This window comes from Calidris pugnax, unplaced genomic scaffold (genome assembly GCF_001431845.1).
Source record: "Calidris pugnax isolate Ruff unplaced genomic scaffold, ASM143184v1 scaffold20, whole genome shotgun sequence".
NCBI classification, from domain to species: Eukaryota; Metazoa; Chordata; class Aves; order Charadriiformes; family Scolopacidae; genus Calidris; species Calidris pugnax.
This window is the reverse complement of record NW_015094510.1, coordinates 31,261,908-31,406,086: the sequence shown is the minus strand read 5'-3', so window position 1 is coordinate 31,406,086 and position 144,179 is coordinate 31,261,908. Positions and strand designations below refer to the sequence as shown.

Sequence of the window (144,179 nt, the reverse complement as noted above, 5' to 3'; positions counted from 1 at the left end):
GGTTCTATATATCTGTTCACCTTACTCTCACCTTGCAGCATGTCCCTTGGAGGTATTTATAAACATCACAGGGGACTCATTTTCCCAGGGGTTACAGATAGATGGAGCATGAATATTTACTGTCTAAGAGGCCACGATTCCTTTCATGTACTCACATAAATCACAGACAAACATGAAATGGTTTGCTATTGATTTACAAAAAATGACTGACTGTCTTAAAAGCTTTGTATAAAAAAAATCTCTAAGCATCAAATGCTCCTTTTTTCTGACTTTTTGTGTTATATTCTGAGTACTTTCTCTTGGTCTGTAAACATCCTCTGCTCCACCCCTGTGACTAATAAAGATCTAGCCCAATATGGCTATCTTAAGGCTTTCTAAAATACTCAAACCAACAGGTGAACACTTCCAAGGAAAAGAAAGTACATCCTTAATGGAAGCTTTTGCTCTTCTCCTTTTGCCAGTTACGGGAAAGTCTGTATACAGATGTAACACCTGGTTTTGAGTACACGCATCTGTTGGTTGACACTTTTGGGGGATTATTAGTGGACCTGATGATCATCTGCCTACTTATATGGGGGAAGATTTATGAGAGAGGAAAATTGCAGCAGGCCAGGAAGTCTGTCAGTCCAGTTCCCCTAGGACTCACGTATACAGAAGCCTGATGGCTGGCACCTAAAGCAACAGCAAGAACCCACATCTCCCTCCCCAACAATGAACCCAGATAGCAGAGGAGCCAGCAGAGGAGGAGGTGAAGTCTTTTGCTGTCTGATGGATCAAAGGGAAGAGACATTGATGGACAGGCCTAAAGCCCATGAGTTTTTCACGTGCTGTGATTGTTACAAAGGCAACCCAGCTAGCCCAGCTACAGCAAGGTGAGAGCTCAGTGTAACGCTCCTTTGCTGGGCGTTGCATCAGGGAACGACATCAGGCAACAGCATCTGAGCCTGGTGATCTCTGCAGGGGAGAGCGAGGCCCTGCAGAAGAGAGGTGGAAGAAGGAATTCACAATTCTTCCAGCAGAGAGCTGTGCTTTGGTGGCGGTGCTAAGGAGCAGGCCTGTCAGCAGCACAGCTGTGGTTATGGGAGCAAGGAGGAAGAGGCAGCGTGTAGCAACAACTGGCAGCACGAGTTATGCTACAGGAGCAGCTATGAGATCAGAGTTACTTTATTTGTCCACCTTTTCAGACTTCTCTTTTCCCTTTAACATAAATATTTGTTAAGCCAATTTCTAGGACTTGTAAGTGAGGAAAACTACCTCATTTAGTATCAAAATGTTAGTTTAATGTTCCTTTTTTCTGGGAGGAATAAAGCAGCATGTTAGCATCCATGTTAAATCCAAACCTGTCCCATTATGCTTCCACTCAGGTGACGACAGAAGAGTTGTACACAGTATAACGCACCGTGGCTTTCATGAGTAAACATGTTCATCTTCAAACCTCCTCTTCAAGTCAGCCTGAACAACAGTCCTCCCTAGAAACTCTCCAATTTCAAACATACCCACTTGTCAAAACAGCAGTGATTTTTCATTAAAAGTATTACTGTGTGATGACCAATTTTCCTATCATTTTATTCCAAACCATCTCATGAAACAGCCCAGGAAACAAATTAGGTGCAAAAATAAGGCTTTAGGAATGCTACCCTTCATACCAACATCCAGCATGGGTACCTGTATATTGTCCAAAATTATGTTTACTCGTTAACACTAGGAGTCCTTGAAGTACCTCTTCAAAAAGTATGGATCCTGCACAACACTGCTAGAAATATTAGTCACTGCAATTATAGCCCATTTCGTATGCAGAGATGTCAAGTAGGAGCTGAATTTTTCCTACTTACTGCAGTGGTGGATGATTAATTCTCATCCAATTACTCCTTGCAGCATATGTTTTTGGTTTCTAAAGATCAGAAAAAATTCCGATACTGGGATCAACACTGTAGTTTCTCAGCCATCACTGTTACTAGGCAAACAGTAAAGAAAGATGGATAAATTCTCTCACCCACCTAATATAGCTTACAAAAATTCTGTAATATTGGCCCGCTTCAGCTTTTATTGGTGCAGTTTACCCCCTCCTCCTTTAGTTACTCCATTTCAGCTTTGCTTCAGAGTTGTCTACAGGCATCATCTGGTCTGAAATTGGCTTGGAAAACAGCCTCCCGGCCCTGAACGGCTTGCACCTGGGCATTCTCTAATTTTTTTTCACCACTTCACTAGCAATTATGTTTTGGATTGCAGCAGCTGGCACAGAGAAGAGTCACCAGAAGCAAAAGATTATCAGCTAATATATTAAAGAGTATCTTGACCAATATACATACCCAGAATGTTACCGAATTTTACTCTCGTAGGATACAGGTTCTTAGTCCACTTAAGCAGATACTTTATGTGGATTCTCTTGAGGCTGATCCCTGGCTGCTCAGTGGTGCCAGGCTTAGCTGAGCAAGTGTGGCTGGATTCAGGCATTTTCTTAGCAAGTATGGAAACATAGAATAGTTTGGGTTGGGAGGAACTTTTAAAAGTCATCTAGTCCAACACCCCTGCAATAATCAGGGACACCATCAACTAGGTCAGGTTGCTCAGGGCCCAACCTGACCTGGAATGTTTCCAGGGGTGGCACATCCACCACCTCTCTGGGCAACCTGTGCTGGTGTTTCACCACCCTCACTGTAAAAAACAAAAATTCTTCCTTACATCTAGTGTAAATCTTCCCTCCTTTAGTTTAAAGCCGTTACCCCTTGTCCTATTGCAACAGGCCCTGCTAAAAAGTTTGTCCCCATCTCTCCTCTAGGCCCCTTTAGGTACTGAAAGGTCACAACAGGATCTCCCTGGAGCCTTCTCTTCTCCAGGCTGAACAACCTCAGCTCTCTCAGCCTGTCCTCATAGGAGAGGTGCTATATAGTGATTTTCTTTCCTACTACCTTCTACATTGATATTATGTCTAGTGTTTCCAGAAACCCCAATGCCTCCTTGCCTCCACCAAGTATTCGCAGAATCATCTGAAATACCCTCAGTCTGCCCTGGGAAAGATTCTTCAAGAATCAAGGCTGCTGTCTCTAGGATAACTGCTCTTAGACTGTGCCATGCTCTCTGACTTCAATCTCCATAATGAATTATTTTTTAGGCAAAAGTGCTTGTGTCCTCCAGAAGTCACTCAGACTGGTTGTATTGGCCTCCAGGAACCTAGTGCTTTGTGGGATGCAGAGTAGGTAGCCTAGTACTCCAGAGGGTTGGGCACCACCTTCATCCTGTTATCTTCTAAACAGCAAAGAGTTCATGGGAGCACAAAGATGTGACTGCAAGTGCTCTCATGCGTTTCTTGAATCACCTGCCACAAAGGTTGGGTTTTGGGAACCACTGTAATGCAAGATGAGATACAGAACCCCCAAAGCAGGTTTTAGTTTGAAATTTCCCTTTCCAGGAGTAGGGAGATGGGGGAAGCTGAAAAGAAGTGGCCCAGCCAGTCACAAAGGTCTTGTGGACACCACCTGGGATCTCCATCTGGGATCTCCATCAGCCCTACAACTGGCAAGGCAGGCTGAACTGCCCACTGGAGAAGCCTTCTGGGGTAGGCAGCTCCCAGCACAGCCAGAACAGAGGGGGAAAGAAGTTTTTTGGAGCACATACTGCATCCCTATTTAATAGCAATCTGAGACAGTTAAAATGTTTGTGTGTCTCCAAACTCAACCTCTTACTAGAAAAAACCACTCGGGAAAAACAGCAATTACAAGTACTATATAGCAAAGTTAAGATCTTAAAAGGAAGCATATTTGAGATTACAAAAGCTAACAAACTATTTTAACCCCATAACCTAGTTTATCTGATAACACGAAGGCCAGTGCCATGTAACAACATAATAAGTTATAACAGGAACTACATCTTCATTTTTTTCTATGAGACAAATATGCAACATAGAATCATAGAAGGGACCTCCATTGTTCCGGCCCAGGTGCAGAACCTTGCACTTGTTCTTGTTGAACCTCATCAGGTTCACCTGGGCCCACCTCTCCAGCCTGTCCAGGTCCTTCTGGATGACATCCCATCCCTCTGGTGTATCGACAACACCACACAGCTTGGTGTCGTCCGCAAACTTGCTGACGGTGCCTTTAATCTCCCTGTCTATATCATTGATAAAAATGTTAAACAGTATCGGTCCCAGCACAGACCACTTGTCACTGCTCTCCATCTGGACTTTGAGCCATTGAGTTACTACCCACTGGACGTGACCATCCAGCCAGTTCCTTATCCACTGAACAGTCCACCCATCAAATCCGTACCCTTCCAATTTCGCAATCAGGATGTTGTGGGGGACCGTGTCAAAGGCCTTGCAGAAGTCCGGATAGATCACATCCATAGGTCATCCCTTATCTACTGACCTAGTCACTTTACCATAGAAGGCCACTAGGTTCGTCAGGCAGGACCTGCCCCTAGTCAAGCTATGTTGGCTGTCCTGAATCACCTCCCTGTCCTTCATGTGCCCAAGCATGGCACCTAGAAGGATCTGTTCCATGATCTTCCCAGGCACGGAGGTGAGGCTGACAGGTCAGTAGTTCCCAGGGTCTTCCTTTCTACCCTTTTTAAAAATGGGTGTGATGTTCCCCTTCTTCCAGTCTGCAGGGACTTCACCTGACTGCCACGATTTTTCAAATACCATGGAAAGTGGTTTGACAACTACGTCGGGGTATAATTTTTTTCTTATATAGTCTAACTATATCATAGTCAGCTAGGGGAAACTTTTCCTCACATCTTCCCTCCCTGGAATTTATTGTGCTGATTTACAAGGACCTTGCCACAAGTCCTGGTCTAGATATTGCTGGCTGCCAGAAGCTAGAGATAAGTCATCATAATTTGGAAAGCCACTTAAGCCTGTTTGTATTCAAGACTTCACTCTCTTTCTGTGACAAGACAGAGAATAGAAGGTAAAAAGGTAATTTGCAGTGACCTTAGCCCCTCCTTAGGACCCCAAGATTCTAATTTTGTGTTATTTCAGTGAAAAGCAAAGGAAAATCCCATTCACATCATGCATGTTGAACATCCATTGGGTTATTGACCTCCATTATGGCATTTCTGAAAACTATGATGTTAGGTACTGATTTCAGCAGATGAAAATCAAGTTATCTTAATAATTACAAAAATGCAGACTATGTTTTCAGAACACTTTTTTTTTTATTTGGGTATTTCCAAAACTTTGAAATGTATTTTAAGAATACATAGAAGTCTATTACTAGAAAAATAAAAAGCACTGAAAATACCTTAGGGTTTTCTTGGAAGTAATCGATTGAAAATCAGCTGATTACACTAGTTACCTGGTAATGACTTTTGCATGAATCTCTGTGCCTTATCAAATTGATTTTGATACCTTTTCTACAGTGGTTGTGTAATAACTATACAACTTGGTACAACAATTGTATAAACTGCAGTTAAGGAGGGCCTTAACCAAGCTTAAGGGATCAGCTTACACAGCAATGAAAATTTACAGATTATTCTTCATGTGTTTGCTCTTAGACCATGCAAGCAGAGTGAAAATGAAAGGGCATTGCAAAAGCACCTTGCGGTCACTTAAAAGGACTAAGATTTTTAGCTATAATTGTTAGTACAAATGCTATGCTGTTGTCTGAAAAGCAGAAGAAAACTTGGGTGAACCTTCTCATTTTCTGAGACTGTCATATTCCCTCCTTCTCTTTCTCCACAAATATTATTTATATTATATGAGAAAACATTGAGCGATTCCAGATGTTCTGAAGTCTGAGAGCAAATCCTATAAGATACGACCGTTTCTTTATTTGTTTATTTTTCATGCATAAATGGTTTTAAATTAGCCTTTTTACCATTATGTTTATTTACTGTTAACTATTATTTATGACAACTTTTGGCTGATTAAAAGCTGAGTTTTTCAAGTGTTTGCTTGGAGATACTGAAGTTTAATCAGCAAGTACCATTTCTAGCAACAGTTCACGATTTTTCTGTCAATGCAAAATAAATTTCACTGCCATTATGGCAGTGTTTTCAACACTCCTTTTTGCTTGGTGCTAAACTTAGCCATTTGTCTGAAGCAAAGAAATTGCGCATCACTTGAGACTGCAGTAACTTCTTCATGGCACTGTTAATACCTGTTAAAATATCCTTCAAGGACAGACACCTGAGTTACTAAAGCCTCCTCTGCAGCTGTGTGTGCTTTTAGGTGCACAACTAGGCTAGGGAAGGCTTTAACCTCTTGTCCCTGGGACTGGGAATGCCAACCAGCTCCCCAAAATTGGAAACAGGTGAGAGGCAGCAGAAGGGAGACAACCTTAGTTGAGAACTGATTTTAAACAAGGCTAGGAAGAAAGAATATGCTCTAAAAGGAGAGTTCTGCATTTACTACATCAAATTGTTGAGCAGAGCTTCATACTTAGTTTCTATCTCCCAAAACTGGAAATTTTGAAACATGCTTCTTTCTATATCCTAATTTAACAATGCATTCTCTTTCTGTGCAACTCCTAAAGAGACAACAGTATTGAGGCTGCATGGACTGCAGAATTCCTTTCCTGTATCTTCCTATCTAGTTTCCTCTTTTGGAGACTCACACACAGCATGCAAATGTACAAAATTCAGACACTTGACATGAAACCTGACATCCTGAGTATCAGCCGGCTAGTGGAGCTACCGACATAATTATAATCTCTCTATAAATTGCTATATATGTCAGCCAACTGTTAGGAACTGGAAACAACCTCCCTGAATAGAGGTACTGCTCAGAAGTCATCTATTCATTTTTCACCAAGACCTAAATATCACAGTCACTGGAGTGACATGCCAAAAGCACAGCTGTATTTTCTAGATGTATAGAAGCTTTAGCAATTAATTATACAGATTTTTGCATTTATGTCACCAATATTCCCCAAGAGTTTAGAGATTGCCAGAAGGCTTCTAAAACTCCATGACTGCTTGGGAAGTTCCAACACCCCAGTCACCATGCTCAGCTCAGTCAGAGATTTGACTTGTGATGTCTCTTCTTTGGTTTTCTTTGTTTGTTTTGGGGTTTTGTTTGGTTGGTTGGTATGGTTTTTTGTAAGCATGAAAAAATATTAGAAGGTCTAGATCTTTTCATTTATGAAGCTCACAGTCCCAAGAAGTAAGTTCATTATTATTTTGAATATCCCTTCAAATATGACTTGTGATAGAAGTTCAGGCTGAAGTAATGATAAGCAGTATCGCTGCAGTGTACTTTCAACACTAGTCCTATGAACTGATGAAATTCACTTTTTGAGGTGTATTTGAAAACAGACCTCCTGGAGCCTAACTGGCACTGTCCATTTGGATCTCAAATTTACAGGACAATGTACTCTGTAAATTAAACTTTATTTTATGACCTTTTTAGGAAAGAAAACAAAGTAACCAACATGACAACCAAGGGCTCAATCCCTTTTGTACATGCTAGTCCAACAAGCAAATTCACTAATTCGTTGCTTAATTCATGAGGTTTCTAACTCACAAGTTCTCTAATTTGTGACTTGCAAGTCATAACTTGTAACTTGTGCACCTATGGAGCAAGTTACCTGGCTGATGGTGAGAGTGCTCGTTCTTTGTCCCCTGTCACACCATCCCCTGTATCACACCAGCAAGCATGAAAGCCTCAGCAGTCCAGCTGCAGTTGGATCTGCTTCAAAAACTTTTTGGGTAAGCTGATGTATTTATACTTTCCAGCTTGGAAGCTTGGTCTATACGATTTCCATGAGTTAGTGGATTCTGAAGAAACTACAGGACAATCAATATGCCGGGATTCTGGCTGCAGGAGACAACAAGCTGCAGGAGATACGGCTGCATTGTGATCTTCAGCCCTTTCTGGCCATACATCAGGCATTAGCAAGAACTCTGTGTTAGCCAAAATCTGAGCAAGAGTTGAGTGAACTAGTCACACCTAACCCATTTCAGATAAAAGCCTTTGGGAGTTAAGTAACTTATTTGATTAAAATTCCTTCTATTTAAATTCCAGACTTCTAGGATATTCTCCTTTCTTTTTCTTATACTCTCTTGATTTGTCAAACTGTATACAGAAGTGAGATGTTTGAAAATATGGCCTTACATGTCTGTTATTGTCTGAGAAGAGATTTAGGTGCTATTTGCAGACAGAACATTCTGAGGAATACATTAGCTATCTTACTTAGTGAGAGCTGCAGAATACAAAAGGAACTATTTTCCTTTAGTAAGCTCAGCGGAATTTCAGAACTGCCACTCTAGCCTCTATGTATTCTATTATATTTACTCTTGCTTTAGATGTAAATAATGAATTTTAAAAATAAATGGGGAAAAGTCCAAATATTTTCAGCAAACTGATGTAGCAGAATTTATACCATATAGCTATTAGACCTGATTCTAAAAATCTTCATTTAATTAGTACTTACAAATAAAAGAAAGGTCACCACATTCACAGGAATGAAAAATAGAGGAATAAAATTTGCAATATTCTATATCCCCTCCTTGAAACACTTTAGAATGCAACTTAGTTCATTAGCTGAAGACGAGACAGATTTTAAAGTCAAGAATAACATACTACTGAAAAAAGAAAAAAAAAAGTCTAAACACGTTCTGTCCCAATTCTGTCTCCCACTGAACAGACACATGCCTTAGGCTTACGTGCCTTATGTCTGCTCCATACTTGCTAGAGCTTGGCTTTCGTCCTGTATACAAAATAATTCAACATCAGCCTCAGGTTTTTCTTTTGAGGCTGTCCCTGTAGCTTTCTGTAAGCCCCCATGTCTTTAACTCTCTTGTTCATGCTGCTTTCGGGGCTGCTCCTGTCTCACTTTGCAGAAGGAGCTGGATGGCTCTCAGCTACGTCACCTCCTGTAGAAAGGACTCCAGCCACAGCCACTCCCTCACAGCCACTGTCCCTCTCCTCCCTGCATGAATTTTCTTACCTAGCACTTAAGCATATTAAGCTATCTCAGCTTCCGTCTTAATTGCCTTCTGTTTTTATGCATATTCTTGTAAAGGTACCGACCTTTTTGTAGAATTTGCCAGACACTGATGAATTCTTTGCCCCCATTCCAGGCCAAAATATAAAAAAGTTACTTCTGAATTTCTTTTTTATGTACTTCTTTTTTCTGTTTTAGCCACAATATTGTCTCTTGGGCAGTGTCATATTTTGCCTTGTACAGCATGTACTGCCTAACCTTCCTAGGTGAAGAGGACTGCCACTAAAATGGATGGCGAATGGCAGTCATTCTTTACGTGACAGGGAGCTGTTTTGGGAAGGTGTGCCTTCCTCCCCTTCCTTTCTTCTCCCTTTCTAGTTCAACTCTCCTGATTTCACATCCCAGCCCCTTCCTTGAAACTGCTTTGGTCACCATCTGGATGAACCGATTCAGCTCACTAAATCAGCAAACAACTAACCCAGCAGAAACAACTGAATTATTTTGTGCCATTTTAAGGAGCTGAATCAGCTGATCACAGTATTTGACAAGTGTCAGTGCCAAGCAAGGGAAGCATGGCCAAGAGAGAGGAAACAGTAGGACTGCTCCTTTTGGCAGCTGCAGGCTGTCAAATTGCTCCTTGGCCTGAAATTACTTACTCAAGGTAAGTCTGTGGTAGAGAAGAAATCTGTTTTGAGTCATTCATCATCTCTGGACGACCTTTGCTATCAACCATAATGTCAGCTGTTACTTAAAAAGTAAATAGAAGCACTACTGCAAACACAGTTAAGCTCAGTTTTCACTTCTGCTGAAGTTCCTAGTAGCAAAACATCATGCAATAATTCCACTAAAGTTGGTGCTTTTAGGGCTAAAGTCAGTAGGAAACCTGTTTTTCTTTACATAGCTAGGTAACACTGGGCTGAATAACAAGACCATGTTATAGGGCTTAGCTTTATTGGTATCTTTGCAAGAAAGTAAATATCTCAACAGAACCACTGCTACCTTCATATAAATACAGAAAATACCTGTCATATTTTGATGAGCAATTACTAAAGCAAGACAATAATTATCTGTCACTTAAAGCATCAGCATCACTACATAACTAGCAAATGAAGTCAATAGCTGACATTATCTGATTGCTCAACTGTTTTTTTTAAAGCTAACTTTATCACCTATTAATCACCTATTGCCTGGCAATAATTATATGGGAGGCTTTTTATCTCAGCGCTTTCTCTAATCCTGCTTCAGTAAAGCAAAAGGGCTCATAGTTCTGCAACCAGAAGACTGTGATAGCAGCACGAATAAAATTCAACCTGAAAAAAAATAAGGGCCTTTCCCACCACAAGGCTGTTCAGCATACCCTTGCAGGCTAACGGGAGGTAAGAAATCTGGCAGTCAGACTCCCAAGGAGAGTGTCCTCATTTGTGTCCTCATGTGACCCTCTTTAGGTACACCCAGGATGCAAGTGGCTGAGCCTCTCGGCTCACGGCTTTTCCCTGCAAGAAACCACCCAGCCTTGTGCTGCTGTTGTTCCCAAGTGCACGTGCAAAACGTCACATGGGGGAGGCAGCACAGGAGAAGGGGGGAGCTGGGAAATGAGAGATCAGACTTCTGACTCCTGTTCTGCCCCAGCCGCTCAGTGACTCACAGTGTGCCAGCACCCAAGATCCATTTCATTGCAATCAAGGTTCTCCTCAAATAAATAAGAAAATAAGTTGAGGCTTTCATCTAAACAATTAATGTGGGAAATTTCAAAATACTATTTTTTTGTAAAGCCCTTGAGACTGTGAAACGTGTGTTGTATAACTTTCTCATGTAATTTTATCAGACATCTTCAAATACCATTAAGGATCTTCTGAAAGGCTACATGACATAAAGATTTTGGGTTTGGACTCTCCTCAGGAAGTTTTATGAAATTACAGTGTTTTCCCTCATTGAAGTTGTTTCAATATAGTACAGTATAAAAAACATAAATGAGAAAAAACCAATTATTTCCCATTACATTTGCTACATTTTTAACTGTCAAATGAACACTTATATTTTAATCCAATTGTTTTAGTGGTTGCTAACTGGCCTCAGTAATTTATAAAATTTAATTGTAGCTGCTTTTTTAGAAAGTCACTTTTCAATGAGGTAGTTCCTAGCAGACATATTTTTGGAGCTATTACTATTACATACACCAATGTAGGCTAACAAAATCACTGTAAGTCTTAATTATGTCAACTATGAAGATAATTGATGAGAATTGTCACTATAATTGTTATGAAAAATGACAACATTTTGAAGCGACTTCTTGTTTTGAAATTGAGTAAAAGTTCATGTGGAAAATGACAGATTATTTTTCACACTAGAAAAAAAAACAACAAACCAACAAACAAACATAAAAATCCAGACCTAAACTAAACCATAGAATTTATTTCTACCTGAGTACTATGTCCTAAAAGAAATTTAGAGAGAACAGTCCAGAGTTGGCTGAATATGACAGCTATGTTACATAAATTGTGAGATAGGACAAAGTGTTGCAGGAACCAGTGTATTAATTTACCTGTTAGCTTGCTAAAATTGCAATTCAGAAGTTTATTTTTCATTAGGTGTGAGAAATGTAACAACTGAGCTTACACAACAACCAGGTAAATATTAAATGACTGAAGTTTTTTGACCCCCAAGAGTTGCTGCTGTGGCAAGTGCTACAGCATTATTCTAACCATAAATTAACACTCCTTCCTTGTACCTATGTCAGCTATTCCTAGTATTTCACTGAAAGGTCCATATGGGCACAGAGGCTTCCATGAGCAGATCAGTTTACAGGAAAAAGGCTGAGTTTCTAGGTTGTACCTCAACAATCTGAGCTCAAGTAAGTTACCTAAACACAAGCACTGTGCTGTTTGAGACACCCCAATTTTCTGAGATTTCCTGAGATGGCAGGCTGGGATTACACAGGGACCTGTGAGAGACCCAAGTCCTTCAGGAATGGTATCAGACACTCAAGCAGAAGACAATCTCAAACACATCTGGCTAAGTGCTGCAGCCTACATTGAGCGATATGTTGCTGAGATTACACTAGCAAATTTAAGGCTAGGTCAGACAGGCCAGCAATCTTAAAAAGAATGATGGAAACACAGGAAAAGGGGATCAAAATAACCTGAAGAGAAAATACAGTGGTTTAGCAATTTCCTGAAGTGTTCTGGTTAGAGAGGCTAAGCCCATGAAATTCTCACTGAGGCAATCCAAAAATAATTAACCATCTTTCCTGGCACAGAGGATGACCAGATATAGATCCAGTGATCCATTGGCTCTTTTAGTCTTCCTGTAACACTTTGTCCTTTAAAGACCTTGCTTATTGGTTCACATTCTCCGGAGTTTGCTGCATCAATTTCAATAAACTTTAATTAAAACTGAGCTGATCTCATAAAAGCTGTGGATATTATCATTAAAGGTTGCAGCACTGATTTAGCAAAGCTTATTGCTTGCCTTTGATTGCATAGTTCATGAGATTCAAGGAACTGATGGCAATTCATAAAAATTAATATAAGTGACCTTGCCTGCAGACAAGCAATTCTTTACAGAGCCTGCAATAGTTTCGGCTCTAAGATAACTGCTAGAGAGGTTCTCACACCATCCTTGACATGCTCTTTGTTCTCCACCTTTTAAATGGATGACAGTGATTCATCTTCTTATTTAGCCATATGTCTGAAAGCCTTGGAGATACATAATAGTGCCTATGGAGAGAGCCACATTTGACACTTCCAATTCCGGCACTGACAGTGCCTAGCGGGTTCAAGAGAGAGTGGATTTGAAACTCTCTTTATGTTTGTTTCCCAAACCAAACACAAGAAAAAGATTTTGGGGAGATACTGCTACTCTGGCATCTCTGAGCAGTGCATGATTGTCCCAAGAGTGGCCCAGGCTCAGCTGCACATCTTGCCAAAGAAAGTAAATCAACTCAAAACATGCAGCGGGATTTAGCAGAATAACATTTTTCATGTTTTTTAAATAGACCCTACATGCCCTGATGCAGATGCACTAGGCAGCATTTGGAAATAGTGTCAATCATTGTCTGCTTATCTCCTCCAAAAAAACCACTCCCCAAGAAATGATTTTTCCTTGCTACCATAAAATTGCCCCTGTTCATCATTAATTAAATTTTCCTACACTCCCCAGAGTACAAGTTTTTGAAAATTTAAATCTCAGCTTTCAAATAATCAAATATCCTTCCAACAGTTCTATCTTTCACCCCAAAGGAACCAGCACAGGTGGTTCACTGCCTGCAGAGAAGCAGTGTCAGCGCAGAGGATGACAGGAAGGTATGTTCAAGTCACACTGCCATTGTCAGCCAACACTTTAAAGCGTACTCATACGGCTGGCAATATCAAATGTTAATAGATCACAATCATAGCCCAATTTGATTGAAATATTCCATATTTTGTCATTCAGGAGAGGCAGTGACTGTGTATAGACATGTTTCACCTGATGATCAGGAATTATGGAAATTTTGGAAAGACTTGTCTATTAACTATCACTCCCAACTCCAAAAATGTGTAGGGGCAAGCAAAGATATGATAGCTTTTATAAACCATTACTATTTCATATTTGATTTATGTGTTGTTAAATCACTAAGTGGTTTTGACTGAGAACATGTTTGACAGAGATTATATTTATGCACTTTTAAAAAATCCATTAGTCCAGAATAGAAATGTAATTATTTTACAGATATCTGGATTTTATTGAGCTATCCAGTCTGCTATCAAACAAGAGATTCAAAACTTCTTTAGATTCTCCAAATTTCACTTGGAGCCAGGTCTCATTGAGAATTTGAGAAACAAGTTAGAAGGCTCTGATGGTATATTTTGAGCTAAATTCTGAAGTCAGAATTTAAATTAGTCCAATGGAGAATATAAGCAATATTCACTGGTAATTTGTGAAAATAGACTTTTAAATTTTTCTTCAGATGGGGAAGGACTACATTGAAATTAGTTTATTAGTTCCAATAAAATTTAATAATAGACAATTTAAATTACTAAGAATCAATTTTCAATAGCCTCAAGTAAACTTACTTAAAGAAGTAATTCCATATAAGATTAAACAAAAGAATCCATAAAACAACAGAATTAGAAAAGTATTTTTCTATGTTATTGTCATCTTTTTTATGTTGCTGGCAACTTGGTTTGTTTTAGCCTGAGGCTTTTTTATTGAATGTGCCCAATGGAAGGACAAACATAAAAAAAATGAGGAGGCAAACTGAACTCTGTCTGCAGATGAAGGTCAAATTCACATCATCTGATCTCAGAAACACAAATTTCCTGCTATCTCTAAAACAAAATAGCACGGACACTTACATTGAAATACTTGGAATCTGTGAAATGACACAGGAAAGCTTAAAGCAACCTCTTTTGCTTATAAGAGGAAGTTGATGAGGGGTCTGGAGAACAAACCTTATGAGGAGCAGCTGAGGGAACTGGAGTTGTTTAGAAGAAAAGGAGGCTGGGGGGAGACCTTATCACTCTCTATGACTACCTGAAAGGAGGGTGTAGCAAAGTGGGGGAAGTGGTGGAATTGTCACCCCTGGAGGTATTTAAAGGACGGGTAGACGTGGTGCTTAGGGACATGGTTTAGCGGTGGCTTTGTCAGTGTCAGGTTGATGGTTGGACTTGATGATATTAAAGATCCTTTCCAATCCAGATGATTCTATGATTAATGACTGGAGTGGAAAAAAAAAAAAAAAAAAGGCAAACCAAAACCAAGCAAAAACCTGAGAAAACCCAATTCCTAGCAGGCCTGCCCGGGACTGCCCACCACCCCACCGATCCAGGCCCCACTACACAGGCCAATGTCCCAGCCCTGTCCCCAGGTGGCTGTCCCTGTGTCCCCCAGCTGCCCTGCTCCTGGCGGGGGCAGCAGGACAGGCTCCAGTGAGCCCCAGCCCCCACAGCATCCTCACACTTAGCTTAAATACTATTTAAATCCTAGCTGTTTTCAGTAACTTTAGCATCCAATGGTGATGACTGAACAGTGTCTGTCACATAATTTGAAGACAACCTGACACTTTGAAACAAAGATAATAAATAAGAAGCAGCCAAAAAAGAAGAGCCATAGTTCCTGACCTTTTCTATAGAATCATATTAAATTCAGAAGGTCAGTGTGATTAAGAAATCAAACAATATACTCAATCCAGTTCTGTCCAGCAAAAACCAAGGCAATTGTAAATACCAGACTTGACACTCCAAGGTACTGGAGCACCTCTGTTATGAGGAAAGGCTGAGAGACCTGGGTCAGTTCAGCCTGGAGAAGACTGAGAAGGGATTTCATCAACTCTTATAAATATCTGAAAGGCAGTTGTCAAGAGGATGGGGCCAGACTCTCTTTAGTAGTGCCCGACCACAGGACAGGGGCAACAGGCACAAACTGGAACACAAAAAATTCCACCTCAACATGAGGAAAAACTTCTTTATTTCGAGGGTGACAGAGCACTGGAACAGGCTGCTCAGAGAGGTTGTGGAGTCTCTGTCTCTAGAGATATTCAAAACCCACCTGGATGGGTTCCTGTCCAACCTACTATAGGTGAACCTACTGTGGCAGGGGGGTTGGAGTAGCTAATCTCTAGAGGTCCCTTCCAACCTCTGCCATTCTGTGATTCTGTGATTTACTGACACAAAGGGAAAAGAGCACCCAAATGAAACACCATCCTGATCCACCCCAGAGCCCAGAAGAGGACGCCCGTCTTGTGACTACTCAAATTAAATGCAGGTGTCACAGGACAATCCCTGGCAACATCTTTGGCTCATTTTAGGGAGAGAAAAGTGCCAATCTTGCAGTTCACACTGAAGCATCCTCAGCGCTGTCAGTCCCTCATGGTCACAGGGTGTGGGGGCATGTTTTTAATTCCAGAGGTGTGAAATAATACCTTCAGTCAACTTGATGAGCATTTTTCTTCCAGAGTTTAAGCTTCAAACCTACAAATCTCAGCAGCAAGTACCACACAAATCTTTGATGTAAAATTGGGCACTGGGTAGGACCTGCTGCTTTTAATTCTCTTTTAATCTTTGCTGAGCTGCTTTTCTTTAAATTGCTGCTACAGCTACTTAATTTGCCTGCCCAGCATTACCAGTTCTTGGGGTTTGTGTTTGGTTTTTGTGTTGTTGGGGTTTTTTTTCAATTGTTTCTTCTTGCTTGAATGGTGGAAGATAATAGCCATCCTGTGGACAGGTCTCATTTCTTTAAACTGCTTTGCCATAGTCTTACAGAAAACTGAAAGTCTTCCAAGCCAGGATTAATGTGCCATGCCTGTGGAGTGAGCAGAGGGCAGGTATTAATAACTGAGCATAAGCACAGTTGTAGATTGAGGTACTTTGCACTTCTTCAGAGTATTGTCTGAGAAGGTTTCAGGTACAGGAGAACCAATAGAAGGCATTGGGAAACAGAGACAAAAGGGCTGTAGCACTCTGGATTAAAATCTTCAACTGAACTTCTGGATACCAAGGGCAGAACTGCCTTTGCTTAGTGCTTCACTAATCCTGGAAGGATCAAAGTTTGTGGGGTGCCCCTCACTTAACTTTAAGAATCCTGAACTTTCATTACACGTCAGCACACTCTGAACTAGGTTTCGGGGCTCTGAACTCCTGCCTAATATCAAACATTAGCTGAAAACTGGGGTGTTCTGGGACCTCTAACTGGTTCAGGTCCCTCACAAAGTCTGCTTCCTTTTTAAAATGCGTTCATAGGATTTATAATAGACTAATGGCCCATGCACTCATTAGGGAAAAGGGAGCCTTGAATTTTAGATCCTTGTTAGCCTAGGGATTTCCAAACCTTCAGATCCATATTCTTGGAGAAGAGTGCTACTGTTGGCCACTTCTGATTATTTGGGGGTTTCTTCCTTCTTGTGGTTAATTGACTTTAGTTTTCTTTTTGTTTGTTTGATTGTTTTTTTTTTCTTGTGGAAGTGAAGGCAGGATTAACAAAATGTAGAAGAACAGAAATTAGCTGCAAAAGACAAGTAGTACCAGGAGCTATGAGTTATGTAGGGATAGTGGTTTCTATCCAATGCAAATCTCTACAGTTCAGGAAAGAAAGGGGCAAAAAGATAAAATGTGAAAATGTAAGCAGAAGAGAAAAAGTTTTGCAGTGGAGATTGTTTTAGTCTTGTTTCTATAAATGCTATCCTTTTATTTTTTTTTCATAGTAGTAATTGCAGCATTGGGCAAAGTTAAAAATTAACCAGAGTAAAAGGGGAGGTGAACTATAAGAGGAAACTGTCTTTAAGCACACCATTACATAGAACACGTAAACTCTGAATAACACATTTCTGACCTGTTACAAGTTGTAACTGCACAGTGATGGCATCTCAACTATTGCAAAAGCATCACAGCACCACCGAAGATAAAACCTCAACAGATAAAAGGAATATTCAGTTTGTATTTAAAGAATTATCACAATCACAAGCCTGTTTAAAAATGAAGCGTGAGCTCAATGAAGAATTTCAGCTGCCTTAAGTGTCATTTCAGTAGAATCAGATATTTTTGTTCAAACCCTTCAGACTAGAAGACTGAGCATGCGGGTGTTTTTCACCAGTAGATTATACTGCAGAATCTATTCTGCTTCAAATCTGACACTGAATGGAGGAAGAAATTATGGATTACAGAAAAAAAAATGCCTTTGGGAACTAAGTCCAGACTCTCAGGAGTGCCTAGACCCACCCTAGACTCACACTCCCTATGCCTGTTCTTCCCTCTGCCCTGTGCCTCACATCCCTGGATCCCAGGCTCAGCTCCACGAGGAATTGAAGGAAGCATTCCTGATCCAACATCCCACAGCGCTGTGGTGAGGGCGCTTCTCTCAGAGGCAGGAGAGTGAGTTGAAACTGTAGACTGGGGAAAGCTCAAGGTGCTAGTGAGGGCTTTATCCAGTAACATTTAGTGCAAAAACCACATGTAGTAACTCCTCTTCCAGGAGTTGCCCAGGATGGCTGCCTGCCTAAAACTGGATTAGGACGGGAACATAGCCTGGAGATATGTGCTCACCCTCCTAGAGCAAGCACTTCACAGCATGTTTGAAGAGCTAAAGTTAGACACTCAGAGGACTTTCAGGCTAAGTAGGTAAGTGCCTACAGAACTAGGCAGTATTTGAAGGCTGCAAGTGTAGGTTTCTGTCTAGCAGAAATGCACACAGCTTTGATTTCGGTGTCTGTGTCTCAAATTAGATGAGATTTTGGCAGCCTGGTTTCTATCCAGAGTGAATGTAAACGAAATATTTTTGCCACCTGCTGGTGTGAAAAATTTTAACAAGAGACACTGCTTTTATAGCTAAGCCTAAGATGATAAACAAGGATAGGTAAATGATAAATAAATGCAATGCAGATCCTTAATAATTACTTGATCTTCTGTGTCCAAAGGACTATAAGGTCATGAACAGTCATAGGTATGAGGAAACGAGGAGCCGGGAGGCTTGCAATTGCATCATAAGACCTGGACTTGTCCTGGCATGCCACCCAGGTCAAGCCTTGTAACTCCTTCTGAGAAATCACTGTCTGTATTTGCTTATAGAATTATTCTGGATCTCACAAAGCTAAATTATATTTCTAAGACTTCCTGAAGCATGCTATAAATTGTTTCATATTTTAGAATCTGTCTGAATTCTACTGACTGTTAAATCTAATTAATTTATCTTCTGAGTAAAGGTACATTAGTCCTGAAAACAACAATTTATTTTAAAAGGTAAATACATGGGCATAATGAGCAGGGAAGGAAGAAGTAGTTATTAGAAGTACACCTGTCTTGTCCCCAGACATCTTTGCAGGAAATATTAAAGCTATTATTTCCAGTCTTCAGGATTTAGACTCCATCTGACATGAACATGGAACTTTCATTAATGTTAATGGAACTTATGCAGATGCGTCAAGTGAAAAATAGCCAGCAAGTAATGAAAGCTGTAGCAGAGTGAAAACAGGTGGCACCACACAGAGCTGTCTCAGCAAATCCAATATTTTAATATGGATCTTTCGTCTTCCCCAAATTACAATATCCTAATCAATTCTAGGAAATGCTAGAAACATTATTTATCTGTAAAGATTCAAAAAGACCCAAAAAGTTGGACAACTCATGAAATGTTTCATCTGGCCCCTTAACATCCATATTTGCAACTGTCCTCCAAAAGAAAAATTCTCCTACTTTGAGTGTTTATGTTGCAGTTTCTCTAACAAGAAAGCATCTATAAGACGCTATTTCTCCCTTTCCTAATAAGAAAATTCATTCCTCTGTATGAGAACTATTTTTTTTTTTAATATCCACTAATTTTCTTCATGTCTATATATATTTTACATATATATATATATGCAGTGGATTTTTATTTGTCAAACCAAATTTAATTATTTTTTGCTACCTGAAAAGCTGAATTGGCAAATGCTCAACACAAGCAATCTTTTTGTGAGCTTGGTGTCTTAAGTACTAAACAAGCCCAGTTTTTGTAGCTGGATAGATTCTTTCTGAGATATTAGCAATTCAAAGGCCTCAAGAATCCTCTGTGCACTTTCAAAGGGAAGCCAAGTGACAAATTATATATAAAAGGAACTCTTCTGTATTCTGGTTGCTCTTTGTAGCAGTAAAAGTATCTACATCTACCAATTTAGTGGTTTAATTTGTAAATTCATTCTGCACTTAACCACATTCCCAGATGGGAAGAATGGTAACAGAACCAATCCTGCTTCTATGAATTAGACATATTTTTTTTCTTTCTGTTTCTTGTTCCAACTCTTCTGAAATGCTCCTGTGTTTACTAACATTGTCTCTTTAGCCTGCAAAGTCATAATACAGAACTGAACAGTCTGGGAGAAAGTGTTTTTCGGAGGAAGGTGAATAAGAAGCTGTAAAAAATGTGTCTTTATGCCTGAGTCAGATAGGGCTTAAACTCTAATCCAATTAGCAGTTAAAGTCCCAAACGTGTGTTCTGGCTCTCCTAACCTTGTGTTTCAAGACCCACTGCTCCCCCAGGGTTAATAAAGTATCTGCACGGTGCGACAATTGTGGGCTAGTTTAATTCAGGTAACTTCATTTCCCCTGTTTTCTAAATTAACCTTTCCAGAGCTCTTCAGTCCATACTTTGGCTGTGGATGAAGCCTACGATGGCTTTGATAGAGATGATGGTTTAAGATACCCCACATCCCTCTTTCCCTCCTGGCTGCTCATTCCCACCCTGTGCCTGGGACAGGCTTTAAAGAAAACCTTGAAAAAACACACTAGGAAAAAAAAAAAAGCAAACCTAGCTTTGTTCCTGTTCCGAATGAGAGAGCAGGCACACACACGCTGGTGCTGACACCCCGGGCAGGCACAGCAAGGAGGGACGGGCAGCAGAAGGGAGCCCGATAAGGCCTGTTGCACCGAATCATTTGTTCTGTAAACAGGGGCCTGATTTCCCATTTCACAAGCGCTCATCCATCCTTTCATAAATTGGCAGGTGGTGGCGCAAACACTAAAAAAAAAAAAAAAAGTGTTTGTAAATGTTTAAATGCTCTTTTAGCAGGTAAGAGGCAGCTGGACTCTGCCCACCAGCAGGGGTGAGGACGTTAGCAATCGCTGAGAATAGCTGCTGGAAAGCTTTGCTGTTCTCTGCTCCTGTCCTGCTCTACACCATCACCGGCTGAGTGATGGCCTGTACATTAACACAACAATTAGCTGAGGAACAGCAGCTGGCTAACATCGATTATTTTGGAACACTAATAGTTTCATCGGGTAAATGATTAGCAGCTTTCTCAATAAACTGCAATTTCTCTTTTTATACATTTAAGTGACAAATCCTGCCCTGGATAACGCCTGCCTGAATCGCCGATTAGCAGCTTTCTCAATAAACTGCAATTTCTCTTTTTATACATTTAAGTGACAAATCCTGCCCTGGATAACGCCTGTCTTTTGGCAAGTCAGGGCTCTGACCCACGTTGAAGAAGCAATGTAGGGTGTTTTCCACAAATGTCAGTCAGATAGTCTTGACACTCCCTTCTTGTTTTATATATTACACTTGGTGGCTTCACTTTGCACATCATTTTACCAGTCACTTCAATGTTCTATTTTCAAGCCATGTTTTCAAGAATAACAAAAAATATGACTCAATTTCTTTATAGTAGAGGTGATAATAACGAAAAAGGATACCTAAACAGCTCCATGGACTGTCTGCTCTGGTGCTAGTGGTCAGAAGTTTTCATCTGTTATTTTTGTGTGGCCACATGCTATGTTTTGGGAAGGTTATAAGGCAACTTGGAGCTTGTGATTCACATCATTTGAGTCAGTGAAGCTACACAAATACTTGGTGATATTGAGAGAATTTCTGAAAATCCCTTAAGTTTTTGTGTCCTCTTATGGCCATATGGCTGTAAATTTTTATGTAATCTCTAATATCATCATCAGATACATGATATCTACGCCAGCAGGAGAGCTACAGCAGTGCAAATAAAAAGCTGCATGTTATTGAAAACACTTTTTCTATATTCTGCAAATATTTCCTATATTCTGTAAACCCAACCATACATAACTGCTGTCCATATCTAGTAGAGTCCTAATCATCTCTCATTGCTGAGAGGAATCCTTCTGAGCCCTAAAAAAGAAGTTTAACTTAAACAAGCTTTTTTGTGTCTTCAGTTGCAATAGAGAGACAAACATTTCCAAAAAGTATCTGATCTCACATGTTTGACACATCTAAATTAGGATGAGATTAATCACTCCACAGAAATGCCTTTTTATCATCAGGGTCTATGGAGGAGCCCAGGCAACTGGCTTAGACTAACCCCCTCAGGTTTAGAAAGCTGCATTTAGGTAGAACAAGTCTTACCCTTTACACTGTTTTTCAGAGATGACTTTTCATTTAAGGAAATATTTCTTTGATAGTTTTTCAATAGAAACACAGAATAACTTAGATTGGAAGAGGCCTCCAGAGCTCTTCTAGCACAAATCGCTGCTAAAATCAGATCAGGTTCCTCAAGGCTGTGTCCGGCTAATCTTGGACAACTCTAAGGATGGAGATCCCACAACCTCTCTGGGACACTGTTCCAGCACTTGACAACTCTCACGATAAAAAAAAAAAAAAAAAAAAAAGGAATCCTAATATGTAATTGGAATTTCCCATGTTCTAACTTGTGTCCATTGCCTTTTATCCTATCACTGTACACCTCCAAAAAGTCACACTCTATCTTCTCTGTATGTTCCAACCAGCTGAAAACCGCAATCAGGTCTTTACCTTCTCCAGGCTGAATAAATCCATGTCTCTCAAGCTCTCCTCATATATTTCATGCTCCAGCTCCCTGACCATCTTGGTTATCTCTTTTGGATTCACTACTGTATGTCTGTGTCTTTCCTGCACTGGGGAGCCGATAACTGGACACAGAATTCCAGATGTGTCTCACAGATGTGGAATAAAGTGGAAAGATCACTGGACCTGCTGGTTACAATCTTACTAATACAGGCTTCACCCTTGCCAGTATGCTTTTGCTGATAATAATATGACAGGCAAGCTAGAGTTGTACAAAGTTAGACCATAGGAGATAATTTAGTCACAAGGTGATCATGAAGATCTTGGCATATGGCATTAAGGTCTAGAGATACGGCATATCTGTAGAAGGTTGTGTGAAGGCTGCTAAGACGGTAATTCCTGGAAATAAAGTGAAATTCGAGGAGGTAACAAGAGGGAACAAATAATAAGCAAAGAAACAAAAACATTTTTCTGCTGCTAAGTTTATTTTTAACCATGTTATTTTTGTGACTCAACAATCTGCTATATAAACAAAGCTAAGGAGCATGGTACAAGGTTACATGGAACAAGGAGCACTTCAGGGGGGAGGTATAGGTTTTCTTTAACATTTTTCCTATTGGACAAAAGATCAGTACAACTACACCCTAAGGAAAAGAAGTCTATACTATTATGGCCTGAATTTGTTAATTCAGGGTCCATAGCTCCCCTGGAAAATATTTATTATTCCACAAACAGATTGAAAACCACAGAATCAGTAGAGAAGGACAAGAGGAGACAATTGACTCCACTTAACCAGTTAAAGAAGGAAGAGGCATTCCAGTTAAGTCAAATGGAGAATACATAAAGCATATGCTTGGCAAGTTGCGTTTCATCAGATTCTGTTAGACTTACCAAATTTCATTGTTTTGCAATTTCTCTGAGATACAGAGAAAAAAAAAATAGCACCCCAATAGAAGGTAAATCCCTATAGATCTTCCTTTATCTAACCTAACTGTAGGGGTTGCGTTTGCAGCTGTGACTTAAGTACTTCTGATGGAAGAATGAGATTCCCAATATATAGCAGATTGTATAATAGTCAATTGTTTTATAAGGACCTTTAGCTGGAATGTGGATTCCTCAGCTTTGGACAGACCTTTTTTCTGATTTAGACTTATAATTATATTTAAAATATAGAAGTATATACATAAGATTATTATAATAGTTGCAACTATTACATTATAAAATGTTGGGCAATTATAGTTGTTAGTGACATGAACTACATGCTTTTTGAATTTCTGGAAATCAAATCCATAGGCTTACTTCCAAAAAAATACTCACTTTTGAATACAGCTCTAAAGATTTTCTCATAATGTTGATCTGGAACAATGTTGTCAGGCAGCAAACCAACAAACTCATTTATTCGTACATTTCTTCCTTCCTCCCCCTAATCCTTTTTTAAGGAGGCTACTGCTTTCGCTAGAGAAGGTTATAATGGCAAAACCAATCAGGTCCTCAATGAAAGAAACAATTTACTTAATATCTTAGCAGTTTCTCAAATGTAAAGGAACTTGGGAGATATACAGACTTATAGCAAAGGGGGAAGAAACAGAAAAGGTCACTATGAAAATACCTTAAAACCAGAAAATTTGCCATTGACAATATTTTAATTATTATTTGCAGGGGATGAGATAAGGAGAATAAAGAGTTGATTCATTTGCTGTCCACCACTGAAGTAAAATTCATTGTGGAGTTTGGTCTCGCCTTAGTTTAGGCTGACTGATTGCATTTAATGTTAACCTGAGAGTGCTGACATATTAATGCTGGATGTGTTTTTTATACGCAAAAATTATGGTGAACATATTGTACAGTACAAAGCCAGAATGTATGGAATGTGTCCTTACACTGAGTGGTTCAACCCTGTATCCATTAGATGAAGAATCAAGCCTCCAGTAACAAAAGAGCTACCAGGTTCATCAAGACTCAGAGCTCCACAGAAATGGTGCTGGGGAGAAGCAAGACTGGGAGAGGAAGTGTCTATTCTCTCTAACCCTACCACACCCTGGGAAAGATTTCATGCCTCTGACTAACTCACTGGAAGAGAACAAAGATGGATGCCCAGACAGATAATTTAAAACTGTATAGGTCAAGTCTAGAAACTTCAGGATTCTTGTGGCTCTGCATGTTGTAAACTTCTGATTGGCAAGGTCAGGCCAAAGGTTGAGAGCAAGCACATTATCTTGTCTTCAACAGTGAAAAGCAGCAAATTTTGAAGGAAGGACTACATAAATAGGATAAATATAAAACAATAACTTCCTTCATATGACTTTCCAGCTAGGATAATCTTACTCAAGAATATAACTCATGGAGAAAACAGTATATCTGAAACTGGAAGTTCTCCAGGGTTTAGACCATTTCTGAAGTCAGCCTGGGAAGGTGAGAACCCGTAACTTACAGTAAAAGAACTCACATATTTCTGATGAATCAAACATTTCCGGAAAACAACAATCCAGAGGTCTAAATGTTCTCTGGCTCTTTACTCCCACACTACATAATATATTAAGGGAAACGATAAACCCAAATAAAAAAGATTTCCATTTTGCACCCAAAAACTTCAATAATCCATCTGAAAAAGAGAGAAGGTTCAAAACCCCACATCTAATATCCCTCTGGAATGCCACAGCAAAAGAAACAGACTTTGCCAAGGAAGACAAAAACGTCCCTTGGCCTCAGTGTTGTTTGAAAGGAATAGGTAGAGAACAGTGATTACAACAGAAGATCATGAAGAGATAGCAAGCTCCATTGAATCCTCTCTGCTGTCTAGCATATTATTCACATGCTAGAGAGCAAAGTTTATCTTCTTCCAGTGAAATGTCCACACTGAGGTCATACTCTTCCTTCCCTGGAACACTTATAAAAAATCTTTCTAAGTGTTTTATGCCCAACTGTAAAATGCAAGCAGTAGCCACTTGATTATGATACAAAATTAATTTAGCTGTATCTTACCATCTTAACATTTTTCTCCTGCAAACCCCTTTGTAAAGAAATTAAGTCAGTCAACAGGACCTCTGGTATTGCTCACTCTTACAAACTTAACACTGAAAAGGTAATGTAGTCTATTGAATTTACATTTAAATTGTGTGATATTCCAGAAAAGTAGATCTGCGTTTACAGAATTATAGTGTTTCAAAGCTGTTTTCACTTGTTCTTAGTATTATAGCATAAAAATATGATTCCGCCCTAAAAAAAAAAAAAAAAAAAAGAATATTCACTGCTTTGACCACCTGTGGATTTTTTTAACATCACCACTTCATGTTGCATTATATTTAAGCAATTTAAATCCCATATGAAATATGGACAATCTAATGCAATGTTGCAGGTCCTAGCAAAAAAAAAAAAAAAAAAAAAGAGAATATTCACTGCTTTGACCACCTGTGGATTTTTTTAACATCACCACTTCATGTTGCATTATATTTAAGCAATTTAAATCCCATATGAAATATGGACAATCTAATGCAATGTTGCAGGTCCTAGCCCACATAAAATTGCACTCACTGCACTCTGGACTGCTCATGATTTTTGCCGTATCGGGTGTCTGTTTGTAAAAGCTGACTGTCAGGGTTATCCATCAGAGCAAGGAGAGAAACAAGATCAGAGGATGCAAATCTGATGGGATGCAAACCATAGGATGCCAACTGATTGAGCAACTTCTTTTCAGGGACTCATGATGACCTTGTAATTTCCAGCATTAGAAGGTTACTGGTTATTTTGAAACATCTAACTTTTCAATTAAATTTCATTTCAGCCTTTACCTCTTTCTTGTTACTGTTGTATCTGAGAACTTCCTTTCCCCAGTGTAACTTCTCATTGTGTGCTGAATTACATGTGGATTTGTATCCTCTTCTCAACCCCCTGTCATTTGTGAGATGTGAAGAAAGGCTAAGCAAAACAGGTCTGTCTAACATGGCAGGTTCAGTGTTCGGTGAGTGAACTGTATTTCTAAGATGTAAGTCATAAACCCTAAGTTAGTCCTTTCAGCACGCAGTCACTGTCATACCGGCGGAGGTCACTGATGTGGGACCCTGCCGTGTCAGTTCAGAGCGAAGAGATTATTGTGACAGCAGATTTGGCTTGTTCTGAGTATGTTACTGAAATCTTACATCCTCCTGTTGTTATGTGTGAGTCTGATCAACGATGTAGACTCTAAAGGACTTGCCTGACAGGCAGGGTTGATAAAAATGTAATCCTGACTAATTCAGTCTGCTTTTTCAAAGATGTTCTCTGTAGCCAGCACTAATCAGTCCTTGTTTAAAGTTTTCACTTCAGTAAGCTACAGTCAGCTGCTTCACACACAACAACCCATTGGACTCATGCCTCAAGTTTAGACTTCCATTCACACACCATTTTGTGTATATAGCTGTTTCTGGTTTAAATGACCTCTCCTTGCCTTAAATATTTCACATAACTCTTCCTCTCTCCGTATTCAGCCTCTTATTAAATCAAACTCATGCTACACAATTGAACTAATATCAAAGCAGTTTCTCTGCTCCTGCCAAAAAATCCACTTTCCTCTATGCAACATGAAACTTGCTGACAGTTCTCCAACTGATTCTTCTTCAGTTAATTCACTGGAAGTTTTAATTCTTGAACACTATTAGAGAAGGAATAGAAATATTTTCAAATCCTCCCAAACTGCCTGAATATGCACGTGCTGCAGAGCGACATCGTCCTACTGCTGTATCCCCTCATCTTCCAGGCCTCACCAGATTCTCTGTCACTGGCATTCCACATCTAAAATAATGCAAGTTTTTAGGAATAGAAACTTTGTTCTTTACCCATTTTTTCCAAGTGGTGACTATAATAAAAATAAGGCAAATGTGGGACCTGTCTGTCTAGTAATGCTCTATTCCTGGAGACAACCTCTGGCCTTCTGTCTGAGTTCATATTTGCACCATGGGAGTAGTGAGTCTCTGAATGTCACAGGATTTCTCTCTAGAATATGCATCTCTGGCACTTCAGAGCTAGCACACTCTGTCAGTCCTGTCAGACAATCATCCTCTCTGCTGTCACATTCATTCCCTTTAATCTACCAGCAAAACTTTACAATATGAAGGGATTTTCAGAGTGAACACGTGGAGTACCATAAACATACACCTAGGACCATCCAACTATGAGTCTGACCCTACTTTGAGGCACAGCAGGCTAAAATACGTGCCATTTTAATCCCAGAGCAGAGCGTTTCTCCCAAACATGGTGAATTCCCTCTTGGCTGTCAGTGCACTTGGAGTTTTCTCCCTTCAGCTCACCCAGCAGGTATTGCTGTTCAGCAGAACTTCTAGCAGCAGCCTGAGCAGTGTTTCCCTGCTGGCAGAGGTGAGTGGAGCTAACCCACATGCCCTGGCACTCCTAGTCCCCTCAGCAGTCTGCTAGAGCTGAGGGCAATGGAAGAAGCTTTGGATGTCTGCAGATCTCACATCCGAGCAGCAAATTCAGTGCCAGGATCATAGTCCAACTTCCCTGATTCTGATGTGGTCAAATTTCAAGGGCTTTAACTTGCTTGAGGTACTGCCAGCCAGTATGCTAAATCAGGACTAACCTATCATTTCTATGGAGATGTGTTCAGTGTCTTAGGCGTCACTGAAAGCCTTTTTGGAGACTAGCTTATTTTCAGGATTTCTCACATTAAATATTGGGAAAGTCAGCAATGGGAACTCAGGGCACCATGACCATATCAGGAGAACACTGAAGCATGGCCAGACACCCTTACTCCTTTTCTCCCACTTAAAAATATTTGCCCTCTCCCACAGAGAAGGACTTCATGAGCTTCAGGGGGTAGAGAGGAAAGGAAAAAATAAAAAAGAAAAGCAAGCAGGAAAGCAAAACCCAGAAAGTGGCACTGAAAGACATTCCAATTTATATTTCCTTTGTGATATATTTGGGGGGAATTATATTTCCTTTGTGGGATGAGGGAGAAGAAGGAGTGCAATGTTGTATGAAGTTAATAGAAGCATTCTCATATCTTGGACCTGACTCTGCTTTATTTGTGAATCAAAATGCTTGTACACACACAGCAGCGACCTGGGGAACCTCGGGCTGGATCTAAGGTACACATGGAATCAGTGAGGCAACAGAAATATCATTTAGCCAGCCTTAACCAAGCCATCTTCTGCATGAGAAAAGGTTTGCAGAACAAACACAGCATATGTTGCGCTATAATTAGTTCCTCAACTTTTGGGCAGTTTTTTGAAAGAATCTATATTCCACAATCTACAGTGCAATAGAGTACAGAGCATAATGTAATCACAGATTATTCTTTAATTTACACGGTTCTCAGTGAGTATCAGGGCAAACAAGTTGAACATCTGGTAGCAGAGACAGCTACCAATGAACTTGGAGCTGTATTTTAATTCACGCAGCTGTCCTAGCTAGCCAGATTAAAAGCTTTTGTTACTCTTGATGTCTGCAACATATGTGTAAGAGTCTGTGGGAAAAAATTAAGTCTCACATCATTTGCAAGGTCTTTTTGTGAAGGAAACTCTTCCTCTCATAAAATATGTATTCATTCAGGCTAAAAATACAGCTTTGTAAGTCATGTTCACATGACCTATGTACTAAGAATGTGCCTACGACATCAGAATAGTAAATGTACCAGAACGACTGACAAAACAGTGATACCTGACTCTGCATTGACAAAAGGTTTTTGCTCCCTTTTTTAATATTTTTGGTATTTTTGTTCCCCTTTTTGGTATTTTTCCCAACTTGATCCAGGTATTGTGCTTGCTGCTGCCCCACTGAAAGTTAATCACAGAACCATAGAATCATAGAATTGTCTAGGTTGGAAGGGACCTTTAAGATCATCTAGTCCAACCATCAATCTAACTCTGACAAAAACAAAAAACCACATCACTAAACCATGTCACTAAGCTCTATGTCAACCCATCTTTTTAATACCTCCAGGGATGGTGCCTCAACCACTTCCCTGGGCAGCCCATTCCAATGCTTAATAACTCTTTCAGTGTGAAAGTTTTCCTAATATCCAATGACCTTGCAGAACAATGACCTTGCAGAATGTGTGTGTGTCAGCAAATAATTTGGAGGACAAATATAGTATGATTTATGCACATTGGACCCTTGAACTGGTTTTGTACAGGAGTACAAGATGACGGAGTAATCATATGAGAATATTTCTTCTTCGGGCAGTGGAGGAATACATAACATAGTCCTGAATACACTGACCAGAGGAAAATGAGTTGTTGGGTCTGTCACCATGATCTGGGACCTCTTGGTAGAACCCAATAGCACAGAATGGATTTTATCCCATACATTGCCTAGTGAAATGATTTTTCAGGTATGTGTGGTTAGACACTTGGGAAATCCATTCCCGATATACATAAAAACTGCTCTAATGTTGACCCCCTAAATTTTGAAGAAGAGACATGAACAAACCAATATTAGAAGTCTGGCATTTTGAGCTTTCATCTCCCTACCAATATGGGGTTGCTTCTAACTGCACGATATTTTGTCCAGCGTGACTGCAAATGAGACTCTTCATTGAGCTATAGACATTTGACTAGTGTCCTCATCACATTATTCTTAGTTGTGATTGAAATAATTCCTCTTTATAGAGTCAACTGCCTCTGAAAATTGTCTGCTATCTTGAACTGCCTTATTACCAATATATTATCTGTGCTGCAGTATGCACCAGCCGCTCCAAATCATTAGTCAGGATACCACAGTTGTAGGACTTGTATAGACCTATAAAGGCAAAAATGGGTCCTCAAGTTTGTATTCTAAATCTAGGAAAGATTTAAGTAGTAATATACACAGTTACAGGGGCTGTCAGGCAAAACATGTGTGATTGATATGATATTTGAAATATCTTAAACAGAGAGCAAGTCAGACTCCCTGTCAGCATGTGAACATTCCACACTTCTTCTAAGACATGCCTTACTGACATGGGCTTTTACGTTACTCAGACACTACATCAATTTCCTGTAATTGTAATCAAGCTGTATATCTGAAATTCAAAATGCTTGGAATTTTACTTGGGACTGGGGCAGTAATGGCCTTGTTTAATAAATGCCTCTGTCGTGTTTATGGCAGTGTAATTACATGTTAAAAAAATGGAAAATTACTCTTTTGGGCTACCATTGCTGTGTTAAAGATCCTTCAAAATCAGTATGAACTTGTCCTTAGTACGTGCCATTCTGAACTCATGATACTCATGTTTCTGGGAAGAAGATTTTAATATCAACAAACAGGGAAATTGTCACAAAGGCAAGAGTCATGCGGCACGTAGCCTTATTATTTCAGGAAACTTAGTAACATATGAGAGTCACTGTATGTCACTGGGTTGCTACTTGGGTACTAGGCTGACAGTGTGTTTCACTAACAAAACCAATATTAATTTCCTGTTTCCTATGTACTAATAGGCAAGCTAAAGCAAAATGCAATTGCCAAGTATTCATATAATTCTGAAAAAAACACCTGGAACTCAACCAGACTCGTGGATGCACACAATACTGTATATTTTAGTAGTGCCTATGAATTGTCCAGTCGGACCCATGGGCGCTCTCTTGGAAACATTTGGTAACCTGAATTCTCTGTGGGCACAGGGGTGATGATGCCAACAGCCAAGGCCACATGCAGTACTAGATCCGAGGCAGTTTTCCTTACGAGGTTTTATCACCTCTTGGAGGGACAGCTAACGTATTTATAGCGCAGCGGAGAGCAGGGTTCTAGGGTACTATATTTGAAAACAGGCATTACGTCACCTTGTACTAGGTTTCCTGCCAGTTATGCTTCAAGGCATATTATACACTGCTGTGAAATATGCTCCAAAATAGAAAGAAAGTTAAGACTTTTGAATTAACACTATTTATAACTAATTGCCGTACTGCTCTTTTTTGTTTTAGGCCTTTCTTGGGTTTGTGTTATTTTCCTGTTTACCTGAGAATTCATAATTCTATTTTATGATACCTATCTTGACGCCCTGTAAAGTCGCACTTTTACAAAGCATCGTCATAAACATTTTGTATCTTGTTACCTGTACTGAGAAGTCATTTCCTCATTGTAATTTAAATCCAAATTACAGAAGACCACTTTGATTTGAACCTCTTATCTGAAGCTTTTAATATATAACTCTCCCACTCACTAATAGTGTGTTGATCTTTACAAGGTTCAAGAATCTCCCTAATATAGAAAAATCTGGAAACAGAAAAAAGTAGGTAATTCTGAGGTGACTCAAAGAAATTACTTTATCAATTTTCGTCTCTTGAAGAATCTGAAAGGTAGAAAAATATTAAGAAGCAAAATAATGGTAACAAAGCTAAAAGACTTCAAAACAGTCATTCTGTTCAGTCTGATAGTGTCAGTTCTAGTCTTTTCTTTTCCTGTTTGACTTTCTCTTGGGACAGACTGCATGGGTGTAAAGATGGAAGTGAGAGGGAGAAGATGGAATGTGAGAGACTGGGATGTGTGGAGAAGCTCTCGGATGATGCAAGCTTCTTCTTCAATTGAATGGATAAAATGCAAGACAGAAAGTATTACAAATTAACTCAGAAACTATGGACAAAGTGGGGCTCATAGATGAATCTAACCTTAAAATGGGTGTGTGGACGAGAAGGAAGGATACACCAATGGTCAGGTCTGGGAATATGAATGATACTGCTTTATAAACATAACGATGCACAGAAGACTCTCCTTAAAGACAGGCCCATAGTCTCCTCAGGCATAGGGGAACATAGAATGTTTTCAGCAGCATGTGCTTCACAGTGATACAAACTGATGTCTTGAATTAGTAGAGGAATTTATTAATTTTAGTTCTGATTCATAACCAAATATATCATGGGTAGGTGTTCATGTATGTTAATATGTATGTGTGTGACCAAGACAAGCAGAGTTTTAAGCATAACTTGGTATCACGTGTTGGAACAAAGAAGAAAAAGTTTGCAGATTGCAAAACTGCTTGAGAACCTTCAGTATATGCAAAGTCATAGTTCTTTTGAATAATATTCCTTTAATTATGCTAATGCTAATTAGTTGACATAATGACCACAGTTTTTAATCTCAGAAATTCACCCATAGTGGGAAAACTACTTAGTGTCCTGCTGTCCACCTGAGAACCAAATCCCAGCAAAGTGTAGTCCAGGCATCAATGTATTGGCTGAATTGCTGGGTTGAAGAATTTGTTGTGGGTGAAAAACACTGCTGAATAAATGATTAGCACTGTATCTACACATACCATAGAATCATGGTAATAGTTCAGAAGGGGGGAAAAAAAGGATGAGTCAGCATGCTGTGAAAGCAAATTTCAGCTTTAAAACTTCAGGTTTTCACAGGAGGTACTTAGTGATACATGCAGTCATAAACAGTGAATCACTGGCATAAGTCAAATCCCTGACATTTCAGACATTTCTAGCTGGATATCTCTTATCCTCATTACTTTTGACTAGAGTATTCACTGGCTTTCAAGCAATCAACACATCTCTCAGAATGCGTCGATTGTTGTTACCAACTAAAATAGAACCATATTTGTTGCATTATTTATTGTGGTTACTGGTTCTAATCAGGAACATGCTTGACCCTTTCTTCTATAAAGCAAAGCTGGCAATTTCTGATGGCTCTGGCTGCCAGGTAGGTCAGGAGCACCATGAGAACAACTCCTCAAGTTGCATTTTGAGCCTTCCCCTTCTTGTTTTGTCTAGTAAATAAGAAGCACAGAGGTAAGCCAAGAAAAGTCATAGAAAAGTACAGGAGAGTTTTTCCAAGATTAAAAAAGTTTCAGTCTCAGTTTGATGTGAAAGTTCATGGGACTTACCCAAAACATTTCGACCCTATTAATAGCCTTGGTTTAATATAGGCACAGCGCAGAAGCACTGTGAAAACTTCCCCACATAAATCTGTTAATGTACTTCAGGTTTGAGTTACATAATGGCTTTTCCACTTCTAGAACCTCTTCAGAAGCCAAAGGGTATTATGCAAAATTTAGTCTTCCATACATGGTTCAGGGCACTGCTGGATAAGAAGCTTCCAAGCTAGCAATGAGAAAGCTAAGATACCAACTAGTTCTCCATCAGGTTAGTACTGTGGTGTTCACCAGTTCATGGGTGCAGCACTGGTGAGGTTTTCCACAACTTTGGGAGGAAGTGTCCACAGGGAGGTAATTTTTCAACCTGGCCTTAGCTTTTGGAGCTGCAGATGGTGCTACTGAGCTATGAACTCTTTTGAAAATCTGGCTCTTAATGGAAGAATCAAATTACTTGAAAAAATTCTCAGGCATCACCCATCATGCAGCTGCTTCATGACTGATGTCACTCTTGATCTCAGTGTACCAGACACAGCCACTTGATCACTGCACTGTCATACTTTGTAGTGGAAGTTGCTGGGTTTAGCAGTAGCAAAGACGATGCTCGGTGGTTTTTAGCACTGTGTTATGCCTGTAAGGTATTTTTGAGGTTTTGGCATCTTCTTCATCATCATCATCTTCATCATCTCCATTTCATGGAGATGAAATGTTTTAAAATTTGTGAGAGGTTTTAACTCTTATGTTCCCAAATTAACTTTTTATTCTAAAATTTTGTTTATTCCAAGTGTTCAACTTTATAAAAGGGTAAATATGCTCATTAGCTTTTGGCTTCTATTAAAATTCAGTGAGATTCTCATTTATTTAAACATTTTTCATAAAAGATAAGTGCAAATTCACCCCCTTAGGTTTCTGTTCTAGCCCTCCTACCAACTAGGGGAATTAAAATAGGATTTCAGTTTGCATTCACAAATGTAAGCAGGTGATGTTCCTGAGTGGGGACCAGGGCATCTATGGGATAGAGGAAGTCCTCAGGCCAGGAGTGGGGAGAAGGGACATCCAAGGAGTCAGCTACGAAATAGGAAGCGTGTGGGGAGGAGCTATGTAGTAACAATTCTGCTTTGGGCTTGAAATGAATTGTAGGATGATCTGGTAATGGCTTTTTCAATGATTAACTTTCTGGCTTAACTGTCTGACTACTGCTGGAAATTATAATGGAATTTTTTTTTGCAGTGGTTACAGAGAAATAAATGACGGTGCCAAAAAAATGAGGGATGCGTAATAAACTTAACATCTGTGAGGTTCTCAGTGACAGATGCTGAAAATGTGTCTCCTGGGGAGATAGGATTCCAGTGACCTTGACCCACAGTAGTTGTTTCTTAGAGATAAGTGATAAAATGTTGTTATTCACAGGAAAGAGATGTGTCTGAAAAACACTTTCATGACATACATATGAAATTGTGTAACTGGGGGAAGGAACCCAGAATTTGTTCTCATTCCAGGTAGGATCACATTTCATGATCTCAATTGGAAAATAACTGTGAATGCAGCTAAGAAGATGAATCAAGTCCCTGATTCCAGCACATGCTGGAATTTTATTAATCCTGGGATTAATCCTATCGGATAAACCACTCCAAATTAGTGTTAAATCATAAAATCATACTGTATTTGAATTTTGGTGAAAAAGGCTCAAGTATGCTTCATTCTTTTATTGCTTTAAGTAATTTTCTATGAACAAAAATATACCATTTTAATTTCATTTTGCATAATAACAATATAGATTTTCTATAAAAACTTTTAGAAATTAAAGAAGACAACAGTTCTTCCATAGATTTCTCTCATTATTTCACGGTAAAAATATAATAAAGAAATGTGAGCAAGTTAGACAAATGACTCTGGATTTCGGGTATAAGGCACCAAAAAGGCCATCAGAACAACAGAGATACAAACAGCCACTTTCCTGGTATCCTGCCTAAAAATAGGCAAAATACTAGGAATACTAAATAAATCAAGGTCAACAAATATATTTAAAAGCTTTAAAACAAACATTAGAACAGGATAAAAGAAATTCAGAATTTGGGATTGTGTGTAGTAACAATCAAAGAATGATTTTAAGTGTTGGTACATCACTAAATCCTAAATTCTGTCACTCTTGTCATCTGGGCATCCCAATTAAAAATAACATCTTACGCAGAAGTTCAGATCAGCAGATCAGAAATTATTTTCTGCAAAACAGAACAATTAGTGGAGTTACCAAATTAAGCCCTCTGCTTAGAATAATCAGTTCTGTCCATATTTTCTCGCTAACATCAGTTCACAGAATTTAATGCGACATTTCTTCGGAACACAGTTCGGTTTACTCCAGTTCTTCAATTCTTTCATGGTCAAGAGCAACAGAAAATGGGTTCACTATAATTAATTGTTCTTCTGAAAAGAGAGAATATTGAATTTATTAGACATAAAAGCATTTAAACTATTGGTTTCTCAATGACAACACTCATCCTGTTTCCTAAAGCCATTCAATCTTTGTAAGAGACCTCAGGGAAAACTTGGACCTTTATGTAGTGATGCTGCTCAAACACAGCAAGCATGAAAGATGCAACCAGAAATGCAAGCAGCTCTGCAAACACAGACTTCTTGTTCCCACATGGAGCTCATTAGAGCACACACTGAAATCTGCTTTCCCAGTATCAGTTTTACTGATAAAATGTAACTTGATAAGAGACATGAAATGTATGGGATAGACAGAAGAAGACAGAAACACCACAGACATCCCATCCCAAAGTACGTCACAGGTGGCCAAATTCTGGAATTTCTTTTTTGTTTTGCCATTTAGTACTTCAACCTTTTGACAGAAATTGAAATAAAAAGTCAAAAACTCCTGAGGCAAAATTTCTAGAAAAGTTCACTTCAGAAATACTGGATATTTCAATAAATCAAAAAGACTTTTCTCACCAAAGCTTTCCATGATAAATCATACTATAAAAGTCGACATGATAAAGGCAGAACAAAGCACTTTAGCTTTACAACAACACACCATTACGAAGCTACTCAACTATGAGAATTGACCATTCCTGCATCAGCATGACTTAATCTGATCTTTGCTTTTCAAAGAGAAAAGTTTTCAGAGGTCTTTAATACAATAACACACTCATATAACAAGATTCTCAAACATTCTCAGAAATTTCAAGGACTGATAAGACCTATAAAAGTATTTTTAGAAGTGTGTATTATTGTCCACAGAAGAATAATTTATCTTCCTCTGTTTGTAGTTAGTTTTCCTTGATGCTCATAAATTTCTTTTTCTTCTCAAAAAACATTGCATGACAGCAGCTGCTTTCCTCTAGTCCCACAGAGCCCCACAGCACAGCACAGCACAGCTGGCTGACACCACAGTTCATGCAGCGGTTTCTGGGCTCCACTTTGAGATCCTGTATGTCTTCTGGGAATTTTTACTAAGACTGTCAAGGGACTCCTGGGAACCCTTTGAGGAACCCCAGGGTGCCTGCTGCTGCCGGGAAGGGTCAGCTGCAAGAGGCTGAGACCACCATGAAACTCTCACAGCAGCAGGAGGCCAGAAGCTTGCACAGCGCCAGGATGATAATGAGGGAGAGAGTGGTTTGATCCTCTCTGAGACCTGCAGTCTCATGAGCTTCAAACCCAGCTGCACTGAGGGAGGGGCCAGCAGCACCTTTTCTTATTGAGTTGGGAAATGGAGACTCCCACAATGGAAACTGCTGAGTTGGCCAACCAGCTTTGGCCAACCAGAGGCCAGCTAGCTGGAAAGCAGCTTTGGAGAGAAGGCCCTGGAGGTCCTGGTGGAGAAGAATTTGACCATAAGCAAGCAATGGGCCCTTTCAGTAAAGATAACCACCAGCCTCCTGGGCTGTATGAGGCAGATCATTGCCAGCAGGTCAATGGAGGTGATCCTTCCCCTCTGCTCAGGACTCCTGAGACACATCTGGAGTGTTGGGTCCAGTGCTGGGCTCCCCAGTTCAAGAGAGACATGGACATACTAGAGTGAGTCTAGTGAAGGGCCATGAAGGTGAATAAGGTCTTGAAGCATCTGCCATACAAGGAGAGACTGAGAGAGCTGGGACTGTTCAGCCTGGAGAGGCAAAGACTCAGGGAGATCTTAGCAATGGATATAAATACCTAATTATAGGAGTAAAGAAGACAGAGCCTGGCTCTTCCCAGTGGTGCCAGTGGCAGGACAAGAGGTAGTGGGCACAAACTGAAATATAGGGAATTCCATTTAAATTTAAGAAAAAAAAAATTACTATGAGGGTGGTCAGATACTGAAACATTGCCCAGAGAGTCTCTGAAGACTTCCTTCTTGGAGATACTCAAAACCTAACTGGATGTGGCCCTGGGCAACCTTCTGTAGCTGACCCTGCTCTGAGCAAGGTGATTGAACTAGACAATCTCCTGAGGTGCCTTCCAACTTCAGTAATTCTGTGTATCTGATAAAAGTACTTTCCAACTATAATCATATAATTGTTGCAATATTATTGCTTGGAGTGAAAGAAACCACATATGGTGTCAAATCCTTTCTTGGTGGACTTCTTTGACTTAGCTTTCTATCGCTCATCTCCATATGAGTGCTGCCTCATTCTCTTTGTTATCTCCACCCTATTCAATGGCAGACAAAATAAGTTTGATTTTTCTGAATTGTTGAATTTTAAATTAGATCAAAATAGAATCCAATTTGAATAAAATCGAAAAAGCATCATAGCTTCAGAAGAACATTTAAAGTGATTTGAGTAAATTCTAAGATCACTTCATATTTCATTCCTTTCATGAAATTCATATGATATCCATCTGTCTGTTTGGCCTGATTTTTGTTTGTTTGATATTTTCATGGTTTTAAGAGAAGAGGAAATGGCTTGACTAATATTTTCTCAATTTCTGTAGTTTTTCTTTCTATTTTCATTTCTTGTATGTTACACACATTCTAGGTTCTACATCCTACCTTTTAAAGATGGGATTAATATAATATCTGTATTTTTATTTAAGAGATTATTGGACATCCTGCTCCATGCTGGAGGTGAAGAAATAACACCAAACAGTGACACAGCTGTCACAGAAGAATGAAAATCTAAAACAAGGTAAGAAACAACAGAAGAGTAAAAGACTCTTTTCTATCAGCAGGAAGGATTAAGTAGAGGGCTTGTGTGACTTTTTCTTCCCCAGCAGTGTGCTCACACTGCACATTACAACTCATCCTTTGATCTTTCAATTTAGACCATTGTGGCCACTTCTCTGAATACAGACTATAAATGTAATTTTGGGCACAAAAGGTGAGTTTCCTCCAGAACATGAGAATGGCTGTACTGGATCTAACAAAAAGCCCATGTAGGCAAGTATCCACATTATGTTTGCTACTCGTCTTCTGCTGTTAGAAAAAAAAACAGGATACTCATATATGATACTTCACTCTAACTCCTGATTCAGTTCTCATATAAATTTAGACATACATAACAAAGATGTCTAGATCTGAGAAAATCACTTTGGGAACTCCATCATATGGAACATGCATTTGGTGAAACCTACCTGACCTACTTTAGGCATCGCTATCAGCATGAGATGAATCATGCTTTAAAAGTAGTTACTTACTCCTTTAACTATAGAGGGAGCCAAGCAAGATTAGCTCAGGCCAATCTTTGTAGAGACAGATGAAGTTACCTGAGATTAATCTCAATCAAAATACCTGTAGTCAAGCTTAGATTTGGGGTGTTAAATTCAAGAGGTATGGGGTAGGGCTTAGACCTGTGGTGTGACCCACACCTGAGGTAGCTGTACCCCAAGGGAGCAGAAATCCTGCTGCGCTAAGATGTGTTCAGCAACGTAGCAACAGCAAAGTGGTGACAAGAAGCAGCGGTAGAAGAGGTGTTCAGAGGCAGCAAAAGCAGCAACAAGAGGACAGCAGGCAAAACAAGCAGCAGCTTTTTGAATGACACTAGGAGCTACACAATGAGCAACCAGTGCACCATAAACAGGGAAGAAGGGCTGTGGCTTTAATCACATCAGCAAATCTCCGTTGGAGATTTGAGGGCTGTTACCACCATTTTTTCAAGAATGCCAGTCCTTCCCACTTTTACCCCCATCAGCTCTTTTTCCAAGATGATATTATAATTCTGCTTTCCTTCCCTCAGATGAAGGGTGACCTTTATCCTCCTGAAGGCTCTTTTATAAACATTACTTGTGCATGAGCGCTGCTCTCTCTGAAGAATTTAATGTCTGGAAGGAGCATGAGATGCAGTTATTTTAACTTTTTTTTTAGCGGAAATCCTTACAACTTGAACCTAGCCCTTTTTACTATTTAAACACGTGACAGGAGGGTTAGGTCAGACTGAGATTGACTAGTGCTTCCAGAAAGGAAATTGTACAAGACAGCAGCTTCCATCCGTACAGCGTCTTTCATGCAAAGCACAGCAGAAATACCTTCAAAAGCAAGAGAGAATGACAGAATGATTTCTCTCAATGAAACCCAACAAAATCTTAATAAGACACAAAACTAAACAAGGACAAAGCTAAGGAAAGAATTCTTAGAATCAAAACAAATTAAGAACAGGAAGAAACAAGAAGACCTAGTAGGTTAGTTCAAAACAAGCAAAAAGCAAAAAATGTATCTAGACAGTCATAGCACCAATATTTCACTTTCATTTACTTAGAAAAATGAGACCACAGCTTCCAGACTTTTTTCTCAGCTATTATTTGCAATTCAAGCTGCCTTATGGCAAAACAGAATGGGTAAAAGAAAACTACTAAGGATAAAATACAACTCAGTGATCTCAAGAAAATGTAGTGTTGCCGACCTCCTATGACACCATAAAGGTGGTTCTTATTTAAGCTTGATAAGCATAAGCATGACAAATTAATGAGAACATTTAGAACAAAATGTAACTTTAAAGCCATTCTCATGAGTAACGTCCTGTCTCATCACTGTTCAGTATTTGGGACTGGAAATATTGGAAATCACAAGGCACAAAATGGCTCTAGATCAGACTTTCTTCTGTGAACTGAGGCTTTTCTAATCACTCTTCCCACTGTTCTGCTTTCCAGGCTGTTCTGGTTTGAGGTGGAACAGAACCAATTTTCTTTTCAGTAATTTTACTTTCCAACTAAGCCTCTTCTGAGTAACTCTCTGAAATTAATGGCATGTATTTCAGACAGTACTTTGCTTCCAGAGTGATAAGACCTGATGTTTGTAATTCATACCAAGGAATGGCATGCAGAGAGGCTCTTGCTTACGTTTATTGCTATAACAACCAAGCTCAGGTCACTTTGCTATGTGCCCCACTGGAGGGTCAGAAGCACAAAAGCATAGAGAGGTCGCACCTGTGGGGAGGAGCGGAGAGGACAGGTGACCCCAAACTGTGTATTCCATCCCATCTGCATCTACTCTGCCCTGCTGAGGCCCCAGCTGGAGTACTGTGTCCAGTTCTGGGCTCCTCAGTTCAAGAAGGACGGGGAACCATCTAGAGTACTGTGTCCAGTTCTGGGCTCCCCAGTTCAAGAAGGACAGGGAACTGCTGGGTAGGGTACAGCAGAGGGCTACAAAGATGATTAGGGGACTAGAACTTCTCTCTTATGAGGAAAGGCTGAGGGACTTGGGTCTTTTTAGTCTGGAGAAGAGAGGGCTGAGGGGGAATGTGATCAATGCCTATAAATACTTAAAGGGTGGATGCCAAGAGGATGATGCCTAGTGACAGGACAAGAGGTAACGGGCACAAAGTTGAACATAGGAAATTCCATCTCAATATGAGGAGGAATATCTTAACTTTGTGGTTGGCAGAGCACTGGAACAGGCTGCCCAGAGAGGTGGTGGAGTCTTCTTCTCTGGAGACATTCAAAACCCACCTGGACATGTTCCTGTGCAACCTGCTCTAGGTGGACCTGCTGTGGCAGGAGGGTTGGACTAGATGATCTCCAGGGGTCCCTTCCAACCCCATATAATTCTGCGATTCTGCGCATCATGCTCAGTATAAAAACTGAGGGATCAAAGGCTCGACCCTTTTTTAATGGCCAGTGTCCAAGGAGGACTCTGTCCGTTCATCTGCCTTCGATCCCAACCTGTGCATTCCTGAATCCAGATCTGGAATCCAGTTCTTGTTCATTGCTGAATCCAGTCTGGGACTTTCCCCATGGCTGCTGGTAACATGATCATCATCCTGGGAACTCAGTATAGTTTTGTATATATTGTATATATTTATTATTTTCTTTTTGATACTATATCTTTTCTTTTTATTATTTTTATTAATATTTAATTAAAGTAGTTTAGTTTCTTTTAAACTCATAAGTCTCTTTTTCTCTCACCCTTCTCTCTCTGAAGAGAGAGGTTGGGGCTAGCACCTGTCATTCGTTTCAGTGGCCAGTTCAGCCCAAACCGAGACAACAGGCTTAGATACTTCTTTCTGATGAAATTAAGTTAAAACCACTTTTGCATGTTGGGTGCTTTGTTATTTGCCAAGAAGATAACTGCATTTTTCCTTCCAGCAGTTCCTATCCCACAATCATCCCTTCTGCCGTCAAACTACTTTACTCTGTAATGGCTCTTGAGGTTACTTTTTACTCAAGAAGGAAAAGAATGGTGAGAATTGTTTCCCAGCTTTCATCCTTCTGAAACTGGTTAGTACTATGTCTCTACTGATTTCTCTGTGCAGAAGAGCATCAGTGGTCCTGCCACCAAATGACCACCCAGGGTTTAGCTTTGATATTGCTCCTACTAAGCCTAGCTGTAAAGATTTTGGAGTTTAGTGCAGAATTGGGGTCTTGATCTTGTTTGACATTCAGAATGAAATTCCCTGTGCAAAATCACACTGGAAGGCAAAGTGCTAGCAAGTACAACCTACCACAGCACTCCTTGAGTAATGAATCTCAGGTGGGGAAAAAAACAAAAGGATTTGCATGCATTTTTTGTGCTTTATGTGTACAAGAGTCTAAATTTTGGAAAATTAAATATTGCACATAGAGTCTATCACCATTTTTAGAATCAAAACAATTTCAAAGACCACAAAGTTCATCTGCAATGAAAATATTTATCGTGGGTTTTCAAGAGAGGCCATGAACAGTGCTCTGAACTTTAAAAGCAATCATGACAAATCATTCAAAGCAGAGACGCCAAGTGTTTTGACATCCAGGCCACATGGCGTTTACAAAGAGAGACTGTGAGGCAGAGTGGAATTGCTCCCTTGGGTTATACCGTCTTTATTTCCACGACCTACTGTGATCCTCTTGTTCAAGTGTACTCTACATTTCCTTTCTGTGTGAAACACTACTATTTCCAGTTCATAGAATGATTTAAAAGGTCACTATCAAAGCATGTTCAAAAATTCACAGGCTTCGTCAGATTCTCTTGAAATTTTCTGTGCCCTATGGAATAAGGCTAATGACCCGGAAATTAAGCCATTTTCCAAAGAACATGCTCTCCACCTGCTCCCAAAGGAGGCGAGTGTAAATTCAACAAGTTCTCCTGACTTTTTTACCTTTATGTGGAGTTTGAAAAATGGCGCAGATCAACAGTACTCCATATTTTTCCAGGAATAAAATGTACAATAACTGCTAAACAGAATCTAATGTTTTCTTAACAAAGGCTACACTTGTATTTGGAAGAACCGTAGCAGGCAGGCCTGATACTTGTTTACTTTCAAACCCAGACTTTCCTCCAGAGGAGTACTTGTGCATTTTAGTCTCTTCACCTCCCACGGGTACCTTTAACCCATGCACTTAAGAGGCCATGAAGCACGGCACTCTGTCCTACAGCCACTTAAATACCATTTTAGAACATTCAACAAAAGTCAGTGCTGAAATAAAGAAAATCTGCCCCCCCCTCTACCCCAGGTTGTACACAGATTTCTACCCTTTAACCTTAAATATGGGAGGAAGGGCAGGGAGCACTGATAAAATACCTCATCTTGAAGGACTCTCACCACCGGTCACCTCCTGTCTAAACCTGGGACACAGGAAAGAAGATTTCTCCAGTTTCATAAGCTGCTGTTCATCAGTTGAGCCATGGACATGAATTATATTCTCAGTTTTGAGAAAACAAGATAATACATATTGATGAAGCAGATTGTAGCTACTCCATATTATCTCACATTTGCAAGGAGGTAAGAGCACGTATGCAGCCAGATATTGCTACTCCGTGATGCACAGTGACATGTTAAATCACAAAACCAGGAGTCACAACTAAGGAAATGTTCTCCAAGCTACTACTCCCTATTTTCTACAGCCTCTTGGGAATACTCAACACAACCACACTACATATGGATTATTCCCAGCAACTCCAGTGGCTCCACAACACAAGGGCTTTGGCAAATACCTGAACCCTGAACTACACAAATCACAAAGCTGATTACTAAAGGTTTCTGGTTTGCCTTGTGTCTACCTTCAGCCACTTTTCCAAATAATTTATGAATATTTAATACTCAAAAAAGATGAACCAAGTGGTTTCTGAAAGAGAAAACCTCTAGCTATAAGCATTACAAGGATCAGTGGGCCAGGTCTACCCAAAATTTAGGTTTTCCATGTGTCTTTTCATTCTTGTTTTTACTCCAGTTATTTTATGTGGGAAACATCAACTGGTTATTCTGTAATCAAATGAAAGGTAGCTCTTCATCTAAGAAGTAACAAACTAAACAACAGAACTGAGTTTACTTACAGGGCATGTGGTAAGGCCTGTTAACACTGCCTAAATATCAAAGCCTAAATCCCAGGAGTCCCAAAAATCTTAGGAAATCCAGGAGGCCAAGATAATACCTTTTGAGTTACTGTGTCTCTCTTTATTTTCTATTTACGGAGCATTTAAGATGGGTAACTTTAAGACAGTACATTGCTTAGTGGGAAGCCATCACTTAACAAATTACATACTAATCATTAAAACGAAAAAGGTGACACTAAGAGAATCCAAAAAGAAAACTGCTTTATATTTCACCGTCTCTTGTAAAGAAAAGACTTGTATTGGACAGAAGCTCTCCTCTGACCTTTTCCCAAACTAGTAATGTTTTCACAGAGAGGCGATAGAAGTTATTTTCTGTTACATGAGAATCCATTATATCATACCATATATGATTAGTCTTCCTAAGTGAAGCTGGAATGAAATCAGAGGCAAAGAAATCTCATCCACTTAAAGGGGACTGAACAGAGTAAAATCCTGTGTTTGATAAAAATAAACATGTATCGAGTGGTAGGAACACCATGTCTGTCTTCAGCTTCACATTTAGCTGCAGGTTGTGAGCAGTGAAAGATCTTGTGATTCAGCCAGAACTGACATACAAAATGGGTCAGAGAGAAATGGGTCAGAGGAAATACTTATTTATACAAAGCTTTTATGGCTCTTACACTAATACAGAGAAAACATTTCATGTTACCAGGCCACTTGCCCCAAAGACCAAGGACGTTTTGTTTAGAGGTATGGGCATAATATTAATGTTTGCTCGGCTACATCCTAGTCACAGGAGTTTTGCTGTCAGGAGATATCCTGACAATATCGATATGATTGATTTCAGTCTCTGTTCTCTTCTTACAGATTTCCCTTTGAGAGATATATTCAAAAAAAGCATTGAGGTTTCTATCTATCTAACAAACAGGTTCTAAGAACCACAAGACTCCTGTATGCAATGTTTTTTTTTTCTCCTGAGGAACAGTTAAATGTTTCCACGTGCGCAAACAGTGTTTTTAATACAAGTGCACTAGTTTTACTTGACAGCTATGTAGAGTGATTGCTCCACAACATTATAATCAGTGCTTCAGAACTGGCAACTGAGCTCAAGGTGGGTCAAATCATACTAAATGAAAGAGGCATGAAAGACTGACTGGAAAATCACCCCAGATATCAAAAGTTAGCACTTGATTCTGACTTTCAAAAAACTACATACTGCAGACTTGCTCCCATTGCTCCCAGTTTGTTTTAATAGCAGACAAGACAATTCTGACTGTTTATCCTTTTTCTTCCCCAACAGCATTGCCTCCAAATGAAGAAGACATTGATAACGGTAATTCACAGTGGTCATACAAGCCTGTAGATAATGTAAATCATGCAAGTTAATAGAACCATCAAAATAAAAGCACAGAATGTGAAATGAAGTTCTGGAAAATAACTGGATTTCCGCTTTAAACTGACTTATCAAATTAATGATATTCTAAAAATTGAATGTATATACTAGAATTGATTAGGAAATTTTCAAAGACTGCTTTTTGTCAATAAATATCTCTTTATTTTAGTAATGAATTTAATGGAAAAACTGATGGGAATAAAATTATGTTGTGGTTCTTTTGCCTAATTATTTCATAATGTCACAGTAACCTGTTTTCCATATGAAGAATTCTGCTTTTAAGTCATCGTTTTCATTACAAGATCTAGTATATTCTAAGCTTAAAAAGTTAAAGTTTTAGAAGAAGTGCTAAATTCAAAGCAAAAGTGTCTACTGTCAGGAACAGATGTTTTTAAATCTAACTCATGAAAACATTGAGAATTTTAAGGACAGTTTCAGATAGTATTCAATTTTTTCAAAATTTGCTGTAAAATAGGAAAGTAATTTACTCCCCAATCTTAATACATAACCTGATTCACATTATTCATGTTGCATTTCTACAATTACTCTATTAAGTGCAGGACCTTCATTTCCTTTCCAGGCTACTTTTTGTAACTGATGATTTGAAAGTGTGCACTTAATGGAGCTGGTTTGTTTTCGTTTACATTTCTGCAAAGGTAACCAACGGTTTCTGGGGAGATATTTCATTTGCTACTACAAACAAGGTCAAAATCAGACTTCCTTCCAAGTCATGTTGCAACAAGTTACACTAAAATGGTTTTATCAAATATTTTCTAAATCACAGTAACTAATTTGAAGTTCCTTATCAATGGTGTTTGAAATTAGAGCAGTTCACACTGTTCTAATTAGAATAGTTCACACCAGGGCAGTGAAAAACTCAGCCTTTTGGGTCTGCTAAGGTTCTTTTTAACAAGCATCTTGTTTTATTTTACATTGTCTGAAGTTTCACATTTGAATTTAAGTTTGAGCTAACTTAAGGGTTTTCCAATGTTAGACTGGTCAGCAGTGAATGAATTGAAACTGGTTTAAAATAAAATTGGTCCAAATACATAAAACCAGTCTCCTTAAACTTTGTATAAATCACATTGTAATAATCCAGATTTTTTGGTTTAGACAAACTTTAGTTCTGCCTCTGCACATGAACTGTAAAAAGCATTGGATTCTGTTGTCATGCCACTGCTACCTTTTTTTTTTCCCATACAGTGAAATTACTGATTGAACTGATAAGAAAAACTCATCTCTGTCTTTTGCTTTTTGTTATAAAACTTATTTGAGGAGGAAACTTTGCTATTCTTCAGACAAAATATAATATAGTTGTAAATCTGTTGTCTTTAAAACGGGACCAGAAAAATACTGAGAAGGTCATAGCACACAGGCTTGTTATTGTTTTAAGATTTTATACCTTGTAAAGTGGTTTTCTCCTACCTTGAAACTGCAAATGGCCCGTTTATTCAAATCTTTCAAAAAGTAATTTCAAAATGGGTTACTGCAGAACAACCAGCTCTCAGACACAGAGCATGGAGCAGCATGTAACTGTATCCCCTTCTGGGAAACCTGTCTTCTGCAAGGCCAAAATGACGCTTTTCCATTTTCAGAATGTTTTGTCAACATTTTGGGGGATTGGCCATGAACTGGTAAATTATTTTCACTTCCTATAATGGACATTCTAGAAGATAATTAGAAAAGTTGGAGGGACACCCTCCAAGTTCAATGTAATATAGAGACAGGTCATGGGAAGCCAAAGCTATATTCCCATCTAACGAGTCACCCAGCTATTCAAACTATATTTTTAGGCTTTCACCAAAATGGAGGTGTCCCTAAGTACATTTTCAGGCAATGATATTGCAATGTTAAATTAATAAATTAGTAGTAAGGATATAGAATGAAATTGGGCAGCAATTGAATGTGTGGCATTACTAATTTTAATATGTGTAATATTGTCTGATATCTCTACTATTCAGTAGAGGCAAAAGAGATATGGATGCAGGTACCCAGGTGCGATCCGTCCATGGAGTTTTAATACAAAAGTAGGTGCAAGAAATCTGACTTTCGAATGCAAAAAGGAAAACTTTCAACTCCCACCTTAAAAACCTCCTGGAAGGCAAGCATATTTTCTACTCTCCTAGCTGCTGAAGAAGGCGGCCATCAGTAAAGGCCCATCACCCAGTTTTTGGTTTTGTTTTCTTCTATGAGACTGACCCTTTCTCCAGTTTTAGAAGAAAAAGATATGGGCACTTATTTCTGGAGAAGGCCCTGGCCCGTAGTCCCCGGGCAGACAGCGTCTCGTGGGCTGAGCACAGCTGACTGCCCTCTGGTCTCCCTGCTGGGCACGGGGACCGGGCTGTGTCATGCACTGGATCCTGCCCTAAGATGTCCCCGACACTCAAAAGCAGTGCAGTGCAACGGAAGGGAGTTGGTACCGAGGGCACAGTGTGTATCCTGGGAGGTTTAACTTCAGACCAGAGCTAGTTTGGCCATGGGAATTTAACACCCATTAGCAGTGCTTTGGATGAGGTCTCAGAGCATATCTCCTCGTTCCAGTTTCTCCAGAATGAATTGAGTCTGTGTCCTATGACATTAAACCACAATATAAAGCACAGTAAATGCACCAAGACTGGGATTCAGTTCTGAAGTGCAGTCCTAACCCAATTTAAGATGCCAGCATAGATGCACTCAAAGGTGCCTCATCCTCCTGCACTGGAGAGAGACTTGCTGCTGAGTACATCACTAATTCCAAGAGAGAGAGTCCAGCAGCATGAGGTTAGTTGTATGTGGGGATCAAAAATCTGGTAACAATCAGCTCATAGAAGTTTAGCAAAACAAGTTGCCTTTGGCCTTAAGATAGATTTGCACTAGTCAAAGGCCGCAGTGAATTTTATTAGACTGTCACACCAGCCAGTCACAGTGATTGCTCCCAACCTTACATGCTGCAAACTATGGAGTATGCTCTCTACAGGCCAGGCACAGCCCATTTGGCAGAAATACAATTATAACAACAAAAATAATTCATCCCAGTGGTTATCAAAAGCTTTTAGTGTTCAACATCAGCATGCAGCTAGAGAGCGTTTCAAACAATTTGCTGGCTGCCCTACTTTTTTCTCTTTCTTGCGTTACCTCTACTTTTGAAGCCAGTTTCCAAGCAATGTTCACCAGTAAAGGCCATCACTTGCTATTACTATTTAGAAACTAAATCCTTCTCTGACTACTCAGCCTGGTGGAAAAAGACAGGTTTTGCTTTCCTACTGCACCATCAAATAACCTGAATTAACTTCCAGAAAGGACACGGGGCTCACTCTCCTGCATATTTCAGCTGCTGTGGCTGTCAACTGGGACTTGCAAGTGCTCAATTAAAAGATGTCAGATAATTTTGGCTTCTCAGGAACCTGAAAATAAAGAGCTATATAAAAAAAAAAACTAACAGTGCCTCCTCTCTAAACAGAAACATGGAGTTAAACACTCCAGCTACAATGTTAGAGCACAGAGGCTGAAGAAGAAGGACAGAAGTTTATTTGCCCCGCAAAAGGAGCTTGTGACAGACATCTTTGAACCAGCACAGCATTGCCAGGAGGACTGAGCAGCAAAGATCCAGCTATAGGTTTGCTGTGCTCAGGGAGTGCTTCCTATTAATACTGGCTCTTATCCTATGTGCTTCAGCTGAATCGCATTATTAGGCTAATGCCGGACACCCAATCTGTTCCAGCTCATTCTAAGCCAGTTTGGGTGCCTCCACACCCTGCTCTTCCATCCTGCTGGCACTGGGGTGAGCCTGAACCAAGCTCTGACTGCTCTCATGGATGGAGATACACTCCAGCCATTCCTAGCCCAAGAAGCACAAAGGTGACTCAGCTCCTGACAAGGTCACACTCAGTGTGACTGCAATGACTGGAAGTGGTCTTCTGCTGAGCTACAGCCTCCTTGAGCTGCATCTCACACACACTCATCAGTCAGCAGAAGATGTGCAATCACGCATCTCTCCTTTGAGAGGACAGAGAAGGCACCAACTCACTTTGCTGCGGTATAGCCCTATATACTGTCACCAGCTTGACTTTCACCATGGGTCCTCTGGAATTCTTCTTGGCCTCTGATGCCCAGATCTCACGTCAGCAGTAATCACATGAAGCCGAAATTTTCCAGCCACCCCCTGGACAACTCCTTTAGCTACCAAACCTAGCAATATGTGCTAGATGCATACTCGTACAAATGCCGTCATTAAGGGCCTGCTCCCACTGAAACTAATGAAAGTTGACTTAATTTACATCAGTGGAGACTGTACTCAGTTCCTTATCACGGAAAATAGAAGGACCGAACACAAAAGCGATATAATGTACTTGCTAATGTACCTAGTACTGGCAGTAATACTAAAGCACAACCCATACACCACCATTTACAGCTAGACAATCACTACACGCTGGGGACCCCAAAACACAACATAGCATTACAGCCCTCATTAGCAGCAATGAGATTTCATGCACACCCCCTGTAAGTCCCATTTGACGCACTGACAGTAAATATCGAGCCAATACGCTTGTGCATGTATCCATTAATGCAGTTAAAATGCCTTGGAATGAATGCCTGATCACAGGTTTAGTACTTTAAATTAGCTTAGAGGAAACACCAGCTGGTAAAGCCAAGGCATTATTTCAGGCTTGTTATTTTAAATAAAGTTGATAATAATTATGCTTGTTTTTTGCCAGTCTATTCAAGGCTACAGATTTTTCTGCGCGCCAGTCTCCAGTACTCTTGTTCATGCAGCAGCCAATTCATCTTCTGCTGGTGTTAAAAATTGAGTTGGAGAAAAATGAAAAGACCTTATCTCAGGTTGGGGAAACTTTTAGTCTTTGGAGCACTGAGATGCACAGGAATGGCAATGCTGACCTCAGACACTCAGGCTGATGGCTGAGGCAGCCAAGAACAGAGCCAGCACTTGGTAACGCTGAATTACAGCTCACAGAGTTTCTACAAGTTATCCCTCTATCAGTCTGCCTTCAGCTGCAGATCCAGCCCAGACACCTGTAGGAATCCACCCCCAGAAAGATCCCATCCAGATGAATGCAGGTTGATCGTCCCAGAGGTTTTGTGCTGGTATGGAATTCAGCTGGCAGCACTTTCCCAACTCCAGATGTGGAACTGATGGCTTGGTTGTGTCCTGGTCCCTGTTGTCTCGTCCTCATTGAAGGTGACTGTCCCCACAGTTTCCCTCAATTAAGTGGGTCATATTGGTGCTCCCTAGTCTCTTTAGTCAGAATAATCCAGACCCTTTGTTTCACTGTTTAAAATAGTTTTGCTTGAAGTAGTGTGCAGGGCACAGGGATGAACAACTGTTCAGGAAAAGCTGTAGGGGCAGTAACCTTCAGCTGAAGGACAGACACGCCATCAGCCCATGAAGCTGTTTGCTGAATGAATATCTCCCAACAGCCCTGAATTCTCTTCCTGTAGGTGTTGCTGTTCCAGTATAAAATACTTTTACTTGGAGGTCTATCATTTCCAGGTGCAGGAAAATTACTACTTCAGATTTCTTGTATACTTCAAGTGAGACAAATAATAGAAGTGCACACAAGTTCTCAGCAACCACTGCTTCTTCTTCCAATAACTTCTAAACATCAGAGGCACGTGCTCTCCAGCTTCCTAGGACTAGGACATCAATAGACAGAGACACATTAAAACAGAGTACCTGTGATGGAACGGCTCTTTAAGCTCTTGTATATTTCATTAGAACTTGGCAGACACAAATTACTTCTTCTGTCTATGAATTTCTTAATTTTCATTGCCAATTACTTACAACAAAATGTTGGATATGAAATGTGAGAGCATAGAAAAACAGAGGTTAAATTAAATCTGCATATTTCTGCTTTTCTTCTTCTGTGTTTTTCCTGCATTATGTTCACCATTTGATTCTCAGGATACTAAGGCAGCTTTTAGCATAGCAAGTTTTGAAAGAGTTGTAAAATACGGAGCAAGTAATTTCCAACTGAGATGAGTTAATAACAGTAATAAAACAACAACCTACATACTTCTCAGCTGAAGATCTCAAAGCACTCAAATGAACACATAAAGCATCACAGACCTTTAGGAAAAAAAGTTATAGCTAGGAAAATTGAAGTATGAAAAAGTGGTATGATTAAAGCACAGCACTAGCAAAACTGGGAAAGTCCTGATTCCCATCAATTTTTACAGCTTTCAAGGGCAAGACTCTGTATGGAGGTATGCTTGAGAGGTAAGACAAAGGTAGGACAACTATTGAACCAAAAAAATCATAAGGAATTCCATAATTTCCATCATCTGGGAACACCAAGCTTTTTATTCCTGCAGCCCAACCCGCTCATTCTTCTTTCTCCATTATCTGCTTGGAAAATATAATATTGAGACACTGCATGTCAGTTGCCCAATTCAATAGGTATCTCTGAAAGGCAGGAGATGCCTTTAAAATATCCAATATTATTAGGAACAAATATGCGGAGCATTTTTTACGACCAATGAATTTAGTGAGAACTTACACTCTTCAAGTTCCCTACTGGGAGAAGTGTTAAAACTGGGAGCTTGTCTTTATGCATTACACATCCTGTCAAGGAACGGTTTTGCTGCAATTCCTTACCCGTAAATGTTTCAGCCTGAACTGCAGAGCAATATCAATTTTCCATCCCTGATGACAAACCATTTGGCTCGGTCCTGTTTTACCATTTATTGTCTCCTTTTCCATAAGGCAGATGTTGTAGGGATTGTCTGCCTCAAAGTTGTAGGTTTCAGCTCATTACATTATGGACATACTTTGAATGGATGGAAACCAAAGGATTCTTTGGAATTTCATTGACTTTTTTTCATTTTGCTTACCAAAGGAAAAACATCACAGGCATCACAGAAAGAAGACAGAGGCCTAGCAGAGATGTGACGTTATGTGGGGTTATTTTCCAGGCTGTAGCACATGCCATATTTTGTCCCCTGGTTGTTTTTCTTTCTTACCTAACTGCATCTTCTTGTCTTAAAGCAAAAGCTATCTTGTCAGCTCTTAATCAGTAGGTGACCATCAGCTTGTTGTTCATAGTTCTTGGGCCCATCTTTTCAACCTATGCCCATACTTCCAAGGCTTTCACTGTTATCCCATGCTTCAACCTCACATCACTACAGGAGACACCTGGTACCAAGTTGCAGTTCACACAGCAAGCTCTCACAAAAACTTGGCAACAAGCCCAATCTGGGGCTTGTGTAGTCAGCATAAGGCACAGCATAAGGCATATGTCCTGCTACTAGCAACAACAATATTATTTGGACTGGGACACTGTAAAAAAAATGGTTATACATTGGTCACCAGTTATGCTATATTAGTGGGTTTATGTCCAAGTTCAAAGCAAGCTAATGCTAATTAAATCCATCTTAGCCCGTTTCTACTTTACAGGTACAAAAGGTCTGTGCTTGGGCTTCACTGTCAAGGTTGAACCATGGACAGCCAGCAGGTCCAACCCTGCTGCTCTCTGTGATGTCCATGGGAGCACTGGGTGTTTCTATAGAGAAACAGCCTATTACTAGTCCAGAATTAAACCCTTACGCCCGTTAGCTACAGAAGAAAGGGCAATGTTTGTGGAGTGCATGTTTCAGTTTAAAAAGTACAAGCTCTCAGCAGACTTACTGACATTATCCCAGCTAATAAGCAAATGGGCTTTGGGGCAGCAGTTGGCGCCATCAAACCCACACTCCAGGAAGGGCATTAGAATTAGGAAGGGCCACATTAGACAATGTGGAGCAGCCTCTGTTTGTGCTGATGTAATATTCTTTTCTTTGCGCAAATCCAAATTGTTTTCAAACATACTTACTTCTTCTTGTTACCAGATAACAACAATTTACTTTGGAGCACAACAATTTCCTTGAGAAGAAACAATTTAAGTAATTTTACAGTCTTCCCAGCTCTTTAAATCCCTGGCTAATGTTAGCACTGGTTGCTATTGTGCTTGCTCATTTGTTTGCTAGTTCAAGGATTGTGTGACCATTAGTCTAAAGCTTTTTCCATTAGGAATTAATCCTTATTCCAGGGAAAGGGCAGTGATTCATTTCTCACTGACTGGAGATGAAGTGAGAAGTTTCCTTCTTACTCTCTCAGGCCCCAGTGAGCCAGGCAGGTTACTGGAGCCGTTCCGGTGCATCTTCCTGCTGTAATGCACCAGGGAGAGCTGGCGAGGATGCAGGATGAAGCTTTTTCATATACTTTACATATATGAAGCTGCACACTAAAGACTCTGGGTGCAATCTTGGACTGCCTCTGTGGATCCTGAAAGGGTATTTAAGGCCTTCTGTGTAATGCTGAATATGTGCGGAACGAGCTACATTGATGTAAATCAACACTGATTTAAGTTACTGAATCAGTACTCACGCAAGCAATGCCACCAGTGATGTGAAGAGTGTAGAGCAAATAACAGAAAATATTTATATCTGCATCTGGCTCCCATCTATGGAGCTGCCCTGTTGGGTGTATTCACGTAAGTTGCTGGCAAAAGAATTTTGCATCCCTACATGGTTCAAAAGTTAGAAAAATTGTCAATAACAACGAGAATATTTTAGATTCTGAATTATGCAGTTTCTTGTCCGTGAAAACTTCCTTAGAGCAATATGAAAAAAGTATGCTAAGTAACATACAGTTAACATGCATACAGAAATGACAATCTATACAGAATGCAAAAAAGGGCTGTTTTTGAAAGAAATAGATGATTAAAGAAGCCAGGGAGTGCAATGATAAAGGGGAAAAAAAAGGAAAAAACTGGGTTTCTGAGGAATGAGGATAAGCAGTTAATAAATAATCTCCACATGATCTCAATAACTTCTTTACCTGACCATATAGTTAGAAAGTTGAGCTTGGAGACAAAGTCAGGTTATCTACTGGGAAAGAGAAGAAGAAAACAGAAATTACCAAACCTGAGGTGGAAACAAATTTCAGCATGTCACACTTGAACATGAGACTACAAGTCTGGCAGAACGGACTGAACAGATATACTAACTCACCAATGGAAAACAACAAATTTACTTCTTATCATCAAGAAAAGTGGCAGATGGATGTCCAAGAGACAGGACAACAGCAGGCCTCATCAGAGACGTGCAGCCAGCACCACCATGCTAACTGCTGTGGAAACTGTCTGCTCAGGACTGGTGCTGGCCACAAAACATGATATAACCCTCATCAGCAACTTGGTGCTGGGACTTGGTGTCCTTCGGCTAATCCTGAAAGGGTCTATAAAGTTCTTGAACTTTGATCTTGAAGCCCTCCTCCTTACCTCTTAGCAACCTGTGATGGCAGTGAAGTTACTCTCTGCACCTATACAAAATCCCATTAGCGAGGGGAACTTTCTGAGCTTGAGCTGGAATCCGACAAAATCCCAGGCAAAGTAACCTTTCCACACCAAATCCCCAAGGAAGCGTGATGGGGAATTGAACCTGCTGGACTCAGATCACTTGTTCTGATGGTTTACTGCTCACAATTCATCTGAAGATGTTTGTATCCCACTTCTTCCCTCGCCAGTGCCACAGCCTGCAGCCCTATTAGCTGCGTTGAGATAGCTGTTTGCAGAGCAGCTCTGTAGAAGTGATCACTGAAACATATGGGCTGCATTGCTACTGAGAGCAAGGCAAAAATCCTGGAAACTGAAAAAAAGCACATAGTAGGGACCAAATGCAGAAGCGTACTGGTATGGAAACTCCTTAAAAGCCATCCCTTTTCCTCAATCCACTGAGGCATTTTCGTTGGAGAATGAGCAGTAAGAGACAGGATGAAAACCAGGACTCCTGTCTCTGGGGAGTCCCCATCCCACCAGGCCTGGAAGTTAAGCTTCCTCTTGTTTGTTCTGTCTGTCTCTGGCCCCTTGAATCTTTCCTTCCTCTCTGAACAGTGGCTCAGCCATGTCAGATAAAGGAATTTTGCCAAAGGAATGAAGGATATGAAACAGTGGGACTAGACATCCCTCAGGGTTACTCAGTAGTTCATCAAAATATGCTTCTACACAGCGACTTTATGAAGAATGTGAATCAGTAATAGCAGGAGATAGCGTACATCCACACGATCTTTACTGAGGGTATTGCTAATCAGTGAGAAGAATCACAGTAACAGATAGACATAAAAACCATAACAACAATTAAATTTTTATCTTAACAGATGCTGGATGCGTGTCATTGGTGCACACAGACACTAAAAGTTTGCTTCTAATTCCTTTGTGTGCAGTTGATTTTTACAATAAGTCAGTGTTACTCAAACATTTACACTAGGGATTTTTCCCACAGCATGCCTCCATTTCCTGTCTGAAATCCAGTGACCTTAAATACTGAGAAACTCTTTAAATAGCTTGTGGAGGGTGACACAAGCTCATGTTTCTATTTTAATGAGAAAAGAAGTATATCTAACAAGGACCATCTACTCATGCAACATGAATCACTGGGGCAAAAATGTTCCAATTTACCAAAAATGCAAAATGAAGTGAGTCAGGTCTCATGTTAAGAAAGCAAATAACTTTTTTTATTGTGATGGGAAGTGTCAAAACCTAACTTCAGTTTTCTTCATCCTCTCTCTGTTAGCTACTAGAGCCCAAGATCTCTGGGGAGCTAACATCAAGGTTTGCTTTTTTATTATTTATTCTAATTGAAAAATAATTTCTATTTTTCCAGCTTTCTTGCTTTATACATAAAATTAATAACAATTTCCACACTAGTGTCTGCCTATAGCACTGAGTTCTCATATCACAGAATCACAGAATGGTTAGGAAGGGACCTCTGGAGATCATCTAGTCCAACACCCCTGTCACAGCAGGTCCATCTAGAGCAGGTTGCACAGGAACATGTCCATGCAGGTTTCGAATGTCTCCAGAGACAGAGACTCCAGCACCTCTCTGGGCAGCCTGTTACAGGGCTCTGCCACCCTCAAAGTAAAGAAGTTCCTCCTCATGTTGAGATGGAACTTCCCATGTTCAACTTTGTGCCTGTTACCTCTTGCCCTATCACTGGGCACCACTGAAAAAAGACTGGCCTCATCCTCCTGACATGCTCCCTTTAGACACTGATAAGCACTGATAAGATCCGCTCTCAGTCTTCTCTTCTCCAGACTAAACAGACCCAGGTCTCTCAGCCTTTCCTCATAAGAGAGATGCTCCATTCCCTGGATCGTCTTCATAGCCCTCTGCTGGACTCTCTTTAGTAGCTCCCTGTCTGCTATCAACTTGTTGTATTTTACCTATATAGTCTAGTCTCACTGCATATATATATATCTCACACATATACAGATATATATATAACAAAGATTTCTGTCTTCAAGAGTCAAAGCAATGTTATTAAGGAGTGTACTCAGTTTAAACTCATTGCCAGTATAGTCTTAAAGAATAACAAGATGTGGGTATAAATAAATTAAAGATGTCCATCTGGAGCAATTGTGTCTTAAAAACTGAATTACTGTCCAACATTCACTCAGGAGAAATCAAAGACATCTGCTAAGAGCCACTATTTTTGTGTTGCTTCCAGCCTTATGTGTTGCTACTGTTCTGGGTGGAAACAAGAGACAGCATGATACTTGTATAAATCATGAAGTAATTAACTGTAAATCAGAGTAGGTATTACTATGCAGAGTTAGAACTTACCCAGTTCACTGGGCATCAGTCTTCATAAAATTACACTATTGCTACTCTTGTCAGGAAGTGAAAGCAAAGAATAATGCTCTGTAGTACTAATTAGGTATAGTCAGGAACTACTTAGCAAGAAATGGGGCCTCATTAAGGCATTGACCAAATTTGTTGGTGTAGTTTTTCATAATTATGATGAAATAAGATAGTGGTCAATGCAATATTGCTGATTGGTTAAGCAAAATTTATAGAAGTGCGAGATCACCAGAGTTACTCCAGAGAAGTACTTAGAACATGAATCTGATGAAGGTGACCTTGTAAAAGTTAAAAACAAGTAAGCAGTATGGTCAACACAACGGATATTGTTGGAGAGAAAATCAAATTTTAGCAGAGTAAAAAAAATTCTCAAGACATTACCACTAATCTAATCCTACAATTTCTAGAGGTCCAGTAAATCTTTTGTAAACCTTTGGCAGCTTAGCCAGTAACACTAAGAACACCAAGAGCTGATATTTCCTCACCATTTTTTAATATTTAAAACCACTTCTTTTTTAGCCTTTTTTTACAGTAAGAATAAGTAAGGAAAGAATTAGGTATTATTAATTCTCTTTTCTTATTCACACCACAGTAAGACTGTGGCGGCAACTCTAAGAACTATGGACTTGAATCACTGTAAAACCAACAAAGTTCAGAATCACCCCGTGTATTTCCAGTGTGCACATTAGCAAGCCATTACAGTAGGAGATCTATCCAGTATAGGCTACCCTCAGATGTTTCCTCCACCTAGTTCACAGTACAACGCTAGGCAGGGCAAAAGCTGGAGGTGTCTAGTTTATTTTCATGGAAATTTTACTTAAAATGTTAATCTAACTTAATGTTACTGAATGTTTTCTTAAATGCATTACTGATGAATTTACTGGGGAGTTGGTGCTCTGTTCCTACAAGAACTGGCTTAGATTCTTACACAAGGAATTGGTATTTCTTTTTCAGTTGGGCCAATTCAGCTGACCAAACACCAAATTCAAGTTTACATGTATGTTTATCACTGCTCTTTCTTTAAATAAGTTACCAGGTTGGGTGGAATCACTCATACAGGATGGAACCAAAAGCAACCAAAAGCTAAATATTGTCTGTCCCCACTGAATATCATCTATGTTGTCCCATTCTGCAGCAACAGAAAAGTAATCAAATGATGTAGCGAGTTGTTCCCAAAACTATTTGAATGGCAAGATCCACACAGAGCTAATCATCAAGGATCTGACAAAGATCTGTGCTCCTGTTGTAGGTAGTAATGATGTGAGGCCCTAAGTAACTTGGAGGCATAAGAACCTGTATAGCTGCTGTCTCTGGATGCGGCCCACAGTGTTCCTGAATGATCTCACCCATATTTAGAGATACTTATTACTGACTACAGTAACTTGGGTTGATTTGATGATGGAATAAAGTACCTGACCCTGCACAGAGAGTGGAAGGGGCAAATGATTTCATCCCTGCATCAATTTACTGCTATGAGCAGGACTAAGGACCTGCACAGGTGTATCCTTTTACAGGATTAACAGGATTATTGAACATCACTAAAGCAACCAGTCAGCAGCATCACTCCTAGACTGAATGCATGTGGATTTGCAGTCCGTCTGTATTACACATAGTTATTATAAGCCCGAAGCAGTTTACATTAATTGTTTATACTTAGATTAAATTAAAGAGCCCTCTTCTGCATTCCTTCCTTAAGTCTCTGTAAATGTCTGTCCATTTGCTAAGATGCTGTCCCTCCTTAAAAAGAACATCTTATATTGGTGAAATTTTAAGTGAAGCTTCTTTCTTCTGTGACTACTATGTCCCAGCCCATCCTATGACTGTACTTATTCCTGGCATTTGCTTGGAAGCCGCATGGCAGCCTCATAGCCTCATTGCAAAACTTGGCTTGGAGGACTTTGTGTTTACCTCAGAAATCCCCTCGCCATTCAATATTTTTGTTGCAAACACTATCTTCAACGAAGCAAGATCCAGCATGAATAAATAATGTGTCATAAATTTCTTCAGAATATTTACAATCATCTCTCCCATCATCTCTTGTTTTCTTTGTTTATTTTTTCCATATGTCACCCCACTCACCTCTCCTCTCCCTACTCATCTAGTTTGGTCTCTACTGTCTGATTTACCATACTTCTGGCTTTTGTGTCTGGGAATACTGATCACCTGCTTTTCCAGGCACACAGACCTACACCAGCCTCAACTGGAGAATCACAGTCATTATTATTATGGCTGCCGTATGCAGCAGATACTCAAAGCAGGAGCAATCTCTTGGGTGACTGAGTTCAAGCTGAAACAGAAGCTTTAATGAAGTATGAAATGTTGCCTTTGGGCTCATCATGAAACTTAATCATGCACCTAGTGGAAAATGTAAGCTTGATCTGTCTCAGGCTGGAGAGTACAGCCTGCCTTCTGGAGATCTCCAATCACTTGTTCCATCCTGTAAAAAGTATCCTCCATTCAGAAAACAAAGTATGAGCTAGTTGTCTGCCATCCAGAACACAAAGCACCCAAATCAGGGATAGGGTTTCAACCTGTGACTCCCAGTCAGTCTCAGATGGGAGAAGGAGAAAAACTCAAGTCCTCCCCTGTTCCACCTCAACAACCTCCTGGTTGCTCTGGATATACTCTAGAGAGGGGACACCCTCTCTAAGTGCACAGGAGGGAGATGGACCAGGTGCACCAAGGCTTGACCAGGGATGTGTAGTGAGCTCCCCTCCTGTTTCCAAGAGCTTGTCTCGTGCACTGCAGGTGCTGAGTGAGGAAGGGTAAAGCTGGTCTCAGAGATCAACTCAATGTTTGGTCTAAAAGATGTATTTATTCCTGAATCTGCCTCTGAATGCCAATTTGATTATGCATAACTAACTTTAGATTTTCATGAGGTGTAACTAAACTGCATGTTTGTTGTTTTCTGGATACCTGACAAGCAGCCGCAGGGTCTATTTTTCTGAAGCACTGAGCGTTTCCACCTGTGTTATATATTGCAAAGTATTCTGAAAAGACACTGTATTTAGCAGACATGTCCATGTGCCTCAGTTCCCAAGATGTGCAATGGGGATAAAACCAGTCCTTCATCTAACAGTATTTTTGTGAAACTAAATTAGTATGTTAGAAAGTCTTATATTCCACATGATGATTGCCATGGAAACAGCACAAGAAAATTATTACTTGTATTTTCAGAGAGGCGTATAGTAAATAAAGGACAAGGCCAAAGCTTGAACAAGGAATATAAAACAAAATACTGGCCCGTGTAACACAGCCAGTCCATCTAGTGTGCTGGATGAGGCAGTGCACCTCTGCAAAGAGAATGCACAATCATGTCATGAAACATTTAGTCATGCACACTTGTATTTTCCAGTGTTTTGCTCTACAGTTTTCCCACTCTTCGATCATTCAGTAAAAATATTTACCTATATACATACTCATGCATAACTATATAGAAAATGTGTACCTATATATATACACACACAGAGACACATATCTACCTATACATATAGACAGGAACACTTCACAAAATATTTGCATTAATGACTTTTAACATTAAAAACTACCTCCTCTCTTTCCTGTCCTATAACATTGCTATTAGTATATCAAAAGCTTCCTCTGCTGGACCTCCTGTACATGCAGTGGCATTTATGGTTTTTGCATCAGCACTGCTTCTTTTCAGGGGAGTTATGAAAGCATTCATTTTATTTTTTCCTATAACTTTTTAGTATTCAAATGGTGAGAAACGAACCTCATGATTTTGTTGTTTAATGATACATACCATATAGACATAATCTTTTATTAAAGCACTGTTGAAAACAAGGGTGAATTATATGTATTTGTGTATTTGTGTACTAATTATATGTATTGGTGTACTAATTTGTGTACTAATTTTAAAATGTAATAAAAATTAATTCAATTTTTTAACTGCTTCAGGGACCTACTGCTTTTAAGTTTCACCAATCCTTCTGTTGATGCTGCATTACTCGTTTAAGTTAGGAATGACTCACATAAGGTACAGGTATCTACAAATTATCACTGGCAGTTCAACAAACCAGTGTTAGTCGGGAAGTCTTTAACAAGACCCTCTGCTCACATGATCCTACTGTCTGGGGGGTTCTGGGGTTCGATGACAGGTTTTGTTCAAGTAAATGAATGAACAAACAGAAGCTTTTGTTCACAGGAGGCATAGATCTGGCGGACAGGGCAGAAAATCCCCCAGGGGAAAACAACAGCAGCAGTAAATTCCCTCCTTGTGCAAAGTCAAATAAGAACTCATAAGGAATATTTTCCCAGCCTCGATGATTTTCAAAATGGCAACTTGTTTATCATACACTATAATAAAAGCATAACATGATATCATTTAACTCAGACTGTGTATAACTGACACTACTGTATTGCTTAACCATCTTCACAGCAATGTGTTCTTGCTAGCTAAGCTTTGTTGACAAAGACAAAATTCAGCTCTGTCTTTTCTGAAGCTCTGTGAAAACTTCAGTTGAGAACAAAACAACATCCTGCATCCATCTCACCACAGCTACAAAAAAATACATCTCCTGCCTTTTTCCATGCCTGCACTGGCATCCATTTTTGCAACAGATTCAAACTTACTGACCTCACCTTCTTAATTCTTCAAGGCTGGTGCTGCCCATAGTCTAGTCTCTAGCTCTGCCTCACACTCCACCTCTCTCCATCTCTACCTTCTGCTCAGTCCTCTCCTCAACTTCCTCTGCACCTTTTTCCTGTCCTTGGTACATGTTTATTGCCAACACATGGAACAGATTCCTAGACCCTCTCCATAGGTAACCTTCTGTTTTTCCATATTAGTTCCTTAAAAATTCACTGTCTTGCCTTCATGACTCTCCTTGGATTCCCAGGTTCATGATAAGCCTCTTACGATGGTTTGACTTCTATCTGTTCAGATGAGATCATCATCAGCTCAGAGCAGGGCCTTCTCTGCCATGACATTAATCCCAAGGTGGACAACATCCAGCATTAGCCAATTTCTGGGCTCGTCTCTCTGAGAGGATACAGGAGAGTACCAGAGTATTGAGAATGGGGTCAAGTCAATAATCTTGGAAGGAAAAGCTTACCTTACCTCAGGGACATAAATATGTACATTTCTCCTGCAACTTGTTTCTCCAGGCACCACTTCCATGCTCTCCCTTGGGCAGGGACTGGCTTTGGGGGTCAGGCTGAGATCAAAGATGAACTGGAAAGGCTTGACAAGATAGGCGAGAAGCAAAGGTAAGAAACAGAGCTGGCTACAAGCAGGAGGTGATTCTCTGGATGTGGATCAGATGTTTTCAACATTTGGCAAAGCACTGGGGGGACAGAGAGATGAAGAGGGCTTCTCCTGGGACAGCGATGTGCTAGGTATCTAGTGAAAACATTTGGTTTCATGTAAATCCAAAAATTTTAAGGGAATATGTTTGGCCAAAGATAAACATGACATATGTGAGAAAGCAGGGTTCCCTGACCTTGTCTGAATCAACAAATCGCCATTGGTTTTCCTTCCTTTTCCCCCTCCATGCCAAACTCCAGCAAATCTTATCCTGAGTTGAGTCAGCCTCTCCTCCCCAAATCTTCTTCCACAGGAAATGCTGGGAGAGGGAGGCGTGTGGGAACAAATTAATTTGGAAAACAACTGCAAAGTCAGCATTTCAGAATACCCGGGGGTGGAAGGGTATTTCTGCAGCAGGGGCTGGGAAGGCACAGATGAGTGCTGGCTCCCTGAGCCCCAGCCTGGGAACAGCCAGGGACCAGGGGCACACGGGGCTCGGGCTTGGCACAGGGCAGAGGGGTCACACACGGGGAGCTGGGCTTTGTTTGGTCTCAGCACTCAGCCAATTGCTCCTGGGGTACGGCTAATGTTGTTTATCTGGACTTCAGCAAAGCCTTTGATACAGTCTCCCACAGTATCCTCCTGGAGAAACTGTCTGCCCATGGCTTGGATGGGAATACCCTCTGCTGGGTTAAAAACTGGCTGGAGGCCGGGCCCAGAGAATGGTGGTGAATGGAGTCAAATCCAGTTGGCGGCTGGTCACGAGTGGTGTCCCACAGGGCTCAGTACTGGGGCCACTTCTCTTTAACATCTTTATCAATGATCTGGACGAGGGGATCGAGTGCACCCTCAGTAAGTTCGCAGACGACACCAAGCTGGGTGGCAGTGTTGATCTGCTGGAGGGTAGAGAGGCTCTGCAGAGAGATCTCGACAGGCTGGATCGATGGGCCGAGACCAACGGGATGAGGTTTAACAAGGCCAAGTGCCGGGTCCTGCACTTGGGTCACAACAACCCCAGGCAGCGCTACAGGCTGGGGGCAGAGTGGCTGGAGAGCTGCCTGGCAGAAAAGGACCTGGGGGTGTTGGTCGACTGTCGGCTGAACATGAGCCAGCAGTGTGCCCAGGTGGCCAAGAAGGCCAACAGCATCCTGGCCTGTATCAAGAACAGTGTGGCGAGTAGAGCCCGAGAGGTGATCGTCCCCCTGTACTCGGCACTGGTGAGGCCCCACCTCGAGTACTGTGTCCAATTTTGGGCCCCCTACCACAAGAGGGACATTGAGGTGCTGGAGCGGGTCCAGAGAAGGGCAACGAAGCTGGTGAGGGGTCTGGAGCACAAGTCTTACGAGGAGAGGCTGAGGGAACTGGGGTTGTTCAGTCTGGGGAAGAGGAGACTGAGGGGAGACCTTATCGCTCTGTACAAGTACCTGAAAGGAGGCTGTAGAGAGACGGGGGTCGGTCTCTTCTCCCAAGTTACAGATGATAGGACAAGGGGTAACGGCTTCAAGTTGCGCCAGGGGAAGTTCAGGTTGGATATTAGGAAACATTTCTTTACTGAAAGGGTTATCCAGCATTGGAATGGGCTGCCCAGGGAGGTGGTGGAGTCACTATCCCTGGAGGTATTTAAGAAACGTGTGGACATGGTTCTTCAGGGCATGCTCTAGTGCCCAAGATTACTGGTTTGTGGTGGGGTGCTGTGTGGGTGGGTGATGGTTTTTGGTTTGGTGGTTGTTGTTGTGTGTTTAGGTGGTGGGTGGTGGTTTGTGTTTTTTGTGTGTGGGGTTTTTTGTTGGTTTTTGTTTGTTTGTTTGTTTTGGTTTTTTTGTGGGTTTTTTTTTGTGTTGGTTGGACTCGATGATCTCTGAGGTCCCTTCCAACCACTATGATTCTGTGATTCTGTGATTCTGTAATTTCCCTGGAGCAGAAGCAGTGCTGCACTCGCTACTTCTGTGCTTTTGCCACCTCTCAAAGAAAAGCAGGCTCCTGCTCCACATGCCAGAAGAGACTTTCAGATCTCCTGTGGGGTCTCAGACCTCAGGTCCCACTGAGCTTCTGAAAAGCAACGGAAGAACCCAGCTGAAAAGCTAGCAAACAAATAGAAACTGAGATAGCAGCGCTTCCAACAGCTTCTAAACGTGGCATTTTTCAATAAAACTCTGTTCTCCAGAAATACTTCTGACCAGCTCCACTCAATTTACTTATTTATGTTTCCCCAGCTATAAAAAAGATATTTCTTTTATTTCTCTAAGAATAATGTATAGAGGTTCAGTGAACAAGCAAACACCTTAAAATGCTTCCAGTATTTCTGGAGAAAATTGTTGCATAGGTGTGCAAACAAGGAAACGTCCTGCTACCTCAAGAATTTAATCAACTCATCACTCAGCTGTAAAGAATACAAATGACAGATATTTTGCAGAAGTTCCTTCAAAAACTTACATAATATTTTTGGTCTTTATCTATGTAACTTGAATTTTTTTAAGGATGAGACTCTTCAAAAAAGACTTATCAATTTACAAATACCCTGGGTCCAAATGGAGCAGCTGAGGTTTGCCTATCTAACAACAAGAATAATCACGTTTCTGCAGTAGACCTGATTCCAGAATAATCCTGACTATTATGAACTACAGAAAAACATACTCTACTCCCAGTTAAAATCTTTTCTGAAGGTTTTCTTAAAAAAAAAATCACGTTTCTTAATCTAAGATTACATGCTTCAGTGCACTGCAAGGCTCTCTCCCATTCAGGAAATGCAACTTTTTTCTTTTTTTCTCTCTTTCGCAAGAGGATTTTCAGAAAGAGACCTGCATTGCTTCTCTTCACTTGTCCATAATTACAAGTCTTCAGGAGTATCCTGTGAAATGAGAGCTTTAAACTAAGAGCAATGGGGAAGGGAGATGACAAACCACTGCCAAGTGAGGGCTTGGCAAGCAAAGGGGGCAGGCTGCCATGGACCAGAGAGACTTCATGATCGGCAAAACAGGGCTGAAGTGGGTCCACCTCAAGCATATGTACACAATTACAGAAGTGGTGAGAAGAGAGGATGATATTATACATACACACGCAGATATGGAAAGTCCTGTCCTTCCAGTTTCTCAGTGCAGAAGCAAATGAGCATCTGGGAGAAAATGGAGCTGCCTCCAGGTAAAACCCTACAGGTGTTTTACAGAAGGATGGCAAAATAAGTTTTAGTATTATTAACTGGAGAGGTAAAATAGCATTTATCAGACAGAAGCATTTGAAATCAACAGAATTCATTAATTTGCATCCCATATCATAGAGATGATGAGCAGAAATATGATTTACTGGTATTAAATTTTAATGTATCTTGACATATGAGCAGACTTCATCCACTTCTAGGAGATGGAGATACAAACCAGTGGAAGAGCTGTCTCATAAAGACAGAAATGGTTTGGGTATAACATATTCCTCCTTCTCTGCTTCTAAATGACAGGAAAGCAAGTATCAGAAAACGGAGTTGGTTGGTTGGTTGATTATGTCAGAGTTGACGGGAGTTTCTGAAAACAACTTTGGGTTCAATCTTGAAACTATTAGAAGTGTTGTCAGCCTGACTGAAACACCATCTCCTCTGCACTGGCTACACAATTTCATGGTTGTTTAAGCAGCAACTTACAGACAGCCTTTGAGAAAAGAAATGCCCCAAATTAGTCACTCCATTGTATATTGTGCCATCAGTTTACTGTATGTTCACTGTGCATGGAGAGTCCGTCCCAACCTGGCAGCTCGTGGTAGGTAATCCCCAGCAGGAGCAGGGAAAGCACCAGCTGACGCACCAGCCAGTCCCTGAATCCAGTGTGTGATGGTGGATGAAGGTTCGGGGTGGCAGAGAAAGAGGTGTTCATCGCTGTTGCGCCGTATCCAGCCCTATGCACAGCCACAGTCCCCAACATGGCCGATGCAAGGTGCTCCAGTGCATTCCTGAAGAAATCCAGATGAAGCTCTGAAGTTATTTAAAGAGGGAAAAAAAGCTCTGCAGCACGGTTTTGTGCAGTGAGCAGTGTTGTCCTTCCGTCACCCCACCAATGCACTGCTCCACAGGTCTCTTCCCCTCTCTGCCCTGGTGCCAGCCTGCAGCTGCCAAGATAAACCTCCTGCCCACTCACCCAGTCCATCCTGCACCAAGTCCAGCTGGCAAGGCCTGGGTCTGCCATCTGATGTGGCTTAGGCACAGCACCAGTGAGTGCCACACACTTGTCTGTAAGCCTCAGATCCCCCTCTGAGGTCCCACACAGCCCTGAGTACCTGTCTACATGAAGCCCCAGCGCAGTGGGGTGCCTCCAACCCAACAGTGGGGAGCCAGCCAAGGAAACCCTGCAAAGGAGGCCATGGCTTCAACCTGGCTTTCCCTTGGCTGTCCTTGTGATCCTGAAAGCACATCCCCCTTCTCCAGTTTGGGAGTGGCTTCCCCAGGAGGCCTGTGAGCAGAGTCTTGGGGGGCAGATGGCCCCTGCTCAATTTGGCATCATTTCTACGGTAGCTAATTCAAATTCCCCTTCAGTTCATGTTTTTATTTTGTGGATGCCACACTCAGATACCGAACTTTTGCCAGGCACTGTGAAGCAAGCCTAAAGTAGACTCAGATATCCCTCCTTCATATCCTTGTCTTAGAGAGATTCCTTACAAGGAAAGGTCCTAATTCCACAGAATTTTTTCCCATAACTCTAATCAAGAATGGTACATATTTGGCTCGAGGTAGTGACGCATATTTGTGAGCTTTCCTCACTCCTGGCTGACTTCTAAAAAAGTTGAATCCAGACTTTGAGCATTTCCTTTTCTGATGTAATTTGAGAAAGCAAGTTCGTAAATAATTGGACTATATCTGCAGTTGATTATATTAACTACATGTGTTGGTGTAGTCATATATACAATGACTGTCTTCAGTAACTCTGTAAGTAGTGATATAGGAAAAGACAGAGGTTTTATAATGAACAACATCAACTAGTCAATAAAACTATATTTGATTGTCCCTGAAATACCTGTGGAATTTTCCTATCCTTTTAAATGTTCTTTCATTACGGCTCAGAAGATAAATTAACCGGAGGCTTTCTCCAAGTAACACTTTAAAAGTTATACACAAACCCACCAAATCAAAGTTTGTCACATACATTCTTCAAAGTCAACACAAACATACGGCCCTTTAGGTTTAAAATTATTGTATGGTTACTTCTATGAAAGAGCTTAATCACAGTTAATTCAATTCACTAGAGATTTCACTTTCTAACAAAGCTGAAGTACACTCTATAAATACAACTCAAAGGAACACCTCGCATCAATATGTCTGGTACTAAATTTAATTCTAAAGATCTTTTGCCTCGATTTCCTAATCTTGGGTCCTAAACTGAGACTTGAGCTTCCAGAAAAATGCCAGACATTGTTTCTGGTAAATACATAATTTAACTCAACCTGCAGCTTGTTTGGGTAGGGGGTGCCCAAGCTGCAGGAGGACCAAGGAGCCCTTGGAGGGTGCAGGTGCTCCCACCCTCCGGTCCCAGCGAGGCTCCAGCTGTGTGGAGGGAAGGTCCATTCCCAGGGCTCAGATAGGGAAAAACAGGGTGCACAGGTATCCCCAGATTCTCAATAGAGATGTACCCAATGCAAGGAATAAGCATCTTCCCATGTACCCACCTTCATCTGTCAGAGCCCAGAGGACATCAGAAGTCTGGCTCTGCTTTACTGGCTGTGTTTAATCTCTTAATTTCACTCAGGTTTCTATTTGACTTTGGGAGATTGGGGTTGCAACTGCAATGCGGCAAAAAGACTCAAAACTCGTCACACCACAAATTTACACCCCCTATTTTTTTGCCACACTGAAGACAAAGAGAAAAGCTTAGGTCAATCAGAGAAGTTAACAGTGAGCAGGATAGATTAAAATCTAAAAGTAAAGGTATTTTGTCTCAAGACAATAACATTAAAAAGTGATATTTATAGATCTCTCCACGGAATTTTTATATTTGTAAATCAAGGAGTTACATTCTCAATGCAGCTGGCTGCAGGCTTTGGCTAAATCACATTTGTCACAGAAATTAAACTGAGGAAACATGACTAAATTTCCACCCGCAGTTAGAGCAAAATAAATATGAGACAAAGTTTTTTGAACTAGCTCTTTTTTACTATTTATCTGTCAGTTCTAATGTATTTCATATTCACACCCAGTTTTCTTAGTGGTATGGAAAACAAGTCCTGAGGCTGAAGCCATTTCTTTTATTCTCTTAAAAAAATTAACTTCAATTTAGGTATTAATATCCTATCAATCTGTACTTTGAGACTGTTTTCACCCACATCCTCTAGCTTGATATCCTAAAACTTTGCCCACAAATGATTACTTATTGCTAGGCCTGAGGATGCTGCAGGTGCTCCTCAGCCCACTGCAGCAGAGGACAATCACTTTTGAGGTCAGAGAGGGATGCCCTTTGCAGACCCTCGGCCCCATGTTCCACTCCAGGTGTATGTTGGGGATGGACACTGCTGAAAACAAAATAATTCAATGGAGATGGTTTTATAAACCCTGCCTCTTTCTTTGATAGTCAAAATAAGTATTACATGGGAATATAAACTGATGGAATCCCCCCTCTCATGCCAGCACAAAACAGCCATAAACCCTCTCCATAATCACAGGTTAGTGGGAAAGACGCTAAGAGGAGTTAAGAGAGGCTAACTGGGATCACTTCTGAGAAAATCTCTTGTTAAAAAAATACCTAGCACTGGCAAAAAATGGACTTACTGGGGATTTACATAGACAAAATGTAAATTTAATGACTATTTCTCTGGTTCCTTTCAGTTTTGTGTTTTCAATAGCATTTTTTAATCCTGTTGTGGCTAAGAATGGACTGGTTTTACCTCCTGAACTTACCCAGCTTAGTCCAGTGGGCATCCTGAAAGGAGACTTCTCTCTAGTTCTTACAAACACAATTCTCCCTAAATGTTCTGATATAGTCATCTTTCCTCTGAAGACAGTGATATTATACTAAATGGGAGAATTGGATTAGGTTACTCTATTTTACTCCTTTCAGTTGGCTTATGGACTCTCCTTCACTTTGAAGTCCCCCAAAACTGCAGCTTGTCTGCCCTATGGAGGAGACCTTGATGGTCTGTAGGGGCAGCCTGGCATGTGGTGCAGGGGCAGCACCTCATTAAACTTTTGCATGGATGTGAGAGTGAGAGAAACCTCCAAAGGAAAAGAAATATCTTGAGAAGAAAACAAAGCGATGAAGATGTGCAGATGATTAAATACAGACTGATTTTTAAAATCAGAGCTCCAAACCAAAAAGCTTATAAATAAAAAAGCCCAAGCATTTCCTGTGTTTGGAGATGGATTAAGCACAGCCTATCCCGACATGCCCTTCATTGCTGCCTGGGTCTGGCCAGACCATGGGGAATTTCTCAGCTGGGAGTGAAACTCCTTCCACAAGCCAGACCTAACAGCAAAGCCACCCTGAACCCATGACAGTCTGACAGCAGCTCAGAGACCAGGGCTCAGAGACCAGGGCTCAGTTGCCTGATGGCTCAGAGACCACTCTGTCCCCACTCACGTCCTGGAGCATGGGCTGCCCAAGCCCACCAGGCCAGCACTGAGACAGCAGAGTAGCAGCCTTGTGGGGCTCTGCAGGATCCTGAGATGTCGGTCTGGTCAACCACGTGAGGAGCACAGAAGAAGATGTTTCCCCCAAAACAAAACTGTGACTTTTTGTCAAAAAAACGGAAAATCTGAAATTTTTGGCTGAGGACTCAGAGTCTAATTTTTTTTCTTCATACAGCAGTTTTGATACATTTTTCCTGCCAGGGCTATTGATAAGCCAAGCTCCCATCCATTTGCTGTCATTAAAGATGTGACTGTTCTTTTTAGATTAATTTGAGCACTAATCTCAATGTCCAACAAGAGAGGGTATTATGCCCACCTACCAAAACTCCCAGTATTTCCTGTCTTATATGTCAGAGCCATCCCAGCACAGAACTTACAGCTTCCACTTAGCCCACAGCGCACTCCCTAATGACAGTGCCGCCTTTCCTATTCCCAGCACCTCCTAGACCACTAAACACCAGTATTTCATTGCACCAGTTCAGTATTCTCACCATAATAAATGTTATTCTTTGTCCATGGAAGCTATGCAACTACAGAAGGGTTTGCCAACACCATCGTTTCTAAAGCTGGGGGAGCATAAAGACAGCCCAGGAGGTGCTCTCTCTCACAAGACACATCCCTGCTGAACACATTTGAAACCCCGCAGTATTTGCTAATGCTCACTGCCAGGGCTGAGCTGTTGTAAAATGCTTTGGTGAGTTTCCGGGTGTAAATCAGGTGCTGCCTTCCTTGAATTACCAAAGCCAGGATCAGGCTACTGAGCAGACTGCTTTATTTCACCTTGATGGTATCTGTACCTCGCTGGAAATTAAGGTTTTTGCTTAATATACACCTGCCTTTTTCCATGCCTGCACTGGCATCCATACACCGTGGCAAAGCAGTGATTTTTACAATAGGTCACACCTGAATTTATTTTTAAATCCTCTAAATAAAAGGTGGTTTAGAATGATAAGCAGTAATCAATCATTCATTTTTGTTGGAATGAAGGAGTTATTTCTGCTTCTGCCTTTTAATTATTAATTTAAAAGGACAGAAAAGAAGTGGAGACAAATTATTTAAGCATCTAAGAAGATATTAGCAAAACAATGTAGAGGAAAATCTGAAAAGTCACATAGCTGTATTCCTTTAAGTACTTCACTAGAAAATAGTGTGCTTTTTCTTCTGATTGCAATTTTCTAACAAGAAAAAAGTTATTAAAATTGTAATATCTAACAGGCTTTGTATCAAAATAGTCTTTTGTATTACTTGGCCCTTCTCAGCTTTTGTACTCTGGTCTGCTGAATTGTGTTCTGTTCATTTATCAGCATTTTAGTGGACTGTCAATCTATGTGGCTGGATCAGAATTAAATCAGAGCACTTAGAAAGGTTTGCAAAATCTTTAACCTTGCAATAATGCAGGACTTTACTGAATATTATGAGGCAAAAAAATCTGCAAACATAAAAATTAATCTGTTGTCATAGGCAGGAAACATAAAAAATGAAGCCTTATTTTTTAGATATTTAGTTTTGTACTTATGTGTCTGTTTCATAACTCATGTATTTACTTTTGCAACCAAAAAAACATAGGAGAAAAAATAACTTCTATTTTATATCTGCTCAGGGTAGAAAATTAATTGAGTTTTGACATTCTTTATCTGCAGCTGCATACCTTAAAAAAGCTGAGACCTGCAAACATCTACTGCATTTTCCTCTATATCTCATAGTTCCCTGATTCAGTTTAACAACTTTGTCAGAAGTTTGTTGCCAACTGAGTGTTGAAAGAAAATATGAAATTACAATCTACAAGAAAGGTTAAGGAGGAAAGTTGGAAAGAAATTATTTTATAAAGAAAATGTCTTCTTGTGTCCATTTATAAATTCACACTTGCACTATTCAAAGTACTCATGAAACAACTTTCTAACAGTGATCTCTGCTGGCACTAGCAATTAAACTATTTCCTGATTTGCAGTTTAAAGGCAAAACCAACCATATTAGCTTTTTCTTAAATTGCTAGCCAGTGAAAACTTACAAAAGGTTTTGCATAAGCCTAGTGCTGGCGACATGAGCTGTACTATACTATTAACCAAGATTCAGGGGCTGCTGTCTCAGGATAATGTGTCCGTGTGTTGGTTTACGGGAAATGACACAGTTAAATGCATCAGAAACAGAGATGAGTCTCAGTCGTGCCAACTAACCTGATTACTGCTGCAGTTAACAGCGTCCGGCCGTAAGGCTTGCCTGCAGGGAGAAGTCAGCACGCACGGAAAGGTGCACCCTCATCCACAGCACACAGGCGTCACATCCCACATCAGGGCTTTCCACACCGTCTGGTAAGAAAAGACCTATAACTGTTTGACTGAGTTTTTCTTGTGCCATTTTGTTTATCTAATAACTCATTTCAGAACCGCCAACAATAGCCATGACCACCACGAGTGGAAGAGGGTAAATTGTATGAACATTGAGGCTACCGGACTGAATCGCTTCCCATTCTTCCCTCTGCCTCACCACCAGGCATTTTGCTTGGGCTACCATAAAGTTTGGAAGTGACTTTATTGTTTTGTTGGGGCTATCTGCTTTCATCTTTCAGATGGTCTACCAAGAGAGGCTTGTGATTTTTTTCCCCACCATGCCAGCACTTGCCCCCAAGACCCATCACCCTCCCAGAAGCAGGTGGTGGCCACAGCTGCCTCCACCCCACCCTGCAGATGGACCCTGTGAATCATAGAATCATATGGGGTTGGAAGGGTCCTCTGGAGATCATCTAGTCCAACCCCCCTGCCAAAGCAGGTCCACCTACAGCAGGTTGCACAGGAACTTGTCCAGGTGGGTTTTGAATGTTTCCAAAGAAGGAGACGCAACCACCTCTCTGGGCAGCTTGTTCCAGTGCTCTACCACTCTCACAGTAAAGAAGTTCCTCCTCACGTTTAGGTGGAACTTCTTATACTTAAGTTTGTGCCCATTTCCTCTTGTCCTGTCACTGGGCACCACTGAAAAAAGACCAGCCCCTCCCTTTAAGTATTTGTAAGTATTGATTAGATCCCCCCTAAGTCTTCTCAAGACTAAAAAGACCCAAGTCCCTCAGCCTCTCCTCATAGGAGAGATGCTTCAGGCCCTTAATCATCTCTGTGGCCCTTTGCTGTACCCTCTGCAGCAGTTCCCTGTCCTTCTTGAACTGGGAGGCCCAGAACTGGACACAGAACTCCAGATGGGGCCTCACCAGGGCAGAGGGGCAGGATGACCTCCCTCGACCTGCTGGTCACACTCTTCCTGATGCACCCCAGGATGCCATTGGCCTTCTTGGCCACAAGGGCACATTGCTGGCTCATGGTCATCTTGTTGTCCACCAGGACTCCCAGGTCTTTCTCCTCAGAGGTGTTCTGCCCCTAACCTGTACTGGTGCAGGGGGTTATTTCTCCCCAGGTGCAGCACCCTACACTTGCCCTTGATAAATTTCTTTAGGTTTCTTTCTGCCCAACTCTCCAGCCTGTCCAGGTCTCTCTGTATGGCGGCACAGTCTTATGGGGTGTCAGCCAGCCCTCCCAGTTTTGTGTCATCAGCAAGCTTGCTGAAGGTACATTCCATCCCTTCGTCCAGGTCATTGATGAATATATTGAAGAGGGCTGGACCCAGTACTGACCCCTGGGGAACACCACTTATTACAGACTTCCAGGTGCCTCAGTGACTTTGGTTGCTGCAGTTCGAACACCCTGGAAACGTGCAGTGCAACTACAGTCGTACCTTCTCTTTTTACTGCTGAACATTGGGTGCCCGTGCTCTATCAGCTGCAGAGAACCCAGTGCGGTCACTTTTATGAGGGAAGATTTGTCACCACGAACCCCTCTTCCACAGTGCTAAATACAAAATACCCCCCTAAGGCATTCCAGGGCACAGCACAGGGTAAATATAAGAATATACACTGTAAAACAAAAGGAAATGCGTGGAAGCTCCCAGGGAGCTCTGCGGGTTCCCCCATGGAACACAAACACCAGGGACTTCGGCCTTGGGCTATGAGGAGAGCCCAGCACAGGCTGGGCCTCCTGCCACCGTGCGTCCCGGGCTGATGCCATGCTGGTAGGTAACAGCTGACATCAGATAAAAAAAAAAAAAAAAACAACAAAATGAAAAGCGGAGCCCGGGCTGCACAGAGCGGCCTGTCCCAGGGCCGGGCCCGGCGACGGGGAACAGGCCGCGCTGCGCCTGGCGCTTGGGCGCCCCCTGCGGGCCAGCGCCGCGGCACACCCGTTACCAGGGCGACGAAGCAGCCGCCCCCCCCTCACCGCACCCTGCGCGGCGCCCGGCGGGGTCCCGGTGAGGGCAGCCCCGGCCGGGCGTGAGGGAGCGCCCGCCGCGGGTACCCAGGGCTTGCCGGGGCCGGTGGTCCCCCGGTTTGCAGGAGTTAAGCCCCGGAGGCCGGGCTGCGCGGTGGGAGAGGGTCGGAAGGGCCCCGTCACCCGAGCCGGGCCCTGCTGCCTGTTTTGACCGAGTCATGGAACCTCAGGGTCAAAACCAGACGGGCCTTGCCTCCCCTCACACCTCCGGGGCTGAAACCGAGCCGAGTTTGGGCACTTGGTAGCCCTCCGTAATTGAGAGAAGAAAGAGATGTACCTGGAAAAACTCTTAAGTTCTGAACGTTTTTTGTAACAGAGCTTTGCTGGCCTCCAAGCCGAGCCTGGTATTTGCTTCTGAGGGCTTGTTTTTGTAACGCAGTCCTGTCTGCAAACCACCTGCCACGGACAGGCTTCTGCAGAAATAAAACCCAAAAATGCCAGACCACGTGAGGCTGGGGAAAAGCTGAGGCAATGGATAAAAGCACATGGAAAATAAATAAACGCCTGCAGTCCTGTTCTATACTGGTCTGACCAGACTCCTCTCTTACTGAGAACTGCATTAGAAATGCAGTACCTCGAGTGCTGTGTCCAGTTTTGGGCCCCTTACCACAAAAAAAGACATTGAGGTGCTGGAGCGGGTCCAGAAAAGGGCAATGAAATCTTACAAGGCGAGGCTGAGGGAGCTGGGGTTGTTCAGCCTGAAGGGGCTCAGGGGAGACCTTATCCCTCTCTACAACTCCCTGAAAGGAGGATGTAGCGAGGCGGGGGTCGGTCTCTTCTCCCAAGTCACAGGCAATAGGACAAGAGGAAATGGCCTCAAGTTCTGCCAGGGAAGGTTCAGATTGCATATTAGGGAAAATTTTTACACTGAAAGGGTTATTAAGCATTGGAACAGGCTGCCCAGGGAAGTGGTTGAGGCCCCATTCCTGAAGGTATTTAACAGATGGGTTGACATAGCGCTTAGAGACATGGTTTAGTGGGGGTTTTTTGTCAAGAGTTAGGTTGATGGTTGGACTACATGATCTTTACGGTCCCTTCCAATCTAGACAATTCTATGATTCTAAGTATGTACCTGGGTATGTCTGCTGTGTGTGATCCAGACACACATGAAGCTGAAAGGGACCTCTAGAGATCATCTAGTTCATCTCCCCTGCTAAGCAGGGTTGCCTAGAGCATATTACTCAGGACTGCATCCAGGTGGGTCTTGAAAATCTCCAGAGAAGGGGACTCCACGACCTCCCTGGGCAGCCTGTTCCAGTGCTCCATCACCCTCACCATAAAGAAGTTTTTCCTTGTATTTGAATGGAATTTTCTATGCTCAATCTTGTGCCCGTTGCCCCTCGTCCTATTGCTGGCAACCACTGAAAAGAGTTCAGTTTAGATACTTGTAAACGTCAATAAGGTGTCCCCTCAGCCTTTTCTTCTCCAAGCTAAAGAGCCCCAGCTCTTTGAGCCTTTCCTCAGAAGGGAGGTGCTCCAATCCCTCCATCATCTCTGTTGCCCTACGCTGGACTCTCTCCAGTAGTTCCTTGTCTCTCTTGAGCTGGGGAGCCCCGAACTCGACGAAATATTCCAGTTATAGTCTAACCAGTTCAGAGTAGAGAGGGAGAATGACCTCCCTTGACCTACTGGCCACACTCTTCCCTATGCAGCCCAGAGGAATATCACTATCAAAGTTATTTCTAATCTCTTCTCTCTCATTAGAGATAGCTAGACCTCTCCTGTTGGGAAGGGCTCAGGCATCTCAAGCCATCTGAGGTGTCCTTAGGTATCCTGTCTGGTGTCCATTGCAGCCCCAGGGCAGCCAGTGTCTCCTGTGGGACCTGTGTGAGACACATGGGATGTGCCAGGACATTTCCAAGGCTCTGATGCCTCTGTGTAGGGAAATGAATCTCCTTCCAAAGGTCTCCATGCACCAAGGACTTGATTTGTCCCCAAGTTCCAGGCACCCTTCAGGGGAGCCTAGGTAAGAAGTGCAGGTTTCCTTTGCTCCTTGTGTAATCAACAGAGACAATTTGATTTTCCTGAGATCCATTTAAGGTCTGGCTCAAGATCTTGATGTGCACATCTTCCACTGATGAGATGGGGAGCACTGAGTAACTAGACTCCCAAGTTAAAAGTATCAGCATTTCAAATTTAAACAATTTTTTTTTTCTCAATTCCAGTGATGAGTCCAGCATAAAATTAAAGCTGCTCAGATAGTTATTAGTTAAGCCTGAGCACTGTTCACAAATTTGGAAAGTAGGAAACGAGGAGTTCAGGGCACCTGCAGATGGAAACCTCTGCATAAGCAGAAGTTCAGTGCTAGAGGACCACCACTCTGATGCAGATTGCTTGTTTTACTGACTTAGCACTAAGGCAAAATAATCGTGATCCATAAAAAGGCATGAGCTATAAGCAGTATTATCCTGTCCTGAGGTATTCAAGTTTAGAAAACTTGCTTAATTTATGTTGGGGCTGACTGTCTGACTTCTGCAAGTTCTACAACTTATTATCTGCAATGTTTTCCAAGTCATCTTATTTCCTACTAATCTATCTAAAGCTAAGTTTGAAAAATGCTGCCTGTATTTATTCATACTCAGGGAGCAGTCACTCAAAAGAGAACTATTTTACTATTTCCTATATAATTTTTCTGCAATGAAAGACTACCTGATAAGCCTAACCAGGTCTGATCACTATTTTGAGCAAAAAAGTAATGATTTTGTTCTCTGTTTTAATCTTGGGAAAATTCTAATTACATGTTGTAATGAAAATGTCCTTATTTTATCTCAGTTATTCTTAGTGAACTAATGCTTCTTGCGCACAAGGAGAAGGACCCACACATCAAAACTTCCTCACTCACTGCAGTCTCCTCTTGGTGCCAAATGCCAGCTTTACACAGTGACTTTATTTTTATTTCGATCAGATAAGAACCTTCCACCAAAGCCTCCACAGGTCTCTTTCAGTCAAGCCACAGAATGTGCTGATTTGGCTACTTTGGTCTCTTCCCTTTGCATTTCAGAATAAATACCTTAGTGCACACACTTCCCCTTGCCTCCCTCTCCACCTTCATTGGTTTCAGAGCCAAAAAAAAGCCATCGGTTTTCTCTTCCTCTGTCTTCTCCCTCACAGTATGTGTTCTTCTTATGTCCACCGTATCTTACTTCTTGATATTTTCAGGTCAGGAGTTTCACTTATTCCACAGAAGTGCTTGTCAGCGTTGCTACTTACTTCTCTTTTTGAAATTTAATTCATCTTTCTTAAAAAGAGGTCTTTCCCGTGCTTCAAGAAAGAAAATCTCTCTCTATTATGCACTGAGCACCAGACCTCATGCACAGAGACGTACGCAGCCTGATACCACACCTTTGACTTTGCCTGCAGTGGGTCAGAAGCTCCAGGAATCAGTGTGAGATGAGAGCTGTTGAAGAGTGACTTCTCCCTCGTATCTTCCCACCTTGTGGGAGTTTGGCGTTTAGGAACTTCCTGAAGCAGATCTTACATTTGGAGTTTGCTTCACATGTTATTTATTTTGTATTTGTTCTATTATTTGTATCTTTAGTATGTTTCTCCTGGAAGTTGCTTCTAAGCATGAAGCTACAAATGATCAAGCCAAGTCACTGGAGTTTGCATTCTGATCAATTTTCTTCATTGCAACATGCAACCTTTGTTTTTTTCTTGGAGTCTTAAATTTCAAAACAATTCCAAGAGAAGACAAGCCATGTACTTTATCTGCAAGTGGAGCATGTTTTCAGTAATGGAAATAATCCTGGCAAGGAAAGACGATGTCACTAAACATTCCTGCTTTATGCCTATAGTCTATTTTGCAGCATCTAGCAAGCTCAAAGCAGATGTTATCTATCTTTCAAAATGTACTTGTCTGGGACTGTGTTGCACATCTAAATTCGATAAACTACAGAGACAACAGTAAGTTAGCCTCATTTCTCAAAACTCATGCCAAAGTATTCCATGGTACCTAGGTTAGGGTTTTTTTACGGTACACATATCTTGTTTCAGACTAGGTTGCAGCATCTTCACATCAGTGACCGTGCTGCCACCATTTGCAGAACACCCAATGTAGTAGATTTCAAGTTCTTGAGATGGTAGTTTAAATAACTGCATGTAAATTGTGCATTAGTGATCCTTAAATAATTGGAAAGACTTACGGAAACTGTTGCGTGGAACCAACTAAAATTTAGAGTCAAGCTACGCATCAAAGTTTCCTACTTGCAACTTGGAGTACTCTACGATGCACATAAACCTGCTATGTGTTTTGTAGTGCAGCATCAATACAATGCAGTGTTAGAGTATTTTTTCACAAATATGTTCCCTAACAGAGACCACAAATAAAGCCAAAATGTTTTTCCACGTTAATGAAACATGATTGATTATAAAGTTTTAAATACATGCCAGAATTTGCAGTAAAAAACAAAAACCACCAACCACCAAAAAACCAAAACCCAAACCAAATAAAAGACACAATCTAAGTACTTTAGATGATCTTTTACTGTCCAGTTAAGGATTTTCCAAGGATTTTCCAAGTGGAAAGTGAAATGCCTTTGGTTGCCCTGTTTTGTTATTTCCAGATGTCTAACACACTGAACCCTGCACTGCCACGTCAGTAGTACTCAGGCTGTGGAAACCATGTTGTCATTTATTTATATTACTGTAGCATCATAAACTGGGTCAAATAATTTGAGTTCACCAAACTGAGATTTACAAATTGAAGACATACTCTTGGAAAAACAAAACAAAAGAAAGAAATGCAGTTTCATAACATCAGAGATTATATGTCCTTGAAAGACAACTTCTCATAGTCTGGAGTATCATTCCTGGAAGAGATATTAAGTGTAGTTTAACCAAGCTACATTTTATTTGCAACACGCAATCAGTTTCTCTTAATATGCTACACCCTATGTGCTCCTTTTTTATTTAGTTGAAACAAGACTGTTTGGGCAATAACCAGCTGGTTACCAGTCCTAAATCTATGGCCACAAAAATCTCGTGGATGGTAGTTGGGAACCACCAGCTGCAAATATGGAACACAGGGCCCTGGAATCAGTTTAATGTCCTTGTAAATTCTCTGTGTTGTTTTATTCTTAGAGAGGAAATGGAATGAACATTTGAAAACAGTAGCTATCTGTCACATGGAAAATGTTCTATTGTCATTGCTGCTTTTCAGATTTGCACCAGGCGAGCTGCCAACTCATCTCTAGCACTGTTTTTCTAAGCATATGCTACATTTTAAAACAAAACCAGTCTATACTAATGCTCACATTTCAGCACACTCAAATGATGATAAACTATGAGATTCCCATGCTCAAAAGCTTTTCATAGAAACCTTATTCAGATCCTCTCAGCTGCTAGACTCCATGAAAGGAAAGAAAATCATTAAATTATATGAATTATTTTCTAATTACTTGTTTTCGTGCCACGGAAGCACTAAGTGTGATCATGACTAGTAGATAATATGGCAAATAGAAGAGAAATTCATAACAATCCTTATGTTTATATATGATTTCTAATCTGAAAAGGGAATAAAGCATTGTCCATCTCCTGCTTAAGAACACTATACTGAAAATTCATACCTAAATGATTGAAGAATTAAAATCTGACTAGTATTTGCAATTTGGACTTCATCCTGTTTGCAGTTTACATTTCAGATCCAGCTCTTACAGTCCAACATTTTATTCATTTTATCTACAAAAAGAAGGAACTCTAAGCCACAGAGAACACAGTGTCTCCCCGTGGCCTTGCTAGTAGAGCAATACTTAATGATACTAAAGCATATGTATTGATTTCAAAGCAGCCTCTGAACATAGTCTTAGAAATGTCTTTATCTTTCAAGGAACAGTAAACATTTCCATGTCCCCCAGTACTGATATTGAGAATTCAATTATTTTTTTATACAAGTTTACAATTTGACTTGACTTTAAGATCCAGTACCTATTTGCAAGAATGATCCTTCAAGCTTTAATTATCTTTTCAGGCCCTTCTCCTCTGTGATTTGTTACTGCCAGCTAATCTAACCAATGCTGACAAAGGAGAAATTAAACCTGGTAATTAAATGTGGTAATATCTGCCAGCACAGATCTGCAATCTTCATTTGCCACCTTAATTTTTAAGCAGGGATTCTAATAAAGCCAAAAGGAGCCTCAGGGTGTCAGCAGACTCTAGCTCTACACTCAGCATCCCGATTCCCTACTTAGACTCTTCCTTTCTGCTCACAGGCTTGGACCTGGTTGTCAGAGCGCAGTTCCCACCGTTAAAGTTTGAGGTTTTCATCGAAGCCATTACATTTCCATGAAATTTAGCATTCTCCAGTAGGATTGTTGTACTGCAGCCTGGGGACTCTTTGACATAGTAGCCCTAATGCAGCAACAACATCCAGGCTTGCAGTCGGAATTAATACTCTTTAAACCACCACGTACTGCTCTAATTCTTGTTAATATTAGCGCAGAAGCTCTCTCATCTTACTATCTACTAGCTCTGCTGGGTCCATGCTGCTGTTAGAAGGGATTGCATTCCTAACAAGCCTGGAGTGAAAGGGAGGGCTAAAGAGGGTCTACGTTCTCTCTCTCCACCTCCAATTCCAACAACGACAGCGTCTGACAACAAAATTCCCCCCCTGCTCAGAGAATTGAGTCTCCCCAGGGAGCGTGAGCCACCCCCCTCTCCCACAGTCCCGTTACAGGGGCTGTGAGATGTTTCCTCAAGTGACTTCCCACCGTGCTTCCACCATAGGCCCCCACTTCTCTCTCTAGCAGAGAGAAACCCTCCGCTTTTAGCAACTTTTTACCTCTGATTGTAAAAGAATTAGTCAAGTATAGAAGAGGAGGAATTTTTTCTCTCCCTTAACATCGTAACAGTCTATGTACCCTATCAGAAGCTTAATGTCCTCCTATAACTGCATGGAACTTTGGAAAGAAGTTCTAAAACATGGTGGTTCTGAACTGATGATTATTTCTGCTCATTGTATTAATGTTTGGTCAAAGTACAAGACAGCAAAGAGGAAACCCATAGAGTTTTTAACTGATTTCATTCCACGTTACTACAGAGCTGATCTCCTGAAACTGAAGCAGAGATGAGAAATACCTAGTTGCTGCAGAACAGATGGCAGGTTCCAGAAACACTGCTGTACTGTCAATATTCACATTTTTATTGGTATCATTCTATTTTTACTGACAGAAATTCAAACCATTCATACTATTCAAGTTAAAATGTACTTACACAGCTCACTGTTTTTGTTCATTATCATATGATTGTTCACAAAGTGATTGCCGATAAGAATCAAAAACCTAAGATCAGGCCCATATATCCAAAAATTAAAACTCCAAAGGTTATATGAAATGTTACACATTTGCTTTGAAAAAAAAAGTGTTTATTTGTAGTGAATTGTGAAACAGACAATGGTAGAATAAAAATCTGATTATGATTGTGAAAATTAAATACAGAACAGATCATAGTTCTTGCACGTCAGTATCTACCTTATTTGTATAAAAATCAGGCCTTGAGCATATACAGAACCATACGTATGTGTTGAAATAAGTCAGTGTTATCTTGCCTGACAAGGAATATAGAAAGAAGAGCTGGTTCTGGAAAATGAACCTAGGTATTTTTCCTAAATATAATGATGGACTTGGCAGGTATATGGCTTTTTAAAAGAAACGTCTTGGCAATTCAGATATGCAGAGAGCACAGAAAAACGCATTCAAATGTCAGCATTACACTCCTTTTGGTAATTTTTCTGCTGGCTCTGAGATTGCATAAGGGGCAGTTGAGTAAAAGCTGACAAACACTAAGCTGCTTCTATTTTCTGAAAACCCTGTTCTTAGGACCTTCTTACTCAAGCGGGAATACTACAAATGCTGACATTTCGTAATAAAAATGAGTAACTGTATTATGGAAATACCTAAGGAAGTTTTAAGACTGAACTGTGCAAGTGAAAATGAAAGGTATTTATGATGCAGTGATACATTATCCCACATCATTGCAAGAAGAGATATATTTCTATTTTCATAGGTTAATGGAAATATGGATTATAGGTTCTCCGAATTTTCATTGAAACTGATTTAATTTTGACTGGTTTATTGTTCATTGTCCATGTATCCCAGTGAATCCCAGTTGCAAGAAATCTACCTGTGTAGCGATGAACACCATTAAGGTTTGCAAGGCCACACTGGTTGAACCACCATCCAGTGTTATCACTGAAGTTACTGCAGCTCTTTACAGGCTGTTCTTTAATGGTGCACGTTGGCCTGCATCCATCATTATCTACATCAAATGTGCTGAAAGGCATTGAATTCTGGTTATCTTCTTTTCTGTAGCCTCTAAATGCATCACCTAAGTACAAACAGAAGGATAAAAGAGTGATTTATGGAGAAACAGAACATTTCTTACTTGCTGAGGAACTTGCAAACTTTCCCTCTGAATTTATTAGAAAAATAGATTTCCTCAAAAGTAGTTGAACAGCACCAAATAATGAGCTGGCAATGTGTTAAATGCATAGGAAAGAAAAAGTATAACATACTGAGAAGTACAGAAGAAATTTCAATTTGATGAGATATCTGTATATTGTTGTTGCTTTTAGTGACGCACAACAGCTCTGAAGGTAAAGGCTTCTGTTCTCAAAGACAGTGAGGAAGAAAAGATAGAATATAAAAGAGCTGCTAACTTCAGATTTCCCAGTGATGTGCCCAAAGCTCCAGAGTGAGTCATGAGATGGAACTGAATTGTTAAAATACAGAGGTCAGTGATTACTGGTTCTGTTGTCTTACTAGAGAAATAATGTTTCTTACAAATACAGGTAGGGTTTGTGCACCTGGGCACATTACTATGTTGGTAATAAGGAACATTCTGGCACAGTAGTAAATATGAGGCAGAAATAATTTAGAAAAAAAAGCAGTAATACATGGTGTAATACTTAACACAAATCTTTACTCATTTGGAATAGCTATGATCTCAAGGGAGGTCTGGAATTGTAAATTCATCTGTATCTATGTATCAGCCAGTAACTGTTGTACACTGTAGGCCTGACGTGTTCCAGTCAGTTTTGTTCTCTGTCCTTTGTATGTCACTGTCTGGCCTCTTCCAAACTAACCAAAGCAACATCAGTGAGACTTCAGTAACATCAGGAAATTTGGGATGAGACAATGGACATCTAAAGAATTGGACCATGAGATAGATATACACAAACACACACAAAATCGCATGCATATTATATATAAATATTCTGTTGACTTGAATCCATTAAAGTTCCTTTATTTTCTTCATTCATTTTCCCTTATTAAAGGAGTATTTATGCAATTATTACTCCATTGAATACTTGAAGCAATAGAATAAAATGATTTCTTATTATGTAAAGATTGATTTTGGCATAACCAGTCACTATATCATTAACCATTTACCTGTGTTCATTATGCACTAAATAGAGAAAAAGAGATTAGAAATAAACATTTTTAAAGTTATCTTAATTAAGTTTTACTCGTTTGAATGCATTTTTTCACATTAAGAAAGGGAGCAGCTATCTTTAAATGCTCTCCAGGAGGATGTTCTTACCAGCGTTTCCTGAATAACGTCCCAAATGGATCTTAAAAGAACATGCTTCATCCTCTATCCAAAATCCATCGTATGATGCATAGGCGTGCTTGTCATTTTCTGATTCCAAATCCACATACAGACTGAAACTAGTGGCTTTTTGATTTACTATGTGAAAAATCTTCCTCAGTCCAAGCCAAAATTCCCCTAAAACAGAAATATATGGTCAATAAACTTCTAGAAACAGGAAATGTAAAAAAAAAAAAATTACTCCTCTCATTTTTGTACTTTCCTTCCTGAAAAGTGTAATAAAAGTTGTCTGGTGTCTTTTAAAGACTATTGAAGGTACAGAGTAACCTTCCTACTTCAGTGGGAAATCTGTGCACATCATCTTTTTTTCACTGTGACATTTATAGAAAATTGTCCAACTGATAACTTCCAAGTGTTCCTCCAATATACCTTTAGAAGACCACAAAAACCAGATGTGTTAAAGAGACATTTGACTAAAGAGAGTTCAGCAGCATTCCCAAGGGCAATACTGAGGAATGACCCTGTTCTTGAGATTTGCTGCCTCTGTAAATCACACTTTTTTCCATTAAAGATTGCCCCATATGAGCTGCGCTTTTATGTAAATTTGAGAAGTTGTATGATTCCACTGCAATCACAGATAAACCCCTGAAAAAGAACTGGGGTCAGATTTGCTGGGTGAAAGGTGGCTGTAGAAAAGTAGTATCACAGCTGTGTTGGTATTAGCTACTGAATTATTTCCATTCTGTTTGTAATTTTGCATGCCCTATGGTGGAATATTTACTGATTTTTCTCTGCTTTAAGGAAATATTTTGCAAATGTGATTAAAACCAACTATAGCTTTTTTTAAAAAAAAAATCTGAAAAAAAGGGGAAATACAATTTATACATTATTTCAGGAAGAAAATTTCACAACATTTTAAACAACTCTTGTGAGACTGAGGATGGGCAATGGCTGAAGACTCTAGTAGGGTGACAGTCATTATTGAGAAATCACACAACAGATTTGATGAAAAAAAGCACTTAAGTATAAATCAGACTTTTTAGAAACAAGAACTCCACTCTGTACTACTGAAAATCTGATACAATTTAGTGGAATGTAGCTCATATAAAGACAGCAGAAATGTTGGGTCCAAAGCACTTTAGAGTATTTATAAATAATACCAGAAAGGTCCCCAAATCCATCCAGATATTCAGACCATGTTCTCTGAAATGGAATGATCCCATCAGTTCTTTTCTGAACCACAGTCCATCCACCTCCTTGGAAATCCATGTCACACAAAACCTAAAATAGACATAGTTACGATTAAGTATTCTTGAAGCAGCTGTTATGAAGAAAACATTTTAATAAATAAATAAAGGTGGACTATTCAGAGTTTTGCTAAGCAACATACCTTTCAAATATCTTAACAAAAAGCTCAAAGAAAATAAAATAATGAAGCTGAAGTCTTGTCTTGTATGTTCTTGTTGGACTACTTGGTTTGGATATTTCCTCAATCAGTAGAAACTGTTGTGTGCAAATGTCTGCCCGTATCAGATATAATAAATAACTTTGATAAATGTTATTAATAATATAATTAATAATATTATAACTATGTATTAATAATAGCATGAAGTGCAAGCAACATGCAATGTCATGTATTAATCATAGAATCATAGAATTGTCTAGGTTGGAAAGGACCTTTAAGAACATCTAGTCCAACCATCAACCTAACTCTGATTAAAAAAAAACCACATCACTAAACCATGTCACTAAGCACTGTGTCAACCCCTCTTTTGAATACCTCCAGGGATGGTGCCTCAGCCACTTCCCTGGGCAGCCTGTTCCAATGCTTAATAACCCTTTCAGTGTAAAAATTTTTCCAAATATCCCCTGGCAGAACTTGAGGCCACTTCCTCTTATCCTATCACCTGTGACTTGGGAGAAGAGACCAACCCCTGCCTCCACACTACAGATATAGGCACTAACACTGAATATACCTTTATTTCAGGAAAGCAAAATAGACACAACTTCTTACATGTTCTCCCTCACCATCACACCTTCTTATCCAGAAATACGGTGTTTGTGATGCCTGGGGAATGTAGATCCCTTAATAAAGGTAAGGAAATGGAAAAAGTGATAGAAATAACCCAGTGTATAACAATTTATGCTGGAGCAGCAAAAAAAACCCCAAAACTCTACAAAAGAAGGGCCCCAATCCAGGGAAGTCCCAGTATGAACATATAACAGCCTGCAACTGAGCAGTCCCACTGAATACGTAAGATCAACTCTCAGATTTATGAGTCTTTATGAATCTTCACTAACGTTTGTGCCCAACAGCACGTCAAATGGCAGTGGTCCAGCTGCACTCTGCTCTGCTACAGAACACCACATTATGTGGCACATTTTCTCTTTAGCCCATTTAACTTTAGACACATAATTGAGTTCCCAAAGCTACGGATCTTATTGCCCTTGTCTCCTCTGTAATTCTCCTTATACAGAGAAATGTGCATTCATAGCGTGGCTCTGGGAAACCAAGATCTAAACCACCCTCTGCAGATGTCAGTCACCTCCAGTGTCTACTGAAAGGGCCCCTACACCCTTTGCTCTGCAGGGGTTTCAGTGGAGTGCCTAAAATGAGGTGAAATGTATTCAGGTCACTCTGGGTATTTTTCAAGTATGTCCCCAGTGCAAAGCTTGACAAGTTCTGACAGGGATTAGAAAGTCTGGGCATCCTAATGTAAAAAGGTGCATATTGTACATTTAGACACTGCACCACCTAAGCTGTTCAACGTAGTTCTAAGGGTACTATGCTTAATTAGTTTTTAAAAACAAAGGCTCATTTTTAAGTGTCTCCTAATGAGACTAATATCAGAAAAATCAACCTGCAAAATGCTTATAACTGTGAAGCCATTAAGCTACTTGTGATAACAAAATTTCAGAATATAATGTTGGCTACACGTAAACCATAACAGTAAGCAGATGCACAAGTGATGGAGTAAAGTATGATTTTTTTGTTTCTGTTAGGGGAATGTACACTTAGCCAGTCTAGGTGGAAGTCAGTTTAGCCCTCAAAAAAACTGTGGCAGTCTGAGCTTTACATGTTGCATCTCATTGCCTGTGCCAGCCAGATATTTTTCGTGAAACCAAAGGCTTGTTCCCTGGCAGGAACATATCAACGTTGTATTCAGAACCTCTGTGACTTAACAGCTTCTCTATGAACAACCAGAAAGCAACAGGACAGAGCTGTGATGTGATCTAAGCCAACCTGGGGAATCGTGGATCTTCAAGTAAGTCAATGCCATTGGATGCTCTGAGCAATCCTTGCAACACAAACACTGAATGAATCATAGTTAGGGTCATGTGCATGGAAGAAAATTATGGGCTATATTCCCTGGAGAATCACATGTTTATTTCTGTCACCCAAGGAGAGTGGAACTTGAATCAAAAGAAATACAGAAGATTCCAAAATGAATATTCAGATGCAAATACCTAAAACTCATTAAAAATAATCCCATTGCCTCATCTGCTGTCTTAGGAAGATGACTGCATGCTTGGCTACTCCTCTCTCTCTGTCAGAAATACAAAGAGGAGCCCACTTGGTCACAATATCAATCTTCAGTCTGGTATAAATCAGTGAGAGTGTTGATAATTCTCAGAAGGAGCAGATTTGGTTCTACATGAAAGGTCATCAGCCAATGAGATATGGCACCAATACATACAACCAGCTAAGTAAAAATATGAGAGAGATACAAAAACCAGTCATTGTTGTGTAGTTTCTTGATCCTTTTTATGCTGGAAATGATGCAATTTTCTTTCTTAAAGCCTTATAACAGTTAATCTACTTTACAGCTTGTTCTATGTCCCATATTGTGCAAGGTATGAGGAGTGTGACTGTGCCAGGTACAATTTAAATTAAAAGAGCAGGACGATGCTTCTACAGAATATTTCTTCCCTTTCCATCTTTAGTACATATAACAGGTATATTCCAAACAACTCTTTAGTTTGTTTGACCCACCTTAGAAATATAATTGATCTAAATTTACTCATTGAAAAATGTCTCAGAAAGTGATCATGATTCAATTTTCCAGAAGTGAAATTGGTTTTAATTGCCTCCTGTTTGAATGCTCAGACAAAAGCCCATTTGGGACTAATTTTCTGAGATGACAAGAGCCTGCCACTGCCACTGAAACTGGATATTCTTAGAGCTCCTGGAATAAGGTTTCAATTAGCCTGGTTTAAGCATCAGAATATATACTCACTTTTGAAAACATGAGGATTCAAATGTGAAAACACAAGACCAGAAACAAGTTGTCTAAATAATTTTCTTCATTTATCTGGTATCTTTATGCAAATGATTCTGAAGACATTTTGGGTTAAGTTTCAGTTTCCTTTAAAGGGCAGCTTATTGCTGAAAAGGTCCTCATTGAAATAAATTGCTTCATGCTGGCTTTGTTTTCTGTTTTTTTAGTTTCTTACTACGGTATTCTGCCTCTGTATTTTTCTTATTTTGCTAGTCTGCAGAACTTCCAGAATTCTTGGCTATTAGCACCTTAAAATGCACTACAATTTCTTGTTTATGTTTTAATGTCTTGATATTTTTGTTCATCTATCATTTCTCTTGTACTCTTTTTATGCTTCAATACATGGAAGAATTTCCTTTAAACAGTTTTCCTTAAAACAACATTCTTTATGGAACAGACATATTTTAGATATTTTCCTCTGTGAACTTTTTGGCACTACCTTTTCAGTTCTGTGTAACATCTACCAGACAAGAAATAAGACACTCGTTTCATAAGTGGAGACGTTTCTTCTCATTATTTATTGTTACCTTGTGCTTTTAATCAAATTATTAGGATTTTTCCTTTTGTTTCTTGTTCTCCTTAAGGAACCTTTCCACTAATATAACTGATTCTCAGATTCTGGCAGTAACTTTCAATGTGGAAAAGTGTGAAAAATACTTTTGAAGTGAAAGGAAATTTATCATTTCAGATGTATTTGCCAAAAACTATAAGTGAACTGAGAAATCACTTTTCTCACATTGATTAGTCATACCATCTCTCAGGAAAAGTAATTTGGGTGAGGTTTGAATCCCCACAACCCAGAAAAAATTCTGAAACAGATGCATTTTTAGCTATGGTTCATCCTGGGGTGAGGCAGACAGCATTTTCTTCATACTGTAAATATGGGGTTTTTTTGAACATTTCTACCTGTCTTTGCCTTTCTTCTACCTGGAAGAACTTGCCAATGAGTTACAGATCTTTTCCCTGAGAAATGCATTGTATAGAGAGAATGACAGGTTTTTCTATCAGGAGTTTGCAGAACCAAGTTAATTTTTTTTCTTTTGAGTTGCCAGCACACTTCTGAAGCCTTTACATAACCAGGTTGAGTGCTTTTTTTGTAGCATTTTGTAGAGTTCCAATTGGCTAGAGATAAAGCAATTCATCCTTCCTTTGTCACATATAAAGGAAGACTATAAAGTTAGATATTAAATTTTTGCCATTTATTAGCTGGCTTAAACTTCACATTTTTTCCTCCAAATACTAATGACCCCAGCATGTACTGCAAAATTAAATGTTTGAAAGTGCCATATCTATCTTTCCACTATGCATAAGGACTTCCCTAAGTAGAACAGCCTGAAATGGAAATAAACAGACAAAACAAAGCATTCCTTGTGTTTGTGTGGATCTGAATGTCCTGACCCTGTGGAGATTAACCCCAAACTCTCTTCTCCTAGATGAGCACTATACTCTGAGCAATTACAGAAAATGCAGGAAGTATGACTGCTGCAGTTCATGCTGAATTTCATCCTTTTTCCTTTGTCTTAAGAATGTATATCCTGCCAACTGGATATGAAAACTAAAAGTTTAGATGCCTCTCTGATTGAGGCATAATGAGCTAAGCACCTACTCCTCTGCCTGTCTGCACCTATATTTAGATGCCTCTACAATATCATGGTCCATGCTATAGGCATCAGCGGAGTAATCTCAAGAGAAGGCAACGCTGTGCAGTTATCCAGCAGAATAACTCAAAAAGCCAAAGGTCACCTTTTAGGAGCCAAATGGATCAGTCACTTGGCTCCTCAGTTTTCCATCTCTAAAACAGAAAAGAACAGGACTTCTCAATGTCCAAAAGGGGTGCTGGAAAATACCTTGGGTTTTCCTCTTTGGTACAGTTTTCACTGTATGTGAAAATTGATGATGGGATCTTATGACAGAGATTAAATTTCTTTGTAGAAAATGAGAAACTCATCAAAATTATAGTACTGGCAGACACATTTGCATGATTTAATATTTTTCTTATTCATCTGTTGAGAAATTGTCAAAGAAAACACTTTAAATCTATTAAATATATTCTAAGTGCATATTCTCAAGCAAATTGTGACTATCCTGAGAGAAAAATTTATTACCTCAAAAGGATAATTTGATCCTTCTGGATGGATAATGTACAGACCAGTTGGAGTTTTTGAAACTGAACCAACAGTATCTTTAATATCAGTGCAATCCAACCCTAGAGAACAAAGTATTTGATGAAGTTCATTAGCAAAATATGTTAAAAAATACAAATACAGCTTAAGCACAGAAATATTACTTTTCTTGGTAACGTATGAATGATTTCAAATAGCATTTTCTTGTCATGCAAACTTTAAAATCATGTTTTGTCATTAATTTACCTAAAAATGGAAATTCTCTGAACTTTGTTAACCTCGGAAAGAAGTATATATTATATCATATAAAGAAAGTTCTTTCCAATCTTATCAGATATGATACAGAAATTAAAGGTTATGTATCTGGGTCATTTTACACATTTTATTTGGGTAACACTTGTACTGAGAAAAAGACATATTATCTGGGGAGGGATGTCTTTTTCCTGCAGATATTTGTATTTATACTTGTAAAAGCCTTTACATCATAATGTATATTTAAAAAACCCTTTGCTTCTAAGTGTTAAGCCGGGTCTGTGTTAAACATACTTGAAGAAGCAGTTCCTACGGCCAGTAGGACTGCTTAGAGGTAGTTTCCTTCAGTTGGGATGGACGCTGCAAAGAAGATTAACTGTCCAGTGTACAAGTGACTTCCATCCCATTTGAAAAAGGATATTGCAAATGTGGAGCACCTTTTATTTCACGGGAAAATAAAGTGCCACTTAGCAACATCAGATCACTTATGAACTGATGATCAGGCTTGGTATTTTGCATAAAAATCAACAAGATGTTAAACAGGATGCCCAGAATCATCAGCTGCAAATTATTTAAAGCAGTCTTTATGATGACATTCTTAAACAGTTCACAAATTTTCCAGAGATTATATGTTACTAACACAGAATAGAGACTGTGAATGTTATAATTGCTTACCGTTGTTGTAATTAGTTCTTTGTCAAGATACAAAGACAAAAAGGGAAGAGGTCAAGACTAAATGCAAAAAGTACTTACCATGAGATTGAACTGCTTTGTAAGGAAGCGTATCCAAATGCTTTCTCAAAACTTCTGCATTCAAAAGAAGAAGTTTGTTCATGAGTTCATTTACCTGCAAATTCAAATAAAAGATCTTTAATTAGGTTGCAATGAGGAATTTTACATTCTAAAGATGGTTTTTTTGATTCCTAGTAAATAGAATCTGAAGTTCATTTTTGTGATGTGTTAGTGATTTGTACCTTCATTAGTTGAATTGGTCTGGTTTTTTTTACTTTTTTAATCCAAAATCACTTTTTAGGCACAATTCCAGTTAATTCAAAAAAACTCCTTCCATTTGATTAAGGTTTTTTATCTGTACTCAGTGATGCACAGTGCTTGTAAACTACTATTGGAGTTAACGATAATATAATCATCTGCACAATTGCACCAGCTGGTGCTTATCACTCCTCCTAGAAACGGAACTCACACACCCTACTCAAGGTACAAAGAATGGTGACAGAGACTCTAAAACTACTGGTTTAATGACAATATAAATGCATCATTTTCCTCAGACAATACCTGCAGTGACAGATAATAAATAAAAACCTTTATGATAAAGAAAAAAGTACCTGATTAGAAAGGTAATCCAAAGAAGACTGTTGATCATCCATCATGTTTCTTACCAGTTTTTTTGTGCTTCTTGCATATTCAACAAGAGAGTTCTGCAAATTTCCTTTAAAAGAAATACGTTCATCCACTTTGTTACCATAAATCTAGACATATTATTGACTGAATGACGACACACTTATGACATCTAAGTGAACATTGAAGGTGTTTAACCTTGGGGTACATAAAAGTGAAAGCAAAGTAGTACAGAGACCACAGATTAAAGCCAAAGATGCTAAAAACCTCAGCCTCACTGGTTGCACTGAAGACATCTTAAGAAGTGATGGCTCTTCTTAAAATTTGAAGAAGAATTTCATCTTATCCTTGGGCAACTTGAATGATCAGTTAATGGATGTCACAGAAATACAAATGCCAATGCAAATGATAAAAGACATATTAAAGGTTTCCTGTCATTCTACATTTACTTATTCATTCTGCTACTCCCGTTTTTTGCCTTGATGCTAAAAATTTAAAAAAAAAAAGTAAACCTGTCTGGTAATTAATAATACATATTAAAAAATCATATGAGAAAGACACGAATTTTCACAATTTTTTTCTGAGGCTGATTATATCATTTGCTGTGTCGTTTGTCAAGGTAGTGAATAGAGAATGTTCTGCCTAAGTATCTATAGAAGGCAAGCTGAAGTATAGATTTCCTCCCACTTTAACTAACTCACTAATTAACTAATTAACTAACTCCCCCTTAACTCTCCCACACCTAACTATGATGTTTAAATGAGGGACAGACACCTTACTCTTCCTCACTAGCTCTAGAGAGAACTAGTGACATTCAGGGGGTAACACAGATGTAAGTGGGCTGAGCTGCTGCCTGGATTTGCCTGTCTTCACCCATGATTATAAAGAGATTAGCACGACTATACTTTAACCTTCTCAAACCAACTGCACCCCAAAAACACAGCAGCCCAAATTTCTGAATGGTACTCAGCCTGGGCAGCAGGTTCAAAGGCTGTCACATGTGCTCAAGAAGATTAAAAAATAAATTAGCAGAGCATAGCGTAGCATAGCAGAGGATTGCATAGCATGGCATCGCATAGCTTGTTGCTGAGAGTATTCTTTATGAATACATACTGCACATGTAATGTTTTTCCCCTCGTAAAATTTTAGCTTGAACATCACATGGTACAAGGCACTGTTCTTTTTGTTTTGAAATATCTGCAGATTTATTTTTCTCTTCTGCCTTGAGTGGTTCCTCCACAGCTCCAACATTCCTTGTGCCCTGTTGTACCAAACAATGGAGGGGGAAATAAATTGATCATAAAACATTATAAAATAGCTCAGTCTGTGAAAACGAAGCAGATTATTCCATGGATCTTCCTTCAAAACCTGTTTTTTTAAAGCTTTATCAAGTGAGACCAAGGCCTTTTAGATGTCTTCTGCTTAGCCATACCTCATAAGAAAAAGTGTGTCAGGAGTAAAGAATAACTTCTATAAATTTAAAAAATATCACCAACATTTCTGGTAAAGTATTCTACCCGTGAGCACTGTGAACTGGAGACAAGAACTTGCAAATCTTGCATTTAAGAAGCTCACATTTTAGCTATCACCACACCCAAGAGACATCTCAAATGCTAACAGTTATTTTCCCTAGAAAGGAGCAGGCTTTTGGATTTACTACATACTAGCAAGAACACTTTCACTCTTGAAAGTCCCTAAGTTAATTACTTAGACTCTGATCATAGCAATACTTGCACATGTTATTAATCTATACACACAAACAGTAACAAGCAGATTTGCAGACAAACCCAATATTAAAAAAATATTCTAAATGCTTTTATAGAGGAAAGAACAAAGGGATACAATTCACAGGCATATTATTATCTGAAATAGTAACAATAAAAGCATTGGTAAAAGTGGTTACACCTATTAAAGTTATCTTAAAATAATATTTTCATATTTAATATTTTTTCTTCTGTGGTGCCATTTGACATAATGGAATGCCTCTGACTCATCACTTAAAGAAATGCTAAAAGTAATTCCTGAAATATGTGTCATTTTTAAAGAGACTAAGAAACATATTTTCATTTGAGTCATTGTTTTTTAATTCCATAATCTCAGCAAAGCATTGTAGTATGTTCCTATACTGTATTTTCAAATGTAAATAGGATCCTTAGAAAGGGAAAGATTTTAATGAAGAAGAAAACTTATTTAGACTTTACTATATCTTCAATATAATTGTTCTCCTTTCCCGCTTCAGGTTTCTCTTTTTGGTACTGGCACTGCATTGGCAAAGCACTGAGCAGGATTTTTTCCTGATTATTGTTTTTAAAAAGTGAAAGTAAGAATTACATAAAACTGCTAACAAGGGGAGTAAAAAAAAAAAAAGAAAAAAAAGAAGAGGTTTCTGAATTATTAATGTAATTGCATTTTGTGTCTGGAGACAAATGCTAAAGAACTAAAAGAATATGTTTATTTAATTTTGAAATAAGCACAAAATAAAGGAAGAAAAAAATCTATAGAGTTATAAATAGATCATTTGAAACTTAAAAATAGAACACTTGAAACTATGGTTTGTTCCAGGGCTTTATCACAGCTACTCACCAGATGCTCAATTAAATACTGTCAAGCAAATATTTTTAATCAATATTTATTTTTAACAAAAGCCAACATGAAACAGGCAATTAATTCTGACCTCAGCAATTCAAGCAAAAACTGTGACTCTGCCAAAACAATGGTTACTCGGCATTTAATCTCATCATGCAGATGAGATTAAAAATATGGCCTAACTGATGAAGGACATTAAGACAAAAATGTTCTAATATAATGAATTCCTACAATATCAAGGTAGTTTCTTTTCTGTCTGAAAATACCTGCATTTTCCTATCTATCATGAGAAAAGCAATCTACATTTTAAAAACATCTGTCACTTTTCTGAGAAATCATTCAGTTACATTCATTATCTTATCTAAGCAAAGTAATTGAAAATCTTACCGTAGATGAACAAGGCTTGGCATTACTTATGACAGTCTCTCCTAAACTGAACAAAAAAACACTAAGACAAACCAGTGAAGTTACCCTACAGCAGTTCATCTTTTACTTGCAGAAATGCAAACGTTTTGACGGGTTTCAAATTTCTGTGGAAAGGCTTGTACGCTCTGAACTCCTGAGCTAACTATTTGGGAATGTCTAAAGCACAAAGAGCAGCCAAGACATCACTCCTTTAACGCCTGGATTTAATAAACCACATTTCACTTGCACAGTAGATTTTATATGCTACTGCTTGTATTCCGAGTGCAATTACTGCTTATCACCTTCACATGACACGTCATTGTAATAAAACTGTGACAGCTTTTCTTACACACTATTTTTGAGTATTGGTGTATATTTGGTTTTGAGTAGTCTGAGCTACTTGAAATGTTTTCATCTTTTTGCAAAGGTTTTTATCACTAAAACGAAGGCATTTATATTGGTGTCGTGGTAGTGCACTAGAACTGGCTTTGGAGGCAATTTTAGAGTATGTCCCAAAAGCAAATTCTAAATAGAAAACTAAAAAACATTCATTTAAAATAATACTTTGTGTTACACTGAAAATTGTTTACTGGGAGGACAACAGCAGTCTCTTGGCCTCACTGGTAGCCTCCTGAGGAACAGAAGTATTGGGAGTGGGACAATCTTTCAAATACAATGATTTTTACCCCTGAAAAACGTTAAAGTACAAGAGAATATCCTGAAAAAGATTAAATATAGTCGCACAGAATCTTAATTAAAGCTACGAGGCACTTGGTTTTCACACACTTCAAATCCACTATTTTTGTATCTTAAAATCTGGATGTGACATTTTAACCAAAAAGCAAATTATTTGTAAAGTTCATAGAAGTCCAACAGATTTTCAGCTCCTCATGCATATTAGAGAATCTAGTTTGTGATCTGGCTAAATTAATGAAACCTCAGCTTCTAATGTAGCGCCGGGAGACAGACTGTCTAGAGGGTCATCAGAACACACTCTTCAACATCCCCTCGCGCTGGGACGGCCAAATAATGTTCCATGTTTGTCTCGGTACTGTGGTTCATTGCCATCCCTCTCTGGAGCTGGAACACACTGGAAATAGCTTTTGCTATTTCAAGGAGATTTGAAAACAGTTGGGAGAGAGTGGTTAATACAGCTTTAAATCCAGATTTTAAACCATTTTTTTAAATCCAAAAAGGCTAATGGTGTCTAAGGACCTGTGCCTGACCTCTTCCTGAGAGGAGCACATTCAACTGCCTGTGAGATTTTTAACAACTTTGGTTCTTCACTATCTCTCAAAATAAAATTTGTAATTTGTTCTAAAGTATTGCATGGCGCATTATAGTTTTCCAAGATAAGAGTTACTAGAATTTAACTACTGCATCAGTTCCTGCTCTCTTAAAAAGATGCAGGTTATGATCCAGAGTAGAGTCTCAGGGAGGGTTGAAAAGATTTGCGTTGAAAAGATATGACATTAAGGGAGAATAAACAGTTTTATTCCTCTTCCAATGCACAGAAATAGGAAGAGGAGACAAATTTCAAGAAGCAATGGTTAAAATGGTCAGAACCTTGGCTGAAGTCCTTCTCCCATGCAGTCGCCTACACAGTTACACTGAAGCTTGGAGGAAAGTTAAAGGGCATTAGCAGATTAATCCTCCCTGGAACAAGGAGGAAAGAAACGTGTTTCTGTGGCAGCATAGCTATGCTGCAGACTTCAAATAAGATTTGTAATAAATTCAGGATCTATCTCACAAAGATTTAAAAGCTGGTCTTTACCCTTCACTGGAATATCAGTCACTAGCCCACAGTAAAATTTATGAAACTTCTTTCAAGCCAGGTGCCAGAGCGGGACCTTCCATTCCGTAAACACTGGAGATCAGGCTGTTTGCTGCCTGAGTAATTATACAGTTCTGAAATAAAACGGGCCTGGACTAGTCACCTTCTCATCCCAGTACAAAAGATTTGAGGTTACTCACCAGGAGGAATTATCTAATAACCCTAAAGGAGGGCTATGAAGAAGTAATAAAAAGGAAAAAGTGAAAAAGGGAAAGACAGTAAAATATATATAAATTTCAGAAGGTATCTTAGGTGAAGCTGCAGTAAGATCAAAATTTGCATCGTGAGTTCATCATGATCTTGAACCTTCCTAGGTGTGACACAGGCTCAAATTCCACAGTTGTTTCCCAGCTCTGCTTCAGTCCTGTTCAGGTGACTCAGTCCTCCCTATCGACAAAACCTTCTACTGCATTCTACATGAAACACCGCATTTTATCACACAAACTGGGATTTTAAAAGTGTACATGGGTTGAAAAGCACATGGTAGTAAAAAAACAACCAACCCTCTACCTGCAACACAGAAGAGTTCAGAAGAGGTGGTGACTTTGGGGGTGCTATTCTCAACCAGGGATGAAAGGCTCCCACTTTAGGGTCATCTTCTCAGCTGTGGTAACTGGGATGTTCCAAATATTAAGCACATTTGGCAACCTGTGTATCAGTGGTCTTGACTGTAAAATGGTAACACCTACTTCGCAAGCCGTGCTACAAATATGTGGGGGGTTCTGCAGAGAAAAGCATTTTACAAATGCCGAGCACTATTTTTACCCTCCAAGTCAAAGACACAGAACAGCTGCACGCTGAAAAAGAGAAGAATTGGTTTAAGCTCAAATACAACAGCCAAGAAACGTCTCGCCAGGAAATCACCAAGGCATTTAGCCTTCTGCTGACAACTCATCCCAGGCATGGCAGCATCCCAGGGCAACACACCCTGCTTTGCCTGGAAAAAGCCTTCAGTCTCAAGAACAAACTATTTTTCTTACTTTGTGTAACTTTATTTACTTTTTTGAATATACTTTTTTGGGTTTTTTTTAATATAATTTTATAGAATTTGATGAATTTTATGTATTTTTTTCACGTTGCGACTTCTGCACCCTGTGGTTAATAAAAAAAAGTTTATCCTGTTAGCTCCAAGTCTCTCCTCAAGAGATTTAAGACATCCACAGCGCATTCTGCAAACCCACAAGCAGGCTCAGGGAGGCGCTTTGTTTGCCCTGAAAAACTAGAGAAACGCGTTTGTTCGGATACCAGGGTTTTTTTTAATCTTTTAAAAATAAAAATAATTTTAAAAAATGCATCCCGCTATTTATGGAAGCGCACGAAGGCCGGAAGGCCCGCCGAGGGCCAAGCACCGTGCCCCGGCCCGGAGTCCGGCGGCGCTGCCCCTGAGGAGGCGGGCAGAGGCGGAAGGTGCCCGGCGGCGGAGCGAGGTGCCCAGGCCTGGCTTCCACCCTCGGCTGGAGACCTCCGGGCACCCTGGGGGACGGACAGGCCCCCGGAGGGAGCGCTCCCCGCCGGGCCTGACCCGCGCCTGTCCCTGCGCCTGGTTAGAACAGAAGGCGACGAAAGGCAACGAACGGCAACGGCAGCCCAACAGCCACCGCCGCCGCTCCCCTCAGCCGCGCCCGCGCCCTCCCGTCACCGTGCCCTCCCCTCAGCCGCGGCCCCGCCCCGTTGCGAAGGAAGCGGCGTCTCCCGTTGCTACGGTAGCGGCGGGGCGGCTGGACCGCGCTGAGGAACGGGCCGGCGCCCGGCACTGACCGCGGCGGGCTCCGTTACGGGGGCCGGCGGGCCCGGGACGCTGAATGGAGCCCAGCGGGAAAGGCGGCGGGGCGACACCGGGGCAAAACCTCCCCGGCCGCCTCCGGGACTGCGCGGGTGGGAGGCGGTGCCCCGCCGTGTATCCTTCCGCGTACCCCTCAGCCGGGGACGAGGGGCTGGGGCGGCCTGAGGAGGGGAATGGCCTCCCCGGGGAGAGGCGGGGGCGGCGGGGCTGTCCTGCGGCCTGCCAGGCGGCTGTGTGGGGCGGCGGGGGGCCCCTGTGGGGCGGCAGGGGATCCCTGTGGGGAGGTGAGGGGCAGCGGCAGGGGTGGCGTGGCCCTCTCCGGCCTCAGGGATCGCCTCAGGAGGGGCGTGGGGTGAGACCGGTGCGTTGGTTCTTTTAAAGTGATACCGAAAAGTTGACATCTCAGGCAGCTTTAGAGTCGCCGTCTTTGTTTTCCCTCGTAGAGGGAGGTAGTGCCGCGGGGAATTCCGTTTTCCGTCCGAACTTGGGGATCCTTACTGTTTTGAATTTTAAGTAATAATAAATCCTGACCCAAGTTCAAAGCTGCACCTGTACAGTGCGACTTAAACCATGGCTGAAGTGAGGCAAGACTGAGCTTGAACTGTGGAGGGCTTTTATCTTCTCTGTGGACAGCTTTTATCTGGCAATATTAACAAATTTAAGTGTAAACAACTAATGCCTTAGATTGGGGAGAGGCTGGTTTTACTATTTTGCTATTTTCCTTGTGATAAATGTCCCCATGTGTTACAGATTTAGGTAGTAACAGAAATACGTATTTTCAAATAAATGTGATAAAGGTGAGATTTTTCATTTGCTGCTATCATGAAAGAGGAGTGCAAAGCCTCTGTCAAAATCACTGTAAACAGTAAAATGCAATTACATTTTTGTTACTGGATAAAGTTAGGTATGACCATAATAGACATTTGTGGGACCAACTGTCAGTGTTTTGTGTCTCATGGATAAAGTTTGCCCTTTCCTAAAAAGGTGTGTAAAGCCAATCACACAGGCTTTTAATCTTTTAATGAGCTGTCTGATACGGTTTCCATTGTCCTTAACGCAATGCTAGGGACAGAGCTTTAACATGGCATTTTGATTGGGATTTAGAAGAAGAACGTCAGGCATTGAAAGAAGATCAAAAAATATGTCGGAGTAGGGCACAGAAATATTTGATAGAGACAAACAGAAGAAGAAGGTAAGTAACTAGAGTCCCTTTGGTGGGAGACTGTAAAAATATAAAAATAAAAAAGTGAATCAAAACTTTGAAACAGCTTAATATTTTCTACTGTTTGCATGTTCGCATTGTTAAATTGCCTTACTGCTTTCTTCTAGAGGAATCTAGGCTAAAAAGCTTCACCAATCGAGTTTCTTGCTACAGGACAAATAAAATATAAAAGGAACAATATTCTGAGTTACTCGCTACTTTTTGGAAGCTCACTGTAGTCACCTCATATAAAGTAAAGTAGCGCTTTCATTTCATGGATCTGCATTTCTAGAATTATTCTGGTTTTTATTAGCTTCAGTGGATGTGTGAAAAAATGCCTTCAGGTGTACAGTATGGGTCAGCAGTTGTCGCTGCTTTCTGAAGTGTGTACTTACCCATCTGCATGGCGTATCAGCTGCACGGCCTCTCCGATGGGGGGGGGGGCTTTATGCTCCCACTTCCCAATGAAAACAGCACAAAGTCTTCCTAGTACAGGATTATAATTATAATAAAGTTATTCTGCATTGACATTTTAAACAGAGCTTTGAATATTCTGCCTTTCTGCATACATGACAATGCAAAGTCATGAAATATTCTGTGGCAAATGGATTAAGTAAATGCATCGAGATGTTTCAGAGAGGTGCTGCAAGTAGTTTAATAGGCATAGGGTTGTTTTCCCTACCCTTGGGGTCCTACTCGCACGTACAGGAGTCTGGGCTGTGTGTACTCTAGAGGCAGGTGGGTTCCTCCCGGCGACAATTCAGAGCAAGCCCCAGCCTCAAACCATCTTCTTTGGCACTTGTTTACTTACTGAAGTACGTTGATAACTCATAAGAGAGGCGGTAGATATTGTTTATACTGCCGTTTTAGCTTGACAGTATGTGCTGTCAGCATATGTTTTGAAATATAAAGAAAAATGGAAGGGGAAGTATAATCACCTGGGAGTGATTAGAGACAGTGTGCGACCCACGACCTTTGCAAATAATAAACTGAGTCTCAGCTGAAAGATTAAATCTCTTATTTAGTTTTCTGGAACAGTACCGCTGTAACAGTACAGCTCTCAGATGAACACTGTTTATTGTATTTCTGGTCTTGAAATACTATACACCAATGTAAAAGCAAATACCAGACAGCCTGCATATCTTTGATAGACTGATATAGTTAAAATTTTACTCCTTGATACATAAATACATTTCCATATGAATTTCATTGCAGCCTTAAGAAATACAGTATCAATCCGAGTTACTCAGGTGAACCAGTTAAAAATCTAGGTATGGTATTCATAACATGAAATTATTTCCATTTGTGATAATTGGGAATGGCATAACTATAAGTACAATGAGCAGTTAAAATGGAAGTCTGGTGACAATTCTTCCCCTGATAACTGGAAAAGAATTAGTTGTCTAATCTGAGAAAGGTAGTAAGCGCATACAGTATTAATAAGCCGTGAAATATAATTCAAAATTAAGTGTCATTGCATGAATGGAGGAAAGTAATTTGGAAATAAAAAGTTCTTTGAAATTGAATATTTGTTCCTGACAGTTATGCAGGTAGGAAGCGATTTATCTTCTAATGGATCAGCCATCAAGTAGTGTCAAATCTGCGTATGAGACAAGATCCATTAGCTTTGTAACACCTGTAAAGGTGTTAGCTATGATGATGGTTTCTCAAGGGTAGCATGACTTCCCATTCTCACCTGGCAGCGCCCTAAGTTCTCCCTGACTGGGCTTACAGGCATGTATTAGAAGTTATTCTTTGCACGGCTTTTTATAATTTCAAAACTGAAGTTGTTTCTCTCGTTTTTTTATTTCAACATATGGAGAGTAGACAAGTATGGCAGTCTATTTTCTACTTCTAACCTTCACACAGAATGGTTGAGGTTGGAAGGGACCTCTCAAGGTCATCTGGTCCAACTCCCCTGCTACAGAAGAGCCATCTAGAGCTCATTGCCCAGGACGAGGTCCAGACAGTATCTCCAAGGATGGAGACTCCACAACCTCTCTGGGCAACTTCTGCCAGCACTCAGTCATTCTCACAGTAAAAAAAAAGTGTTTCCTGATGTTTGGAAGGAACTTCCTGTGTTTCAGTTTGTGCCCTTTGCCCCTGGTCCTGTCACTGGGCACCACTGAAAAGAGCCTGGCTCCGTCCTCTTTGCACTCTACCTTCAGTTATTTATATACATTAATAAGATCCCCCATGAGCTTCCTCTTTTCCAGGCTAAACAATCCCAGCTCTCCCAGCTTTTCTTCATAGGAGAGATACTCCAGTCCCTTTAGCTCTTTGTGGTCCTGGACTCTCTCCAGGATGTCCATGTCTCTCTTGTACTGAGGAGCACAGCACTGGACACACAACTCCAGGTGTGGCCTCACCAGTGCTGAACAGAAAGGAAAGGTCACCTCGCTCCACCTACTGACAATGCTTTGCCTCATGCAGCCCAGGACACAAATCCTCTTTTTTTGCTGCAAGGGCCCACTGCTGGCTCACGTTCAACTTGGTGTCCGCCAGGACCCTTAGGTCCTTTTCTGCAAGGCTTATTTACAGAGGTGTTGCCCCCAGCATATATTGGTCATGGGGCCGTTCATCCCCCAAATGCAGGACTTTGCACTTCTCCTTGTTGAACTTCATGACATTCCTGCCAGCCCATTTCTCCAACCTGTTGAGGTCCCTCTGCATGGCAGCAGGACCCTCTGATGTATCAGCCACTCCTGGTTTCGTGTCACCTGCAAATTTACTGAGGGTAGACTGCCCCATCATCCGTGATCATTAATGAAAATTTTAAATGGGACTGGGCCTAGTATTGACCCATGGGGTACACCACTAGTGGTTGGCTTCCAACCAGACTTCATGAAACTAATCACCAACCTCTGGGCCTGGCCGTTCAGCCAGTTTTCAGTCTACCTCATTGGATTGAGGTGGACTGCTCATCCAGACCACACATCAACAGCTTGTCTATGAGGATCTTACAGGAAACTGTCAATGGCCTTAGTGAAGTCCACATAGACAATATCCACTGCTCTCTCCTCATCTACCAGGCCAGTCATTTCTTTGAAGTTAGTCAAGCATGACCAAATTTAATGTCAACCTTAAATTTATAAAGCCCCTGCTGGCAAACAGATTTAGGGAAGATATATCAGACCTTCTGCTCTGATCTCAATCTTGTGTCATTTAGGTTCATCCTCTCTGTGTTGCACTGTGGAGGAAAACTGTTCTGAGGGATTTTTTGTGGTGGTTTTTTGGAGAACCACCACCAACCTATCTTTAAACAAGGTTACACCAAGGCTGAATCCAGGTCTGATAGCCCCTAGTGCCCATGCTAATGAGAACTGCAGATGCAGAGAGCTTGCAGATTGAGGTGTTCTGTTTTCAACCTTTTCTAAGTGTATTTGTAATGAAATTTTCCCTGACAGTGTTGTCAATACCTTTAAAATGCAGCAGCTTCAGCATTAAGAATACTCAACTTCTGACAAGATGTGCTCAGTTAATTGGTTTATTGGAAAAAGACAAAAACATTGCTTGCACAGAAAAGAGAAATGTGGCTTGGGAAGTAACTTTAGTCACATACCTTTTTCAAAGTTTATACGTAGAGGAACCCATATTCATATCTGATGCCATCAGTTTCTTTGCATCTCTTGTACAGACCAGGCTCCTTAGTTTTCTGTCAACAGCAGTGCTTCAACATGGTGAACAACCAGCCTACTGATTATTTTTACAGAAATTGCCCTAGTATCAAGAAAATAATTCTTTTATTGTCCCAGTAACACACAAAGTTGCAATTTCAAGGTCAGTTTAAGAATTAAATATGCTCTGGGGCAGTAGCTGACAGATATTTTGTTTAAATAACAGTATTCCAGAAATAAGAGCTACTGACAAAACAAACAGTTGATGTAAATGAATAGGATATCATATTTTGTGTTTATAAAATTACTGTAGTAATTTTTAAATACCAGCTGCTGATTTGCTGGGGACTGCAGCCGTCCCGCTGTTACTGCTGGAGGCAACATGTGTATCCCATTTTACTGCGATGTTACTGGCTGCGGGTAGTTGGTTCATTCTGGAAATGCAATTGTCTATGTGCATTTTTAAATAAATCTTACGGTCAGCTGTCTTGGTTCAGCATTTTGAATTACCTTGAAATCTGAATATCTAATCCAGTTGTAATTGGGGAAGGAAACACTTTCCCAGTTTATAGCAGTTTCCAATCTATTCTCATGACTCTTGTTTTTTTTCAAAATCTTTTTTTTTTTTTTTCATATATGTTGATATGCACAAGCATTATGCTCCACCTACTGGCTGATTATCATTGATTATTTAATAAAAGCTCGTTAAATTATTCATCAGTGTTGTTGATGAAGACCAAAAAGCAGTCTAATGCCAGAAATGGGAGAAAAATGTTAGCGCTTGGTAAACAGAGAGGGCAAAGTGTTAAGAATTTAGTATTGCTTTCTACATCAGAATGAAACTGTGGAAAGTAGTGGTCACTGTGCCCACCTAGGCTGGTAATCCAGTATTGCCATTTCTGGGAACGGGCCACAGGATTGTGCTGAATTTGCGAGGTCTCAGGACGGATACTTGCCAAGCTTGTGCTCTCTAAACTTGTCTTGACCTGCCCACAGCTTTGTTTGGCTTGCTTTAGCTGTAACAGCAGTTTCTTTAATTGACCAGGTGTCTGTGCCTAATTTATTTTGCCTTTGTTTATCTTTTTATGGTATGACCATAGTTTTATATAGACAGCAGTAACATGCAGTTATTCTATGTAAAATGAAATATTTCTGACTCTAATATAACAATGTAGTGTAGGAAATACAGGCCTGGTATGATTGCAGGGGGCTTGAGAGCTGGAGGTGCAAGATGTGGCATAGAGGAGTACAGGCAGGGGATGGTAAGAGGTGGCACACAGGCTTGGTGCTGGAGACCCCATGACCATAAACAACTCACCAATAATCAGTTAAAGAAATACAGACCTACATCTGAAAAAACTGGCCTTAGGGGTAACAAAGAGAACAAAGGAATAGCGTGTAATATACGTAAAAGGCACCATGGATGGGATATTTGGAGGTCTTGTGGAGCTGCAGACTGATGAAGAGCAAGCAAAGGTGCAAAGGTGTGTTGGCAAACATAAAAATGACTCCAAGTGGATCCTGAGGTGAGGAACAAGAAAGCATTAACATGACCATCATATTGCTCCTGGTGAAGGCACTCCAGATGCTGACAGCTCTCTGTAACACCCCAGAACCAGACAATGAAACAACCAGCCTTGGGACAAAGGAGAGCAATGGAAGCTCGCCCATCAGGAAAAGGGGTAGAAAATCTGTGTGTGAATAACAATTCAAACTCTATTATCAATATTATTGAGGCTTCCTCTGTATAGAATCATTCTAACTGTATTATTATTTGTTGGTAACAATTATATCTGTATTATTAGGGAATAGACTATTAAGATTTTAATTGTGCTAACAAAAAAAAAAAAAAGTTGGCTTTATATAAGATATGCTGACTTTTTGTCCATAAGTAACATTTGCAGTGTAACAACTGGTGGATAGTGTGGGCAGCCCTCCTGTGAACCTGTGAGGCATTTTGGAGTACAGTCCTCTGTAAGCCCTTACGGCTTGTAGGAGTTAGTCCTTCTGAAGCCCTTACAGCAATTTGGGGCTGTCCTTTTGTCTTCATCTTATGATAATCAGAGAAAATGAGGGAATGGAGTTAATATGCATCCCTCTGGTCCTGGTAAGTATCTTGCTTAAATGAAATAATTGATTTAAGGGCAACCTCTGCAGATACTTTTAAGCATATAAGGTGTGTTTCCTCTTTGGCCATGAAGGGGGTTTTGAGGGTGACACCACATTCTAGCCTTTTTTGTAGTCAGTGAGTATACAAGCACCCTCATACCTCAATTTTAAAATTATTTTGCACTGGTTCGCAAACATAGAATCATAGAATTGCCCAGGCCGGAAGGGACCTCCAAAGGTCATCTAGTCGGACCTCCCCACAGTCAGCAGGGACACCCCCAACTAGACCAGGTTGCCCAGGGCCTCGTCGAGCCTCACCTTGAATATCTCCAGGGATGGGGCCTCAACCACCTCCCTGGGCAACCTGTTCCAGTGCTCCACCATCCTCACAGTGAAGAACCCTCTCCTAATCTCCAGTCTAAATCTGTTCCCCTCCAGCTTGAAGCCATATGATATGACAATGGATGAATAATATCATATAATTATCAAAAGGTTCATTTCATGGCATTCCATATGCACTGTATATATTCCTGTTTTAATTTTCATCCAAAGTAGTAGTAAGCATTCAGTCCACCTGGGAATGTAGCATCCATCACTTCACCATGAAGTTAATTTAATAAAATTAGCCAGGAAATAGTTCCACCATCTGGTCATACTGTTTTTAACATAAAAATGCTTTCCCCGTAATGTCTGTATATGTGAAACTGCTAAATATTTTAAGTTTCATATTCCAAATTCACTATAAACATTTTGGCAGCCGTTTCAAAAATGGCTGTGCTGCTGGGTTGTTTATAGTAGACTGAAAAACTGGGTTAAAAAAACACCGGTCAGGAAATACTTGTGCTAACTCTCCATCTTCAAGCCTTACTCTTTTGCCAATGTTACATCTGTGATATGAACCTAAGCTGGTGGCTTAAGGAGAGTGGATGAACAAACATTTGCTTTAACTGTTTTTCTGTAGGATGTCAATGTGCATTTGCAAAATTATTTATTTTACATAATACACCTGGGTGTCACAATTTACATTCTGCGAGGTCAAGAAGTTAATGATGCAGGCTTCACTGCGTATCTTCAATGCATTTCCTTACATTTAAAATAGGATCCTTTCTCTCCCTTGTGTCTTAATCCAAACCAAATAGTGATCGTGATGAGCTGTGGTGAAAAAGGCCTCTTGCATCAGCATTTGGACTTGCCCATTTCCAGCTATATGGAACATGGAACAAAAGTCTTTTTTTTATGCCAATTATTAAGAATGTGGAAGAGTGCAGCTAACTCATACTCCAAAAATCATTTCAAAAATAAATAAATAAGGGCTCTGTCAGAATTTACTCTTTCCTTTTTGGAGTTGTACTCTGGAATTACTCCAGGTACAAAGTTGTAGAATTTCCCAGATGTCTGAATTTAACAACTACAGTTCAACTAAAGGCCTTCTTAAGCAGCTTCAAGAAATATTCAGGGTATCAAGAAGAATGTGTCTAAAGTACTTAGTAGGATAAGTAAGTCTGTTTCCTCTGTTGTGGTTTTCCTATTTCTTTAGTCAGGATAAAGGTGTAAAATACTGTGGATTTCTGTATCACATTTTAACATGAGTGAAAAACAGGAATACTGAAAGTTGACCATGAACTCTAGTTCTGCTTTTTTAGTTCTAACTTCTGGGTTGTATGAACAATTGAAGTTCCTGTGAAATTTTAACCAAATTGCAGTAAGACACTTTATGTGGCTAGAGTTTTCTGTGATTTTTTCTGGGTTTGGGTAAGTGCTTGTCTGGCTTCACCTCATGCCTTAAGTGAAGCCATTCCTGCTTGCTGAAAAACTGAGGTTTGCAAAGGAAACTTGCAGTGTTGGCATCATGTTTTAATTTAATTGTTTCTCTTTGCATAAGTCAAGCTTCTGTCTTATCCTTCATTTGAGGACTCGGGTTGTAGAGTTTTGTAATTTCATCTCTAGACGTAGTGTTACCTCGAATTGTAGAAATTCACCTGACTTTTTGACAGTGTAACTATTAAGTGTCATTTGCAATGAATATGTTCTTAAAATGTAAGCTACTGTCTGTGTACATTGCAGGATGTAGTCTCAACAGTTCTTTTGGTCCAAGACATTATCAGGAATACTGCTGCTGGGAGGTCTGGAGCTTTCTGAGGGGAACAAACTTCCAAAGTAGAAACAGCAATTGCTTACATTGTTCACTGGCATTTTAATTTCTGCCTTTGAAGAACATTAATCCGGAGTGCTGTATACATTAGCAAAAGCAGTGGATCCTTTTGTATATTTTGTCTCTTTTCATGTGCTCCACCACTGTCTGTCTTGAGTTTGACATTGGCAATATTGGAGGTGTAGTACTGCAGAAAGGGAAATCAGGTGTAACACAACTTCCAGTTTTCCCTTATAACATGGGGAGGGGTTATAATGTATGCTCATAATGATGGCAGGAATGCAAGTATCAAGTCTTTTTGCTTTAAGGTTTGAATAGATGCATGGGATCTGTTTACAGAACATTTCCACTTTAAATATATACATATTTATATATATACATATATATATATATATAGTCTTCGCTTTCTATTAATGAAATGCAATAGTTTGTCCATAAAACTGGGAAATCTCAGTAATTAGTTCAGTATGTTTAGACAACCATGCATATATGAATTTTCAAAATAGTGGAAGTTCTTTATGTCTGTCTGCTACGCTTTGGCTTCCAAGTGGATTAAAGTGGATATTCCTGTAAAAGTGTGTACTTGGGAATTAGTTGGCTGGTTTCCTATTCTTTACTATTGCGCAATTACAGCCTTTAGACTTTCTGAAATAAAAAGTACCTCTTTCAAATTATTTTTCTGTTTGGTTTTCACAGGTGATCAGTCAGCACTTTGAAGGGATACTAGGGAGGGGCAAGTTGAATAGTTTAGTTTGAACTTTTTCCCTGAGAAGAAAAGGGAAGAATAAATAAAATAGCTTGAGTTAAGGAGTAGCTTTTTTAAGGAGCAGCTTTGTTCCATTAAGCAAGAAGGTCTATGAATCAACTGTAGGTGATTAAAGTTAAGGGAAGGTATCTTATTGTGATGAGAGAAACAAAGAACATCTGGCTAATCATTACTACCTTTCTTTCCACTAATGCTGGCTTGGCAGTGGGACCCTACCTAGTGTACTAGTGACCTGCCACATCACATTTCCAACACAAAGAGAACTTTAAAGACAGGAATCTTCCAGTTGTAGTGAACCTTGCATGGCAGGCTTTGGAAGTTTTACTTGAAAAGTTATATATTTAAGTTTTGCCTACCTAGGCACTATGCCAATAACTTTATTGGTAAAGGATATATTTCACTCGAGGAAATAATTTGTCAGCAAAAGCTGACGATTTTGTCAGCAGGAATAAAAACTCCACATAACTTCGTCAAACTTGTGCCTACCAAGGGAAAGTTTTGTGATGGTGGTTGGTTTTGATTAAAGCCTCATTTGCTTTCCAGCCAATAGAAGGATGTGTTTAACGTATTTGATACTAACAACTGATTCTGTCAATCATAGCTTCATGTTACTGTTTAATCCCATTTTGTGCTACTAATCTGGTTGTCTTTCAGGAAGCTTCTCAACTGGAAGTTGATACTAACTCTTACATATTTATAGGTAAAAGGCTGTAGTTCCTTTGTGTTATTTCTGAATAACAACTTTTAAACTGATACTATTTCCCCAACAGCTTGTGAAATGGACATACTTAGAGCTTTTACAGTTCACTTTCCTATCGATCTGCCCACTGTGATACGTTTGTGTGGTAAAGACTGTGGTGAAAGTCACATTGGTGACAAGAACTGGTTGAGTCTGCATGTTAATTCATGTATAAGAAAGAATCAAATCTCTGGTTGATGCTGAAAATTAAAAAGATTATGGTGTGTCTTTTCTTCATCATTTGCTGTCCCATTTACATTCAGATAAACCATAAAAATCCATGTGCTGAATTTTATGGTATTTAGTTTGTGGACAAGAAAGCTTTTGTACTAAAATTGCAAATTGATAAGCAAGTAAGTTACTAATATTTCAGCAAATGTAATTAGAAAACATAGGGATCATCTACTTTTGCTTCTTAAATACAGAGCCTTTAAAGAAAGATGGAAGCAAGAAGAAGAAAAAGAACAAAGATTTAGAGAACAAGTTCTGCAGCAGAGGAAAATTAAACTTCAGGAAGCAACTGATAAGTTCCAGCGTGCTCGTCTGCCTTTTTCTCAGCACAAGCAAATAGGTTTGTAAATTAAAATTCAACCATTATTCACAATGCAACTGTTTTTCTATTAACAGAATATGACTGAGACAAATAGAACAATTAACTTCACTCAGATTAATTTAATTCATTAGCATAAGCAAAACATAAGTGACAAGAAGCTTAGATCTAATAGATATGAAAAAAGTGGATAGAGGGAATTAAAAAACATTTTATTTTTTTTGCTAAAAAAAAAGTTATTGTGAGGTGAGGTATTTCATTATGTTCCGGTCACAGTAAGTACATCACCTCCTTGGGATAGTGTGGCTTCCTGGGTTTTCCTCATTTTCAGTGAAGTTACTGCTTCCAATACTGTGATTTCACAGTATGGTTGCAAGGTGTTACAAGGCCAGTGGAAGTTACTAGGATAGTATAATGATCTCCTATTTGAACCCTTGAATATGAAATAGTCAAGAATGTGCATTTGTTTATCATTAGGTAAAAGTAGTCCTAGCATATATTTATGTATTACATAACTTCTGCTGAATTAGTCAGCTTTTTAAGCTGTTCTCTCACTGCTGGGAAGTAATGATCACTTCGACTCAGATCCTGCTTTCTTGGAATCAGTGCAGATTGGCAGGAGTTTTTAACAGCATCAGCCAAGTCTGATTTCCAGTCAACTTTCCAGTGTTGAAACTCTTAAGATATGGTATATTACTTAGGTATTCTTTAACAGATTTAGTCTCCCAACTGCAATTGTGCCAAGTGTGAGGTAATGTCTCTGACTTCAGGATCAAATGTCAGATTAAAATAACAAAATGGAACAGTACTGGTTGAGGGCTTCTTCATAGTTCTACTGGCAGCCCAGACTGTGCAGCAATAGAGTGAATCACATTTATTATTTTTTTTTTATTTTCCTTTATAGCAATTCTGCTTCTGCCACTTTTTATCCCTACTTTTGCTTACTTGAAAAAGGCAACAACTCATGCCTGTCTGGATTCTCTTTCTCCACTGATTCTATTAGTAAGTCACAATTTGACCTCTATAAAATATCTGCAAGCCATAACTTTGGCTTAGTGCATGAGTGGAATAATCATGATGTATAAACAAAGTTAGTGCTAGATTTTTCAACAGCCTACTTTTTCAACAGTGCAGTCTAAAAACAAATAGCAAAACTGTTGAATACGTGTGTTACTGTAAACACTTAAATAGACTGGGGTTTTGTTTCAGAGGAGCTAGAGATGCTGCAGCATGTCTAATGACGCTGAACCACTCAGTTCATTGTAACAGTCTGGATTTAGGCTTCGAAACATAAAAAACTTAACCGAACCATTTATGGTATAAGTATTCCAATTTTAAAAGTATTTTTTCCATTGTGTTTTTTACTTTGATCCCTCTAGTTCAGACAAAAGCAGCTTTTCAGTTAGAAGAAGCTCTTGAACAAATTAAAGGATCAGTTTTAACACCAGGACTGTGCTTGCCCAGCAGAAACAAAACCAACTTCAGGTATGCATTTCTGTTTACTCTGATGATCAAAGGAAGTACATTGCTAAGTGTATTCAATAAACAGCAGACAATTACTCTTTAAGAAATTATAGGTAGGCCATTTCTCTAGTAGCAAAGAAAGCGTTTCTGTGAACTGTTCCAATGGAACATTATGAAACATCCCTCAGTTGTTTGTGTCCTTTTGGTAAAACACCAGAGGAGATGACACAAACCTTTTCCCTTCAGCAGAATTCCGGGAATAGTCAGGGCCAACCCAGTCCGCATTCAGGTACGGCCTGACTCAGACTACCATAGTTATCAAACCGTCCGCTGTTCTGTGAGGTATAAAGTATTCTGTCTAGGTGATTTCTTATTCTCATCCAGAATTTTTCCTTTTGACATTCAGGGATAGTTTAATTTGTATATTCATCATTTTATATTCTTTCCAGCTGTCATTCCTTTACAATTTTTATCCTCTATATGTCTCTTTAGCATCCAGATAACGATTTAATTTTGTATGACATACAATTTGAATTGCATATTTTTCACTCTACCTAAGCGCTTTTCCTAAGATACTTTGACTTACCACAGAATACTGCTGTATTTGATACTCCTTCCTGATTTTCCCCTTCCTAATCTCCCATTTATTTAACATTTCAGTTCAGGGTTTTATTTTTGTTGTTGCTGCTTTTATTATTACTATTATTATAATTATTTTCTGCATGCTGTAAATTGTGCAGATGTTCAGAGTAGAGAGAAATTCTGTCTAAAAGGGGCCTCCCTACTTGTGAGCTTCAGTGTGTTCTTCATTGTGACATTAATATTCAGTTTGATTACATTTCAGCTGCTGATTAAAACATGTTTGCAGCCAATAAAGTGGGCAATTGAGAAAATATTCCATACCTCTCTGAGCTAAATACTCATCCTATCTGTTGGCCAACACACATATAGTTCTACAGCTGCTGTGCTGGCTTGACTTAATAAAGAAGGATTGCAGCCAGGAAAACAAACAAGCAATCTATCTGCTAAATATAAATTGAAATTACAGCAAAAAAATGTAGATGTTTGTGAATCCTGTCACAGGGTTCCTAATCGTTTGTCTCATTTCACTCATAGGCTCAATTAAGGACAGCAGCTCAGTGCCGCTTCTTGCTGCCTTTATCATTTGTTTCTTTATTATTTTTCATCTTTCTTCAAACTGATTCTCGTGCCTCAAGGGCTCACAGCTTTCTCTCAGACATCTTCAAACCACTTACCATTTCCTTTATTTCTTACAGTATAACATTGCTGTCACTCCATATTATATTTGTGTAATTTTGAAAATTCACTGTCCTGTAATAATGGTAGAGTGTTCTTTTCCTGATTTTCATTTTTATAACGTGATTTCCTAAGGAAATTAAATTTATACGTTCATATTCTTTTACAGTCTATGTTACCCTAGTAGCTAAATTTGAGAGAGAGCTAAGAATCGCAAAGGTAATTATATTTCAGCAAGTTTGAAACTGGCAATTGAGCAGGGAAGAAACTATTCAAACAAGTGACCCCAGCATGAAAAATGCTTAAAAGTTGAGTCCGCATTGACCTATTGGCAGGTCACAGGCCAGTTAGTATGGATAAGACAGCACAGAAGTATCTTGGAACCTGCCACAAAATGTGCTGCCTCTTCCCTATCTGGTAGGAGAAGGCTTGGGTAGGAACCCTAGGGGGTGGGTGAAGGAGGATGTAGAGAATATTTGGGGTATGGTAATAAGGGAAAAAGAATTAAGTTATGGCAGTACAGACTTGTGTATAGGGGCAAGGTAAACAAATTAATATGAAATAAAGCTTTGCTTATTCTAATGTTAACAATTTGTCTCTCTTCCTTGTGACAGAAAATAGGTATTTTTGTCTGCACCTCACACAACCCTTTACTCCCTTGAAACTGAGCAGGTGCTAAGCGGCATAGATTCTTCTGGTCTGCTGCAGAAGATGTCAGTGCGGGGTTGTTCCCGTTAGTTTTGGTCTGGGAGCCATAGTTCATGTGGGTCATAAAAATGGCATTTCTGTGTTTTCAGACTTGGTTCCAAAATTCTCTTATAGGGCAAATAAATTTCTTGCAAATCAGTACAGCAAAGTAAGCTTTGATACAGAAAAACATTTTGAGAAGGTTTGCAAAGCTGAAGGTTCTTCAAAACTCACCCATTCTGAGCTGTAAAGCTTTAAAAGTATCTTATAATCCCTTTAACTCAGATGAGGTAGTAGAACCCTTTCTATATTTCTGTCTCTTCTTACACTTCTACAAACAGTCAAACCAAAAATTTTGTACATCTTTAGAATTCACCCTCCATCAGAATTACAATGTATAGAGAATCCATTGACAGTCCCCTTTCAAAGAAAGAAATTAATGTTGTATTAAGTATGCAAGATAAATATGACTGCAGGCCCAGCAGGATATGGGTGGATTATATAAGGTTCTAGAATTCTTAATGTCTATGTTTAAAAAGTTGTAAAACATTTAAATTAAGTAATGGGGACATACTACCTCCCCTTGGAGAAAGGCAAAAAATCCTGGAACACATAATGAGTGAGAGATTGTATTATGTGCTTGCAGTAGAGCTACTCAGCTTTTAGTAAGGTTTAGTTATTAAATGCTGAAGCAAAGATTTTGGCCAACTCATTAGCTGACAGGGATTGGGGTGTGTGCTCATTAGGTATGTAAATGGTGTGCTGCTCTTTGTAGAAGTTGTATTTCCCTGTTTGTGTTTAAAAACAATTGTGTTTGATTAGGTTCAGTCTTGGGCTAGAAACTTAAATAGCGACAAATCAAAAATGTTATCTGAAAAAAGTTGGAATATAGAAACTTTTATAAATATAAATGCTCTATACATTCAAATAGATAGCAAGAAACTTCCTCCCGCCCTTACCCTCCCTTAAAAAAAAAGCAATAGATTTCTTGGAGGCCAGGTGTGTATCAGTCTGGTCCACAGTGACGAAGTCTTTAAAAATAGATAGATACAGAAAGTTTTTGAACAGGGAGGACATCTCCCATTCAAAAGAATAGAGAATGCAGTTTTCTGAGTTCTATAAATAAATAGCAGAAGTTGTTCTCCCTTTTTGCTATCAGCCATCTCATCAGAAATAATAAATTCCTTTTTAGACTCTGCCATATATATCTTTGCTTAGGTCACTGCAATTAAGCCAACCTTTTCTGAGTATTGTATAAAATCTTCTGAAAAAACCCAATAATCTTGATGGGGTGAAAGTTTACATTTTCCATTGTACTAAAATTGTGTTATAATAAATACAGAAAAGATCTCATTTGTCTAATTGGACACAGATGTACTAAAAAGAGAAGGGACTGATTTTAACAGGGAGTATAATTTTAGATACAGAAAGGGGGTGAAACAGATGAAGGCTCAGAAGAACTTAAGTGGAAGAAATGAAGAGAAATGAAGGAAGGGGGTTAGTGAGTTTCCATACATATGTTAGACATATTGTAGCCATCTCCAGAAAGGAACAATACACGTTTCCTAATAATCAATCTCTGTTGGTGTAGGTATTGTATGACTGCGCTGTTCAAATTTGCTTAATAGGGGTGCCAGCTGTTAAGCAAGATAGCTTTGTGTGGCATGAAATAGTCGTATCTTTTTATAAGTTCCTACACTGCATATTGCCCGTATATGAAAGGAACCATTACCATAACCTTCACCATCATAGAATCATAGACTGGTTTGGGTTGGAAGGGACCTTAGAGATCATCTAGTTCCCTAGATAAGCAGGGACACCTCCCACTAGAGCAGGTTGCCCAAAGCCCCATCCAGCCTGTCCTTGAACACCTCCAGGGATGGGGCATCCATGACCTCCCTGGGCAACCTGTTCCAGTGCCTCACCACCCTCACAGGAAAGAATTTCTTCCTAGTATCTAATCTAAATCTCCCCTCTTCCAGTTTAAAACCATTACCCCTTGTCCTATCACTACACTTCCTGACAAAGTCCCTCTCCAGCTCTCCTGTAGGCTCCCTTCAGATATTCACTGGGGCTGAGGATGGGTAAAATGTGGGTGGTGAATCATCTTGTCAGGCCAGATTCCAATTAAAAAAAAAAGAAAAAAAAAAGGAAATATCTGGAAGTATGATTTTCGTGTTTAGTTGCGTATAGACTCAAAGTTCACTTTTGCCACAAATTTAGCTAAACACCTTCACCCAATTCAGCAATGTTTAAGGGATCGCGTTGATTTTGCTGAGAAGCTATATTTGAGGAATGCATCCTGGGAATGTTGGAAAGCACCTGCATATTGAATGGACAATAAAGTTTGGTTTTTTACTCAAAATCCAGTGATTACCCAGAAAAAGTATCATTTCAAATATTGGACATGATCAACCTGGTAAAACAAAAGCTGGATCTCCCCTTTTTGCTAAGAGTATACTCATTTTACAAATAACTTCACTGAAAGTTTATGCTGATAATCTGTTTCCAAGATTCTCTTTTTACCACCATTTGTAATTATTGTGGAGTACAACAAATACTTGACCCTAAAACAGGAAGACAGAAGCTTAGTCTTCTAACCAGTTGTAAAGGTAGGCTCTACTGAACAGATGTGAGAACTCCAAGCATGGATCTGGTGAGAGATTTCTGTCAGTGCCACTTTGGATGCTCCACGCTAAGGACATTTAGGCCCTTGAACCAGGGGGGAGCCACAAGACAGGATCAGTGTCCTTTGCTAAACTGTTCCACCTGGGCATTCAGGCATAGCTGCAACCTGGTAACAGTTGTACTTCCAGAAGAGTGAAGCTTGATCTACTTATGAGCTGGTGGGTTTTGGTGTGTGGGTTATTTTTGCTTTTTTTTTAAGGCCTACTTTTCTTGTTGGCTGAAGCTACTAGTTTCTTGGTTTTGTCATCCTTGATATCTACCTAGTTCTTGCTTCTTCTTTTCCACAGCTTGCTTCCTGTTCCTAGTGATCCTACCCAGCCTTTTTCCAGTTCTATCTGCTTTTTATTCTGGAACATATCTTATTACACACTCCCTGCCTTCCTACTCTCTGTTTGCACATCTTCCTTGTCATTTGGCTTCACATGCTTCTTAGCTTCTTTGATTCCCATGTGTCAACCAGCCCCATGGTTCTTGCTAACTCTCATCCTGTAGAAATCTGTGGTTTCCTCTATCTTAATTTGGACTCACCCAGACCACAGTAGCCAGCTACACTAGTTACTCCAAAGTTTAGGGTTTTTTTCAGGTAGCAAATACCAATTATTTAATATACCACAGAAGTGACATTACACGTCAACAAGTACAGTTGGGCTGTACTTGCTATTTGAAGTAAGAGAATATATCTGACAGCATCAATATATTGTTGTCCTCTAATATAAGCCTGTCTTACCGAAAAATAAAGCCCATTTTGCTTGCACTCTGTTCCATGTTCCATTTCTGTAAATGACCAAACTGTTGGCTGACATTTTCCAGATTAATTCAGCCCAAGGCAGTCACCCAACAACCCAATCAGAAAAGTCTGACTATTTATAAATAATAGAAGAAAAGGTTTAAAATGGAAAGTGTTGCACAGTTTCAGATAGTACTAACAGCACCACCTGTAGTTTCATATAGTGTAGCTGTCCACTTTCCAGGCATTTACTGATGATGTATACTTTTGGAAAAGAACATGTTTAAAAGTGTACAGTTGACGCATAGAAATAAGGCAAAGTAATAAGTTATTTGCTTGCATCAAGAACCACAGATGACTCTTCATCCTCACCAGCATCTAGAAACGGTTCTTTCCATCAGAAGCAGATTTCAGCAATGGTTGGCTGGGATAAAACGGTACAAGAGAGCAGTAGAACAAACATGGATAGTAACCAACTTCTCTTCCAGAAAAATCTGAAAGAAATGCAACATATCCTTGAAAAACAGCATCTCAGCAACTTGGAGGTATGATATTTCCATGTGATTCATTACATGATGCTTCTTAAATGTAATAGAAATTTACTTGACTGTGATAAAAATGCTAAGTGTGTTAAGCACTCTTTACCAAGTAGAGAATACCTGAGGGCACAGTGTACTGTACCTTACCAATAGATTATTTATACTAAAATTATACCTGTTTTTCAGTAGGAAATCAGAGATCTTTAAAAATGTTTGTAAGAACATTTTCACAAATTCTTCAAAGATATCTGTCATGTTGTCTTTCTGTCTGTGAATGTAAGATTTGTATGTCAGACTTCTTGCCTCTGAAATAGATGCCCATTAGTTTATCAAAGGTGTCTTGTGCTAACTCCAAACTTAAATTGGCAGTTTGCAATTTACACTTAAGTTTCTACTTTACCTATTGCTACAGCTCAGCACAAAATGCTATAGCAGTACGATTATGGTAGGTCAAATGTTGGAGTGTTTTTCTGTTTCTTAGTTTTTTTCCCAATGTTTGGTGATTTCTTAGGGATTGACTTCAAGGCTCTTGAGATCTTTTTTGTCATCTTTGGAATAGATGCAGATTTTCCAGTAACAAGCCCATTAACTTTCTGCCCATTAACTCTCTGGCTAAACTAATTTTTGGACCCAAAATCAGTTTCAAAAGTCACCTTAGAAACACAGTGAAAATCAAGAAGAATTGAGCTCCAATGTGATTTCTTATAACTTCACTTTTAAATGTGATTTTAGGTCTGTCAGTGTTTTCTTTGGTTGTGGAGATATTGTCTTCAATATTACTTTTTTTGTTTGTTTGTTTGTTTTTTATAAAAAGAGGACATAATTTTGGATTCATTCCTTTATTTCTACAATATTATCTACTGGTATCTGGACTTGTGATGTCTGAAATAACCTTGACTCTATGAAGCACCGTCCCTTTATATTAGTGATGGCCAGAGGCATGGGACATTGGTGGCAACAGAGCAAGGGCTTTTCCTTTTAATACATGTATATGGATAGCTTTTGAAAGACTGTATACACTTCAGATATATTTTGAGTTCTTTGATATTGATGTTCTCAGCCACACTCATCTCTGTACCTACTTTTTTCTGATGGGTATTCATGAGAATCTTGAGTAAACAGACAATCTCACTCAATTGGAGGAAATTTCAAAAAGGTTTAGGAGACTGTGCAGTTTGTACTGGCAAGGTTGTTAAATAGTGTTCATTCTTATTTCCACACAAAAAGCACAAAAGCACAAAAAGAAGGAAGAGCAAATGGCAATTTATACAAGAGAGCTGATAAAACCGAATTCTAGATAACCACTTTCAAACAAAATCCATAAATGGCGAAGCTTTTGTTTGTTTCTTCTTTTTTTAAATAGCACATTGTGCATTTTATTGGTATAGTGTTTACAAATCCATCCCTAAATTATGATGATTAATTTGGCAGTAGATGCATTAGGACATCTTAGAATTAGGGAAGAAATGCAATTTCTTTGGTGAAAGTATATGAAAGATTCTTCTTAATATGTTGCAAGACAAGTATATTGTGTATTTTATCAAACACAATTATCACATTCTAATTGAATTCTAGGGGAAAACTGCAATGAGTCATGCACCATTTTTTACTTACATTTCTTTCTGAATGTTATTATCAGCTTTGGATATTGCATATAATATAGGAATTTGTGATTACAAATTAATGTATTTTTGAAAATGCTCTGGTCCTGTTGCTTTTTTTTTCCAGAATGTATTTTTCTGCTGCCACTAGGGGTTGCTCAGCTTCTTCCCTCTGATAAACAGTTTCAAATTGTAAATATTTATACTTCAAACATTTGGACTTTCTTTCTTGAAATCACTCTGGATTCTGATAAGAAAAATAGTCAAGAAAGATATTGTCATTGTTCTAAGGCCTGAGTTTTGGAAGTTTAATACTTGGATTGTGCTGGTGTGCATGTGCATTGTGACTTCCTGTGATATGAAATAGTACTTATGATACTCTTACTAATAAAATTTATAAATTATTATTATTTATAATACGGTTATTGACATGAATAGGCTTCAGTAGTCTTGATACTGTCTGTTGTCCAAAATCATTTCAACAGTACTTGCCTTTCTGAAACTCATGTCAAAGTATTTCACTGTGCACATGCTTTGCAGTCTAACCATCCATTGAGATCCTTTGACCTCTCTTTGTTTCTGTTTTTACAGGCCCAGCAGGATTATAAAGATTCCTAAAATTCTTTTCTTTCCTACAGGGTGATAAAGTTCTATGTTCTAAGACCCTTACCAGTGGATTTGGTGTGTTCCATACTTTCCATCCCTAAAAATTTGTACACTTTCAGCAGTAAGCCAGGGTTTTTAGTGAACTTTCTGCTGTTCTTCAAACTTATTTTGCTTAAAATACTGAGAGCAGTAGATTTTATTTTGTGCAACAGTTATGTCTGAGCCAGTAAATCAAATTATTATTTGTTACATGTCCATAAGTATGGTAGGCTTTGAAGAAATTCATACTGTTAACTTCATTCACAATCAAAGGTTTTGTTGCACAGTCCTTTTCTGGTTTTGTTGCAGATATAAATAAAATCTTTACAGTGGAGGTGGTAGCACAGTCTTTAACTAAAGCTGTATGCAGCTTTTCACCAAAAGACATGACTTCCAAGTATTTATCATTTTTCCAAATGTTGTTTATGTTGAAATTTTCCATTTCTGGCACCTGCCTTGAACTGAATAATTTATAAAATTTCTATTAAAATGGCTCAACTGTGACAAGGGAAAGTGTTATACAGATATCTTTTGTCTTTTTCTTTTCATCACCTCTTTAACTAGGTGCCCACACACAAAAAAATTAGTACAATGTTTTTATGTTCTTCCAGAAAACTACATTATGCTTGATTTAAACTGTTTGATTGACATAAGATTTTACCTCTACTATTTCACTTTTTAAACAAAATATTTGGAAGTAAGAGCTAATTCACAGACAAAATAGGTATAGATTACAGCACAGAGATTGTATTTTCCTCTTGCCTCCTTTATATGACAATAATTAAGTTATTCAAGTGGTGTTTGTGAAATACAAATTTAAATCCCGTTCTGATGAATTTGAAGCAGGAGTGAGTTGACCTGTGTGGCTGTTAGCTCTTCACATCACTGTGCTTTTGGGGTTGGGCTGTGACTGCGAAATGCAGATGTTTCAGGTAACTGATGGAAAAACTGAATTCATCTTCAAGTGCATTTGTAGTATGACTGGAATGAGTTAAACAAGGGTTCCTTCTGCAAGGTGTATTGTCTCGGTCTGACTCTTCAGAGGCACGGACAGGACCAGCATGGAAAAAGGGAGTGCCTCTGTGCACAGGGTCTCTCCCTGGTGTCAAGGACTTGTAAAATGCTCAGGGCTAGTTAGTGGGAAAACAGACTCTTAAGGGGAGGGTTAGGGTAAAATGGCATTGGAACTGGAGCCAGACTTGATTTTGAAGAGACCATTCAAAGACTTGAAATAGGTTTCTGTGGTCACCTTAAATATCAAAACATTGGACATTTTTCACTTGTAACTGTGAATGTTAATACATTTTATGTTGATCACTGTTTAGTGGCCAGCCCAGCCCAAACCACGACAATCACTTGAATTATATGACAAACTCTAGTGATTTCCTTACTCATTTTCCTTTTGGCAGGACCAGACAAGTTCAGTTTTTAATGGCTTTACATCAATATTGTACCATACCACTATCTTCCACGTTATTTCACTAATCCAAAATTCACATTTGCTATGAATGCAAATTGAAATGCATCTCCAGACTAAATTATTTTACCCAAATACTAGAACTTCTTTTGATTGTGTATTCCTCAAAAGTAGGGGGGGTTAAAGAGTAGCTTATTCAAAGCCTGTACTGTATAAAATGACATTACAGTCTTCATATCTGGCAATTTGGATGTTTAGCCATTTGAAGAGTGTCTTGCCTCAATTCATAGGCCTGAACAGGTAGGGGATAATGTAGGACTGAAGCTGGAACAGCATTTTCAGTACAAAAGAGTTTGTTTCACAAGTAGATTAGATTAATACATGAATAAGACTGTGCTTGTGGATGTTAGGATTCTTATACATACAGCATAGCTCACAAACCACAGAAACGGGGAAATTGAGAACTGTCATCTAATATATACCTGTTCCTCCTTTCATAGAATACACTTTGTTTCCTAAGAATAGCTATACATATTAGCATGACTCCATTTTTGGCTTTACATTCACATACATATATGTATCTGTGAAATATTTTTGTATAACTATGCACTAAATTATTTCTACCATACTTCATAGCTATTTTTGAAGTGATTTGTTTTACTGCAACAGAGTAAAATGTCCATGAATGTAGCTAAAGGAGAGGAACAGAGAAAAAAATGGCAGCATCTGATCTTTAGTTTACTGAAGTTATGGTAATAATAACATGTTTGCTTGAAGGAGGGGAGTAGAAGATACAAAATTCTGTGCATCCTGGTCTGCCAGGATGCTATATTGTATAGATGTATGTATATATATATAACTTGGTATTATCAGAGATAGTATATACTAATATCTCCAGGGGATGTTGGGAAATCTGTTGCTTTCTCATCACGATTAAAGTGTCACTGCCCAGACTAATTCTGCCCCATTGAAGAGCAGAGCTGTGTTTTGGCTTTTTGTTGGTTTGTTGTGGGGTTTTTTTGAGATAAACTTTCTGTGAACTGGAAAGCAATACAGAAATTAACTATTTTTTTCTTCCAGTGTTCTGCTTCTGTCCTAGTAGGTTCATGGTGGCCTGGGTACACAGAAACTTTAAAAGATTTCTTTTTTTTTTTTATATATTATTTATTCTAAACCCACAGCAGCACTTCTGTGATACTTAGTAGCTTGAGCTTTGCTGTGCAGTTTATGCCTAGCTCCATGAGGAAGTATGGCTCACCAGCTGGGAAATAAAGCATTAAACCAAAGACCCAAAATTCAGAGGACAGGAATAAGCAGAGAATAACTGGGACCCAGGATACTGGAAGATCTTGTAACAAACAACTGAAAGCATTATGCTGTTTCAAACAGCGGCAAGAAAAAGAAGTATCAGCCTTTAAATTCAGTAGGCTGTTTAGTATAACGTAGATGCTGAAATCTTGTACGTGTACTTATAAATCATGTCTGTAAAGTTCTTAAGAGGAATGTATGTCTTGAAAAATAACTGAAAGAATGGAATTTGTAAAACAGGTAACATTTAACAGCCACTAAATATTTTTTTCAAGACAAGTGATTATATTAATGAAGCATACAGTGAATGTTGGTAATTACATGAAACTGTTTTATTACATAAACGTATTTCTAGAGCGATATAAATGTATAATATTAGAAAACACTCTTAGATATATGGTGAACAGTCAGCACTCCTTTTGCAGAACATGTCAAACATACATACAGCAGCTCTTTAGTGTAATAGTGTTCTGACAGAGTCCTGTGGCAGAAAACTCACTTGTCAGGTTCTCTTAAAATTTTACTTGTTGCCATGTTGTTCTTTCATTTGCCTCTTGAAAGATTTCTTAGGCTCATGTTTTCTCTTTGTTTTAGTGCTTTACTGAAATCAAATTGCTTGACACAGCTGTTCTAAGTCTTAAGGCATACAAGTGACCTCTTTAACTCCTCATAAGTGTTCCCTTCCCTAGAATACCAAGTATGTGGACAGGCTGGGTTTAGGTTTCGTGCATTAGGACATAAGGTAATGCAGGCAGCAGGCAATACAATAAATTGTACTTCTATAACAGAAACAATATGCAAATCCAGAAAATAAAATGATAGTACACTCTATGAACATTTTTGTTTCCTTATCATCCTATAATATTCTCACAGATTAAATCAATTTAAATCATTGGCAATTCCAGGTTTATTTCCCTGTAGTTGGTAACCACTAAAAAAAATTGTTGAATGCTTTTTGAGGTCTGCAGAAGAAGTTCTGGTTATACATTTTTACAAGAAAATGTGACATTCATCTTCATCATGGAGTAGGCTAGAAAAGGAAATCAAATATGTAAATATTTTAATGAGAATGATAGGAACCTTTAATGTGTGAAATGATGAAATTGTGTGATGCAACAAAATAAATGTAAATGAACTAAATTTGCATGAACTAAGTGAATATGAGCTTAGATGATGAATCCTTCTTTATTCGTTAGTTCCTAACTTATTTCTGGAGGTTGCCTCAACTGAGATTTTGTATTCCCATGCGGTTTTGTTTAGCATGGAAACAAAAATTATATATAATGCTGGATCAAGTCTATTTTCAACTTCTGGAGCACAACTGGGTAGAATTTTTTTGATCTTAATTTTTGGAAGTTGCAACTTTTCCTGCATGTTCCAGATTTACCAGTTTAAACTAACCTGCTATCAGAACAGGTTTTTTAAAATCAATCCTTACAAATTTTTACCTGTTTAACTAAGTCATGTAGAAACACATGTTCAGCTATACAGGTTCAGTTTCCAAATTACACAAGAAGTAAGCCTGACACCTATAATTTTTTTTTTACTGCTTTTTTCCCATCTCAAAATTTCAAAGCTAGTTCTTAAATTTGGCCTGCTACAGAAACTCTGAGCATATGCTTTTTTCTTGTTTGGTGAAGTTCAAGCAGAGTTTAACAATATAATTTAGCCAAGCATAAAGGTTAATAAATAACTACCAAAGCATTATTTATTCTTTTCTATTAGAAAGACACTGGTTTGTACAGCTTTCATTTGAAAATGTTCTCTAAAAGGATCTTTTCCCTACATTTGGTTCTTTGTTCTTCTATGTAGTTTCTTTATCTCAGATCATAACTAGAATGGAAGACTGCACCAACCTCTGAACATCTAGTGCAAGATAAGATTTAATTCAATCATAAAAAGTCTTTCAGGACTCACAAAGCTTTTTATTCTGCAATTTAAAATATTTGTACAGCTATATACTATGCAATATTATGGTATAACAGTTTTAGTAGAATAAAAAAAAAAAAGGTTCACTACAAAAAAATCTTCTTATTCACTAATTAATTTTATGCATTCTTTGGTAAGTTTTCAAAATGTTAATTCTATTGCAATCGCCAGGGGATATATAATCAGTTACCTAGGTTAACAGATTTTGCTACTTGAAATATTTTCCATTTAAGGTCACTAATGAAAAAAAAATGTTCATTGCATAAGATTGCGTATCTGATGCAGCTTCTCTTTGATTTTCACCCAATTTTTTTCCAACACATGGTTTAAAATCACTTAGCTGCTCAGTTGTGTGGAAGTGAACTTAACAGCAGAGAGTATGGGATTGTCAAAATAGTTGATATGCTTGTTTTCCTTTATGTTTATGTGTATTTTGAAATCTTGTACTTAAAAATGTATGTATTTTTAACCATGTGGGGTATCTTAATGTTTGGATGGAGAAGAAATAGTGAAGAAAATACCTATGTAGTACATACATAAAGTTGTCCCAATGGCAATTCGGGTGGTGCCAGTCGCTCTTATTCATCGCTACGTTGAAGTTTGACAAAGAAGTTAGGGGAGTGGATGGGACTTCCATATGTCCTTAGACCTGATCTGTCCTCATAGATCAAACAATACTTTCTTCTTTCTGAAAGATGAGGAGAGGAGGTTTCACTGGGGAGAGGTGTTAATCACTGTGATTATGGTCACAGAGAGATGTTTTCTGTGTTTGCCATGACAAGGTTTAAATCCTCATCACTTTTGACACTTTGTATGAAAAAAAAACAAAACATATTCAGTCTAGTACTATGGAAAAATTCCAATTTGGGGCAGATCCACTATCAAATCTGCATTTTTATGGATTCTCTTTCATTTTGTAAACTCCATTACATGTTAGAGTACAAAAAACATCCTGTGCCATAGGGCAACCTGGAAACAGTAGTGTTGTTTAGACAGACCTTGTTCCTTTTTTGGTATTGTAGAATTTATATAAAACTGAAGATTCAGTTTGTTGCAGCTCTTTCTTCTGAATGTTGTGCCCAAACCACATCGCTTTATTTTGCAATTGAACACAGGTAAATTTTGACTTGATGGAAACACTCATGATGCTAAGACCCCAAGTCATAGAAACACCAGGGTCAATGTTGATTGTATTTTAGTCTACGCTTTCATTAATGAAAAATTAGTATCAACAAAAAAACATTTCTGATAAATGTAACGGTCTGGTTTTATGCCTGTATTTCAGAATTTTCATCAAGAAGTCAAGAAAAGAGATGATTCAGAAAGCTTGTCAAGCCCTGACAGTCTTGAGGCTGGAGAACAAAATGGAAATTACGCAACACCAATTGAATCATCTTTGACTACACACTGTGACTGTGTCCTGTACAATCCAGAAAAATCACAGACTAGGAATAATGGTTTGCTTTCTACAGCTCAAAGTGTGCATCTAAATAATTGTCTGAGAAATGTAGATTCACAAAACAGCCACAACTTACCTATTCATGATCTTTTAGCTAAACATAATGTTCTAACTCCTGCTGAACACGTTAACAGTTCAGAAGAGGAATCATCAGCTTCTCACAGCCCTGGAAAAAAAACTACAGGTTTCTCTACCTCTGGTAAGCAAGAATGCTCTGTAAATAATGCATTTAGTTTTCTGCAAAATATAAAAGAAGAGAGAAGCAAGCCATCTTCAGGAATGGTGAGCACATTAGCCACTGGTCATCCTGTTTTCAATCCTAGCAAAGCCTGGGCCAGCCCTGAGTCTGTTCCAGGTGAAAGAGTTCATGATCTGATGCAAGATCAGAGTTGTAAAATGACCCCACAAAAAAAAACTATATCTGTGAAAAACTCCAGTCAACCTCTTGCAACATCTATAATCTTATTTCCTAATCAGGGATGTTCCACTGACATTCCCAGCACAGCTGATACATTACCAAAGGACAAAAACACCAGTACAGAGTTTTTCAAAATGACTGAAAGAAAAGAAGAAAATATTAAATGTATTGATGTCACTAATCCGGGATCATCTTTATTTCAGGACATACCAAATGCCTCAGTTCTGTGTGAGGTTAAGAAACAGAATAACAGAGAGGAAGAAAAAGGAAATATGATAGAAACTATGTCAGTGGTGTCTGATACGGAGTTAAATTCTGGCACTCCTGCACAGCACAAAACCCTGAAAAACAATATTCTTGAAAGAAAAAGAGCAAAATTATTCACAAGTATCTTAAAGAAGGAATCTCAATATGAACCCAGTCAGTTCAAAGCTGTGGTTATGAACAATGGGATCAGTTTTGGAACTCGGCCTGTGTCTACTATCAGAGACAGTTTGGAACTGGCAAAAATAAAAAAGAAAACTGAAGAAAATGAAAAATGCAGCAGAAAGCTAAGATGGAATGATCAAATTAACCAGATAATAATAGAAAATTATGAAAAATGCTCTGAAAAAAACACCAGTGAAATATCTTCTGCACAGCTGCAATATGTTCAAACTACAAATAATGCTCCTAAGACTAATTTAAGTATTGTTGCTCAACCTTCAAACCCCACGTTCATGAAAAATCATCAGGAAAACTCTCATATATCAAAACCAAATGTTAATACTGAGGAATCAAATAAAGAATGTACGCCTCGGAATATATTCATGTCTGCTGGTTCCTTTTCTACTAAAAAAGCTTGGATGGTATCACAAGATGAAGAAAGTAAACCCTCAGTATGTAGCAATAACTCTAAAACTGATGACGTTAATCAACTCAAAAATAAGGCAAAAATAACTAGAAGACCAAGATCTGTTAGAGCCCAGCCAAGTTTCATGCCCAAGAAGAGAACAGGCACTATAATCCGACCACAGTCAGTTGCTGAAGCCAACAAAACTCTAAAAGTTCCAGGGAAATTGCTCGTACCTCACCCACCACCCGCACCTCTGCCGGGAAACCCCCACGGCGAAAACGCAGCAGGCCCTGGGTGTCAGCCACGGCTGCCTTCAAGGCTTCAAGCTGCCACTGCAAGGAGGAATGATTTAAACGAAAGGCATGTTTTGTTAGCGGGTCAGGTTTTAAATAGAAAGGGTACACAAAACAGCGAGAGCATGGCTTGTCGTTCGGGCCTGGCCGCTGCGATACCCACAGCTGGCTGCAGCACGGCCAAATACGAACCCTGGGCAAAAAGTAGGTGTTCTGTAAACAGTGCTCAGACAGGTGCCTGCCAAAATCCTTCAGTAACCTGCGCTGAGAGAAGACCTGCTAACGCAGAAAATGAATTACTTCTCCATCGTGTCCCAGCAGCTGGGAAAACAAGTACCTCCTGGCGAGCAGCTCATACTGCCCCAGCTCCAGAGGACTCTGCCACCGGTAAGAGTCATGTTTCTGGGCTTGGGGTGGGGGGATGTTCAGGCAAAAGTCTTTTTCAATTACATCACAAATTTGTTTTCAGTTAAAACATCCAGCCTTTCATCCATTCCCACAATACAGCCAGTTTTAACAAGTTTTCATCATTTGTCATTGTCGTTTCTATTCTAGTGCTGCCCAGAGGGCTCTGAAACGTCGATCCCCATTTTTAATAGGTCTCTACAATATTAAATTAAAAGGAAGTATTTTCCCTGAGATTATATTCCTGACTAATGAGCAGATGTGACAGGTGGTCTAAATAATTATATAGGAGGAAGTGACTAAGTTTATATGAGCAAGTTTTACAAGGTAACTGGGAGTCATAGATTGTTGTCCAACAGTCCGTGCCACCTGAGAGTGAAAGAAATGTAGATCTACCATGTTTTTTAAATGCTGGCACTGTAAATGCCTAAAATGATTATATTTTAGTCCAATTAATGCTCAAAAGCCTGAAATGTAAGTTAAAAATAAAGAGCTTCTACCAGACAAACTTTGAGGTGCTGCAAAGTACGTCTCATTTATAAAGAATTTTAAGACATTTTAGGATCAATCCTGCATTTTATTAAAAATTAACCCTGGGAACAATATGATGCAGAGATTGATTGGTAAGACAGAAGAAAGATGCATAAGAAATTTTGGGAGAATGAATTTTCATCTCCTGGTTTTTACATTTCAAAATACATTTCGTGATTTTTGATTTGCCTTGCTTCTCCCCTGCAGTTTTGCTGTATTCTGTGCCTTGGGCACTGATGGCATCCTTGTGCTTGTAATTTGTATATTGTATGCGGGTTGGCTTCCTGTTGAGGGTTGCAGCTGGAGACAGAGCTCCTGAAGCTGCAATATCCAAACCGATTCATGCACTGAGATCACCCCAAGGATCAGCCATGCATCTCAAAGATACTTTCTCGGAAAATAAGTAATTTCCATAATTTAAAAAAACCTAAATTTCTAGTTTTATCTGCAGTAATACATAGTTTTAACTGTGGAGTGATTCAGAACAGCTCTGTTTCATAAGAGCAGAGGTAGGTGAATATTCTTGGCCTAAAGCAGGGGTGGGAAATGAGAAATGTTATCTGCTTGTCCGTTCCAGTTCAAAGTCAAACAGATGAGCTTAAGATATGTGTGACTTAAGTTAACCTATTTGATTTTACATTGGAAATGACTGAAGACTTGCATTACCATGCCTCGCCTCCAGCAGAGATACTTGCCTCTTGATGTCCTTATTTGCACATCAGATCAATGAATCAGGAAATTTACTGGGTCAAAGTCGTGTGCGCTGCTAATACTGTCTTCACTGCAACTTTAAATGCTTCATCCCCAGTATCACAGAGCTCTTTTTGAGGAAACACCTGAGTAACTTCTTTTTAAAATTGCAGTGGGTGGCTCTCTCAGTATCAGCTTAGATTTTGTGTAAAGTCTTCTCTATTTTAAATACTCTAGATAACTCTCAATGACTTGCTATTAGTTGTTCTATTGCCTGCAAATTGCACATAGATCACCAAAGTCTTTGTCCTGAAGTGCTTGCTATGAGAGACTGAATACTGCATTGTCCTTGAGTAAAATATCTGCTGTGGCACTATTACAGAGTTCAGTGAGGTCTGTGAGAACACTGAAGAAAATGGGATCTATTGCAATGTACAGCTGTGGGCAAATGTCCAGAAAGAATAAGTGAGAACAAGATGAATAAATAAAATTGTTATCCATGAGGATCTTACTTTAATTGGGCTTCCAGGTTTCAGGAGGTATATCTTCTGGCTGACACGTATTATACTGTAGCTGGATATTAGAATTCTTTTAAGTCCTTTGGTGTCCAAACAGTAAAAGTCTATAAAAATATTTTTAACATTATGCCTGTGACAAATACATGACTAGTTCACATGCGTATAGTTAAACAGGGGTAGACTGCTCAGTATCTCATGCCCTTAAAGATACTATTTAATATTATATTTTTCTCTGACATTTTTCAAAGGAATTTCCTTTTCCTTGGCATAGATATAACATGTCTTACGAACAAATTAAGTGTTGATGCATATCAAAAGAGCAACTTTGGATGGTATGGTTGGCTTTCTGGGCTGTGAGCGCACGTTGTGACTTCATGTCCAGCTTTTCATCCATCAGTACACACAAGTGCTTCTCCTCAGGGCCACTCTCCATCCATTTATCCTCCAACCTGTATTGATACCATGACTTGCCCTGACCCAGGTGCAGGATCTTGCATTTGGCCTTGTTGAACCTCATGAGGTTCGCACAGGCCCACTTCTCGAGTTTGTCCAGGTTCCTCTGGATGGCATCGCATCCTTCAGGTGTGTCAACCCCACCACTCAGCATGATGTTGTCTGCAAACTTGCCAGGCTGCACTCATTCCCACTGTCTATGTCACTGATGAAGATATTGAACAGTACTAGTGACAGTACAGACCCCTGACAGAAACCACTTGTCACCGATCTCCATCTGGACTTCGAGCCGTTGACCACTACCCTCTGGATGTGACCATCCAACCAATTCCTCATCCACTGAACACTGCACTCATCAAATCTATACCTCTTCAATCTAGAGAGAAGGATGTTGTGGAGAACCATGTCAAAAGCCTTAGAGAAGTCCAGAGAGATGACATCTGTAGCTCTTCCCTTGTCCACTGGTGTAGTCACTCCATCATAGAAGGCCATGATGTTGGTCAGGCAGGACTTGCCTTTGGTGAAGCCATGCTGACTGTCTCATCACTGAGAAATATTGAAACAAAATACCGCTGGAATAACAACTAAAGAAATAAAATTCTGTTAAAATCACTAAAATACCTCTTGGTGTAATCATGAACTGTATGTTAAACTGCACAGATAAATATTTATTATGTAAACAAATAGGTAATTTATCTTCCCAAGTATAAATCGAGTAACTGCATTTACAAATCAAGTAACTGCATTTACAAATGAGAATATAATATCTCCTTGGATATGTGGATTCATGACTTGCACATGAAAATGCTGATTTATATCTCCAGTCTGTATTCATTAAAGTTTAATTAAGAACTTAATTTTAATATTAAAACTCGATGCTTTAAGTTTGAAAATGTACCATTACACCAGAGAAAACTGAGATAAGTTTGAGACACAGTGTCTAGGTTAGGCCTCTCTAGCCAAAGGAAAATACTATACAGCAGTACTGTCACTAAAATTAGTATACAGATGTATAAATTAGTGAGATTAACTACAAAATCCCAAGCTGTAGAACTAAAGTTTTAAGCCATGACTTTGCATTTGAATCACACCTGTGATGCCACACCTGGAGGACTGTGTTCAGTTCTGGGCTCCTCAGTGCAAGAGAGACATGGACAGACTGGAGAGAGTCCAGTGAAGGGCCACGAATATAATGAATATAATGAAAGGCTATGAATATAATTAATGGACTGAAGCATCTCTTCTGGAAGGAAAGGCTGAGAAAGTTGGGACCATTCAGCCTGGAGAAGAGAGGGCCATGGGGAATATTATCAATGCATATAAATACCTGAAGGGAGGGTGCAAAGAGGATGGAGTCAGGCTCTGTTCAGTGGTGCCCAGTGAAAGGACTAGAGGCGATGGGCACAAACTGAAACACAGGAGGCTCCCTCTGAACATCAGGAAACACTTTTTGACCATGAGGGAGATGGAGCACTGGCACAAGTTGCCCAGAGACCTTGTAGAGTCTCCATCCTTGCAGATACTCAAAAGTCATCTGGACATGGTCCTGGGCAGCCAGCCCTACGTGGCTATACTTGAGCAGGGGTGTAGGACTGGATGACCTTAAGACATCTCTTCCCACCTCGACCATGTTGTGATTCTGTGAATCAAATAAACTGTGTGAACTATTACATGTTTTCTGCACGGCGCTATGTAATCTTAACAATGTTAATCTATTAAGATAAAAGATACAGGAACTTAGCAACAGGTATTTACTGTGTTGGACAATTAGACTTTAGGGCTATTCTCTAAATGCAATTTATTTTCTAAAACATTACTTTTTGGCACATTACATGATATTTGTTATGTCATAGTTCATGGTTCATTCTCCCTTTTATTCGTTAAGACCACCTTATATCATTCTACAAACCATCTTTATTATGGTTATTATGGGGCTTCACTTTACCTGCTTATAAATGTCCACATACAATCCACATCTGTATCTTATAGTCCTATGCTAACACAAAATTACACATGCCTTAGAAGTGCCAGTTTGCCTGTTTATCTCTCTTCAGTACAAGGAAATATATTCAGCAAGATCAGATGTAAACATACACAAGGTAAACATGTAAATTTGGACAGAGACATTTACTCACCGTTATTAGTTTAACTACTATTATCTTTATCATGTTTTTACAAATTTTTGGTTTATTTTTGTATGCATGTCATTTAAGGTGTTGTTCTTGTTACAGGTCAAAAGCAGGCTTTTGACAACCATGAAAATAAACACAGAGCTTTTTCAGAACACAGAAGACAAAATGTAGCCTTTAAAAGATGGAAGCCTACTTATCATGCACAGGTAAATATGAAATACTATAAAAAATAAAAAGCTTATTTCTCTTCAAAATGAATAGTTTCGGGAATATCAAAGATTTGTTCAGTGTCACACAATTTTGAATCAATGTGCTTGGTCAGCTTGCTGTCACTCCTAATGAAAAGAATAAAACCAACTAGAATACATCACTGTATGAGTATACACTAATATTTTTGCACTTGAAAACATTTATTAATATGAAACAATAAGTAAAAATGTTCAGAAAGTAAGATAGTTACCTTAAATTGCACTTAAAATATTCTCATAATATTTTTGATAGAATTCATTACATAGTGTCCAGCTGAGTCCTGTTCAGTCTGCATTTGATCCAGTACAAAATATGAATAACACCTATAAGTCTGATGAAGGTACAGTAACACATCTCACTTCCCTTCTTTGTTAGACATAAAGTAGTGACCTAATATGCCCACTGTGTAACATCACTTGCATCTTTTGGCATTAGTGATTCTAAGTAGGGAAGGGTAGTTTATTGTCTTAACCTGTTCTTTTTTCATGGAAATGTAAGATACAGCATCATGTGTCGTGATGTTGATGGTTTTATAAATGCATGACAGCATCTACTCAAGTTTCATTCCATTCCTCTTTCTATTTAGCTGTATGATAGCTGCATGTATCATACATAACTGTATGATATGGTATTGCTAGCTATCATTATATATTTCCAAAGTCAGTAAATCTTGCTCTGATGCCAATTGTAAGATGCATTAGTGATTTAAATTGTCATTTTCCAACGTATCATGCTTTTTGACTTTGCCACTTTTTTGATCTTTTAATGTGAATTTTATGCATTTCACAAACCTATGGTAATGAAAGCAAGCAGCATATTTAAATGCTGTGAACTCTTCAGTTTCAGAAAGCACGGCTCAGTTTCTTATGGCAGAAAAACTAGCAGGTACATCAGCTGCAGAAGGTGACATCCTGGCAGCTATGGAAAGTGTGCACCCAGCCAGGCAGCCCCCCCTGCTCAACAGGGCTCCATCTCTAGGCATGACTGCGCTTTCTGTAGAAGAACAGAAGATTTTCCAGTCTCTTGATCGTCTCAATCAAAGGCTACAAGGTAAGTTTGATAAGAAATAGGATCCTGCATCAAGTGATTAAGTAACTTTATATTTTGTTGTCATGGATTAATTTGGATTAAAAACATGAATCCTGTGATAGAAATTGGTTTCTTCTTATTTTCTTATTATTCTTTTCTAAATGTAGCAACCAGGAAATCAAAATAATGAAATCTTTCTTAGAGTCAATGAAATTAATTTAAAATAATGGTGACTTTGCCTTGGTCAAAAAAATATTTCAAAATATAAGTGCAGGACACCTTCAGAAACTGTCTCAGCCCAACTGTAGATGTTTCTAACAGATGTTTGTCAAAACTGTTCTTTGAAGTGTACAGATACAGATGTATCAGCCTCTTAGCAACCTGTTCTAGTGTTTATCCACCTTACATTTTTTTGCAATTATTTTTGCAAATAGTTACCCTTTATATTATACACTCTATATTTTAGCAAATATACCCTTTTGTAATGAATGGCTTTTCATTTGCTTTCTTCTAGTCTTTTAGGATGTTCCTCTTCTCCATGTCACAAAGGCAGTTCTGAGATTGCTGCAGCCAACTCTGAATGTTTATGTGAATATCACTTGCACAACTATTTTAAAAATCTCAAATGTACTTGAGCATTCCCTGAGCTCTTCTCTCTGTATGCCAGGCTGGTTTCTTACCTGCTTTATACTGTTGCTTTTTATATAAGCTATTGCATTGCAGCTGACATTTTATTGACGAATGTGGGGAGAAAAAAAGTTCTTTTTTTTTTTATTCCAGACTAACTAAACAACGCTTTCATTCGTTATTCTATTATAACTAACATACTTGTAGAACAGACTTAGTTTTGGGGTCTCTTACTGCTGTATCCAATGGTTACTGTTTGCTTTGACCTACATGATCATACAGGTCTTTCATAAAAATTCTCATTAGTTTGCCACAGTTTCTGCAGTTTGTGTGCTCCATCCTGTATTTGAAATCAATGGGGACCTTGTGGTCTTTTCACTGGACTGCTTGGCTTTCTGTATCATTGGAATAACTTCTGGCTGCCATTTTTGCTGTTTATGGAACCGCCAGCTCTCCTGAATTTTGTATTTTCCTTGGACTTTTTTCATATAAAATTTTACATGCCAATTATTTGAGTTTATAAGAGTCTGCTTTCTTGAAGTCCATTGATTTTATTTTACTATTCTACTTCTTTTCCTTGTGGACTGCACCATTTCATGGTCAGATTACCCACATTTACCTCCCTATTGACTGGAATCAAACTAAACCAGAGCTTATTAAAGTCCTGTATGCTATCCATGCATTTCTACATCAACTGGTGGATTGCTTGACTTTGAGGAAAAAGGCTTCAGTTTCCTGTAAACTGCAACAGCAGAATAAAGGATCTTTGCAACCGCTTAGGACCTTTCTGTAGCTGTAGCTTACAGTTCCTGCTCCCAACAAACAGTGATTCAGAATTTCAGTTTACTGCACCTCATGGTTATTGCTTCCAGGCAAACAGAAGTGAAGAATTCCGTCTTTTGTCAGAGAGGAGATTTAGTACCATGTGCTTGGGTTAAGAAAGTAGATATGAAAAGAGAAGTACAAGAAAACAGAACATAAATTGCTGTATAAATAACAGTGAAATAACAAAGAAACTGAGACAAAGGTAAATGCAACAAAAGAACTGGGAGCAAGAAAGCAGGAGTTTGCCAAGTGTGAAAAGGAAAACTATGAGAACTGTAAGAAAAGTACATAAGAAATATGAGAGAAACAATGAAAGAATCATAGGAGTTAACTGATTGCAAATGAAGTAACTGTGAAAATTAATGTAAAACACACACACATATATATATACATGTATCCCAGAAATGTAATTAGCTCACCTAATTATATGGAGATTAAAATTGGTAATAAGGAACTGTGAAATTTTACAGATAGACTTATAGGACATGTAAGTACATGCAAGTAGGTACCTGTAAGTGAATGAGTTTTTTTAAACCGTGACCTTTTTGAACCCCTTTTTTTGGCTTTGTTTTCACATGTTACCAAATCAAGTGACTAAAACCATGTACCTCATAGCAGTCTTTTTAATGAATAACAGTTAGTCACTGACCAATCTAAGCCTGGAAGTTTTTTTGCCAGCTTTGGGTAGCTGGCATTCTTTTCTCTAGCTTTAGATTTCTTTATTGAGACAATTTTTTTTGTTCAGATAATGATATCTAGCTGCAAATTTTAAAACTACAGATACAATATATACTTCAGCAGCTATTGATGGGGAAAAAAAAGAACAATACTATTAAACTATATTTCCACAATCTTTTGGAAGTTTTGTGTTGAATATTTGACTGTGAATCATGTTTCTATTGCAGTATTTGTTTTACATAATATTTATGATATACTTTTATGCTATTTTTAGATGTTCAAGAAGCCATTACCAGAAACCCGTCTGCTTCAAATGTTTTACAGATAATCACCCCTTTAGTAAGTATTTAATTTAAATATGGTCAGCTTTGGTTCCTACAAACTGACCTTATGGCTTATTTTATAGTAAATATACAATTGAAAATATTGACATAAATCTGTTCACTGGCTTGCCAGATTTTCAGATTTCTATTTATGTAAAAAAAAATACACATATGAACTTAATAGTACTGTAATCAGGCTTTAACAGTTTATACCAGACTGCCTCATCCTCTGGCTTCATTTTCCTTTTGGAATCTGAAGATACTTGCAAAGTTCAGGAAGTTCCAAGAATTTTTAAGGAGTAGTAATTTAGCAGGGTCAATTTGAACTATTTATAGCTCATAATTAATTGCATTTCTCAATAAAGTAGAGGTGAAGGGGGTCAATGATGCATGGTACTGCATAAAATAATTGTTAATACAATGAATTCCTACTCTGACCTGCAGATATGCCATGTTCTATAAGTGAGAGGTATTACCTTTCTTCAGGAAGTGTTTGTATTTTGTTTCATATATTGTAGATCTTGTCAGTTTGAAACAAAATAAACATGATGGTACTTGGAATATAAAGAAATGAATAGGCAGATGAGTGTCTTAAGTACAAAATTTACATTTCAAATGTTCATTTTATAATGGAGGAGCAACTATTTATAATTCTTTATTATCAGTCTCCTCCTTAACTATATATTTGTACTGAGGAAATTATACAGACAGATGACGGTATACTTCACATACTTTATGCACTTTCAGATGCTTCATATACTTTCCTGGATAAACTGTTACCAAAAATGTTAGAGAAAATACTCTTTATTCAGAAGACTTTTGCCACTTACTGAGTTTGAGACTGAAAAACCCCAGAAAGTATCCAGGCTCCTAACTTCAAAATGATTGCCTGGTTTTGAAATCAGACTAGTAGTAGGTGTGACTTGGAACTTCATTTTCCTCTCTTCTGCCTCCTGTCTTACAAATTTAATTCTTTATGGCTAAACAACTTCTAAATTTTGGTTATTTTCCAGCAATTTTGTACCATAGGTAACCTTTATTGGATCTAATTGTGTTTTAATAAAGCATTTTTGAGCTTGTATGTTCTCTGGGGCATTCTTCATAGCCTGGACTACTTAGAATCATAGAATCATGGAATCATTTGGGTTGGAAGGGACCTTTAAGATCGTCAAGTCCAACTGTTAACCTAATACTGCCAAGTTACCACTAAACTACATCCCTTAGCACTACATATACCCATCTTTTAAATACCTCCAGGGATGGCAACTCAACCACTTCCCTGGGCAGCCTGTTCAAATGCTTAATAACCTTTTTGGTGAATGAATTTTCCCTAATATCCAATCTAAACCTCTCCTGGTGCAACTTGAGGCTGTTTCCTCTTGTCCTATTCCCTGTTTCTTGGGAGACCAACCTCCACCTCTCTACACCCTCTTTTCAGGTAGTTGTAGAGAGCGATAAGGTCTCCCGTCAGCCTCCTTTTCTCCAGGCTGAACAACCCCAGCTCCCTCAGCCTCTCCTCATAAGACTTATTCTCCAGACCCCTCACCACCTTCATTGCCGTTCTCTGGACATGGTCCAGGACCTCAATGTCTTTATTGTAGTGAGAGGCCCAAAACTGATCACAGTGATCAAGGTGGGGCCTCAGCAGTGGTGAGTAGAGAGGTACAATCACTTCCCTACTCCTACTGGCCACACTATTCCTGATACAGGCCAGGATGCTGTTGGCCTTCTTGGCCACCTGGGCACACTGCTGGCTCATGTTCAGCCGACAGTCGACCAACACCCCCAGGTCCTTTTCTGCCAGGCAGCTCTCCAGCCACTCTGCCCCCAGCCTGTAGCGCTGCCTGGGGTTGTTGTGACCCAAGGGCAGGACCCGGCACTTGGCCTTGTTAAACCTCATCCCGTTGGTCTCGGCCCATCGATCCAGCCTGTCGAGATCTCTCTGCAGAGCCTCTCTACCCTCCAGCAGATCAACACTGCCACCCAGCTTGGTGTCGTCTGCGAACTTACTGAGGGTGCACTCGATCCCCTCGTCCAGATCATTGATAAAGATATTAAAGAGAATGGGTCCCAGTACTGAGCCCCGTGGGACACCACTTGTGACCGGCCTCCAACTAGATTTAACTCCATTCACCACCATTCTCTGGACCTGGCCCTCCAGCCAGGTTTTAACCCAGTGAAGAGTACTCCCATCCAAGGCATCGGCAGTTGGGCATTGCATCCAACATGGGCAAGTTTCTCCCGGAAAATACTGTTGGAAATGGTGTCAAAAGCTTAACTAAAGTCTAAGTAGACAACATCCACAGCCTTTCCCTTGTCCACTAAGCAGGTCACTTCGTCATAGAAGGAGATCCAGTTAGTCAAGAAGGACCTGCCTTTCCTGAACCCGTGCTGACTGAGCCTGATCACCTGGTTGTTCTTCATGTGCCACATAATGGCACTCAAGATAATCTGCTCCATAACCTTCCCCAGCACCAAGGTCAGACTGACTGGCCCTGTAATTCCCCAGATCCTCCTTCTGGCCCTTCTTGTGGATGGGCGTCACATTTGCTAACCTCCAGTCAGCTGGGACCTCCCCAGTTTGCCAGGACTGCTGGTAAATGATGGAAAGTGGTGAGCACTTCCACCAGCTCACTCAGTACCCTCGGGTGGATCCCTTCTAGTCCCTCAGACTCATGTGTGTCTAAGTGGTGTAGTAGCCCGGTAACCATTTTCCCTTGGATTATGGGGGGTTCACTCTGCTCCCTGTCCCTGTCTTCCAGCTCAGGGGGCTGGGTTACCCTGAGACCACCTGGTCTTTCTATTAAAGAGTGAGGCAAAGAAGGCATTCATCCTTGATCACTATGTTTCCCACCACATCTAATACAAGATGGAGTCCTTAGTCCTCCTTTTGTTATTAATGTATTTATAGAAACTTTTTTTTATTGTCTTTTATGGCAGTAGTCAGATTAAGTTGTAGCTGAGCTTTGGCCATTCTAATTTTCTCCCTGCATAGCTTCTCAAAATCTTTGTAGTCTTCCTGAATGGCCTGCCCTTTCTTCTATAGCCATAAACTTTCTTTTTCTTCCTGAATTCCAGCCAAAGCCCAAAGCTCTCGGTTTAGCCAGGCTGGTCTTCTTCCCAGCCAGCTCATCGTATGGCACATGGGGACAGTCTGCTCCTGAGCCTTCCAGATTTCGTTCTTGTAGAGTGTCCAGCCTTCCTGGACTCCTTTGACGTTCAAGACTGCCTCCCAAACAGGTCAAAGTCTGCCCTCCAGAAGTCCAAGGTGGCAGTTCTACTGGCCCCCTCCTCTCTTCTCCAAGAAGCATGGATATTTACTCAGTGTGAATGACATTGTACCCTGCAATACCACCCTCTAAATCCAGATGAAGGTGCACAATTGTTTATATAATGGAAAACAAATCACACTGATATCCTCAAATGATGTTTCTTGAATGTCATATTATACATAATCCCATTATATACCTGTATATCTCAGTATCCTCCCTTTTATTACAGAGTATTCAGCCATGTATGTCCTCCCCTTGGGTGAACACCTCACAGCAGCACCCGAGTGCCTCAGGAGGCCATCGATGGCAAAGGCACAGGCGACACTGACAGTACCTGCTCCAGGATATTGCAGTTTCATGTACACGTACAATCCGACACTATGAAATTACCAACAAAATAAAGACGAAAGCAGTAGCTCAAATAATGAATGTCAATTGACTGGTAAGCATTTTTAGGATAATTAAGTCTATTTTATTATGCACTGTGTTGTAAAATTAAAAGAATGAAAATACTTGGCATTTTTAGTGTTTGCATTGGTTGTGTAAACTTCCTGTACCCATAATTAAAGTGAAAGGAAAACAAATATTTTGTTATTTAGATTATGTATGCACTACTTTCCTAACTTCTCCAGTTTTTTAGGATTTGCTAATAGATTCTTTTACAATTGTAAAAGATATATATTTCAAAAGTGATTTGATTATCAGTACATGGAGCTTCACCTTTTATCTTTGTATTGGTGGCTGTATTGCAAATTGTTAATTGCTAAGGAGCAGTAACTTTTTAAATTCCTCTCTTTTCCTCTTCCTCTGCTGTTCCTGTACAAAGTAGATAAACATTGAAACAAGCTGTAGAAGGTATATGAAATGCACAGAATTGGTCAGCAAATCTAAGGTGATAATTAGCTGCAAAAAGCAATAAAAGCAATTTACCAAATCTCTGGATTCTTAAGTCCATATTAGATGCCTGATTTTCTGTTCCTAGCTATACGGTAAGAATTGTGGGATTAATTTGGAGGCTTAAACATTACTGTATTTGCACCAGAATATGCCTGAACCCCACAAGTGCTGCTGCTAGTAACTCTTGGTTAAACTGTGTGGGAGCTCAGAAGAGCTGCGTTTCAGGAGCGGGCTCAGTGGTGGGCCGGTGCAAGCATGGGATCATGCACCCAGAGGGACACTGGAACTTCTCTCCATAGAATGCATCTTCCCAAAAGAAACAATCAAATTATTACTTGGCAACAGTATTTTTAAAATTTTGTTATTCCCCATCATACCATTATCTTTAATAAGTGCTGTCATTGCTTAGGAGGGAACCAGCCTGTAAAAAGGAGACAAGAATAAAACCTGTGCCTTTCATAACAATGAATGATTTATCAGGGGATTAGAGCTACCTGCTGGTGCGTGATGTCAACCAAGATTAAGGTGAGCTACACAGGTAGCAAATAGTCAGCAAATGAAATTTTACAAAGGAGGTTTAGGGAAACATTAATAGTTTCCAAAACAATGTTTTGAAGACTGCAATAATGCTACCTGTCTCCTCTAGCTGGGGATTGCAGCATTTTTTGAGGAATAACCTGGTAGGGTTAAAGGGGTTGACCTCAGTCTGGAGCCTGTTAAGATAAACTGTGTTTAAACATCAAAATTACAGAAACTTGGTGTCTTGCAATTGCTGTTGCCTCCCATCCTGACACTGCTGCCAGAGAAGGGAAACCATAGCTGCAGTCCCCATGCCTTAAGGACTCTGATGTGTGTCCACACTTCTAATTGGGTCTCAGTACTCAAATACATGCAAAATTCCCAGCAAAAGACATGTGTGTATCCTCAGAGCAAATCAACAAAGGCCTCCTGAGTTGGAACTCAAAATTGGTTTGCACTGAAAATACCGAGCCCGTGCATCTCTGTTTGTACGCAGCACACTGCGACATTCCAGTAGGGCGAGGATTTAACATTTAAATAGCGAGGGGAAGTTTCCCCACAGAAATTAAGAGAGGGGAAAGAAAATACTCCAAATACCAGAGGCCATGGATCAAAACCAACCCTGGTAGTCAGCAAGCCAGAGCGTCAGCTTAACCAGGTTTCTTCTCCTCTTCATTGGTTTAGGTGGCGAAAGCAAAGCCCATGAGTCAGCTTCCTCAAGTACACAGAGAGAGGTTTTTCAAAAATGGGAGCCTGCATTTATGTTTCTAGGAAAATACTTTCAAATTAGTTATTTGATTAAGGGTTACAGGCTTCAACACAAAGATAATAACCTTGTTTCCTAGATCACTTTGGCACTTTTGACAATACTAAAGTATAGTTTTGTTTAGGTGTCTAACCAGTGTGACTCTCAGGCATCAGGAATGTGAGTGGACCCAGAGGCAGCTGCTGGATTTTAAGCCCTTGTGAAGAGCCAACAAGGTCTTTTGTTCCCATCAGTTGATGATTATTCTTCAGATTGATGTTTCCAGGATTTTCTATTTATCTCATTGAAATTAAAAAAAGAAAATATTAAAATGATGAATTTTATTTTTCAAGTATGAAAAAAAGTAACTATTTTGAATTCAATAAGCTTGGTTTAGACATGAACATACTAAAATTTGCACACCTAAGATTTCTTTCAAAAAACTCTTCACTCTGCCTACCATTTTTGCTGGTTTTTAAAGAAATCAGTCCATATTCTTTCTACAATAAAAAACTTAGTATGAAAAGAAGACATGAAAACCAGGTTAAAGTTATAGTTTCCAGTCCAAGCCTAAATACAAAAAACCCACAAAGCTTCTTTAATGTGCACCTATGTGCCTGATTTTCAACTTGACTGAACACCCACAGGGATGGTTTCAGGTGCAAGTACACCTCGGTGCTTTTACACAGAATGACATGCAAATGGTTCCCAAAAATAACCACATGTCCTCAGTACATATCCTCTCCCATGTGACGAAGTACAGTTTAAGGAAAAGGCCAAAGACCAGCAGGTCACTCAGAGTTGTACAGGAGAGACAGAGATTCAACTTTCACATTTTCGAGAAAGCAAACATGTTCTTCTTGGAAAGAAATTCACTTGCTTTACACTCAGCTTCTCTCTCAGTCTAAGCTGCTCCTTGAGCCGCCACACTGAGTAAACTGCCCCATCCATAAGTCATGGATTTATAAGGGAAGTTTACCTGTGGTGTAGTATTTTATGATGCTACTGCAATGCCAAGGAAAATCTGACTGTGATGAACACCGTACAAATCGGAGGCCTGCAACCAGGCCGCAAGACTTCAGGGTTAAACAAAGGCAAGATTTCAGCAGGAGATCTCAGCTCCAGAGCTCTTCCATGGCTGTACGGGGTGTGTAATGATGAACCCATCCCAGCTTTCCTCTGGAAAAGCTACAGTGGTGGTGCAGACACAGCATTGTCTTCAGCCCATCGGCTAATACAAGGCAGCAGCCAGGGGGAATGTCCCAAAGGGGTTGCAAAGAGCAGAGGAGCAGAGCAGGATGAGGGTGTCATCGACAAGCAGCCTCCTGGGCTCAGACATGGCCAGGAGAATGCCAGGGTTAGAAGAAAGCGGCTGATGTTAACACAATCTTTACACCCCATCAGGGGTTTGCAGGGCGTGAAAGCACCCTTGCCACGGTCCACCTTCTCCATCTCCTGCACAGCAGCTGGCAACACCAGGAAGAATATTATCTACCTCTACATCTGGGAGGGCACCGCAGGCTAACAGCCACCACCCACAGCACCTGCAGGTAGGTTTTGGGGTGGCAGGAGGCAATGGACCCGAGGAGGAGGGTGGGAAGGGCCCCTGCCCGCTGTTGGCACTGGAGGAAGCGGTGACAGGCGTGAAGGTGCTGTGGATTTGGGGTGTGTGAGCCTGTGAGCTCCAGCTGCAGCCCAGCCAGTCCCTGTCTCCCTGCCCGTCCCGTGGCACAGTCCTCGTGCTATTCCACACAACAGCTATTAGGACTGAGGGTACCTCAGAGCATTTGAGGCTCCCTTGAAATACGGATTTACCTGTCCTAGGCCAGTATTTAGTACACAAGTCTTGAGTTGTGTGGCAGAAGCTGTGGTAAAGCTCCTGCCGGGGAGGAGAACCTGAGTGATGCTGTCAAATCTGCAGACAAAATGCAGACAAGCACATATTAGGAATCAACAAAATAGGGGCAGAGTGAATTGGGGAGTGCCATCTAACACATGGCTCTTGGTGTGTGGGAATAATCAGACTCACTTGTCATCAAATACACTGAAACGCTTAAATCTGCTCGAGCAAGTAGACAGGAGGTTCCATATCCTTTAATTGTCCTCATCATCATATTCATAATAATCTGGCTCAGAATGATTCCTGCTCTAACGCCACTGCTTCGTAAGAGAGAATTCACCCAGGGTGAATTTGACCCCATATAACTAGAGATGACTCCACAGTGGTTTTGGAATTGTATTTCAAATCATAGCCGCAGGATTCCTTCAATATTGGATATAAATCCTGAGCCAGCAACAATGGTGGCAATGGTCCAGGTGACAGAAGTGGCTGTGGGTGACACAAATCTACATATAAAGTCTCTATTATTGTATATATTAATTTTGTGTTTGTTTTGAGAAGGAAGGAGTTGTCCAACATTTTTATTTAATCTGTATCCAATAGTTTGTGCTTTTTTGGAGTGGCAGGAAGAGAAAAAGAAAAGAAAAAGAAATAGAAAAAAGAAAAAAGGAAATAAGAAAAAAAGAAAAGCAAAGAGAAGCAAAGCAAGAGGAGAGGAGAGGAGAGGAGAGGAGAGGAGAGGAGAGGAAACACCCACTTTTCTATGCATTTTGTCCATTTTTCAGCAATATCTGTTCCTATTTAATCTTTCCTACCGGTGCTGGGATAAAACTCTAAAACATGCTAAATCTGTTAAGGTTGTGCCATCATGCAGTTAGGTAAAAATGCCAATAGAATAGACCACTGTCTGTTATTTGATGGTCATTGAAGAACTGTGACATCAAGCAAACTGAAAAAAATGAAAACATTTATTTCTAAAGAAGGAAATGCTCCTGAAATACTTCATACTCAGCAAAGAGTTTTGGTCAAAGAAAAAAAACATCACTAAAGTTGAAATATTTCTGTTCATATTTAACAGTCTAACTTTTCACGTCGATTAAAGGTTTTGAGACTAAATTTAGCTTAATCAAGTTAGTCAAAAGCTATGTGAAATGTTTAGTTTTGGGTCCATTTAAATATTTTGGTAATTTCTTGCCAGTGGAAATTATTTCCCCTTCTGATTTTCAGTTTGGCCATCTATGAAAAAGCAGAAATTATTTGCATGATCTATTCAAGAGGTCTGAACTCAGCTGCAGGCAGAGGGCTTGGCACTGGGAATATGGCCTTCAGAGACTGTATGGTCCGTTTGCTGGGATTATTTTCTCTTAGATATTCACGTTGCACCACTGATCTCTGTGTTTTCCAGTCAGCCCATGCCCACGGTCTCCCTTTGGAGAACAGACCAATATGGCTTTATGCTCCTCACTAAGGGAAAGACATTTAGATTGCAGAGCAAGTCCACAGAAGGGCACTGAAGCTGGTGAGGGGTCTGGAGAACAAGTCTTATGAGGAGCAGCTGAGGGAGCTGGCGTTGTTTGCCCTGGAGAACAGGAGGCTGAGGAGAGACCTTATCACTCTCTACAACTACTTGAAAGGAGGTTGTAGCAAGGTGGGGGTCAGCCTCTTCTCCCAAGTCACAGGCAACAGGACAAGAGGAAATGCCTTCAAGTTGTACCAGGGGACATATAGATTGGATATTAGGAAAAATTTCTTCACCAAAAGGGTTGTCAACCATTGGAACAGGCTGCCCAGAAAAGCGGTGGAATCACCATTCCTGGAGGCATTTAAAAGATGTATAGACATGGTGTTTCTTAGGGACATGGTTTAGTGATGGTTTTGGCAGTGTTAGTTTGATGGTTGGACTCCATCTTAAAGGTCCCCTCCAACCTAGACATTTCTATAATTCTGTGGCGCTGCTTGGCCCAGCTGCTGTGGCAGTACTGACATGATGTTCTCAGTAGTTGAGAACAGCACAGGGAGGTCTCAGGCAGCAGGGATATGAGGGAAGGACGAGTATTTACACATTCCTTTCAGGATATTGCTCTGAACAGCAGACAGAACTAGGGAGACAGACCACAGGCTGCTAAGGGTGAACCTCCTTCCCTTCCTGGAGAGCC

The 144,179-nt window shown here is 39.7% G+C and overlaps 2 protein-coding genes across 2 annotated transcripts; one reads left to right on the top strand and one right to left on the bottom strand.

Moving 5' to 3' along the window:
- Positions 1-80,940: 80,940 nt before the first annotated feature.
- Positions 80,941-94,484, bottom strand: ANGPTL5 (angiopoietin like 5). The gene is made up of 8 exons (XM_014965822.1): positions 94,255-94,484; positions 92,395-92,542; positions 91,269-91,372; positions 90,679-90,772; positions 89,656-89,756; positions 84,431-84,551; positions 83,262-83,447; positions 80,941-82,046 (listed from the first exon to the last, which is right to left on the bottom strand). Exons 1-8 carry the CDS (start codon positions 94,351-94,353, stop codon positions 81,727-81,729), a joined length of 1,173 nt encoding a protein of 390 aa, XP_014821308.1. The 5' UTR covers positions 94,354-94,484; the 3' UTR covers positions 80,941-81,726.
- A 3,424-nt stretch (positions 94,485-97,908) lies between these two features.
- CEP126 (centrosomal protein 126kDa) lies at positions 97,909-138,429 on the top strand. Its single transcript, XM_014965831.1, has 11 exons — positions 97,909-98,003; positions 98,956-99,081; positions 108,899-109,044; positions 110,403-110,508; positions 116,193-116,391; positions 124,571-126,677; positions 131,119-131,225; positions 131,521-131,608; positions 132,109-132,318; positions 134,702-134,766; positions 138,252-138,429. Exons 1-11 carry the CDS (start codon positions 97,909-97,911, stop codon positions 138,348-138,350), a joined length of 3,348 nt encoding a protein of 1,115 aa, XP_014821317.1. The 3' UTR covers positions 138,351-138,429.
- Positions 138,430-144,179: the final 5,750 nt, after the last annotated feature.

Bases quoted from the DNA above. Each gene is read 5' to 3' on its own strand.
- ANGPTL5 (XM_014965822.1), bottom strand. From the start codon at position 94,353: ATGAACTGCTGTAGGGTAACTTCACTGGTTTGTCTTAGTGTTTTTTTG. The intron at 91,373-92,394 runs GTATGTATTCAT...TTTCTTTTAAAG, and splicing joins GGAAAAACATTACATGTGCA to GAAATTTGCAGAACTCTCTT. The intron at 84,552-89,655 runs GTAATAAATTTT...TGTCTATTTTAG, and splicing joins GATCAAATTATCCTTTTGAG to GTTTTGTGTGACATGGATTT.
- CEP126 (XM_014965831.1), top strand. From the start codon at position 97,909: ATGGAGCCCAGCGGGAAAGGCGGCGGGGCGACACCGGGGCAAAACCTC. The intron at 131,226-131,520 runs GTAAATATGAAA...TATTTTTGATAG, and splicing joins AGCCTACTTATCATGCACAG to AATTCATTACATAGTGTCCA. The intron at 132,319-134,701 runs GTAAGTTTGATA...TGCTATTTTTAG, and splicing joins TCTCAATCAAAGGCTACAAG to ATGTTCAAGAAGCCATTACC.